The sequence below is a fragment of the Bos indicus x Bos taurus genome, chromosome 5, assembly GCF_003369695.1.
Source record: "Bos indicus x Bos taurus breed Angus x Brahman F1 hybrid chromosome 5, Bos_hybrid_MaternalHap_v2.0, whole genome shotgun sequence".
In the NCBI taxonomy this organism is placed as follows: Eukaryota; Metazoa; Chordata; class Mammalia; order Artiodactyla; family Bovidae; genus Bos; species Bos indicus x Bos taurus.
In genome coordinates, this window is record NC_040080.1 from 54,557,273 (window position 1) to 54,678,139 (window position 120,867).

Here is a 120,867-nt window from a genome sequence, read left to right on the forward strand (position 1 = left end):
TCCATGGGGTCACAAAGAGTTGGACACAACTGGGCGACTGAACTGAACTGAACTAAACTGAACTGGTGCAGAATACAGCATGCGAAATGCCAGGCTGGATGAAGCACAAGCTGAAATCCAGGTTGCTAGGAGAAATATCAACAACTTCAGATTTGCTGATACCACTTTAATGGCAAAAATTGAAGAGGAACTAAAGAGCCTCTTGATGAGGGTGAAAGAGGAGAGTGAAAAATCTGGCTTGAAACTCAAAATTTGGAAAACTAAGATCATGGCATCCAGTCCCATCACTTCATGGCAAATAGATGGGGAAAAAGCAGGAGCAGTGATAGATGTCATTTTCTTGGGCTCCAAAATCACTGCAGATGATGACTGCAGCCATGAAATTAAAAGAAGCTTGCTCATTGAAAGGAAAACTAATACAAACCTAGACAGCATATTGAAAAACAGAGACATAACTTTGCCAACAAAGGTTCATATAGTCAAAGCTATAGTTTTCTAATAGTCATGTGTGGATGTGAGAGTTGGACCATAAAGAAGGCTGAGCACTGAAGAATTGATGCTTTTGAACTGTGGTGCTGAAGTAGACTCTTGAGAGTATTTTGGACTACAAGGAGATCAAACCAGTCAATCCTAAAAGAAATCAACCCTTAAAATTCATTGGAAGGACTGTTGCTGAAGCTGGAGCTCCAATACTTTGGCCAGCTGATGTGAAGAGCTGACTCATTGGAAAATACCCTGATGCTGGGAAAGATTGAAGCCAAAAGGAGAAGAGGGCAGTAGAGGATAAGATGGTTAAATAATATCACTGACAAAGGACATGAATTTGAGCAAACTCCAGGAGATAGTGCAGGACAGAGGGGCCTGGTATGCTACAGTCCATGGGGTGACAGAATTGGACACGACCTAGTGATTGAACAACAACCTAAGGTAGTGGATTGTAGATGGAGAAAAAGATTTGGTGGCCAATTGAGTGAATGAAATAAGAGAAAAGAACTGAAGATGAAAAGGAGTTGATTTCCTGCTTAAGAGGCTCAGTGCCTATGAATCATGAATTGAGCCAGGAAACAGCAGTATAATTTTGAGTTTGGTTTTAGGTACAACAACAGTTTAATGATTAGTTTAAGATGCTCCAGGAGGATTTCCCTGGTGGTTCCGTGGTTAAGAATCCACCTGCCAATGCAGGGAACATGGGTTCCATCCCTGGTTCAGGAACTAAGATCCCACATGCCTTGGGGGCAACTAAGACCATGTGCTACAACTACTGAAGCCCTTCTGCCCTAGAGCCTGTGCCCCACATCAAGAGAAGCCACCGCAATCAGAAGCCCATGTGCTGCAACAAAGAGCAGCCGTAGCTAGAGAAAGCCTACATGTAGCGATGAAGATGCTGCGCAGCCAAAATTAAGTAAATAAATATATATTATATATATATATATATATATATATTTTTTTTTTTTTTTTTTTTTTTTAAAGGATGCTTCTAGGAAACCTAGGCCTACTAGGTAGGTAGCTGGAAACTGACTTAGTTGATATCAGTGGACTGAGGCTGGGTGGCAAGAGCAGTACACTATTGAAATAGGTGAGATCACCAAGGGAGTAAATGACTCTGTGACACCAAACACAAGAAGAAAAAGGATTGATTTGGGCAGATAAACTGTCAATGAACGTCTATCTCTATGAGAGAAATTTCAGACGTGTGGTACGAACGGAAGTTTGACTGCATTGAACTGAAAGTAGTAGGTTTATATTTCAGATTCTCAGATGATAGAGAGAGAAGTACGTGAATACAAAACGGGAAGATGTTCACATTGATGGGTTAGGACAGAATTCAGTCTGAGGGAGAATTTGAAGACTAATTAGCAGAGGAAGTAAGTGATGAGACGAGGTCTTGGTGGAGGAGGAGAAAATGAATAGGAGCAAAAGTATATTTCATTTCCAGAAATTGTTTGAGTTTCTCGGTTTCTGTCATGTAATTTCTGAGCCTGTGCTTAGATTGGGCCTATTGAAACCACGCACCTCATCTAAGATGGGACTGGATCTCAGCCAAAACTCAGAGTGGGACTTGAACCCAAGACTTGGAGTCCTCACCACTGGACTCCCAGGGAATTCCCATGAACCTATCGTCTTTTAATTAAAATCTCACATATAGTCTCAGGAGTTAATGAAGCTTAGGTTCTTCATGTCTCAAAGGACAGAGTGATAAGAAGTAGATTTACTGAGAGAGATACACATTCCATAGATAGTGTGGGTCATTTCAGAAGCTGAGAGGCCCTCAAGTATGGGTGGTTAGGTTTTATGGGCTGAGTAATTTAATAGGCTAGTGAATGGGAGGATTATTCCAACTATTTTGGGGAATAGGTGGGGATTTCCAGGAAATTAGAAATTCACTGCTCAGTTTTTGGCCTTTTATGGTTAAGACTTGGACACGACTGAGCAATTGAACTAAACTAAACTGATGTTTGGACTGTCTTGGGATCTGTGGGTGTGGCATTTAGTATACACTAATGCATTACAATGAGCATATAATGGGCTTCCTAGGTGGCGCTGGTGGTAAAGAAAGAGAGAAAGTGAAGTCTTTCAGTCGTGTCCTACTCTTTGCCACCCCATGGACTGTAGCCTACCAGGCTCCTCCGGCCATCGAATTTTTCCAGGCAAGAGTACTGGAGTGGGTTGCCATTAGAATCTGCCTGCCAATTCAGGAGATGGAAAAGATACACGGGTTCGATCCCTGGGTCAGGAAGGTTGGAGAGAGCATGGCAGCCCACTCCAGTATTGTTGCCTGGAGAATCTCATGGACAGAAGAGCCTGGTGGGCTATAGCCCATGGAGTCACAAAGAGTTAGACATGACTGAAGCGACTTAGCATGCACAGGCATATAAGGAGGCTCAAAGTCTACTGGAATTCGAATCTGCCACCATCTTGGGCTATAGTGGTTCTAACCAGTTTTCGTGTGTCCTTGAAGGAAGAAACAGACAGAGCTGGACTCCATCTTAGTCCAGGCTGCGAACATTAGGCTACACACATGGTCACCCTCCCAGTGGACTCTGAACTTTGTGCCTGGTGTCTATAGAAATGGCATACCAATAGAAAACCAGACCCCCCGGATAAAAGGCCTCAGGACTTGTACCTGGACTCTGTTGCCTAAAAGTATATGCTAATTATCTCTGTAACAGAACAAAGTGATGAATTCCATTATGTTTATCTGGATATGACCACAGGCCTATTGATAAATATTCACTGTTTATCTAGGCTTATGACACATGAATCATGGGTTAACTTTGATCATATCTCTCTTTTACCTTGTCCAGACTAGTTTCAAGGAATTTGGGGAGGAGGGTTTGAGCAAGTACACTTAGGGTGTATAAGGTTTTCACAAAAACTGCTCACAGTCCTTGGCTAAGAGGAGACTCTGCGTTGGGCCCGCCGGTATAATAAACTGCACTCCACTATCTGCATCGTCCTTCTGAGTGAGTTTGTTTCCTGGAACGCGTAGCTACAACATTTGGTGCATTGGCCGGGAAACTCCTCACTTTGAGGAGACAAGTCCCATTGGGACTACTCCAAGGCCTTGTGGCTTGAATCTTCTAGAGGGGGGAAGGTGCCTCACCCTTCTGGAAGGATTCGGCTTCTCAATGCCCATACCTTTCACGTTAGCAGGTAGTGGATGGCAGCAGGGGAACTGAGCACTCAGGTGAGGAGGAACCCACCGGGCAGGGTGGAAGAAGGGGCCTGATCACCCCCCTGGGAGGGACTAGAAGGGGCACAGCCCCACAGGAGCCTGGAATAGGCAGGCAGCAGCGATTGCTTGGTACACAGGCTGACAAGCATATTAGGGTTTAGGAAGGAAATGTGTGAAGGTCATTTAGGAGGTGCGTCCACGCCATTTTGGGGAAATTATTACCAAGCAATCGCCAGCGGGTTTTTAGGAGTAGAAACTTGGTCCTTGTGTGCTTGTATTCTACCCTCCCCCAGGAAGTGCCCTATCTGCTGCGAAACACCCAATCCCTCAAACTAGTTAAGGTAGAAAGAAAAAAAAAAAAGTGTATCAGTACTTTTTGTACGAATTGGCTTTCCAGGAGAAGCCTGGGACGTGGGGTATCTAATTCATCTGTGTTTTTATCCTCATCCAATTAAGCCTGCCAGGACAAGAAAGACATCTAAAACATCAACGAGAAGGAAATCTTACAGGATCCAGAGGGGGAGAAACGCCCCCCGCCACCGTACTGGATGATGATCCCACCAACCAATGCTCCTGCGGTGCCGAGAGCTTCCCCACAGGGAACTGACCAGAGGCCAGTAAGCCTCCCAGAGCCTCCACTTTCACCAGTCCTCCCGACAGCCCTACAGGTTGTAGAGCCACCATTCTGGCAAGCTCTGACCTTAGTTGAAGGGGCAACAGGCTACAACCCACCGGATTCAACCACTGCTGACGTCATACGCCCCAAGCTCTAGCCTCCGCTCCCAGGAAGTACTACCGTACAAGGGGAGGGAGACATTGGAATTAAGCAGAGACTGCATTCTGCCAGAGAGCTGGAAGGAAAGGCACCACTACAGATGCTTCTTAGAGAAGTCCAACAACCTCCGGTGCAAGGGGAGGATGGTAATTACCATCAAGCTCCTGTAGCCTTTCTCATCAACTGACATACTAAATTGGCAAAAGCATACCCCCCCCTTCCTCAGAAGAGCCACGAGGTATGACTAGATTGATGGAAACCATCTTTTGCACCCATCGACCAACATGGGATGATGTCATTCAATTATTGACATCTCTCTTCAGTACTGAGGAGAGGCCCACCTTCTGGGTGGGCACTGTGACTTATTTGCTCTCTCTCTCAATACCTTCCCTGGCCCCCCACCCCCACCCCCACCCCACCAGCAAGATGAGCTGCATGAGCCTCCGAAGGAAAAACCAGGTGGACCGGAAGAACTTGAAAGAGAGATAACTCAATTATTCCCCGAGGTCTGGGGGGAAGACAACTTCCCCACCCCCCAGGGGCTGGCTAAACATCAAGCCCTAGTGATAATAGAACTCAAGCCAGGCGCCATTCCGATAAGAAAATGCCAATACCCGCTACAGATAGAGGCCCAGGTTGGCATACTACCCCACATCAATAGATTGAAACAAGCGGGCATTCTAGTAGAGTGCCAGTCAGCTTGGAATACACCCATCCTGCCAGTCTAAAAGGAAGGAAGACAGGACTATAGGCCTGTACAGGATCTCAGGCTAGTCAACCAGGCTACTGTGACTTTACACACCACTGTTCCAAACCCCTATACCTTACTTAGTCTCCTCCCACCGAGAACTAAAGTTTATACTTGCCTAGATCTCAAGGATGCCTTCTTCTGTATATGCCTCGCCCCAGCGTCACAACCCATCTTTGCCTTTGAATGGGAAGGTCCAGTCGGGGGCACCAAGCAACAGCTCACCTGGACTTGTCTCCCACAAGGGTTTAAGAACTCCCCAACTATTTTGGGGGAAGCCTTGGCTTCTGACCTGGGCTCATTCCATTCAGAAGAGTATGGATGTTGGCTCCTACAATACATGGATGACCTGCTACTGGCTGCTGAGACCAAGGAAAAATGCTGGGAAGGAATGAAAGCACTGCTCCAACTGCTGATGGAAGCAGGTTACTGGGTGTCAAAGAAGAAGGCACAGATCTGCAAGGAGGAGGTAAGGTATCTGGGGTTTGTTTTGAAGAAGGGCACAAGGTTATTAGACCAGTCCAGAAAAGAGGTGATCCTGAGAATCCCAACACCTAAGACTCATCAGCAGGTCCAGGAGTTTTTGGGAGCTACTGGGTTTTGCAGAATTTGGATTCCAGGATATCCCCAAATGTCCCAGCCTTTATATGAATGCCTGACAGGGCCTGAGGAAAATCCACTAAATTGGACTGAAAAACAACAAAAAGCCTTTGATGAACTAAGGTTGGCAGTTATATTGAGAGAGTCATTTCCTAGGCAGGTTGATAGGGAGTCTAGGGGTCCCCAAAGAGAGAGGGGTCTGGAATTCTCAAGGAGGAAAAAAAGGACAAACTTTTTTTCTTTCTCCACATTCCTTAGGATTATATACCAATAATGTATCCTGCCTAAGGACAGTCTTTGGATTCAACCTTCTGTTATTTTAAAAAGTTAATTATGGGAGTATACCTGGTCTTTACAAGGATGTATCTTGCCTGAGGACAGTGTTATCTTAAAATGTAAATTATGGGAGTAGGTCGGAGGAGGTCTTTACAACCTCCAGACATTCTTTGGATTATATAACCTCATTATTAACACTAGCAAGCGGGTACTCTTTCTGCCCCCTTCTGATGCCTATGTCAGAAGCTTTCTCTATCTCCTTTATACTTTAATAAAACTTTACTACACAAAAGCTCTGAGCGATCAAGCCTCGTCTCTGGCCCCGGATTGAATTCTTCTCCTCCGGGGGCCAAGAATCCCGGTGTATTCGTGTGATTCAACAACAACCTTTCATCTTGGGGGCTCGTCCGGGATCCTTCAGGACAAGGTAAGGATGCTTGGAGCTTTAGTTCTTTGTTTAGCGAACACGTTTTCTGCTGTGCTTTACTAACTCTACCGTGTGCTTGTGTGAATGAATGGCATGCCCTGCGTGAAACAAGTAAGGAGCTCTGCTCTGTGGTTCCACGGTGATCTCACACGGCTTATGACAGAAACCTGTCGGGGCATTATACCGACCTGCCAATGCCAAGAGGCACCGACCTGCCAATGCCAAGAGGCACCCAATGTCTCCTTCGGGAACCGACCAGAAATGGGCAAAGCGTGTGGACCGAACTCTCCTTTCTCGGTCAAACTTTTCGGTCTCTTTGACCATTTCATAACTCCTTGGGAATTAGAAGTACTTACCTAATCTATCGGATCATAGACTTTCAAGGGACTTGTGATCTATACTGTTACTGTGTACTGTGGCTTAGGTCCCAAACTTGGATTCGTAGTCAAGAAAGTGTCTAGCCTCGCTAGGAATCGAAAGTTCGGAAGCTAGATGGAGCTCTAGCTCCCAGAACATCTCTGAGGTTAAAGGTTACTCAGATTGGGACTGCGATGGGTTTTTTTTCTTTGGTAATGCCAGCTCTTAGTGGATCAGAAGAGGCTGTTATACTGGTGTGGTGATGCTTGGAAAGACCATCTCAGTTTTATGTTCGCGTCGGTCTTATTGTAGTCAGGAAATACTCAGGGTCGTGCACAGGCACTCAGGTGACGAATGTTTCCCACAATGGTCTTAGCTTGGGAGGCATTCCGGAAGCTTACTGTGATTCACCCCGGGTGACATCAGAGGCAAGCAAGGTTAAGGGTGAAGAGCTGGACGTCAAGTAGGGATGCTATCAAGTCTACCCCTGGTACATCCCCACCCCATCTCGGTGGTAGAACCGGGAGGGACGAGTACGGCGCCTGCGTCGGTAAGGGACAGACTAAGTCCGACCAGGAAGGAAAAGCTTTTGGTGTAACGTCTGTCTACACCCCCATCTAGAGCAGGGAGGGACGCCTCCGGTAGAAAAAATGGCGCTGGTCGCTTTTTTTTCTCTCTTACAGATGGGAGCTAACAATTCCAGCCTCACTCCTTTGAGTGGCTTGGTAATGAATCAGTAGGGAAGAGGGAGAACAAGATAGCGGCCCTCCCCACTGGGAATCAGGCGGTCCCAACTATAGAACCGGACTGGGACTACAACACAGCTAAAGGAAGATGGGATCAGAGTCATTTTGTTAGATGTATTCTTGAGGGACTTAGGCTGGCGCGTTCTAAGCCTTTAAACTATGGCAAATTGGCAGATATAGAACAGGAGGAAAAAGAAGCTCCTGGTAAATTCCTAGATAGACTGAGAGAAGGCCTTCGCAGATTCACTGAGATTGATCCCGAAAGTGAAGAGGGAAAAGTGATCTTAAAGGATAGATTTCTCACTCAGTCGGCTCCAGATATCCGCCATAAGCTATTAAAACAGGCGTATGGACCAAATCAGTCTTTAGGTACTCTGTTACAACTGGCTCAGACAGTCTATTATGGTAGGGAATATGAGGAAAAGAAAGGCAGGCAAAAAAAGACAAAGGAAAAGGCGGAAGCCTTCGCCATGGCTATGAAAAACGTTCTTAAACAGCCTGAGAAAAATGCCCAGAGGGGCCCAGGTGAAAAGGGATGGGCTTGCTACTGCTGTGGAAAGGAGCGGCACCTCAAGCGGGATTGCCCTCAGGCATCTAAGCCGCCTCCGGCTCCATGTCCGGTCTGCAAAGGACCACACTGGAAGAGAGAATTCCCCCAGAGGCGAAGGTCTCCGGGGTCGGACTCTCAAGACAATCAGGACTGAAGGTGCCCGGGGGTCCCCACACAAGCTCCCGTCCTAATTACACCTGAGGAACCCCGGGTATTAATAGTTGTGGGGGGCCAATCCGTCGATTTCCTTTTAGATACTGGGGCAACTTATTCTGTGCTTACTGAAGCCCCTGGCCCACTTTCTTCCCGATCCGCTTCCGTAATGGGACTGTCTGGACGAGCCAAAAGGTATTATTTCAGTTATTCTTTATCTTGCAACTGGGATTCTGTGCTGTTTTCACACGAGTTTCTGATTGTGCCAGAATCTCCCTCACCCCTTTTGGGAAGGGATATACTGAGCAAGGTCCATGCCTCTGTTTTCATGAATATGGAGCCCTCCCTTTCTCTCCCTTTAGTTGAACAAAATGTAAATCCTAGAGTATGGGCTGATGGAAAATCTGTGGGTCGAGCACAAAATGCTATTCCTGTAGTTGTTAAGCTCAAAGACCCACACGTATTTCCACATAAGAAGCAGTATCCACTGAAACCTGAAGTTAAGGAAGGGTTAAAACCCATCATCGAAAATTTAAAGGAGCAGAGACTATTAATTCCCTGTAACAGTCCTTGCAACACTCCTATTTTGGGTATAAAGAAATCGAATGGTAAATGGAGACTAGTTCAAGATTTACGAATAATAAATGAGGCTGTAGTTCCTTTACACCCCGTGGTGCCTAATCCTTATACTCTATTGTCTGAAATTCCTGAACGGGCCAAATATTTCTCAGTAATTGATTTAAAGGATGCCTTCTATTCAGTGCCTTTGGCGGAAGAAAGTCAATTCCTATTTGCCTTTGAAGACCCTACGCAGCCAGCTTCTCAGTTAACCTGGACAGTTTTGCCCCAGGGATTTCGTGACAGTCCTCACTTATTCGGAGGACTGTTTGTCACGGGATCTACAAAACTTTAATAGCTCTGAAGCAGTGGTGTTACAATATGTAGATGATATTTTGCTCTGTGCTGAGACAGAGGAAGCTTGTTCGCGAGCCTCAGAAGATTTCTTAAACTTTCTGGCAGGCTGTGGTTACAAGGCATCAAGAGAAAAGGCTCAGCTTTGTCAACAATCGGTTAGATATCTGGGCCTAATCATATCAGAAGGGACTAGGGCCATAGGCCCTGAGAGAATTAAACCTATACTAAATCACCCCCTACCTATGACTTTAAGACAATTGAGAGGATTTTTGGGAATCACAGGTTACTGTCGCATTTGGATTCCGGGTTATGGGGAACTTGCTCGGCCTTTATATAAACTTATAGCTGAAACTCAGCAGGCCCAAACCGACAAACTGGTTTGGTCTCCAGAAACTCAAAAGGCTTTTAAGTTTCTTCAGACTGCTCTCCTGCAAGCTCCAGCTCTGAGCTTGCCCACAGGGTCAGAATTTAATTTGTTTGTCACTGAAAGAAAAGGTGTGGCATTGGGAGTTTTGACACAACCCCGAGGGCCTCACCAGCAACCTATTGCTTATCTAAGCAGAGAATTCGATGTAGTTTCATGTGGGTGGCCCCACTGCCTAAGAGTAATTGGGGCAGCGGCTTTATTAGCACCTGAAGCTTTAAAAATAATTAATGGACGAAACCTTACTGTACTGACTTCTCATGATGTGAGTGGAATCTTAAATTCTAAGGTTAATATTTGGATGACAGACAGTAGGCTTCTTAAGTATCAGTCATTGTTGTTAGAAGGACCAGTAACTAAGCTTAAAGTTTGTGGAAATTTAAATCCTGCCACTTTCCTTCCTGAGAAGGAAAATGAAACACCTGATCACGATTGTTCTCAATTCCTAACCTTAAACTATGCAGCTCGGGAAGATCTAAAGGATACCCCATTAGACAATCCGGACATGGAAATATTTACAGATGGCAGTTCTTTTGTTCAGGATGGAAAGCGTAAAGCAGGTTATGCCGTGGTGACTGCTGAACAGGTTTTGGGAGCAAAATCTCTCCCCCAGGGAACCAGTGCTCAGTTAGTGGAGCTTGTGGCCCTGACCCAAGCTCTAGAGTTAAGCACAGGGCAGTGGATGGGCCTGATAATCTATGTGAGTCTACTTCTGCTGACTCCAAATATCCTGAGTCTGCCCTTGGATCCTCAAGACAATGTCTTCTTGTCCTGGGCTCACTCCTATGCTGCATTCCACAATCGGTCTAACTGCTGGGTCTGCGGAGCGCTCCCCTCTTCGTCAGTGGAAGGCTTCCCGTGGTGGACATCCCCACTTCAAGGAAAAGACTTTCTCCAAGTCTGTGAATACCTTCGACAACAATCACATGCGATGCCTCTTCGTCATCTGATGACATCTACCAACCCTAAAATGGACTGGTGCAACACTTTGTACTCTAACTATGGACATAATGTGACTTTTAATTTTGATTATACATTGTCTCGGTTCAATGACTATTTTGCTACATATAAGGTAAATAGGTCTAGATCTAATGGCTTTTTACCTGACGTTTATCAAATATGGGATGAAGTTACATGGCTAACTCCTGAAAAAGGACGTTTAATATCTACTGCCTTTATATGCTGGGAACAAACAGAGCCGTCCCCAAAAGTTAGCCAACAACTTAATTACAATGATTGGAAACAAATGGGATATTTGTCTCAGGAAACATGCAATGTAATCATTCCTGTGTTTTCCAATCCCAGTTCCGGTTCTCCCTTTGTCTGGCCAGGCACGAATTGGGACTGGATATCTCAGTCGCGCTGGCTTGCTCCAAACGGGACTTATTGGATATGTGGCTCTTACCTATGGGCATGGTTCCCCCCTGGTTGGATAGGGAGGTGCACCCTGGGTCTAGCCTTTACTCATGGCTTTATATTTTCAGAGCTTCCAGAAAAGCCTGCTAATTTACCCCACCTTAGAACTCGGTGGGCAAGGTCTGTATTTCATTGGTATGATTATTTGGCTGCAGCGTTTGTTCCCTCTTTGGGAACTACAGATGTTATGTTACGAGTGGATGCTTTGACTAATTTTACTCAACAGGCATTACAGGATTCTCAAAAGGCTATTTCAGCTCTTAATGCTGAACAAGCACAAATTAGAAAGGTGGTTTTACAAAACAGATTGGCTCTAGATATTCTGACAGCTGCACAAGGAGGAACTTGTGCCATTACTCATACCCAATGCTGTACATATATACCTGATATGAGCACGAATGTTACTCATTTTACTAACCACATGAACAAGATGATTAGGGCCATGGACACTCCTGAAGCCTCAATTGCTTCACTTTGGAAAACGTTAACTAATTCCCCATGGTGGACAACTATCTTAATTACAATAATTCTGGTTGTTTTGTTCTTGCTGTTTGCTCCCTGCATCTGTAATTGTATAACTGGATTTGTTTCTAGCCGCATGAAAGCTTTTAAGTTACAAATGGTTGCTCAAACTCCTGCTACTGCTGTAGCTTCCTCCAGCTACTATTTGGGGCCCCTGGATCAGATATCCTCAATATGAGGATTAGGAGAATATGTTGCCTCACCAATTTAGGGACAGCGCCCCTTATCAGCTTGGAAGCAGTTATGGAACGAGAACGACGCCCCTTTTCCCTAGGCAACATAATTCTCCTAAAAGAAAAGGGGGGAATGAGAGAGTCATTTCCTAGGCAGGTTGATAGGGAGTCTAGGGGTCCCCAAAGAGAGAGGGGTCTGGAATTCTCAAGGAGGAAAAAAAGGACAAACTTTTTTTCTTTCTCCACATTCCTTAGGATTATATACCAATAATGTATCCTGCCTAAGGACAGTCTTTGGATTCAACCTTCTGTTATTTTAAAAAGTTAATTATGGGAGTATACCTGGTCTTTACAAGGATGTATCTTGCCTGAGGACAGTGTTATCTTAAAATGTAAATTATGGGAGTAGGTCGGAGGAGGTCTTTACAACCTCCAGACATTCTTTGGATTATATAACCTCATTATTAACACTAGCAAGCGGGTACTCTTTCTGCCCCCTTCTGATGCCTATGTCAGAAGCTTTCTCTATCTCCTTTATACTTTAATAAAACTTTACTACACAAAAGCTCTGAGCGATCAAGCCTCGTCTCTGGCCCCGGATTGAATTCTTCTCCTCCGGGGGCCAAGAATCCCGGTGTATTCGTGTGATTCAACAACAACCTTTCAATATCAGCCCCCACTTTAGGGCTGCCAGACCTTGCCAAGCCATGTACTCAATATGTAACTGAAAAGGACAAAACAGCAATGGAGTGTTAACTCAGACTGTGGGAACGCGGGACAGACCTGTAGCCTGTCTCTCAAGCCAGCTTGGCAATTTCGCCACCAGGTGGCCTGGATGCTGGCAAGCAATTGCCGAAGTTGCCCTACTAGTACGAAGAGCTACTAAACTGACTTTAGGCCAAGATCTGGTCGTAAGAGTCCCACATGAGGCCAACACACTCTTACAAGGAGATCCCCACAAATGGCTATCAAACTCCCAGATTATTCAATATCAAGGGCTGTTACGTGAAAACCCTAACCTCCAGTATTGAGCCTTGCCAGACTTTAAACCCAGCCACACTCCTTCCAGTAGGAGAGGGTGGACCTTCTCATGACTGTGGGGAAGTCTTGGAAGACATCCACACTAGCAGACCCAACCTCCGAGAGCAACCTATTCCGGACCCTGATTGGGTCCTATATACTCATGGCACTGGCCTGATAAAACAAGGACAGTGCCTGTCGGGTTACACTATAGTCACAGAAAAGACTATCATCGAGGCTGGCTCCTTGCCACAGCACTGGTCTGCTCAACGAGCTGAGTTATGGGCCTTGATTTGAGCACTCCAGCTGTCAAAAAGCAAGAGAGTAAGTATTTTCACCGACTCCAGGTATGCTTTTGCCACACTACATGTACACGGGCTCTGTATAAGGAGAGAGGCCTCTTGACAGCTGGTGGAAAAGATATCAAAAATAAGGAAGAAATTCTGACCCTATTAGATGCTGTCTGGGAACCAGAAAAGGTTGCAGTCATACACTGCCGAGGACATCAAAAGGAGGATACCCCCCAGGTTTGGGGAAACAGATTGCAGATAAGACTGCTAAACAAGCAGCTGAGGGCATGGGGATAACAAGTGAGGCCCCTATTAAAGCGCTCGTATTGGCAGAACTGCCTGAGCTAGCATTGGACTCTCCAAAATACACTGAAGCCCAAAACCAACTAGCCAAAGCGGAAGGGTCTATTAAGACTGAAAAGGGATGGTGGGAATTGCCAAGTGGCAAATTACTGGTACCAGAGGAGCTGGCACGCACTCTGGTAAGCCAAACACACCAAGCGACCCACCTACGCCATGATAAACTGGAAGAGCTAATTCGAAAATATTTTTTGGTTCCTCGCCTCTCTTCCCTATGCAGAACAGAATCTCAGAACTGCACTGCCTGCTTACAGGCCAATGCTGCCTCTTGGCACAGACAGAAACCTCCAGAGATTCAACTAAAAGGCAAGCTGCTCTTTGAACACCTGGAAGTAGACTTCACTGAAATGAAACATTGCCAACACTACCATTACCTGCTGGTCATGGTATGTACATTCTTGGGATGGGTAGAAACTTTTCCTACCTGGACTGAAAGAGCATCAGAAGTAGCCCGGTGCTTGCTTAGGGACATAGTCCCCAGATTTGGATTTCCTACCAGCATTGGATCAGACAATGGCCCGGCTTTCATAGCTGATTTAGTACAACAAGTAAGTAAAACTTTAAACATCAAATGGAAATTACACATTATATAGAGACCCCAGAGTTCTGGGATGGTGGAACGGACCAACTGGACACTTAAAGAGACACTCTCCAAGTGGATCATAGAGACTGACTGCTCCTGGGTGGACTTACTTCTGATGGCTTTACTCAGACTCAGAGTGACCCCATGGTCCCATGGCTACTCTCCATACGAAATTGTATATGAGAGACCCCCTCCCATAATAAAACAACCAATTTGCCTCAGGTAAGGGGGGATGGGATTTCACAGCAGATGGAGCAGTTCAGTTCATTTCAGTCGCTCAGTCGTGTCTGACTCTTTGCGACCCCATGAATCGCAGCATGCCAGGCCTCCCTGTCCATCACCAACTCTCAGAGCAGTTAGGTAAGGTAATTAGTCAGGTAACTAAGTTTGTACAAGAAAGAGTGCCATTCCCCTTGGGGGAACAGATTCATGAGTTTATGCCTGGTGACTAAGTATGGGTCAAAGATTGGAGGCATGATTCACTAGCCCCTCAGTGGAAGGGTCCTTATACTGTTATTCTAACTACCCCTACTGCAGTTAAAGTTGCAGGTATTGTCCCTTGGATCCATCATACGAAGGTGAAGACAGCATACCACGCAGACCCAGAAAACGCTGAGTGGACTATGCAGAGGGACCCCACTGATCCTCAAGAGACTAAGGTCATCCTTAAGAAGAAGAAAGAAAAGAAGATCCCAGACGAGCCCCTTCAGGATGAAGCCGCACAATCAACTCCTGCTATTTGGCCTCATCAACGTGAGTTTGAATTTAACTTCCATTTCAACTCAAGACGATGTTTTCATCTCATGAGCACATTCCTACACAGACTTCCACAACACTTCCAATTGCTGGGTATGTGGGGCTATGCCTCTGTCAGTGATTGATGGACTTCCTTGGTGGGTGTCACCGCTCTGCCAAGAAGATTTTAAACCACTCTGCTCTTTTCTGGGATGACAAAGAGACTTTCCTCTCTCTTGTCAATCATAACCTCTCCTTGCTCTCTTGGTGTAAGCTACATCTATAGTCAATAGACTCGGGTCATAGGGTTACATTTGATATAAATGCCAATGTAACAAAAGCCTAACCTACAACAAGCCCCAGTAAATCTACTTTATTTACATGCTAGGCGGACAAGATCTGTGTTTCAATGGTATGAGTATATTGCTGCCTTATTCGTATCCTCTATAGGGACCACAGATATTATGATTAAAGTAGAGGCCTTGACTAATTTCACAAAACAGGCCCTCCTAGATAGAACAAAAGCCATCCAAGCCTTAAATGAAGAGCAAATCCAAATGAGAAAAGTGGTAATTCAAAATAGCATGGCTTTGGCCATACTCCCAGCTGGCTGCTCAAGGAGAGACCTGTGCTATTAAGGTTGAATGTTGTGTATGCATTCCTGCCTTATCTGGCAATGTATCAACTGCGTTAGATGACATGAAAAACCAGGTAAAAGCAATGTGAAATGAAAACATTCATTTCTGGACTTCGGTCCTATCTTGGGTGAAGGGCGATTGGTGGAAAACTATATTTACCATTGTTATAGTTGCCTTGATAGTTCTGCTTTGTGGACCCTGAATTTTACAATGTATTATGAACTTTGTAACCCAAAGGTTGATGTCATTCTCCCAAACTGGGGGTCGGAGAGCCAGGGTGCAACATATCCCTATGAATGATGCTCGTAATATGAGTTAAAAGCATCAAGAGGGGGGAATGAAGGAGGAAACAGACAGCGCTGGACTCCATCTTAGGCCAGGCTGCGAACATTAGGCTAAACACATGGTCACCCTCCCAGTGGACTCTGAAATTTGTGCCCAGTGTCTATAGAAATGGCATACCAATGGAAAACCAGACCCCCCGGATAAAAGAGCCTCGGGACTTGGACTTGGACTCTCTGTTGCCTAAAAGAATATACTAATTATTTCTGTAACAGAACAAAGTGGTAAACTTCATTATGTTTATCTGGATATGACCATAGGTCTATTGATAAATATCCACTGTTTATCTAGTCTTGTGACACAGGAATCATTTGATCCTATCTCTCTTTTACCTTGTCCAGACTAGTTTCAAGGAATTTGGGGAGGTGAGTTTGAACAAGTACACTTAGGGTATATAACATTTTCACAAAAACTGGTCAGGGTCCTTGGCTAAGAGGAGACTCTGCCTTGGGCCCACCAGTGTAGTAAACTGCACTCCACTACTAGAAAGAGTATCAGACTTTATTTTGGGGGGCTCCAAAATCACTGCAGATGGTGACTGCAGCCATGAAATTAAAAGACGCTTACTCCTTGGAAGGAAAGTTATGACCAACCTAGATAGCATATTCAAAAGCAGAGACATTACTTTGACAACAAAGGTCCGTCTAGTCAAGGCTATGGTTTTTCCAGTGGTCATGTATGGATGTGAAAGTTGGACTGTGAAGAAGGCTGAGCGCCGAAGAATTGATGCTTTTGAACTGTGGTGTTGGAGAAGACTCTTGAGAGGCCCTTGGACTGCAAGGAGATCCAACCAGTCCATTCTAAAGGAGAACAGTCCTGGGTGTTCTTTGGAAGGAGTGATGCTAAAGTTGAAACTCCAGTACTTTCGCCACCCCATGTGAAGAGTTGACTCATTGGAAAAGACTCTGATGCTGGGAGGGATTGGGGGCAGGAGGAGAAGGGACGACAGAGGATGAGATGGCTGGATGGCATCACCGACTTGATGGACATGAGTTTGGGTGAACTCCGGGAGTTGGTGATGGACAGGGAGGCCTGGTGTGCTGCAATTCATGGGGTTGCAAAGAGTCGGACGTGACTGAGAGATTGAACTGAACTGATCTGCATTGTCCTTCTGAGTGAGTTTGTTTCCTGGAATGTGTGGCTACAACATCCTCAACAGTTATGTCATTCTTTTAAAGATTGTGTCTTCGCATACACACACACACAGACCTCATTTCAATATCATCCAGGGGTTCTTTCTGTTGCCCAAGGCAAGCCCCATGCACAGTGAGGCCAAAGGAACTGAAACACTGGGAGTTTGGAGTAGAGAAAGGTTTGCTGCAGGGTCAAGCAACAAAAACCTCAAACTCTTGGTTTTGGGGGAGAAGTGTTCATAGGTACAATTTGAAGTTAGGGCTCCTGGGTGATTTATTTCTGATTGGATGGTGGTAACAGGGCTGTGGCTCCAGGGATCTTGTGCTCAACCTAAAGTTACCATCCTCCACCTGAGTGGAGGCTTTAGTTCTTCAGAAGAGCTCAAAGATATTATTATGTATATCCCTTCAGGAGGAAACCAGACCTACACCAAGGCTTCACCATTCTTTTTGGACTGCTCCTCCTCTGTTCCTGCATTCCCTCACTTTCCTGCTTAGTAACTCCTGTTTGAATCTGCCCTTTAGTACTCGGAGAAGGTCTAGGAGGCCTAAACCTTTTTTCCTAAGAACCACAACAACAAAAGAAACAGGGGACATAGAAAGGATTTGAATCCTGCTTGGTTTCATAATTTCCAAATTGAAGATTTCAATTGTTCTTACTCTATAAGGTTAAACTAGTTAATATTTTTAAAGTACTTAAAACAATGTCAAGGTTATAGTCAGACACATAGGAAATACTACTTTATTGTTATAATAGTAATTGACCTTCCCTGGTGGCTCAGATGGTAAAGCGTCTGCCTAAAATGCGGGAGACCCGGGTTCCATCCCTGGGTTGGGAAGATCCCCTGGAGAAGGAAATGGCAACCCACTCCAGTATTCTTGCCTGGAAAATCCCATGGATGGAGGAGATTGGTTGGCTACTGTCCATGGGGTCACAAAGAGTCAGACACGACTGAGCGACTTCACTATTCACTATAATAATAATTATCAGTATTTTGTTATAATTTTATTATACTGGGGCTTCCCTGGTAACTCAGTGGTAAAGAATCTGCCTCCCAATGCAGGAGACATGGGTTCAATCCCCGAATTGGGAAGATCCCCTGGAAAAGGAAATGGCAAGCCACTCCAATATTCTTGCCTGGAAAATCTCATGGACAGAGGAGCCTTGTAGGCTACATAGTCCGTGGAGTTGCAAAAGAGTCGGACACAACTTAACAGCTAAACAACAATAAGTTATTATTACTAGCTTTGTTATTATCATTACTGTAAGCAGATAAGTTAGGGAGTCCCCAGAGAAAGAGAACAAAGTGTTGACTAAAAAAGATGCACAACATGAGAGTTACGAGTTAAGCTTGTTCCAAAGAGGTAGTGGGGGAAGGTCAATATATATATGATTTTGGTGAAGAGGGAGTTCAATGTAATCAAGCCCTTCTTTTATAAAAGGTTTTCTGCAATCACAAGGAGCGGATGTCACCATGAAAGGATTTAGTGCTTTTCTAGACAAGAGGAGATGCCAGACTTGGATATGAAATCAGCTCCTGAAAATATCTAACTATCTAAAAACCTATTCCACCAGTTTGCCTGGAGCACAGAATGCCTCACTCTTCACTCTGAACTCCCTTCAGAGCATGTCAAAGGTCAAGAGCTGCAACAGCACAGGGTTCAGTCTCTGCAGAGGCAGACGGCAAATGCTATTGGAAAGTGCCGATTTGCAATTGACACAAGAATGGCTTTCTTGACATAAGAGAAGCCATTTCAGCCTAAGCCATATTTTTAAAAATTTATTTTAGGCTCTGCTGAGGCTTCATCAGGACTTCCCAGGTGGTGGATCTTCATTGCTGAATGCAGGTTTTCTCTAGTTGCAGTGCATGGGCTTCTAACTGCAGTGGTTTCTCTTGTGGAGTATTGGCTCTAGGGCTCGGGCTTCAGTAGTTATGGTGCCTGGGCTTAGTTGTCCTGTGGCGTATGGAATCTTCCCAGACCAGGGATGGATCCCATGTCCCCTGAATTGGCAGGCAGAGTCTTAACCACTGGACCATCAGGGAAGTCCTAAATGTAATTTAATGGTGAAGTGTTTAGGGATGATGTATACTGATCTCTGCAACTTATTTTATTTATTTTATTTTTATTTTATTTATTTATTTTTTTAACTTTACAATATTGTATTGGTTTTGCCATATATCAACATGAATCTGCCACAGGTTTATTTTAAAATCCAAAAAAAAAAAAAAAAAAGGATAAATGAATGGATATTGACATAACTGTTTGAATAGATATGTGAAAAAAGCAAGTAAGGCACTATGTTAATAGTATTGTAGAATTTTAGGAACTAGATGAGAAGGTGGAGGATATGTATTGTACTTTCAACAATAAAAGCTTCAACTTTTAAAAAAAAATAATTAAAATCTGAAAAAAACAATCGTCTGGAAAAATATGCATCCTGTTGTTAACAAGGGTTACCCCTTGAGATTGGAAACAGGGCTTTGGAGGGAAGGAAGTCTTTAACTTCTTACCTTATTCAGTTATTGTTTTTGTTTTTATGAGCATGAATTGTTTTGTAACAATAAATTTAAAGGTCAATTTGTGGGAATTCGCTGATAGAATAATAAACATCTAAAAAATAGATAAGTCAAAAACGAAGGTCAATATGCAAAACATACAAACAAAAAAGTAAGATGAAACATTCACAGAGAAAAGAAATTGTACCAGAGCTATAGGAGATTTTGTCTTCTTTGACCTACTAAAAACATAATACTTTTATAATAAGAAAACCAAACTAAGATTTACTTAAAAACAAAAAGATATTAAAATTCATAGAAATAGGGACTTCCCTGGTGGTCTGGTCTAGTGGTTAAGAATCTTTAGAATTCATCTTTCAAGATGGTAACGATGACCATATATGCAAGACAGCAAAAGAGACACAGATGTAAACAATAGACTTTAGGACTCTGTGGGAGAAGGCGAGGGTGGGATGATTTGAGAGAATAGCATTGACACATATATTACCATATGTGAAATAGATTGCCAGTCCAGGTTCAATGCATGAGACAGGGCGCTCAGGGCCAGTGCACTGGGATGACCCTGAGGGATGGGATAGGGAGGGAGGTGGGGGGAGGGGTTCAGGATGGGTGACACATGTACACCCATGGCTGATTCATGTGAATGTATGGCAAAAAACACTACAATATTGTAAAGTAATTAGCCTCCAAGTAAAATAAATTAATTCATTAAAAAAAAAAAAAGAGTTCATCTTTCAGTGAAGGGGATATGGGTTCAATCCCTGGTCGGAATCCAAGATCCTGCATGCTACTATCAACTACAAATTGGCACTTACCAAGAGCATTGCCAATGACTGAACAACAATGGCATTTGCCATCTGCCTCTATGGAGATAGAACCCCATGCAGCTATAACTGTTGACCTTCAACAACCCCTGTGGGAGCTCAGGGAGGAGTGAGGCACTCTGTGCTCCAGGGAATCTTGTGGGACAGGTCTTTAGGTAGTTGGATGTTTTTAGGAACAGATTTTATGATCTCAATCCTTGCATCTCCTCATATCTAGTTCAGTTCAGTTCACGTTCACTCGCTCAGTATGAATCTTGCAACCCCATGGACTGCAGCACACCAGGCTTCCCTGTCCATCACCAACTCCTGGAGCTTGCTCAAACTCATGTCCATCAAGTTCATGATGCCATCCAACCATCTCATCCTCTATGTCCCCTTTTCCTCCTGCCTTTAACCTTTCCCAGCATCAGGGTCGTTTCTAATGAGTCAGTTCTTTGCATCAGGTAGTCAGATTTTGGAGCTTCAGCTTCAGCATCAGTGTTTCCAATGAATACTCAGGATTGAGTTCCTTTAGGATTGACTGGTTGGATCTCCTTGCAGTCCAAGGGACTCTCAAGAGTCTTTTCCAACACCACAATTCAAAAGCATCAATTCTTCAGTGCTCAGCCTTCTTTATGGTCCAACTCTCACATCCACACATGACTACTAAAAAGAACTATAACTTTGACTATATGGACCTTTGTTGGCAAAGTAATGTCTCTGCTTTTTAATATGCTATTTAGGTTTGTCATAACTTTTCTTCCAAGAAGCAAGCATCTTTTAATTTCATGGCTGCAGTCAATCACTACATCTGCAGTGATTTTATAATCAGATTGATTATATTCTTTGCAGCCAAAGATGGAGAAGCTCTATACAGTCAGCAAAAACAAGACCAGGAGCTGACTATGGCTCAGATCATGAACTCTTTATTGCCAAATTCAGGCTTAAATTGAAGAAAGTAGGGAAACCCACGAGACCATTCAGGTATGACCTAAATCAAATCCCTTATGATTATACAGTGGAAGTGACAAATAGATTCAAGGGATTAGGTCTAATAGACAGAGTGCCTGAAAAACTATGAAGGGAGGTTCGTGGCATTGTATAGGAGGTGGTGATCAAAACCACCCCATGAAAAAAGAAATGCAAAAAGGCAAAATGGATTGTATGAGAAGGCCCTACAAATAGCTGAGAAAAGAAGTTAAGTGAAAGGCAAAGGAAAAAAGGAAAGATATATCCATCTGAATGCAGAATTCCAAAGTACTGACTTGATTAATGATTAAGAAAATGCAGAAACAAAGGAAAAGCAGTTGAGCAAGAAAAGCAAGAATATTGGAATGCAGACTTCCCTGGTGGTTGAGTGGCTATGACTCTGCACTCCCAAAGTAGGAGGCCTGGGTTCGATCCCTGGTCAGGGAACTAAATCCCATAAGCCACAAGATCCCACATTCTGAGACAAAGACCTGGTGCATCCAAAAAAGAAAAAAAAAGAATACTAGAGTGGGTTGCCATTTCCTCCTCCAGGGCATATTCCCAACCCAGGAATTGAACCCACATCTCCTGTGAGCCATTCAGGAAGCCTGAGCCTCAGTATACTCTCACTGTAACACATCAGCAAACTAAAGTGACACCCACCAGGGCCCTGACAGTTCTGAGGCCGAGTGAAAATGAAAGCATTAGTCGCTCAGTCGTGTCTGACTTTGTTGTTGTTGTGTTGGTCACTCAGTCTTGTCCAACCCTTGGCAACCCCATGAACTGTAGCCCTTCAGGCTCCTTTGTCCATGGAATTCTCCAGGCAACAAAGAAACCGTTTACTACAGATTGGGACTTGAACCCACGTGCTGGGACTCAAACCCAGCCAAAACCCTGACTGGGACTTGAATCCACGTGGCTGGTACTCAAACCCAGCCAAAACTCACAGTATCTAGTCTCAGGACCTAATGAAGCTCAGGTTCTTGATGTCTCATCGCAGAAAGAATTCCATGAGAGACAAAGTGATAGGTTCAGTTCAGTTCAGTTCAGTTGCTCAGTTGTGTCTGACCCTTTGCAACCCCATGAATCGCAGCACGCCAGGCCTCCCTGTCCATCACCAACTCCCAGAGTTCACCCAAACTCATGTCCATCGAGTTGGTGATGCCATCCAGCCATCTTATCCTCTGTCGTCCCCTTCTCCTCCTGCCCCCAATCCCTCCCAGCATCAGAGTCTTTTCCAATGAGTCAACTCTTTGAGTGAGGTGGCCAAAGTATTGGAGTTTCAGCTTTAGCATCAGTCCTTCCAAAGTAAGAAGTGGATTTATTCAGATACAGAGAGAAGCACACTCCACAGAGAAAGTGTGGGCTATCACAGAGGGCAAGTGTGGCCCTGAAGTTTGGCGTGATTGGTTTTTATAGGCTGGGTAATTTCATATGCTAACAAGTGGGAGGATTATTCCAACTATTTTTGGGACTTGAACCCATGTGGCTGGGACAGAGGATGAGATGGTTGGATGGCATTACCAACTCGATGGACATGAGTTTGAGCAAGCTTTGGGAGTTGGTGATGGACAGGGAAGCCTGGCATGCTGCAGTCCAAAGGGTCACAAAGAGTTGGACATGACTGAGCAACTGAACTGAACTGATTTTTGGGAAGGGGTGGATATTTCCAGGATTTGGGCCATCACCCACTCCCTGTTCTTAACAATCCCTTGGAACTGTCATGGCACCTCTGGGTGTGTCATTTCACTTGCTGATCAAGGATCAAGGTCTACTCTCCCATCTTGGTCCCATTCTTGGTTTATTTTGTGTCCTTGGGCTATGTCATTCTTTCAAAAGTTGTGCCCTACCCCTTCCCCTCCTGTTATAAGAATATTGGAGTGGGTAGTCATTTCCTTCTCCAGGGGATCATCCTGAACCAGGGATAGAACCCAGGTCTCTTGCAATTGCAGGCTGATTCTTTCCTGTCTGAGCCACAAGGGTTTCCCTGAGGGCAACTATCACAGATCAAAAAGTGGGTGGTGGCCCAATTCCTGGAAATCTCAGCCTCTTCCCTGAAATAGTTGGAATAATCCTCCATTTATTAGCCTATGAAATTATCTAGCCCATAAAAACTAACCATGGGACTTCCCTGGTGGTCCAGTGGTTAAGACTCTGAGCTCCCAACAGAGGGGGCATGGGTTCAATCCCTGGTTAGGGAACTAAGATCCCCCATGCTGCATGTCCAATAAATAAATAAAATAAAACACTAAAAAAAAAACAATAACAAAACAAATCTAACCATACCAGGGCTTCCCTAAAGGCTCAGTGTGCTAATGCAGGAGACACGGGTTCAAACCCTGATCTGGGAAGCTCCCACATGCCAAGAGGTCACTAAGCCCACACATTACAACTTGAAGCCCACACTATACAGCCTGTTCGCTACAAGAGAAGCCACTGCAATGAGAAGCCCGAGCACTGCAACTAGGGAGTAACCCCATTCGCCACAACTAGAGAAAGCCTGTGTGCAGCAAGGACGACCCAGTGCAGCCAAAAATAAAATAAAATAATAAAATTATTGGAAAAAAAAACTAACCACACCATATTTTGGCTCCACTCTTGATGTCTAAGACGGCTCACACTCTATGGAGTGTGTTTCTCTAAATAAATACACTTTCTACCTGTTACTTTGTGATGAAATGCCAAGAACTTAAGCTTGGACTTCCCTAGTGGTTCAGTGGATAAGAATCCGCCCGCCAACGAGGGGAATCAGGTTCAATCCCTGGTCTGGGAAGATTCCACAAGCCTTGAAACAACTAAGCCCGTGTGCCACAACTACTGAGCCCACTTGCTGCAACTACTGAAGCCCTGGAAGTTAGAGCCTGTGCTCCACAAGAGAAGCCACCACAATGAGAAGCCACAACAAACAGTCCCAACTTTCCGCAGCTATAGAAAAGCCAGCACAGCCAATAAATAAATAAATATTTTAAAAAGAAAAAAAAAAGAGAACCTGAACTTCAGTAAGTACTGAAGCTTGGTGTGTGATCTCAGTTAAAAGACCATGGGTTTTGCCCGGGTTTGTGTCCCAATCTGAGATGCATGGTTTCAGTTGCTCCTGAAAGGCTATAGATAAATAGATACACAGATATATAGAACAATCTGATGCATATCCTGGAGTTGTTTTATGGACACCAGGACCCTCCTTGAATAGAAACTGCTAACCAGACTTGCTGGAACCAGAAAGTTGAGGATTGAGGTTTCAGAAATATTATCTTGTTACCTTACCACCACGGCTTCCCAGGTGGCGCTAGTGGTAAAGAACCCGCCTGCCAATGCAGGACAAGGAAGAGATGCAAGTTTGATCCCTGGATTGGGAAGATCCCTGGAAATAGGAAATGGCAACCCACTCCAGTATTCTTGCCTGGAAAATTCTATGGACAGAGGAGCCTGGCAAGCTACAGCCTATGGGGTCGCAAAGTGTCAGACATGACTGAGTACATGGAATAAGTATGTAACATGTGGTCTCTACCTCACTACCACCAACAATTAGAAGAATGTCCACAAGCTGATCACACACCCTGCAACCTTCACTCTAATGTTGCCTTTAAAAACCATTGCCAACAGGGAGTACCTGGTCTCCTTGCCTGATGTCCTGCAAAATAAACTGTCCATAGTTTCTTTCACTACAACCCAGAGTCAGTAGATTGGCTTTGTGCATACTGGGTGAGTGAAACTGAATTCTGTTCAGTAACAAAATGGGTCGAGTGTTTGTTCTCAAAATCTGTAATTTGGACAAAGGATTTAGGCAAGTTTTAGGCCCATGTCTGAGTCATTCATTTATTCTTTTTATAAACATTTCCTGAATGCCTACTCTTAACAGAAACCTGATGGGCATGAAGAAGGTTTGAAGGAATATAGAGAGTAGAAGTGAAACTGAAAGTGTTAGTCACTCAGTTGTGTTTGACTCTTTGAGACCCCATGATCTGCAGCCTTCCAGGCTCCTCTGTCCATGGAATTTTCCAAGCAAGAATACTTGAGTGGGTAGCCATGCCCTTGTCGAGGGGATCTTCCAGACCAAGGGATGGAACCCGGGTCTCCTGCGTTGCAGGCAGTAGACCCTGCCCCCCCCCCCCCAAAAAAAAGGTACTATCTTGTTCAAAAGAAAAATACACATGTGAGAATTACAATAAAATCATGACGCACTATTGAATACCATAAAACCATGGAATCTCACATTTAGGCAGCATCTTAACCATTGTTTGATTCGACTTCATGAGGTGGCTAATGTCAAATAAGGAACAGAGAATTTGCAAGCAGAAGAGATCGCTGACTGAGGGTCAGAGTGATTTCTGAGGTGCTGGCCTGGGAGACTATGAGAATAGTGTACCATTGACAGAGGCACAGGAGGTGAAACAGGGAGGTGATGTAGGCGCTATGATGACATCTGTTCTAGACACTGCATGTGGAGGAACAATAGGATGTTATGTTGACTATTCTCCATTTGCTCCCAGATTCATTTCCATATCTTTTGCTGACCCCATAAAGGTCTTTCTTTCCCCAGACTCTTGTAGCTTCTGCCTGACTAGCTGCATCTGTTCTGATAGTATCTGCATCTCTAATCCATGACTGCAACTCCTTTGGGCAGGTCCCCCTTCGCAGCTTCACGTCTCACCAGATTCTGAGGACACCATTTCCTTGAAGATGTTGTTAAACACCTCCTTTCTTCTTAGATATTTCCTTAGGGATATTATAATATTATAATATGCTATAGAAAAAAAATGGAAAAGGAGAAGAGCAGAGGGCAGAGATCTAGTCCATGTGATCTGAACCACCTAGAGAGGACAGGAGAATACCACCCAAAAAAGGAAGTTATCAAAGACATTTGAAGGGAATTCCTTGGTGGTCCAGTGGTTAGGACTCTGGTTCAATCCCCGGTTGGAGAACTAGAATCTCACAAATCTATGGCACTTGGCAAATTAAAAAAAAATACTTCATAAGTATCAGGGAAGTATTCTGTTATGAACATCAAAGTAAGACAACATTTCAAGAAGGAGGTTATTTGGGAATTCCCTGGCTGTTCAGTCATTAGGACTCGGTGCTTACACTGTCACGGGCCCATGTTAGATCCCTGGCTAGGAAACTAAGATCTCACGTGGTACAGCCAAAGAAGGGGGTTATTGAAGCTATTACTATATGGTGCAGAAAGGTAAGGTGAAGACGAATAAGAAAACACTTCTGGATGTGTCAAGATTCATTATTTCAGTGATATTTTATTGTTTCAGAGGGCAGTTTTAATAGCAGCAAGGATAGAAATCAGGTTGTCAAAGGTTAAAAAGAGAATCCAATTTAAGAATTGGTAAGGGGGACTTCCCTGGTGGTCCAGTGGTTAGGAATCTGCCTGCCTATGCAGGGGACATAGGTTTGATCGCTGGTCCAGGAAGATCCCACATGCCTCAGGGCATTCAGGCCCGTGTGCCACAACCACTGAGCCCACACTTTCGGGACTGACAAGAGAAGCCACTGCAGTGAGAAGTCCGTGCACCACAGCTACAGAGTAGCTCCCACTCGCCACAACTAAAGAAAGTCCAAGCACAGCAACGAAGACTCAGTACAGCCAAATAGAAATAAATAAATGAAAGTAAAATTTAAAAAAGAATTGGCAAGGGATTGGAATTGACATTTCGTCAAAGAAGACACACAAATAACTAACAAAGATCTGAGAAGATGCTAACATCATTAGTCATTAGGGAAATGCAAAGGAAGTACAAATCAAAAGTGTACTGAGTGACCATAATTAAAACAAGAGACCATGCGGCGTGTTGGAGAGAATGAAAGAAAACTGGAATCCTCTTGCTTAGATCCTGGGAAAGGAAAATTTGTATGCCCATTTTGGAAAATGGTTTGGGAATTTTTTCAAATGTCAACGTAAACTTACCACATAAGTCAGCAAGCCCATGCCTTTATATTTACCCAAGAGAAATGAAAACATAAGTCCACCTGAAGACATGTATGTGCATTGTTCATAGCAGCATTACAAATAATTAGATGCAATCCTAAAAACAAAGCAAAACAAATAATTAGACCCAATGCAGAAATGATTCAAATGTCCATGCATGCACATGTGCTGTCGTTTCAGTCATGTCTGACTCTTTGGAACCCTGGGGACTGTAACCCACCAGGCTCCTCTGTCCATGGGATTCTCCGGGCAAGAATACTGGAGTCAGTTGCCATTGCCTCCAGCAGATGATCTTCCCGACCCGGGGATCAAACCTGAGTCTCTTATGTCTCCTGCATTTTCAGGCAATTTCTTTACCACTAGTACCACCTGGGAAGCCCTTCAAATGATCAGTGAATGGATAAACAAAACATGGTCCTGGAATACAATTGAATACTGTTCAGAATGGCAAACAAAGTCCAAGATAACTTTTTTTTTTTTTGCTGCTGTTCGTGGCTTGCAGGATCAACTTTAGTTCCCTGATTATGCAGTTTCCTGTACCCTCACATTGAAAGTGCAGGAGTCCTAACTGCTGGATCACCAGGGAATCCTCAAGAGAATTTTAGAGTAATGAAACTATTACAAATGCTAATTCTGGATTACCATAATGGTAATCCACAACTCATGAATTTACTTAAATAATTGTTGACCTAAAATGGCTCAATTTTATGGTATGTAAATTATCCCTCTATAAAGCTGTTTTTTTTTTTTTAAATAATGTTAACTAGATAATATTCTAGGAAATCAAGGCAAAAGAAATTCCATCAGCAGATGAATGGATAAGAAAGCTGTGGTACATATACACAATGGAGTATTACTCAGCCATTAAAAAGAATACATTTGAATCAGTTCTAATGAGGTGGATGAAACTGGAGCCTATTATACAGAGTGAAGTAAGCCAGAAGGAAAAACATAAATACAGTATACTAACGCATATATATGGAATTTAGAAAGATGGCAACAATAACCCGGTGTACAAGACAGCAAAAGAGACACTGATGTATAGAACAGTCTTATGGACTCTGTGGGAGAGGGAGAGGGTGGGAAGATTTGGGAGAATGACATTGAAACATGTAAAATATCATGTAAGAAATGAGTTGCCAGTCCAGGTTCGATGCACGATACTGGATGCTTGGGGCTAGTGCGCTGGGATGACCCAGAGGGATGGTATGGGGAGGGAGGAGGGTTCAGGATGGGGAACACATGTATACCTGTGGTGGATTCATTTTGATATTTGGCAAAACTAATACAATTATGTAAAGTTTAAAAATAAAATAAAATTAAAAAAAAAAAAAAGGCAAAAGAATTAGGGCAATAAATGGATACAGAAACCAAAACATTGTTCCATGATTGCTCAACAGACACTGGCTTTGACCCATAACTTTTTAAAAAAATGTGATCAATCTTATCTTTTTAAATTAAACATTCTTTTTTTGTTTATTTATTTATTTTTTGAGCACACCACATGGCTTGTGGGGGTCTTAATTCCCTCATCAGGGATTGAATCCACAGCTCGGCAATGAAAGAGTGGAGTCTTAACCACTGGGCCCCCAAGGAATTCCCAAGATCTATAACTGTTTATTTAATATTATTAGAGAGAAATTTGTCTTAATATAAAATAATGTTTCATTTTTTAAAAAAAGGAATGTTCCTAGCTTATCTAGAAGAACTTCTCAGAATTAATTAGCAACAAATCTGCACATAGTGAAGTGAAAATAAAGCCAAGGAGAATAACTTAACTATCCAATTTAGATCAGTATGAGGTGGGATGGGAGACATGAACAAGACTAGCCCTATCTCATCTCAACTGAGGACCCAAAGAGGATACCAGCTTAGGGAGGAATAGAACTGTCTACATTGCAAGGGAAGGAGCTCAGAATGCAGCTTTTAGAAATTTTTTTTTTTTTTTGGGTCACAGGAGGCATGTGGAATTTTAGTTCCCCAACCAGGGATCAAACCCATGCCCTTTGTATTGGAAGAACATAGTTTTAACCACTGGACCACCAAGGAAGTCCTAGAAATTTGTTTTGTTTTGTTATACATACAGTTTACAGTGAAGCAATAGAGCAAACCCTGCAGCTAGTTTGTACATGATGATAGAAAAGAAAGACAAAAGAAAATGGATTTTCTTTTTCATGAGTTTCCCTCTATTCACACATAATGCTAATCATTATTAACTCGTTCCCTTTGTACCCTCTCGGCAGTCTTACCATAGTTATCTCCTAACCCTCTTGGCCTGAAATGTCAGAGGCAACCGTTATATTGCCTTCTACTGTGACATTTGCACTTTTTACTTATTTTTTAATTTTTTAAATATTTATTTGTTTATTTGGCTACATCGGGTCTTAGTTGTGGCATGTAGGCTTAGTTCCCCTGTGGCACGTGGCCTGATCAGGGATCAAAACTTCATCCCCTGCATTGGAAGGTGGATTCTTTTTTTTTTTTTTAGGTAATAAGTGGATTTATTTAGAGAGGAACACACTCCACAGAGGGCTTCGATGGTTGCTCAGCTGGTTAAGAATCTTCCTGCAATGCAGGAGACCCTGATTTGCTTCCTGGGTCAGGAAGAGTCCCTGGAGAAGGACATGGCAACCCATTCCAGTATTCTTGCCTGGAGAATCCCCATGGAAAGAGGAGCCTGGGCGGCTACAGTCCATGGGGTTCCAAAAAGTCAGCATGACTGAGTAACTAAGCGCGCGCACACACACACACACACACACACACACACTCCACAGAAAGAGTATGGCCATCACAGGCAAGAGTGGCTGGAAGGTGAATTCTTAACCACTGGACCACCAGGGAAGTCCAATATTTGCACTTTAAATAAACTGCCAGTAACTCTGAAATTTGGTGCCCATAATTTGGCATCAGTTGGATTTATACTGTTCCTAAACATTGGTTATAGTGACTATAATAAATTTAGAACCTTGCCAAAGCTTTGTAGCAAACTATCAGAGTACTCCTGACAGTTTTCTTGAAGGCAGGCTGTGCATGATAGAAAATTCTTCCTATTTAATTATGTATGTAACATGCAATAAATTAGATAATCAGGGTTTACAGATTATCAAATACATACATTGAGTGCTCATTACTTTGGCTATATGGAGGAGAAAACCAGAAAACAATTTTTTAAAGATTGTGGAGATCAGAAAGTTCCAAAAGCGTGGGAATCAGGAAATGGACACAACTTTCAAACAGAAGGGTAGGATTAAATTTTGCAAATAGATTCTGCAAAGTATATCATGGTGGGCTTGATAATGATCTTGGGAAATTGTTGGAACCTCTAGTTAAATGGATGGCTCATGAGAACTTAAATGGGGGAGTGTAGGAGCCAGGATACAGAGAGAAAGAGAGAGAAGAAAGGTAATACACATTCTTTTGGAGCGAACCTGAAACTCGCAAAAATTGACCATGTACTAGGCAACAAAGGAAGTCTATGAATTCCAGGGTGTCAACATCATATAGAATACAATTCTTTTGTTTTGGTCAAATTATTATTTGTAGACTAAAGAATTTATTCATTGATTTAAACAGAAAAGGATTCAGCTGGTTCATCCATGAACCATCAGGAGAGTTGAACAAAAAGAGACTTTAGGTTGAATTTGCAAGTAAGTGCTCCCCAACTCTGAGCTGAACTGAGCTCCAAGGGAGTTATGGATTCTGCCACGGTGGGCAAGGGAAGAGCAGACCAGGATGTCTGCTACAGAGTCAAGAAGCCACTTCCAGCAATGCTGGCTTCAGAACCACATCACATCTCCAAACGTCTCACTAGCAAAAAAACGGGGTTCCCTTTCCCCAGCTTCTTATCCCATGTCACTGCCAGATTAAAATGTTCTGTGAATTCACTTTACTAAAAGAATCTAAACTACACCCAGAACCCTAGTTTCAGGGATGTGCTGGTTAACAGTGGGTGCCTCTCAGCTCCAAATTCATCCGCTCAGAACTGTCTGTGTGTTAATGGACTTGAACTAAGCATTTCTCTTTCGTAGTGAGTGTGATCCTAAACCTTACCAGTAGAGGGCGGTGGAGGGCTATTGCAGGGAGGAAGGGGGCGCTTTCTGAGTCCAGCGTGTGGTTTTCTTTTCTTTTTTTTTTTTTCAGCGTGTGGTTTTCGCTTTTTTCTTCCACGTCCTGCGTGGTGGGTTAGTGTACCAGTGTGTGGAGATACAGTGCTGCTCTGCCCCAGCCATGCACGCCCAGAGAACCCAGGTTACCACCTTAGCCTCGGTCTGGAACCGAGCCCCAAGCCTCAGTGTACATCTGCATTTCATGTAGACGTTCATGGGATGAAGTAAAATTCGTACTTGAAGCTTATAGTTTTGGGACATTAATGGAAAACAATAAACACTAAAAATAAAAATTGATCTAAGTATTACATTTGAGAAACCAGCTGAAGAAGCAACGAAGAAGGGTATTCCTTGGTGGTCCAGGATTTAGCACTCTGCTTCCACTGAGGAGGTCCCTGGCAGAGAACTAAAATGCCCCACTGGCGTACTCTGAAGAAGAAGAAGGAAAAAAAAAAAAGAGCAAGGGAGTAAATTAAGAGAATAAGAGGAAAGGAAATTACAAAGATAAAGGCACAAATCAATGAAATATAAGACCACACAAAAATAGAGAGAATGAGCCAAAGCATAAGGGAAAAAAATTATTTAGCAAAAAGTTGAGACAGTACAAAGTAACAAACAAAATGACACAAAGAGTAAATAACAATAAACATGACAGAGATTTAGAAACCTAGATGCTGCTGCTGCTAAGTCACTTCAGTCGTGTCCGACTCTTTGTGACCCTTCTGCATTGCAGACAGATTCTTTACCATCTGAGCCACACAGGGAATGCTAAGGGTAGGGATATAGTTATGAATAAGATAAGCCAGTCTCCTGCCTTTATGATGTCTATATTGCAGAGAGGTGTGTGTGTGTGTGCGCTCGCGTGCGCGCGCTAGTCACTGTCATGTCCGACTCTTTGCGACCCTGTAGCCCACCAGGCTCCTTTGTCCAGGGGATTTTCCAGGCAAGAATACTAGAGTGCGTTGCCATTCCCTTCTCCAGGGGATCTTCCCAATGCAGGGATCGAATCCAGGTCTCCTGCATTGTAGGCAGATTCTTTACCACCTGAGCCACCAGGGAAGCCCCATTTATGTGATAACTATGTGTATCTGTTTATACATGATATATTTGCATTCACAAAAAAATAAGCAGTGGGCCATGTTATGTTTTGGCTCTTGGAATTCTATCAGAAGCAATGATATTTCTTAATAATTTGCTTTAGTTATTATTTTGCAAAAATAAATAAAAGCTGTCTTGGCTTTCTTTTTTAGAAAAAAAAAAGAAAGGCATGAGGTCACTTACAATAGACTTGTGTTTTATGAACACACACTGTTTATCTTGAAAGGTAGAAGCAGGGGACAAAATTAAAGTATGTTTTCTGACAAAAAGCAAGCTTTTCTTTCTTTTTATTTTATTTTATTTTTAACAACCAAGCTTTTCAAGCCTAAAGCTGAAAAGTACAAGTATTTCATAATGTTAACATTTTTATCTTTTTACCTTGAGTAAAGCAAGGACTAAGCTAAATATAGACATATCAGGAGTTATTTCAAGTTTGCTTAAATCAACTTATTAAAGCTCTCTGTTTAGGGTCATTTTCTTATCAAGCTCAAGGTATGCCTTCAAGTACACCATATCTATATTCGAGGTTTATATTTTGCAAGCCCAGGGCAAGAGGCTCTTCATTGTGTAGGATTGTTTGATTTGGTTGTTCATTTTTCATCAAGACTGAGCAAAAGGTGACTCAGAGATAGATGGTGTTTAGGTGCCCAGCACTTAAAGCATTCTTGTTTCCTGAGTTTCAAACTCATTGAGAATATGGTGTAAGATACAGACAGATGGAGATGGATGCATCGGCTTTAATGCTGATACAGTTAATTGAAGAATGTTTTCACCTCTTCGAACCAGCGAGCAGCTAATATTTTCTCTCTAAATGAAATACACTTTCTAGGCCCAGGCCCAGGCTGGGTCCCAGCTGCTCCTATGGTTGGCAGATAGTGGATGAGAACTTCTGTCTCTGGCAGACAAGCTCAATTTCTTGCAACCTTGCCAGTCAGGTACCTCCCTCCTCTCTTGGGATGAGGGGTGGAAAGAGACACCAGGAGGGTTAATAAAATGTTGAAAGAGAAAACTGTGTGTCCTGATAGGAAATATTGTTGTTTCAAACCCCTTGAGACTTAAGTCCTCTGGTTTTATCCAGTTAACCCTAAAGGAAATCAACCCTGAATATTCATTGGAAGGACTGATGCTGAAGTTGAAGCTCCAATACTTTGGCCACCTGATGCGAAAGAGCCGACTCATTGGAAGAGACCCTGATGCTGGGGAAAATTGAGGGCAGGAGGAGAAGGGGATAATAGAGGATGAGATGGTTGCACAGCATCAATGGACATGAGTTTGAGAAAACTGCAGAAGATGGTAAAGGACAGGGAAACCTGCATTCCACGGGGGTGAAAAGAACTGGACACGACTGAGCGACTGAACAACGACAACACTGTCCACAGGCTTCCCAGGTGACTCAGTGGTAAAGAATCCACCTGGTAATGCATGAGCCACAGGAGACTCAGGTTCAATTTCTGGGTCGGGAAGATCCCCTTGAGTAGGAAATGGCAACCTACTTCAGTATTCTTGCTTGGGAAATCCCAAGGACAGAGGAGCCTGGTGGGCTACAGTCTGCGGGGTTGCAGAGTCAGACACAACTGAGCATGCATGCATGGATACTGTCCACACCCCCTCTTCTACCTGAAGGCTCTCTTAAAAATCATCTGGTGCCAAAGTAGAAATAACTGACCTCCTTCGTATGGGTTCCCATCCAATACATGGCACAACGTCTGTTGTAACAACGTTTTTGTTTTTTAAAATAGTATTTAGTGGTTTCTGTGTTTATCTTCCCAACTAGACTCTCTCTGGGAACAGTGGCCAGATCTAGTTCATTTCTGACTGTTTTTTTGGCCCTGCCTGAACAACAACAACGTGGGGGCCTGGTAGTTTCCCAACCAGGGATGTAGACCTAGGCCACTGCAGTGGAAGGGAGGAGTCCTAATCACTGGATAGCCAGGGAATTCCCTCTAGTTCATTTTTGAATACCTGACACCAAGCACCCTGCCAGACACTGGACACTAAATACATATGTAATAAATAGATGAATGAATGAATGAATTTTTAGCACATTTAGTGGTGTTGGAGAAGGCTCTTGAGAGTTCCTTGGACTGCAAGGAGATCCAACCATTCCATCCTAAAGGAGATCTGTCCTGGGTGTTCATTGCAAGGACTGATGTTGAAGCCGAAACTCCAATACTATGGCCACCTGATGCGAAGAGCTGACTCATTTGAAAAGACCCTGATGCTGGGAAAGATTGAGAGCAGGAGAAGGGGCTGACAGAGAATGAGATGGTTGGATGGCATCACCAACTCGATGGACATGGGTTTGGTGGACTCTGGGAGCTGGTGATGGACAGGGAAGCCTGGAGTGCAGCGGTTCATGGGGTCGCAAAGAGTCGGATAGGACTGAGCGAATGAACTGAACTGAACTGAGTCCTTCAAATTCCTCTTTCAAAAATACGGTTAGATATCAGGAGGGGAAGAGATCTATAACAGCGTCTCCTCTTGGCGTTGTGAAAAACCATGATTTGCCAATTATTGTAAATGCAGGAAGGGTTTTGTGCATAAAAACACTGGTGCCAGTGCAGCACTGTCTAGGGCACGGCCTCCTTACAGAGGCCTGTCCTGTCCGGTTGCCGGCACAACTCAGTTTCAAGGATCCCTGCCAGGCCCGAAGAGCGCACCGCGCACGCGTAGTCACGGGGGCTCGCGCCGGTCCTCCGCCCCTCCGCCCTCCAGGTGGCGCTGCCGGCCCGTTCGCCGCCGCCGCCGCCGTCGCCGCCGCCGCCGTCTCTAGCCCGGCTAGACTGGGGCGGCGCCGGCTGCCTTGGGGGCCGCGCGACCGCCTCCGCCGCTAGGAGGGCGTGGGTTCCTAGCTCCCGGAAGCGGCGGCCGCGGCGTGGAGCCGAGCGGGCGTCGGTCCCCGGAGCGGCAATGCGCGGCGGCCGGAGGCTGTGACCTGAGCGCGGCGGCCCTGCGGGGGCCGCGGAATGGCGGCTCGTTGAGGCGGCAGCGGCGGCGTCTCCGACTCCCCGGGCACGGCGCGGCGTGGCGGCGGCCAGGGTGATGCTGCTCAAGCTCTTGCAGAGACAGACCTATACCTGCCTGTCCCACAGGTATGGGCTCTACGTCTGTTTCGTGGGCGTCGTTGTCACCATCGTCTCCGCCTTCCAGTTCGGAGAGGTGAGTAGCGGCGCGGGAGCCCTTGACAGGGCTCCCTGGACCGGCGCGACCGCGCGGTGTCCCGGCCCCGGCGCGCTGCACTCTTGCCTCCCCATCCTCCCTGTAGACACAGGGATGAGCCCAGCGCCTGCCCTTCCCTCCGGGGCGCCGCCAGCTCAGACAGAGCACCTCTCCGGGCTGCGGCTTCAGCATCTGGGGTCCAGATCTCGCCTCCCGACGGTTTGGGAGATCCGCGCTCCTTCTGCGGAATCCCTTTCCCTCCAGGTGCCTTCAGCAGGGACCCCGAGTCATTTGACTTTCTCCCTAAGGCCTTGTTCTGCACGCAGCCCCCCTCCCGGGACCCAGAGTTCCTAAATTTTACCGAATTCTCAGTCCTTGCCCCTCCTGCGGCTTCCTCCTCTAGTGTCACTATTATAACCTTTTCCCTTTACAGAGGCGCTTTATATTCTTAATCCCGTTTCTTCCCGGATCTCAAAACTTTGTCCAAGAGGGGTGTTTTCTTGGCCCGTGAATTTGCTGTGGGGAGAGTGTACTGGCCCCAAATTTGAAGGACTTACACGTGAAAGGTTTTTTTTTTCCCCCCTTACATTTTTGCTCTCTTATTTGAGACAGCTTAATCTGTTAACCTTTAGAGGCTGTACTGGTAGATGTACATACACTGGTGTGGGAGCGCCCCTGACAGCTCCTGCTCTTCTCTATCATGAGATAGCTGAGGCTAGGGCTCCTTCATGTGACCATGACGCCCTTAACCATCTTGGACTCCAGCACCGGATCTCTTGGGAACCAGCACAAGCCTTCAGGTCACGGGATATGCTAATAACTTAGATTCGGGATCACACTAGCCCAACCTTTCCTAATCTGCTCACAGTTGATATTGCATAAAGTAACTCGGTATGACTGTAAACCCCAGAGGGTCCAAGCAACAGGTTTGGCAGGTTGAAACACCCAGGTTTAATAGATTTTGTGCCCCTCTGGATATGGACTTTAAACATTTTCTTGAGTGAAGCAGCCCTTTGGTTGAGGTTGGATAGTTATTTCACGATTGACCATCCAATATAGTATTCTTTGTTGTAAACAAATGTGTAGGAGACTATGAGTAGGTGAGAACTGAAAGTGTACCTGGATGTGATTTTAGAGAACACCCCATTTTAAAATGTGGCCGTAGCAACTGGAAGAAAGTTGTGTTTTCAGGTTGTTATAAATCCATCTCTTTGTTTTAATATATATATATATTGGGGGGTGGGTGGGTGGGTAAGAGGTTGCAAAACGTTTTAAAATGAACAGAGTGCTGTTCAGAAATGCCACATTATACATTTGCTATGTACACAGAATATATGTACATTTCCAGCATGAAGTCTGGACTCCTGCTGGATTCTGGGCTCCATAAGAGAGGGTGCAGTCTTTAACCAGTGTGACCAGGCACTATGCCAGGTAATGCCAGAGTATACAGTCTAAATATTTGTCTGATGAATGAATAAATTATATGGGACAATTTCCAGGTTTTCAGTTTTAGTATTTCTTGGTCTAGGGGCTGATGAAAATAAGTCTTATTAAGTAAGGGTTGAGAAAGCGACCCAGACCTCTAAGTGTGAAATACGTACCTAATATTATGCCACCTGCTGTTCTGTTTTGCTTCATGTATTGCATTTTAATACAGTGATCATATGTGTACCTTGTTGTGTCCTATTGCTGATAGAAGATTTGTAAGGCAAGTGCAGAGAAAAAGAGAGTTGAGTCGGGCAGTCAGGCAAGAAAAGGAAATGTATTAGAGGGAAAAGAGAGGGTGACTGGCTCTTAAGGAGAACCAGCGTTCTCCCTTTCGGACAGAGTCCTCCTTATACCCCACCAATGAAAAAGTCTGTGAAGGGATGGTCACATAGCCGGAGGTCTGGAATCTGGTGGTCTTGCAGCTTTGAGAAGATAAGCGCCAGTGAGATAACGGGATGCCATTTGGGCAGTTTGGTTAGTCCCACAGATCACTGTGATTTTATTCTTTGTGCAAGGTCAACATAAAGAGCCATCTTATCAATGAGACCCCATGTAGGCCCTATCATTCCAGCCTTTTGATTTAGCATAAGGGCTGAAGGTCAGTCATCTGTAACTGCTTCCTGCAGGACAGGGGCTTCCTGGGGATAAGGTAAGAAAAGGCTGGAATGCGGGTCAAGAGGATTTGTGTGGGGTCAAAGTATTTGATAATCCGAATGAGTTAGAAGTAGCTCTAGGATAGTTCAGTTGGTAAAGGCTTGTAAGTGGTCCTGAAGAAATTTTGAAAAAAGACGCATTAAACATGGGCTGAAAGTTAGAATAAGGGTGAGGAGAAGGAGAGGGCCTAGAAAAGGTAGGACCCAGGGCATCCAATTCCAATTGCTTACCCAGTTTTCCCATGAATTACTGAGGTGTTGGCCTATTCTCAAGGCCCTGTTTGTCAAATTTGTTGCTGCTTCCTTTACAACGCCTGATTTATTGGTGGAGAAACAGCAGGCTTCCTTCAAAAATAGGCATAGTGAGTGAAGTCACTCAGTCGTGTCCGACTCGTTGCAACCCCATGGACTATAGCCTACCAGGCTCCTCTGTTGGATTTTCCAGGAATTAGTACTGGAGTGGATTGCCATTTCCTTCTCCAGGGGATCTTCCCGACCCAGGGATCGAATCCGGGTCTCCTACATTGTAGACAGACGCTTTACTGTCTGAGCCACCAGGGAAGTCCAAAAATAGGCATAACCCTCCTTTTTCTGCTGTGAGAAGGTCTAATCCTCTTCTGTTTTGGAGGACCACGGCTACCAGGGAATCTAGCTGGTTTTGGATAGTGATGAGGCCGTTAGCTATTTCTTCTAGGCTGTCAGTGAGGTCTTTAAAAAGGCTTTGGTAGTAATTAAAAGAGGTTGTGAGTCCTGCGGTCCCTCTCCCAATCCCAGTGGCTATTCCTAAACCAATTAATAGAGGAATGAATTGAATTGCCCATTTGGGTCAGTTATGAGTTAGTGGGATAGGAAGGGTCTGATTGTTAGGAGCAATAGAAATATCTGGGGCCAGATATACCAGGGTGCATGTTCCTGTCTGGTTAGTGGGAAGACATAAATAAGTAGTGGTTCCACATAAGAAAAATATCCCAGGAGTAAGAAGACAACGGCTGAAATCAATAGCAAATAGGAGTCTTTCTGGGAAATTATTAGTAGTCTCCGAAACTGACAGCAAACTCACCAGTGTAGCCCCTGCAAGAGGAGTATTTACACCACATGCAGAAGGGAGTCTCCCTGAGAAAGTAAGCGAATGTCCTGCAGTTCCTGAGACATGATAGACAGATCAGCCTGAAGGGAAGGAGAGATGTGAAGTACGATTACAGAGGTGTGGCGGTATAGTTCCTAGCTGGGGGCAAGAATTGTTCATAGAGTTTTGTCTGGAAAAACAGAAAGGAGCCTGTTGTAGACCAATGTCAGAAGTGGTGGGTGTTAAGGAGCAGTAACCAGGCTAGAGGGTGGGCTTGGGATAGTAATTGAGGCTTTGAATTTTGAGAGGTCTCTCCCAAGAATAGGAGTGGGGCATTTTGGGAGTATGAGAAAAGGATGGGAAAATGGGTTATCTTGAAGTGTGCAAGGTAGAGGCTCGGTTATTTGTCGTGTAGATATTAAACTGTCAACCCCCATAACAGAGACCTGAGACCTTGGTTTTTCTGGAGTAGGCAGGCATAGGAGACTAAGTGGCCCCCGCGTCAATGAGAAAGGAGATTGGCTTACCTGCCACTGTTTAAGAGTTACCCTGGGCTCCGTAGAGGTGATGAGAGTCGGGGTCTAGGGCCCTGGGTACCTTCAGTCTAAAGTGGAGAGTCCGAGAAGGCTGGGCAGAGCTGGGTTGGAGGACTCCTGCCCAGGACCAGGAGGAGGGATCCCTGAAGGGGGATTTGGGCAGTCGACCTTCCAATATCCCTTTATGCCACAGCTGGGACATGGACCTGGAGGGGCCCTTGGCTTTAGGAATGAGCGGCCCCAGTGGCCTTCTTTGCCACATTTGAAGCAGGGCCCAGGTGGCTTCCTTTCTTTGTTGATTGATGAGGCTTGGAGCCATGTAGAGCAGTGGCTAAAAGGTGGTATTTGGCCTGATCTCGTTGGGCCTTCTCTAGCTTTGCCTGTTCTTCCCGATTATTGAAAATCTTAAAAGCTAAATTTAAAAGGTCTCGTTGAGGGGTTTGAGGGCCTTCTGCCTTTTTTAGTTTCTTTCAGATATCTGGGGATGACTGGGAGATAAAATGGGTATTAAGGACAATGGTGCCCCCTGCTGAAGTGGGGTCTAATTTTGTATATTTTTGTAGCACTTCCATTAACCTGGCTAAAAATTGTGCTGAGTTTTCATCTAGCCCTTGAGTTATTTCCTGGAGCTGATCAAAGTTGATGGCTTTATGCCCTGCCTTTTGAAGGCACACAATGAGGCAAGCAACCATGTGATTACCGGCTGCTCGTCCAGGTGTCCCTGCCTGATAGTCCCAGTTGGGATCTTCTGGGGGACAGATGTCGCCCCTACAGGCCCAGTGTCACCTGTCCTGTGTATCTCATCAGCATGCGCCTGAGAGGCTTCCTTCTCTTCTGGGAGACGAGTGGAGGAAAGGATGATGCAAATATCATGCCAGGTTAAGTCATAAGACTGGGTAAGATGCTTGAATTCTTTTAGATAATTATCTGGGTCTGAGGAGAAGGAGCCAAGACGCTTTTCAATCTGAGATAGGTTGGTAAGGGAGAATGGGATGTGAACCCAGCAATGCTTTCTGCTCCAGCTACTTCCTGTAAAGGCGGGGTCAGGGGAGGGCAGGGGAAGGAGTGGGGTCCTGGGTGAAGTTTCCTATTTTAAAGTTGTTCAGACTGGGTACTGGGAGGGCGTCTAGGGAGGTCAGGGTAAAGCCTTGGGACCCTCAGGGTAGAGGGTGGGGCTGAGGTCTTAGAGCTTATCTAAGGTGGAGGTTGTGGAACTGGATCTGGAGTGGCTGCAAGGGGGTTGGGAGCGATAGGAGGTGGGCTGTGGTCCGAAGGGTTGAAGGAAGAAGAAAAGTCTGAACAGGGATCAGGAGGATGTGGCCCAGAGTGGGCTAGGTGTATCTGAGAAGTAGGACAGAATTCACAGAGAGAGGGTCAAGAGCCAAGAGCAAAGCAAGACTGAACATAAGGGATTTCTAACCACTTGCCATTGTGGCAGCAGAAGTTATCGAGGTCCCATGCTGCTGCTGCTGCTAAGTTGCTTCAGTCGTGTGCGACCCCATGGACTGCAGCCCACCAGGCTTCTCTGTCCATGGGATTCTCCAGGCAAGAACACTGGAGTGGGTTGCCATTTCCTTCTCCAACGCACGAAAGTGGAAAGTGAAAGTGAAGTCGCTCAGTCGTGTCTGACTCTTAGCGACCCCATGGACTGCAGCCTACCAGGCTCCACCATCCATGGGATTTTCCAGGCAAGAGTACTGGAGTGGGGTGCCATTGCCTTCTCCCATCGAGGTCCCATAGAGTATTATAATCAAGAGTTCCATTTCTGGCCATTGGGACCTGTTATCAAGTCTGTATTCTGGCCAAACAGTGTTAGAATAGTAAATAAGTCTTTTTGGTCTTATCTCCCCGTGGAAGCCTGAAGCTTTTAGGTTTCAGAGTAGGCATCCTAGAGGAGTAGGTTTTGAGGGCTGGGATTGAGAATTTCCCATTGCAGCCGAATAGGGAGCTAAGACAAAGGCAAAAGAAAGCAAGGAGAAAGGTCCGAGAGAAAAGGTTTCCCCCTTCTCAGGACTTTCTCAGAGAGTAATAATAGTCTGCTTTGAAACGGGTGTTCCCTATTTCAAAGTCAGACGGGGTGCAAGGCTGAGGGCCGTGGGGATCCTTCCCACCTAGTGCTGGGGCTTGGAAAAGAGGCGCAAAAGAGGATCTGAGGGAACGGGATTTCACTCACCCTTGTAACCGATGGATGAAATGTGGGCCAGTGTGTGTGTGGGCCAGTCCAGCAAGGCAAGTGGAGAGTCCTGTCCAGGAGCTCATCTCAGTTTCTCGGCAAGGTCCAAGGGAGGGGACCACTCAGTTGCGGTGGATCCTCCCTCCTGGGTTCCGGCACCAGAATGTAAAGCGAGTGCAGAGAAAAAGAGAGCAAGCCAGGCAGTCAGGCAAGAAAAGGAAATTTATTAGAGGGCAAAGAGAGGGTGACTGGCTCTTAAGGAGAACCAGCGTTCTCCCTTTCTGACGGAGTCCTTCTTATACCCCACCAATGAAAAAGTCTCTGAAGGGATGGTCACATAGCCAGAGGTCTGGAATCTGGTGGTCTTGCAGCTTTGAGAAGATAAGCACCAGTGAGATAACAGGATGCCATTGGGCAATTTGGTCAGTCTCACAGACCATCTTTTTTGGGTGTTAGTTCTAAAAGGTCTTGTAGGTCTTCATAGAACCGTTCAACTTCAGTTTCTTCAGTGTTACTGGTCGGGGCATAGACTTGGATTACCATGATATTGAATGGTTTGTCTTGGAAACGAACAGAGATCATTCTGTCGTTTTTGAGATTGCATCCAAGTACTGCATTTTGGACTCTTTAGTTGAGTATGATGGCTACTCCTGAACTGAACTGAACACAGATCATTGTGATTTTATTCTTCGTTTGCAAGGTGGACATAACTAGCCATCTTATCAATGAGACTCCATGTGGGCCCTATCAAGATTATTTTGGCCTGAGTACTTTTAAATTTTGTGTGTTCCACACCTGGTTATTTATTTACCAAAAGAAAGTCTATAAATGGCCATAGATCTTAAAGTTTGGAACTCTTCAGCTTGTGTCTGTGGTTTCTCAAATAGCCTGTGCTATCCCTTGTATGATCTTCAAAAGGATACTTAACCTTTCCAATCTTCAGCTTCCTCATCTTTAAAAAGGAGGCAGAATCACTTTGTTCATAGAGTTCATGCATGCGTGCTAGGTCGCTTCAGTCGTGTCTGACTCTTTGTGACCCCATGGACTGTAGCCTGCCAGGCTTCTCTGTCCACGGGATTCTCCAGGCGTGAATACTGCCTGGAGTGGGTTCCCATGCCCTCTTCCAGGGGATCTTCCTGACCCAAGGATCGAACCCCTGTCTCTTCCTTCTCCTGCATTGGCAGGCAGGTCAGGTTCTTTACCACTAGCGCCACCTGGGAATAGTGAGGATCAAATAAGTCATGTCTGCAAAAGACCTTTCAGTTCCTGGCACATGACAGGCTCTCATTAAGTGGTAGAACTACAGCTGCTGTTTTTATTGTCACCAACTATCTTATGCCCTTAGTACTTAATTTGAAACAGATCTTTGAAGTAGAATACACTCATAATACAGTTAATGGTGGTGGTGGTTTAGTCTCTCAGTCGTGACTCTGTGACCCCTTGGACTGTAGCCCACCAGGCGCCTCTGTCCATGGGATTTCCCAAGCAAGGAGACTGGTGTTGGTTACCATTTGCTTCTGCAGGGGATAGTCCCAACCTAGGGATCAAACCCACCTCTCCTGCTTAGCAGATTCTTTACCACTGAGCCACCTGGAAAGCCAATACAATTAATATTGCCAACTTAATAATAGCTTCACCAATTGTAATGGATAGAAGGATGAAGAAGATCATTGTTAATTATGAACTCATCACTTTTTTCTCTCTTAGGGTAAGTGGTATTGGCTGCTACCTTTTGATAAGACATTTGTACACTCGTCCAAATTTTTAGGAAGAAAAATGGAATTGAGGAAAGGAAGTATTAAAAGCATATATATATGTTTTCCCTTTGAGTCAGGTACTTTCTAGAGAGACCTTGGGAACTCTGATTGAACAAAAGCAGAACCCAATCCAAACCCACAGGGAGGGCCCTCTGGATAGGTACCAATGTCCACTGAAGTGCATTGCCTTCAGTGATGGTAGCAGGTAAACTAGTTGATCTGGGCAAGACCTGTGGCCTCTGGGAGCCTCAGTTTCCTCACGTATAAATGAATGATTATCCCTTTTAGCTCAGAGACTTCTGATGTTAAATGTTTGTCCTCTGTTGATATTGTGTAGACTATTTTTTGGACCATGGGACACGACTGAGCGACTTCACTTTTACTTTTCACTTTCACTTTTCACTTACATGCATTGGAGAAGGAAATGGCAACCCACTCCAGTGTTCTTGCCTGGAGAATCCCAGGGGTGGGGGAGCCTGGTGGGCTACCGTCTATGGGGTCGCACAGAGTCGGACACGACTGAATCGACTTAGCAGCAGCAGCAGGTGGCATGTGGGATCTTAGTTCCCTGACCAGGGATCAAACCTGTGCCTCCTGCAGTGGAAGTGCAGAGTCTTAACCACTGGACCACCAGGGAAGTCCCTGTGTAGACTTTAACACTTGCTTTTGAAGTAAAAGATGTTATTTTAGGGTCATCATTATTATTTAGTACATTTTATATGCAAATCCACAATCCCATATCTGAAAATTCTACTGAATTACCTCAGTATCTTTTAGAATGAAACGTGTGAGTATTCACAGTCAGTGAGGAAAGTAAAGACTATAAATAGCTTCAAGTCAGTTTAGATCGGGTTTTGCCACCAAATGAGGTCAGGTCAGGTTTTGCTGCCAAATAAAGATCTACAGTGTTGAGAGCTTTTTGGATTTTCAGATTGTGAATAAAGGGTTGTAGATCACCTCTGGGTATGTGAGTGTCAGCGTGCATGCATGTGTATAAAATATATCACTTCCTTTACGTGTTTGAGGAAGTGATATATTCCTAAGTATGGAAACAAAGAAGTATCCGAAAATGAACTTCAATGAGCAAGTCAGACAAGTTCAGATAGAATCTGCCCGTGTGGGGCAGTAACTTTTCCCTGGCCTCTCTCCTCTTTTGTTCACCTGCCTTCTTATTTTGAATTAGTTAGATACTGTTCAGTGAAAAAGAAGACTGAAAACTGGGTCCAACTCCAGTTTCTCATACTGGCTTAGTTTCAAGAAAGAAATTAGTTGTTTGTATTTGATTAGCTCCCTCATTAAACAGATACATTTTGATTGTGTTCTTTGCCAAAAGCAAGAAGTAGGTGACGTTATAGGAACCTGGCCTGAGAACTGGGAGGCAGCCTCTGGCCTGCTTCTAGCTCCACCATAAACTGACCCTCAGTGGTATTGCTTTGTGTAGATTCCTTTTGGGGGTGGAGAAGACTTTCATTATTAAAAATGGTTTAAAATTTCTAGACTGGATTTCTGACACCCGCATTTTTTCTTTAATGTTCTGTGAATTTACATTTATGGGGAAGCATGAATTATAATGTAATGGAGTTTGTGCTACAGAAAAAATGCCAGTGGCTGCATTGAGCTTCTTTTTTTGGCCATGCCACAGGGTTGCAGGATCTTAGTTCCCTGACCAGGGATTGAATCTGTGCTTGGCAGCGAAAGCACAGAATCCTAACACTGGATGGTCACGGAATTCCCATACTGAGCCTCTTTAAATGGTATCTTTTGTGGGGCGGGTTGGAAGAGATACATACTCTTGCTGTCAAAGCAGATACCTTGTCATTTTTCCCTGCTGTATTCTTAGCACCTCAAAAGTGCTTGGTACCTAGTAGGTGCTAAATGCTTGATGAGTGAATGAATGAATTAGGGTGATCTTAACCAACATCTCTTGAAGCTCATTTTCAGAAAAGGTAAGTTTTCTATTCTGATGCAGATCATCTGTACTTGCCTTTTATTTCTCAGACATGATTGTTCAAGTTGTACCCTGCATGGTGGAAAATACTGTCAGATATGAAGAATTTTGTATAGCTCATCCTTGGCCATTTTTGTCAGGTTGAGATGAGGCCATGATACACCTATGAGTAACAATACAAGAGAGCAGGTAATTGAAAGCCTGAGTAGGTACACAACAATGGCCTAGAAAATCAGAGGAGGGGAAGAGGATTGTGGGTCGAAACATTCTAGGGGAAGTTGAGACTGTTACAAGGAGGTGGGAGCCTTTTCTTTTTGAATTATTAGGGGTTTAAAAATGTCACTGGTATTAGCCAGCAGCACTTGGTTGCAAGTGAGAGAATCCCACCTCAGACCTGGGTTAGGAAAAAATTATAAAAAAATTTTTTTTATAATTGAAAAATATAGGGTGAAATTTCTGTATTTTCAGGATCAGATCGAGGTGCTCGAATGTTATCATCAGTACTCTTTGTTCCTGCTCTGCAGGGTTTAGTGAGTCTAGTTCTGACAGGCCTTCCCCGTATGGGAGCCAAGGTTGCTGGCAGCAACTCCAGCAGCTAGTCTTCCAATTTAGTAACCTTCCTCATCAGTGCCAGCTAGACCCAGGACGGCCTGCCTCGCCGGGGAGTGGGTGCCCTTGTGCCCTCGTTAACCACCTGGATCATCCCTGGGGCTCTGGTTATAGGTGGGACTGTCAGTTTCAACTAAACCAGGTGAAGTGAGAGGGGCTCCCCAGAGGGAGATGAGGAGGCTGCTGTCAAAACAGCGCCAGAGCAGCAACGTCCTAGCCTGGCTGATGGCCTTTAGCCCTTTACCTTGTTTAGGAAGATGTGAAAGTGGGTTGTTTCCGTTTTTCATTTTTAATGTCATGTTGTTAAATTACCTTGTTTTTCATTTTTAATATCATGTTGTTATTATCTGTGAAACTTGTATTCTTGGGTGGGCATAGTAATGTGGAGTTTTGTTAAACACAGTGCAGTGTGCCCTCATAATCTTTTAGTAACAATTCAATATATACTTTTAGTGGGTAATAGTTGTATTCAATTTGATTGACTCTTGAAGTCTAAATAGTGTTGACCTTATTAATGACATTAAGTAGGAAATTAAGAGAGAAAAACTTAACCCAACCTTTTTGCAGCATCTGTCACCCCCTGCATATAGAAATGCTCACTCCCTCTTTCTTCAAGAAGACCACCCCCCTTCTCCGCCGATGCCCGTTCTCCTTCTCCACTCACTGTTCTTTCTCAGGCTTTAATGCTGGGTCTCCCCAGGGTTTGCTCCTTGGCCGTCTTATCCTGGGTGGAGTTGTCATGTTTCAGACCCCCATCCTGATGCTTGTGACTCTGTTACCAAGTTCAGGCTTGCTCTGCTCACCACTTGATAGGCCAGTGAATCTGAGAGACAAGCTGTTGAGGCAAGGAATACGACTATTTGGAAAGCCGGCCGACTGAGAAGATGGCAGACTCAAAATAACCATCTTGTTGGGGTCTGGATGCGGGTTCTTTTACAGAGCCAGAGAGAGAGAAGCAATGGGGAACTGAAGTCAAAAGGCAGAATAGGGAGGGAGAGGCATGGAGGAAGTGAAGTGGAAAGGGTCTTCAGTCTTGCAAAACATCTCAAGGAAGTGCCAGTCTACGGACAGGGATGTGTTAATCTTTTCTTTTTTTGTGGCCATTCACAGGTGGGGGGGGTCAGATTTATCTCTTTGTGAGTTGAACAAAGGCACTCTAACAGCCAGGCCCAGGGGCAGGGTCCTTTGAGACAGGCCTTTATGATTATAATAACAGCAGCAACTAAAAGCAAGTCAAAGAAACACTTTCCAACATCCAACATGGAGTCAGAATTGGCTTCTTCCTGTAACAGCTCCCCGTCTCCAGGGCCTTGCTGCCAGGCCCGGCTGCATACCTCCTCCTGGCTGCCTGCAGCCGTGTCCCAGCCTTGTCCCTGTACCTCCCTGTGACACAGGGTGCTTCCTCCTCCTGGTGCTTTCTCCTCACTGCCTCCAGACATGACTGCAGAATAAGCCTTTAAATGATGTGGGATTCTTCTGGCTCGTGAGCTTTCTCGGAACATAGAGGAAGAACTTGCTCCAAGACCTCAACAAACCTTTCCAGGAACTGACCTCAGTTGGATCGTAGAGCTACCCCTAACAGATACCTTGGAAGAAGGAAGAGATTGCTTTTTGACCCATCTGATTCCTCCTGTGAAGTGGGGGCCCATCTCCTGAAGATCTGTTATGAGAAGGTGGAATTCCACTGGGGAAGAATAGTTCTTTGTCGCTGGGGGCTCCTGACTGTGACTGTTGTGTTGGTGAGCACAGCCAGTGGGTATCTTTATCTCCCACTTGCCCTTTCCTGTAGGGTTAGCTCTGCCTCTGCCCCTGGATGAGACCTCTGGTGGGCCTAACTCAGCCTGCTCTTCTCTCACTCGTAAGTAAGAAAAAGTCCTGTGGTTGCTTCAGGTGACAAAACATAGTGTTAGGTCAGCATTAAAAGCCTGCAGTCACATGTCCAAACAGACCTTTGAGCCTGTTGAAGTTGAAGCTTCTTGCCTGCCTGGCCCAGGCCTGCTCCAGGTAGAAAGCCAACGACTGAAGAAGGCAGTTTGGCCATGGTGGGTTGTTTTTCTCTTTCTGTCCAGGAACCGGTTTCTGGGTTAGAGGACTGGGATGAAGGACAGGAAATGAGGGCTGGAAAGCCCTTCCTAAACAGGTATTGTCGCTTTGGGATTTGCTGGTGTCAAAGCTCATTCTCTTTCAAGTGCTTTCAAAGGCGTACTTTAGAGACCCCACCCTGATCACCGTCACTTGCTTTTATTCTGCTGAGAGCTAATGTCCTTTTCTTTGGGCTTGTTGCTTGCTCCTTCCTCAGCCCCAGGAATCTGGCAACACTGTGGCCTTATCTCAGGGGATCTGCTGCTCTAGGGGACCACAGACCTGGTCTAAAGTGACCCTCCGCAGTACTTTCTTGTACACGGCCCATATCTCTTGCACAAGAGACCTTCATCCTTTGTAAGAGAGGAAAGATGCCTTTTTCCTCTCCTTTCCTCAGTTCTCAGTCCTGTAACAAAAGACAGATCAGCAAGAGAAAAGCATACACATTTATTTTAGGTAAGGTTTACATGACATTGGAGCCTTCATAAGGAAATGAAGACTGAAGAAGCAGTTAAACCCGAGTGATGTAACGCTAGGTTTGACAAAGAGTAGAGAGTAGCGGGAAAATGCGATAGGACAAAAAAGGGTATGAGCTCTGAGACACGTGGACTGTTCATTCAGATTCCTTGTGGCATCCCTCTGTCTTTGGAGATAAGGGTTTCTCCTTCCTGTGTAGAGAGGGTCCCTCTCAAGGAAAGTTTTATGATCTGCTTCAGGGGAAGGTCAGAAAATCCTTTTTATCTGCTGTTTCTCAGCTTCCTTCAGCTTGAAGTACTCAGTTTGCCAAGGTGCCATATTTTGAGGTAGCCCTTTCTGATCTCTGAAGGGGCTTCCCTGATAGCTCAGTTGGTAAAGAATCCGCCTGCAATGCGGGAAACCTGGGTTCCATCCCTGGGTTGGGAAGATCCCCTGGAGAAGGGAAAGGCTACCCCCTCCAGTATTCTGGCCTGGAGAATTCCATGGACTGTATAGTCTATGGGCTCGCACTGAGTCAGACACGACTGAGCAACTTTCACTTTCTGATCTCAGATGTGAGGCAAATGTTGCAGCCACCCAACTGCATGAACCGGAGGTTGCCACCTTTGGTGATCCTAATCAAGTCTATGGGAAAGAGGTTTCTGTGCCTGTTCGTTAGATGAGGTGGAGCAGGATTAACAGAATGCCAGCAGCTTCTGAAAGCTGTCCTCTGAACCCTGCTGCAGTGATTTGGATGACTTTTCAACCACCTCCTTAGGAAACTTGGAATCTTGGTCCTGCACATCACTTGGGAATATGGTATCTGGTATTCTGGTGCCTTAGAAGAGATGTGTTTAGATGTACAACTTCTTAGTGCTGGTACCAACTGACTGAACTTGCCCAGGAGTTGAAACTTATTTGCCATCTCTGCACTCAGTGTTCTGGGCTCAAAGATGTTATCTTTTGTTATTTTGGAATCCCTGTGCCCCAGCAAAGCACTTAAATCATTCATTTAGTTAGGAAGATTTCTGTTGAAGCACGGTGCCAGGCCCCTGGGTATAGCGCAGTGAACAAAACCCCCAGGTTCCTGCAGACAAGGAGTTTATATCCTGGTTGTGCAGTAAGACATTAAATGCGATTTATTTACAATTGCGAAAAGTGCTAGAAGGCGAGATTATTGTGAGAGAGACCCTCAGGAGAACCTACCCTGTAGTGGCTGGGTCAGGAGAAGCTTTCTTGATGTCATTGGAGCTCAGAAGGGTCAGAATTACTGAGGCAGAGGACCGAGGTGAGCAAGTCTGCTCTAGGCCATTGGTTCTCAGCTGGGAATGATGTTGCTGCCTCACCCCCACCCTCTGAGGCATTTGGCAAAGTCTGGAGGTATTTTGGGTTGTCCTGACCGGGACATGTAGCGAGTAGAGGCTAGAGATGTTGATAACACTCTACAATGCACAGGACAGCTTCCCCCAACCCTCCCCCACCCCAAGCAAAGATGGTCCAGCCCCAAACATTGGTTGTGTCCCACCTTGGAAACAGCACAAAGGTCTTGAAGTTAGCGAAGGCCCATGAGGCTGGAGAGCAAGAGGAAGTGTGATCTAGGGGAGGTTGGTGCAGTGGGTAGTGCCCTGTTGCCAGCCCTTGGTAGATACCATTCAAGGTTACGTACTGTGCACTGGCATCTAAGGAGTGGAGGCCAGGGATGCTGCCTGGGATCCTGTCCATTACCGGATGTCCATTACGGGATGCTGGACATCCCATAATGGACAGGACAATCCCCACAGCAAAGAGTTGTCAGGCCCTACATGTCATAGTGCCGAAGTTGGGAGAGCCTGAGTTAGAGGGAACAAGAACAGGGCAGTCAGTCAGGGGCCTTGGACTCGGCTGGTGGAGGGCAGATAGAGAGGAGTGGACAGATTTGAGAGATTTGGGAGGCAGAATCATCTGGCCTTTATGTTTCATTACGTGCCAGACACTCCACTGATATCTTGGGATATAACTAAGCAAGACAGACAAGTTCATTTGTCCTCACATACCCTAATTATAGGTACTCGGTGAATATTGCTTGAATGAATATTTACAAGTATTTATTTTTGCTCACTGATTGTGATTGAGCCTGTGAGGAAGGGTGGTTTAAAAGTGATGCCTCAAGTATATGTGGCATCTTGCATAGTGCCTGGTGCAGGGTGCTCAGTAAATGCTAATTAAAAGCCAAGTGCCACATCCTAGCGCTGTTGTTCCCTTGACTACAATGCTCTCAGTAAGACAGCAGGGGACCTACCTTCTGAGCTGATGTCCAAGGTCACACTGAAGAGAATATTAATCTCTTCTTAGAGTAGAAAAGTTCAAGTGATTTCTTTACCCGAGTATGCTTTATAGTGGTTGATATGAAACCATAGGGTGCAAGTGCCATATTAGTTTAATACAGCCTGCACTTTACAGTAACATATGTTATTTTAGTTCCTTATGAAATGTAACAAACAAGCTGTGATTGGTGAGGTATATTCATAATATATCGTTTTAAGTCCTTACCATCTTTAGATGACTTCAGTCTCGTGATCCACATGCAGTATCTTTAGCAGGTGATTAGTCAGCCTGCGTGTGATTCATACATACACTAAATTAAGCAAGGGAAAAAATGATCTTTCAGAAATGTTACATCTAAGTCACCCCTGTGCTGGGGGAGGGTGTGATTTTGTGATCAGATAAAACGAATTCTGTGATCGGACTAAAAACTGTGTTGTGCCCTTTAAAATTGCTTCCTAAAATTGTTTCTTCTTTTAGGTTCTAGTTTATCCCCCCTTCATTACCTCTTTCCATTAACTTCATTTCTGTTTCTTGACTAATTATAAATTGGATAAAGTTTCTTTACCAAATTTTCCTGAGTCCGTTCACTCAGCAGAGATCAGTGGAGGTACTCACCCTGGGCTTGGTACTATACTGCCTAAAGACACAAAGATGGTTCCTTTTCTTTTTTGCTGTTGAGGACCTAACTGTCCAGTCAAGCCAAGCAAACAAACTTAAGATGCATTGTGATAAATTAAGTTGAAGAGCTAGGCCTGGGTGTCAGGGGAAGTTTTTCATCTGAGCTTAATTGTGAAGGAGATGGCTGAGGGAAGAAAGGGGAGCCCCCTTGCTACTCCCCAGCCCCCTTTTAAGTGAAGGAAGCCCGGGGTGTAAAGATGTGGGGTGAGAGGTAACTCTCACCTTCTAGAACAGAAGTGGTCCTTGTGGTGACCCAAGGACGAAAGAGCAGATAAAACCAAGGAGGGTCTTGGAATGCAGGAACAGAAAAACCAGACCCTTATTGTCCTTCCCTCCCCCATGTGGTAATTATTAATGGATTTCAGGTTCTCCTGAGCAGTGTAACTTGTCTCCCCTCCTACCCCATAGGGAGAAGATATTTGCCTGACTCTTTCCCCCACCTAGTATATGTGCCTCATCCAATCAGCAAATGACCTACAAGACCCCTATCCCACTCGTTGTATCCTGGGTATAAAAGTGGACTAAGGACCCCTGTTCAATGTCAGTTCTCCCTTGAGCTGGCCCACTGTTCTAACAGTGTCTCCCAGTCTTATTTCCCTCCTCTCTGTCTCATGTCTGGAAACTCTTTTCCAACCTGCGCCTGGACCACGACAGTTCTGAAGGGTCGTAGAGCGTACCTGGGAGTGATGCTGAAGAGGCAGGCAGTGGCTGGTTTAGAACTTGCCTATAGAGTGACTCCAAAGAATTTGGATTCCTCCTGAAGAAAATGGGGACCATTCAAACGGTTTTAAGCGATAGAGCCATGAGTCAGATCTGTGTTTAAAACGGTTGTTCTGAGGTAACACGGATGGTGAATTGCTGGCAGGCTGAGAGCTGGGAGCTGGAAACTGTGGGACGTAATAGGGATCCAGGAGGTCCTGCCACACTGGGTGTGGTGTGCAGAGTCAGCGGGCTTTGTATGTCGACTTTTTAAATTATTTATTTTTGGCCGCACTGGGTCTTTGTTGCTGCACACAAACTTTTCTCTAGTTGAGGTGAGCAGGGGCTACTCCAGTTGCGGTGCACGGGCTTCTCGTTGTGGTGGCTTCTCTTATTGAGGAGCACAGGCTCTAGGGCCAGCGGGCTCCAGTGGTTGTGAGCATGGGCTTAGTTGCCCCAAGGCATGTGGGATTGCACCCCTGTCCCCTGTGTTGGCAGGTAGGTTATTAACCACCGGACCAAGTTGGCTTAAAATGAAAATCATTCCTTCTCTGGGATGTGTAGATCGGAGGGGAGTTGGCTTCTCTAGGTTGGGCTTGGTTGGCTCTGCTCCACATATCTTTCATCCTCCTGGGACCAGTGGGCCAGCCTGGGCATGTTCTTCTCAGGGCAGTGTGAAAGGCACAAAAACCAGGCAGATACTCCCAAACCTACCTGAGGCTGAGACGCAGAATGGGGGCACTCACCTTCTTTTGTTCCTTGAACACATCAGATTTGTGTCCCTCTTAGGACCTTGGCACTGTTGTCAGCCTGTGGAGCACTGTCCACAGACCCCCATGTTCCATATGTCTCAGCTCAGAAACTCCTTCTTGGATGGGCCTTTCCCACCACCCAGCCTAGAGCAGCCTCTTTTCCTAGGTCACTGCTGTTTATAGTCCCATGTTCTTCTTTTTTAAAATAGTACTTAGTTTCAGTCTGAAAATGTTTATGTGTGTATTTAATGTCTCATCTCTCTCTCTCCGCTCTCTAGTATGTAGGCTCTGTGGGAGGAGGGTTTCTGTCTTATTCACCACTGTATCCTCAGCCCCTGGAATAGAGCCTGGCACTAAGAGGTGGAATGCAGAGAGATTCTTTCTTCCTAGTATCTAAACATGGAAAGGTCCCCTGAGTGATCAGTGTGCAAAGTGAACCTTAATGGAAAATATATAGGTTTAGTTGATATTAGTTGATATGTAATTATGTTAGGGATCTTCAGAGAAATGAAACCAGTAGGATGTATGTATGTATATATGTACATGCATGCTCGTGGGCACGTGTGTGTGTGTGTGTATGGAAATAGACTTATTATATGGAATTGACTCACAGGATTGTGGAGGCTGACAGGTCTCCAGGATCTGCATTAGCAAAACTGGAGACCCAGGAGAGCCAGGGATGTAGCTCCAGTCCAAGTCCAAAAGACCCAGGAACCAGAGAAGCCAATGGTGTAGTTCCTACCTGAAAGTTGGCTGCACAGAGACCCAGGGAGAGCTGATGTTTCAGTTCAAGTTCGAAGGCAGGAAAACTGGTGTTATGGCTCAGTGCACTCAGATCAGAGGATATTCTCTCATACTCAGCTTTTTTGTTCTATTTAGGCCATCAACTGATTAGATGAGGTTCATCTACATTAGGAAGGAGGGCAAGCTGCTTTACTAGTCTAATTTCACCTGAAAATACCCTAGTTGAAGTTTCTTTCTATTCCTAATTTGCTGAGGTTTTTATTTATTTTAAATAAAAAATGGGTTTTGAATTTTGGGTCAAAATTCAAAAATGGGTCAAATACTCTTCCTATATATATTGATAGGATCATAAGATTTTTCTTCTTTTACCTACGAATATGATGGATTACATTAATTGATTTTCAGATGTTGAACCAGCATTCAAAAACATGTATCTAGAATAAATCCCACTTGGTTATATTATATGATTCTTTTTCTGCATTGTTAGATTTTATTTCATAACAGATTTTCACATCTATATTCTTGAAAGTTATCAGTTTGTAGTTTTCCTTATAGAATGAATTAGAAGGTATTCACGCTGGTTCTGTTTTTCTGGAAGAAATTGTAGAGAATTGGTGTCATTTCTTCTTGAATGTTTGGTAGAATTCACCAGTGAACCCATCTGGGCCTGTTGCTTTCTGATTTGGAAGGTTATTACTTATTGATTCAAATTATTTAATAAGTAGAGGCTATTTAGATTATATATTTCTCCTTGTTTGAGCTTTGGTAGATTGTATCTTTCAAGTATTTGGTCCATTTCATCTAAGTTATCAAGTCTATGATCATAGAATTGTTCATAATGTTCCTTTATTACTCCTTTGGGAGGAGTATTGTAGTGATTTCCAAAATCGTGTGGTAAAGCACAAACAACAAAATTTGCATTTTAATGATTTTTAAAATTATTTGTTTGGCTGCACAGGGTCTTAGTTGCAGTAGATCTAGTTCCCTGACCTGGGATCACACAGGCCACCTGGATTGGGAGTCTGGAGTCTTAGCCACTGAACCACCAGGGAAGTCCCATTTAAATAATTTTTAAGTGTATCAACAACTCCATGGCATTCATTACATTTACTTTGTTGTGTAATTGTTACCACTGTCTGTTTGCAAAAGGTATCCAGGACCCCAAACAGAAACTTAGTAGTGAGTAGTAACTCTGGATTCTCCCCTTGGGCCCTGGTAACCTTTAGTCACTTCCTGTCTTTATGGATTTGCCTATTCTGGACATTTCATGTAATGGATATTTCATACACTATTTGTCTTTTCTTGTTCTGGAGTTTCTGCCTGTTTTTCAGTGTTTCTGAGAGGATGAGAAATTGGAGTTGCCACTCTGCTGTTTTGCTGAGATTCTGTTCCAGGATGATAGTTTTGGTTGTTGTTTTTTTCACATAATATTTTATCAGACATTTCACCATTTAACTAGTCTGTATGTTCCATAAAGGAAGACCTTTTGTTTTGGTTGTTGCTGTGTGTCAGAATTTGGAATGGTGCCACATAATATCCACTCATTGACTGAATTAAGTTACTAATTTTTAGCAGTTTAAGACCTGCATAATTTTTAATAGCTTCGTAATATTTGTGTGACTGTACCTTAACTTACTTACCCAATTACCTATTAATTATTAAAACTATCTTCAGGTTTTATTTATATAAGTAATAGTGATTATCATCATATTTATACAGAAGTCTCTGGGTACACCTATGTTCATTATCCTGGCACGTATTTCTAGAAGTGGAATTAGCCAGAACAAAAGACAGGAGCATTTCTTTGTTCATTTGAATCATATTGCTAATTGTTCCTCAGGAAAGGGTTTTTTAAATGACTTTACAGCCGTTTAAGTGGCACCCCACTCCAGTACTCTTGCCTGGGAAATCCCATGGACGGAGGAGTCTGGTGGGTTGCAGTCTATGGGGTCGCTAAGAGTCGGACACGACTGAGTGACTTCACTTTCACTTTTCACGTTCATGCATTGGAGAAGGCAATGGCACCCCACTCCAGTACTCTTGCCTGGAAAATCCCGTGGACGGAGGAGCCTGGTGGGCTGCAGTCCATGGGGTCACTAAGAGTCGGACACGACTGAGTGACTTCACTTTCACTTTCACAGCTATTTAAAAATATATAACCTTCTTGCCTAATTTATGACTTCTTTGCAAAGCAAACTCGTAAAAAGAGAACTCTGCTTGGTGAATTTTAAAAAATGTTTTTATCCAAGTAACAGTATGAGATTAAAATTCAGTTGTTGGTGGAGGTGAGTTGCAGTAAGCACCACAAGCAGATATTTTGTAAAACTTCTTGTCTCATTTCACTAAACTTTTTTAGGACAATTAAATTTTACCAAACTAAAGAGGTAAAACTTAGTTTAACTAATTTTGACTTCTTGTTATAATAGAAATATTTACCAGGTTCAACTACACTTTTATGTATACTTTGGATATATTTTTCACATGATATATTGTAATTGTTTCATATTTGTCTCCCTAATAGGCTGTGAGACCCTTGAAGGACTAAATATGTTCAGTGTTCTTTCATTGTACTACCTTATATTTCCTTTAGTACTTTGTAGTTATTAGAATAGATGGATTTATATCAGGTCACTTGATTTTTTATAATGCCTTTTGGGATAAGGGATTATTATTTTAATTTTACATTTGGAACTTACAGGGCTATAAGTGTCTTGTCTAAAATCACAAAACTGGGGGCTGAGGTCCAGGCCTCCTTTTGTGACCAGAACTTAATCTTTTAAGGAATGAAAAGCTGCAGTGCTGTCCAAGAGAACATTGTGCCGTGTGGAAATGGTCAGTAATTGTGAGCTGTCCAGTGCAGTAGCCACTGACTACCTGTGGCTGGTGGGCACTTGAAGTATGTCTAGTGTGACTAATGTGGTGAGTTTTAAATTCAGCTTAGTCTTAATTTAAATAACTATGCTTGGCCAGCGGGGATACCATTTTTTTGGACAGTGCAGGTCTAAACTCCTAGGTAGAGTAACTGTTTGCAAGGACATGCTAGCAGGGCACTGGGTTTAAAGTGCCCCCCACCACCCCCCTAACCCCCCCGTACAATTCTGTGATCCTGTAACCTCTGAACTATAAGACAAGTGAACCTGCATATATGTACCCAGGAAGTTGGTTTGAATACTCCTGAAACCATCTTTGGTATAGTTATTTTTTCCCCCCTTTTACTTTTATTCAAGTGTGGTTGAGGAGATTATTTTTTGCCGTTTAGATAAAACTTTTTATAGTAAAGTGTACTGTCAAAGGTTTAACGTTCTTAATTCTGTGTTTTATTTACTTTTTAAATAGTGGATCTTCTTAATTTATTTGACTGTGTCCAGGCTTTGTTGTGGCATGCAGGATCTTCCTGCAGCACCTGGATTCTATTTGAGGTGCACGGGCTAAGTTCCATGGTATATGGGATCTTAGTTCTCCAACCAGGGATCAAACCCACGTCCCCTGCATTCCAGGAAGGATTCTTAACCATTGGACCACCTGGGACACGCAAAGACTTAATTCTGTGTTTTAATACAGTTCCTTTATTATTTTGTCTCCTCTCCCCTCAGTGGCAGTCCTTTCTCTTTGTTTCTTTTTTTGCTGTTGGTCTTAGTTCCCTGACCAGGGAGTTGAACCCAGCCCCTTGGCAGTGAAAGCTGAGTCCTGACCACTGGACCACCAGGGAGGTCCCTCTCTTTGCTCCTTTAGTCCCTTAAAAATCTCAGCTTTCTCTGCCAGGAAAAGGAAAGAGATTTTGTTAAGCTATTATGTTGAACCTTGTCCTTGATTATTCCTTTTCTCCAACAGTAATCTATTTTCACCTGTGTTCATTTAAAAGCTGAACAGTAAATATTCATAAATCATTTCATGCAAGTCAATGATTAATCCTTAACAGGATGTCTGCTCCCTGAGAACGAGCCCTGGTTCCCATTTTGTGCCCTTTAAAATGGTCAACAAATGTGTGTTGTGTGTCTAATTATGTGAAGAATTCACAAAAGGTAGAAGTGGTCTAGGAAAGTATCTTTGAATTTAATTAATGTTTGAGTAAATAGTGGTCATGCGTCTTGGGCTTAGATCATTTCCAGTATGTGAAAAAGGAAAACTACTCCAGTTATTAAAACCACTCCAGTTATTTTAATAACCATTCAATGCCTAATATGAAATGGGTTAATCTCTTGTTTTAGCCACTTTGTGTTGAGAAATGAGATCAATTGACTGTGTCCTCCCAAAATCTACAAGCTGAAACTTTATTCCCAGTGTGATGGTATTAGGAGGTGAGGACTTTGGTGATTAAGTCATGAGGGTGGAGCCCCTATGTGTGGGATTAGTGCCCTTATACAACAAACCCCAGAGAGCTCCCTTGCCCCTTCCAACATGTGAGGTGACAGAGCATGATGACAGCCATCTGTGGACCAGGAAGCAGGCCCTCACCAAACAACAGTCTGCCAGCACCTTAACCTTAGTCTTCCCAGTCTCCAGAACCTTGAGAAATTGCTGTTGTTTGTGAGCCACCCAGCCTGTAGTATTCTGTCAGAGAAGCTCTAATGGACTGAGGCAGGAAAATGAGCGTGTTTCATCAAATGTGATTAGAAAACGGCTGCTGGTGATGAGCAGATTTGACTTTCTGATTGGTATCAAAGGAGAAGGTTGATTACTGGAAAAAAAAAAAAATAGAACTTAGAATATCTCTTAAGTTATCTTGGTCTCTCATTTAGCACCTGTTAACACAAAGTATATTTGGTTCTCAGAAACTGTGAAGAACTTGCAATTTAGGAATATTATAAACTTCTGATGTGGTTATCAATGTATGAAAATCTCTGTCAGAGTTACTTAGAGTTCTTGCTGTTTGAGATTGGAGGGTCTCAGCATCTTAAGTTTTATAAGATTGCATGTCACATTTCTACACTTCAAATGCTGAGAAGGGGACATGTGTTTTAATGGAGAGAGTTTTGCACCTTGTGTGCTGTCATTTCTGTACCTCCGGCCTTTAGCTTTTACCTTGACTCTTTGGGACTGGATCTGAAAGCAGGAAGTTCTGATGGGAAACCATGGAGCGGTAAGCTGTTCTAAGGTGTTTTGCCTTATAAAACTAGTAGCCATAATCACTCATTCTAGAAAGTTTTATTGATTTTGTGCCAGGCACTGTGCAGGGTTGTGGGACTAAAAACAGAGAGAGATCAAGTTCCTGGATTTGAGTTGCTCGCAGAGGTGTAGACAGATATTTAAACAAGTGAACAGCTTATACTGTATGTGGCATGTAAATGCTGTCTCTAAGAGACCTGCGAGCAGTTGGCAGGAGTATTGTGCAGCTCTGTTGGATTTGCATGTTTCATCAAAACAATCTTGTGAACTAGGTGCTGTTGATATCCTCATTCTATAGGAGAAAAAGTTGAAAATGGAGAAGTGCCCTGGATTTTATTATTAAAGGCCAAATTTAAACTCATGTCTTCTGATTGTAAATCTTATGGTCCTTGCACTGTATACCAGTTCCCTTCTTAAAAATTACTTCCCTCCTCCTCTTTTTAAAAAAAGGTTTATTTTTATTTATTTGGGTGCACTGAGCCTTAGTTGCTGCATTTGGGATCTTTAATCATGGCATGTGGGATCTAGTTCCCTTGACCAGGGATCGAACCAGTTTCTCTGTATTGGGAGCTCAGAGTCTTAGCCACTGGACCACCAGGGAAGTCCCCCTTCTTCCTTTCCTTAACTGGGAAACCCCCAAAGGATTACAGAGCTGGCACTTCATTCTCTATGATCCTACCACACACGTGCATTCAGTCCTCTTACGGGACCATCAAAGTCATCAGCAAAAGTGTGTACCAGTTTTAAAACTGAAGAAAATCTTACCAACTGAAAATTTTAGCATTTGTGGGCAAAAACCCTGCTAAAGGACTATTAGACATTCTACAAATGTTAAGGAGAAACACAACTTTTGTTATGTGACTTGTGGTTATTTATAAACATGCTGCTGCTGCTGCTGCTGCTAAGTCGCTTCAGTCGTATCCGACTCTGTGCGACCCCATAGACGGCAGCCCACCAGGCTCTCTGTCCCTGGGATTCTCCAGGCAAGAACACTGGAGTGGGTTGCCATGTCCTTCTCCAATGCATGAAAGTGAAAAGTGAAAGTGAAGTCGCTCAGTCGTGTCTGACTCCCAGCAGTCAGACATGGGCTGCAGCCTACCAGGCCCCTCCGTCCATGGGATTTTCTAGGCAAGAGTACTGGAGCGGGTTGCCATTGCCTTCTCCATATAAACATGCTAGGGAAACAGTTTTGGGCCATCGAATTACAAATGGTAAACATACCAGTCTCAACCGGTTAAATGACCACATTCATGAATGTGTATTTGACAAAGCTGGCTCTGTGTAAATAAGCATCGGTGGGGCAGCCGGGTAACAGCTGGGCAACGCTGAGAGAGCCTGGGCCAAGCTAAACAGGAACATGGGCTACAGCCTTGGGTTGATTAAATCTCAGCACCACCACACACACTGCTTCTTGGCCTGGAGCATCTCTTTGGGTCACTGTAGTCCCTGCCTCACAGTTGGTACCTTGTTTCAGGGATTCCAGAGGGAGGGCATGGTGGCACGATGGAGCTTGTGAGTGTGTGTGCACGCCCTTTCTCCTCTGCGGTCAGCACTCAGACTCACTTTGGCTGCCATTTTGTAAAACTAACCAGCAATTGATCTTGAATACCTTGGATGCCATGATTATTAAAATGAAGTCTTAAAAGTGAAAAACATTTTGGATTAGTAGAATAAACTACCTTTAGATGATTTTTAGATAAATTATTAATAATACATTGTTTATGTGTTATTTCAGAGCTCATGTAGTATTTCAGAGCTCATGCAGTATTTTAATAAATAGCATTTTAGTTTATCATGTCTTAAATTTTTACCAGTGAACTACAGAGAAAAGTACTCTGAGAAGAATAATGTAGGGGTGTGTGTATCTCTGTGTGGAATAGCTCAAAATGGCAAGTAGGACATTTTTTGAAGGTTAGTGTTGTATCTTGTATTTTTATCAGATGAGTTTCCCATAAAATTTTTGCATTGCTACCAACATAATGTTTCAAATGTCTTGCCATTATAAAAATGTTGTTCAGGAAGTTACGCTTGCTTCCCCTTGTTGGCCTTTCATATCTATGTGCCTGTCATTGGTTTGGTGCTGTTTGATATCAAAGGTGGAACCCATATCTCCTTCTCTGGGAATTGCAAGTCCAGGTGGACGGACCAGTTGTCCACTGGGCACAGCACGCTCCCTATACCTTTTATTTGCCCATGTCATGGGAGAATCACCGTCCTGCTCTAGCAGCACAGTGGATTGATGAAATAGATTAAGTACTTAGTTCCTAGTTGAGGAAGGTGAGGCCCACACATTTGTAGCTTACCCAGCATTTCACAGCTCCCAAGCCAGAGAGCAGGGCGGTTCTCTTAGGAGTCTCCCAAGTTCTCAGATCCAGCCTTCTCTTACATCACTTCTGCAGTAGCTAGGTAATATTTACTAAGAAGAAAATGGTATATAATGTGCTGGAAATGAGTTTATAGTTAACAGAACTGTAAGTCATTCTCTCCCCTCAAGCAGTTTGGCCTGTCAAGATGCTAACATGGGATGAAAGACAAGTAGCAATAAAGAAGCTAAATGACGCAAGGCCAGAGGTTTTACAAGGCAGTGGGCAACCGATTTCCAAATAAGTGATAGAGCTAGAAGTTATTCAGTTCTGAGAAGGAAGCATTCAGATTGGGCTAAGAATACAGAAAGGCTTTGCGCCAGAACAGAGGCTTGATTTTATGGTAGTCAGTGTTTCTCTAACCTATTTGTCTTTTGTTTACTGCTAATAATTGCTGAAAACTATCTAATTCCATGTGTAAGCCTTTTTTTTTTTTTTTTGGCTTCCTTGTTGTTTGGAAGGTGTTCATATTTTTACAGTTTACCCTAGGAACAAACAATTTTATAATTGCACAAATTTCTACTCTTGACAGTATTAAGAAAATAATTTGACGCTAACCCTTAGATGAATTTTATTTGATTTACAAGTTTCCTTTTTTCATTTCTCATAGAGCATAATACTCATTCATCTAAAAAAGTTTGGAAAGATTTTCATAATAATGTTTAGTTGACAGGAATAGCAGAAAGGGAAATGGTTATGATGGAAGAGAATCAAGTTCAAATGTTGATGGGCTTAGGACCAAGGACAGAAGACCCAGAGAGGAGGTGAGGACAGGAAGAGGCCCAGTGTCCTTATGGAGCTGACATGTGGACATAGGAGGACACTCTGATAGCCACACAGTTGGGTGCCTCCTTAAGTCTAGACTTTTAGGAACAGCAGGGATTTCTAAAACAGTTTGGTCAGGCCCCCTTCATTATACAGATGAAGGAGTAGCCAAAAAGGCTAAATAACTTGCTCAGAGTTATTCATGTGCTTCCCAGGGCATGCTAGTGGTAAAAAACCCCACCTGCCAATGCAGGAGACCAAAGAGTCGCAGGCTTGATCCCTGGGTTGGGAAGATCCCCTGGAGGAGGGCATGGCAACCCATTCCAGTCTTCTTTGCCTAGAGAACCCCATGGACAGAGGAGCCTGGGGTGCTGTGGTTCCTAGGGTTGCAAAGAGTTGGACGTGACTGAAGCAGCTTAACACACATGCATGCAAAGGTCACTCAAAGTGACAGAGCTGGGATGAAAACCTGCATCCCAAGTAATAACCCAGCATTCCTTCTGTCTCCCCCAAGGTCTAAGAGTAGAGAACTCTGCACTAGAAGAGTGTTCCTAAATGTGTTAGAGAAGGACCCTTCGCTGTTGCTGTTCTTTCCAACATACTAGAGTGGTTTGGAGATGGTGAGATTAGTTTATCTGATGAAGGAAGGCATGTTATGTTCACATCAGCACATCAGCATTGCCCAGACATTGGTGAAGCTCGTGCTCTCTGCTGTTTTCTCCCCACCTTCCAGGTGGTCCTACTAACTGAGGACAATTATATTGAGCTTTATTTTTTCGTGGCTTATTTTACAAGAAAAATAGATATACTGGTTGTCCTTTTGCAAGCTACTGAGGAATATTGATGGAGAATCACTTCCTTTTGAGCTCATAAGCTGATACGGATAAATACAATTGTATTACTGAATATAGATACGTAGTCTGTTATATATTTAGCAAAACAGATGGCATTTCTTAGCTATGTGCTTGTCATTGGTTCGGTGCTGTTCAATATCAAAGGTAGAGCTCATTTCTCCTCCTTTGGGAATCAGCAAGTCCAGGTGGACAGGCCAGTTGTATGCACTTACAATCTCAAGTATACCATGACTAAAGTGGGACTCTCGAATTCCACCAGCTCTCATCCCTTCTATACTTGCTCCTCCCATGTCATTAAATGGCCCTAGTCTGTGTTCAATTACTCATTCTGCTGCTGCTGCTGTTGCTGCTAAGTCTCTTCAGTCGTGTCCAACTCTGTGCGACCCCATAGACGGCAGCCCACCAGGCTCCCCCGTCCCTGGGATTCTCCAGGCAAGAACACTGGAGTGGGTTGCCATTTCCTTCTCTAATGCATGAAAGTGAAAAGTGAAAATGAAGTCGCTCAGTAAGTGTCCGACTCTTCATGACCCCATGGACTGCAGCCTACCAGGCTCCTCCATCCATGGGATTTTCCAGGCAAGAGTATTGGAGTGGGGTGCCATTGCTAGAAACGCTGAAAACCTAGCCATCGCCTTGATTCTCTTCTCCTTCACTCGCCTCTCCCGTCTGGGAGCAGATCCCTCTACCATTCCTTGTTTCCCAGTTGAACTGCTGACAGACTTCCGCTCATCCTTTAAGACTCTGCTAACGCTGGAATCAAGATTGCCGGGAGAAATATTAATAACCTCAGATATGCAGATGACACCACCCTTATGGCAGAAAGTGAAGAGGAACTAAAAAGCCTCTTGATGAAAGTGAAAGTGGAGAGTGAAAAAGTTGGCTTAAAGCTCAACATTCAGAAAACGAAGATCATGGCATCCGGTCCCATCACTTCATGGGAAGTAGATGGGGAAACAGTGGAAACAGTGTCACACTTTGTTTTTTTGGGCTCCAAAATCACTGCAGATGGTGACTGCAGCCATGAAATTAAAAGACGCTTACTCCTTGGAAGGAAAGTTATGACCAACCTAGATAGCATATTCAAAAGCAGAGACATTACTTTGCCAACAAAGGTCCGTCTAGTCAAGGCTATGGTTTTTCCAGTGGTCATGTATGGATGTGAGAGTTGGACTGTGAAGAAGGCTGAGCGCCGAAGAATTGATGCTTTTGAACTGTGTTGTTGGAGAAGACTCTTGAGAGTCCCTTGGACTGCAAGGAGATCCAACCAGTCCATTCTGAAGGAGATCAGCCCTGGGTGTTCTTTGGAAGGAATGATGCTAAAGCTGAAACTCCAGTACTTTGGCCACCTCATGGGAAGAGTTGACTCATTAGAAAAGACTCTGATGCTGGGAGGGATTGGGGGCAAGAGGAGAAGGGGATGACAGAGGATGGGATGGCTGGATGGCATCACTGACTCAATGGATGTGAGTCTGAGTGAACTCCGGGAGTTGGTGATGGACAGGGAGGCCTGGCGTGCTGCAATTCATGGGGTTGCAAAGAGTTGGACACGACTGAGCAACTGAACTGAACTGAACTGAACTGAACGTTGCTTCTAAAGGGCAGTCTTTCCCGGTGTCTTCCTGAAAAGAGTCAGGTGCTCCTTCAGTGCAGCTGTAGCCTGCGATAAAGTTCTTTATTAAAAATAATCAACTGTAATTCCTTGAAGTCAGGTAACTTAGCTTAATTCTCTTTGTAAATATGGTACCAGACACATTAAACTCAACACACTTTAAAATTAGTTGTTTTATTTATTTTTTGATTTTTTATTCTTCTAAAAATTTTTTTGGGCTGTGCTGTGCAGCATTCAGCATCTTAGTTCCCACATCTGGGGTTGAACCTATGCTCCCTGCGGCGGCAGTGCGGAGCCTTGACTAGCTAGACTGCCAGGGAAGTCCCTAAAATCAGTTGTTTTTAAATCAGTGGTTTGAGTGGGAGAGTTATTAATTTGTGGTGTTTATGAAACATCCCAGTGAAGTGATGTTGTAAAGGTAGGCAGAGGCCAGGTCTTGAAAAGTCTGAATGCCAGAAAAAGAAGCTAGTAGCAGTTGTAGCTCATTTGGGTCCACAGGGCCTTCAGTGTAGCCAGCTGTTGTCATATGACTGCATTCTGGCCAATAAAAATGGAAGGTATACATGCAGCTTCTGAAAGTCTCCTTAAAAGAGGGGCTTGTCTTCCCTCGCTCTCCTCTTCTGTTGGCTGGAGTGATATCTAAGTGACCAGGGCCCCCACAGTCATCTTAGTGTATCAAGGCCACATACTAGGGTTGGTAGAGCAGGACCCCAGAAGAAGCCTTGGTAAGAGCGAAGGCCTTCCCGGAAGAGGAGCAGAATGAAAGGGCACATTAAAAGATCAGATAGATGGGATTGAGCTGGCAAAGGAGACTGAAAAGGAGCCACCAGAACGGTGGGTGGAAAACCAAGAAAGTGATTCAAGAAGGAGGCACTGAGTGACGCTGCCAGCTGAGTAAGATCGCAACCAGGAAATTGTCATTGGGTTTGACGAAGTGGAAGCCTTGGTAGGGCAGTGAAGTGGTGAGAGCAAAAGTGGTGCTGGAGTGGCTGGAGGGTGGGTAGGAGAAGTCTCTCTGAAGATAGCTGCCCTTAAAGAGACAGAAAGTTCAGAGTAGAGTGACTAAGCTGGAGGGGGTTTGGAGGGGAGGGAATGTTTCCCTGAGATGCTGGAATATGCTGATATGCTAATGGGAATAATCCTATTGAAAGGGAAAGAGAAAGAAGACAAGGTCTTGAGAAGATGAGTTGATGAGATCCAGACAGAGATTGAGTGTTTGCAAGGATGGGGGACACTTTCTCTGTCGTAAAGGGAGTGAAGAAGAAACTGGGGCACGTGTGTAGGTAGGTTTATAGATTTGGGGTGCACGCATGAGGGAGCTTTTATCTAAAGCTTTCCATTTTCTCCTGAAATGTTGAGCAAGGTCAGCTGAAACCTCCACAGGTTGTGAGGTCACCATCCCCCATATCTTGTCCATCTCTTCTGTTGTAACTTGTGTTCTGTGCTGTGAAAAGTTCCCTGTGTTTTAGATGGATCATGTGGCTGCCTTGAAGTCCTCCAGTGCCCCTGTTTCCCATGGCACACATGGCAGGTCCCCTTCAGGGGACCCTTCCCCAGCCGCATCTCTCTTTAGGTACTCTGTGCTCCAGCCAAAGCCACCGGAACAGTTGCCCTCAAACGACCCCCATTGCTGCCTCTCAACCTTTGAACATGCCCTCCTGGCACTGACCTTTTCTCCCTACCTGGTGAACTTGTTCTCCAGGACCCAGTCCTCATATCACAATGCACTAAATCCCTTTGACTCCCCTCCCCCTTCCACAGGCCAGAAGCTGTAGCTTTTATTTACATAATTATATAAGTATCCTTTTGAATTTTTTTTTTTAATTTTAGTTTTTGGCCTTGCCACACGGTATGTGGGATCTTAGTCCCCCAGCCAGGAATCAAACCCATGGACCCCCTGCATTGGAAGCACAGTCTTAGCCACTGGACCACCAGGGCAGTCCCGAACTATCCTTGTACTGTAGCTCATTCATTTGGATGGAGCACAGTATAGGGCAGGCACTGAGTGAATGGATGAATTTTGATTGCTTTACCTGTTTCTTTTGCAATTCTTTATTTAAAAAAATTTTTATTGAAATATAGTTGATTTACAATGTTAATTTCTACTGTACAGCAAAGTGATTCAGTTATACATATGTATACATATGCATTCTTCTTCTAAAAATTCTTTTCCATTTTGGTTTATCATAGATATTGACAATAGTTCCCGGTACTATACAGTAAAACTTTGTTGTTTACCTGTTCTATTTATATGCTCTAACCCAAATTCCCACTCCATCTCTCTCCCACCCCCTCCCTGGTATATATATAAAACTGCATTTTTTTTTTTTATCCATGCATCTGTTAATGGATATTAGATTGTTTCCAGTCTTGGCTATTGTAAATAGTGCTGTTGTGCATGTATATTTTTGAATTATATTTTTGTCTGGATATGTGCCCAGGAGTGGGATTGCTGGATCATATGGCAGTTCTATTTTTAGTTTTTTGAGGAACCTCCTTGTTTTTTTGAGGAATCTACTCTTTTCCATAGTGGCTGCACCAACTTAGATTCCCACCAGCAGTGTGGGAGGGTTCACCTTTCTCCACACTCTGCCAAGCATTTGTTATTTGTAGTCTTCTTAATGATGGCCATTCTGACTGTGCGAGGTGGTATCTCATTGTAGTTTTAATTTGCATTTCTCTAATAATTAGCAGTGTTGAACATCTTTTCATGTGCCTGTCGGCCATCTGTATGTCTTCTTTGGAGGAATGTCTATTTAGTTCTGCCTATTTTTCAATTGGATTGTTTGTTTTTTGTTGTTGAGTTGCATGAACTGTTTATATATTTTGGCAATTAAGCCCTTGTTGGTCACATCATTTGTAGATACTTTCTCCATGTCCATAGTTTATCTTTTTATTTTGTTTATGGTTTTCTTTGCTATGCAGAAACTTGTAAGTTTAGGTCCCAATTGTTTATTTTTACTTTTATTTCTATTGCCTTGGGTGTCCTTTAGCAATCCTTAATGAAATTAAGATGAAATGAAAGTTATATACTCTCAATATTTGATGCAAAGTAAACATTGTTTCTTTTTCTTTCTTTCCCTAGGTGGTTCTGGAATGGAGCCGGGATCAATACCATGTTTTGTTTGATTCCTACAGAGACAACATTGCTGGGAAGTCCTTTCAGAATCGGTGAGAAGAGACCACTTTTGGAGAGTAGCTTATTTGGGCTCAAATGATAAGTTGTGAAATCACCCATGCTTTATATGGAACAGTTGAAGGGGCCTTTCCAAGTTGTAGATATGATTTAGCTTGTCACACGTGAAGGAACCTTGTAATCCAACCTCACGTTTCTAGGGATGACAAATTTAAGTCTCAAAGAGCAATCCTGCCTTGCTGAGTATTGAGTACTTTAAGTTACATGAGCTCACTCTGTCCTTGACCCAGTTCTGTGAGGTAAAGATAATTCCATCCCCCTAGGATGAGAAAGCCAGATGGCTACTCTGTAGCCAGTTCCAAGCCCCAGCCAGTTTGCCCATCACTGTGTTCATAACCAGGGCATCTGCTGTGGCATCCACCAGGACCCTCACACGCCCTGTGGTCACCACACCTTGCTGCCTCGCTATGGGGAGGAGCAAAGCACCTCACACGTGGGGTCTTTTTCTCCTTAAGGCCAAGCTTCTTGGTGCAGCCACTCCTGAATGCTGCCTTCACCCTTCCTCTTCCTTGGAGATTTCTTCCTGCCTCATGAGGCAGACCTCAGAGTGCAAGCAATCTTTTCCAACATCCTCCTTTCCTCTCGCAGCTAAAGTGAATCACACAGGCTCTTTTCCTGTTTTGCCTGTAAAACTGTTACTTACATTGTTTTATATCATAAAAGCAATATATGTCTGTGGTTGAAAACAGTTCAAGCAGTACAGAAAAGTAGAAAGGAAAGCCTATCTCTGTCTCATTCTGAATTTCCCCTGACCCAGAGCAACCATGGCAAATGAATTTTTGTTTTGGATTCTTCTGGTGTCTGTCCTTTTAACCTAAAAAAAAAAAAAGAATGGAAAACAGAATTGTCTCCTTTTTGGCTTACTTTATGCAGTATCTGTTGACTCCTTTCCATTGTAATGGTACAAGGCTAGTCACTGTAGGGCATGGAGCAGGGGGTGACCAGAAACAAACATGGGGTAGCCAATAAAGCACGTTACCCTCTTAGAAGACAATTATGTAACTATCAAAGACCGTAATCAGAAATTTCCCTAGGTCCTGACTGTTTATTTTCCCTGGAGAATAAACTCCATGAGTCCTTCTCTTTACCTTCACTGAACCAGAAAACCTAGTAAAAGTATAACTAGTAATTGGTGTTGATTGGTGCACCTCGAACATTTTCTGGGAGTGCCTCTAGACTACATCAGCAATTTATACGAAGCTCTTGTTTCTGTTTAGAATTACTGCCTGGCGCCTCCATCCACTTGTTAGGAGTACCTATGTGGTTCCTATCAAATAAGTAGTTTTTATAAAAAGCTATGCCAATTAGTTCTAGACATATGCACTATTATAGTCCCGAACATCTCAGCAAGGAAGGGCTGTGGGATCCCTTGAGTTCACTTAAAGCTTTACTGTTTAGTCCTTAAAGCATCCTGTGTATGAGTGGCATCCCTGAATTTGCTTCTTCAATTAAGGTTGAATCTTTGAGCCCTACTCTGTTTTAGATGCTGAGATCTGACTCTCTACTGTAAAGCATTTTGCAGTTACGTAGGGGAGATAGCTTATCAACAAGTACCTGAGGAAGTAGGGAAACTCTAAATCTTTCTCTTAGGAGCTCTTAAAATAGCAGTTTCCAAAGACACAGGGGGTGGGGGGCAGTGAGGAGGGGGGCAGTGGAACCAAAGCTACTTTTATAACAACACTGAGGTGTTATTTGCCTTTTTTATTGCGTTGACATTTGCACTCATCGTGTGAAAGCCATGGTGGGTAAAATTGCAACACCATCACCATTGATCTGCAGGAGTCAGAAAAATGCTGAGTTTGCTTAAGAGTGTTCCTGAAACGTCAATTTGATTATATCTTGGCCCTGTGAGTACACATTTTCTTAATGTTGCGTGTGATGCAATGGAAAGCACACTGCAAGCACCACATGGTGCCTGTCTTGAGGAAAAGCCCTCATGCAGTTGTTTTGAGTTGCAACCTGAACTTGGTTTATTTCATGGATCACCGTTGTTATTACTTGAAAGGACACATGGCAGGGTCAGTACTCAGGCTTGGTTATATTTGGCAGGTATTTTCTTTGCAGTGAACAAAGCAATCCTGTGTTTTAAGGGAAAGAAACAAAGTCATTATTGCCAATGATAAAATTTGAGCTTTCAAGTGAAATTAGAATTTAAGAAAACTTGTTTCCACCCCTGTGAGCCTAACATTTCACATTATTATATAAAGACTTCTTTGATTAGATTTGCAGCATTATCCAAGAAAATCACATTTGTTAATATTATGTAAGAAAATTAAGGAAATACGTCACCATGTGGCTGAGCTGCATAACTCAGTAAGCTTTTGTTTTCCAGATAGCCAATGTATTGATGTTATAGAATTTTACACAGATAAAAAAGCCGTTCAGTGTGCAAGAAAGACCAATGAATTTTAATGTAAAAGCACAAAAAGTTCATTAATATGGTTTCAGATTATACATTGCAGCTGATTTTTAAGAAACTACCACTTACTTTGGTGTGGTATCAAATAATATCCACCACTATTTGAAAAGGCTATTAAAATACCCCTTCCCTTTCCAACTGCGTGTCTGTAAGCCTGAGTTTTCTTCAACCCAAACAACATCTGGGAACAGATTGAATACTGAAGATTGAGATGCTTCCTTGCTTCTCCTAAGTCATTAAAGAGATGTGGAGAAATGTAAAGCAACGCCTCTCACTGAATTTTTGTTTTGTTTTTTGAAAAATACTACTGTTTTCATTTAAAACAGCACGTGAAGGGATTTACTGTTGTTTTAAAATGAATTAATATTTTTTGAAAGTCTGACTAACTTTTGAAAATGGCAAGTGTGGGTATTTACAAACTATAAACAAGCTTTGGGGCTTCTTAAGAATTTTTGAGTGTAAAGTGTCTGGACCCTAAAAAGTTTGAAAATCATTCCTTAACATAGCAGTTCTCAAGCTTCAGTGTGCAGCAGAATTCCACAGAGGACTTGACAAAATGGAGTTTCTCCCCACCTCCAGAGTTTATGCATCTGTAGGTCTCAGGGGTACAGAGAATTTTCATGTCTTAAAAAGTTCACTGGTGATACTGAAACTCCTGGTTTGGTGACCACACTACGAGAACTGTTGCAGTAACGGATTCGTAATGAGACATAATTTTCCTACTTCTCCAGTTTTTATTATAAAACAACGCTGATTGTCCTAAGCAAAGCTCAATGTGGCTGTCTTTTTCATCCCAGCATTTGTGAGCACTCAGCCTCCTCTGTCTGATGCTGTGCTGCATGCTGATGGTGCCTCTCAGCCTTGACAGAGCCTCAAAGCTTTTAGAAGGAAAACTAGCTCACACAGTCTAGATACTGAGGTCAGCTCTCTTAATCATGTTCTCTTTCTAAAGAGTATGTGTGTGTTCTCAGTATTTCTTCTTATAATTTTGTTGTTGTTTGGTTGCTAACTGTGACCCCCAAGGATGGTAGCCCATGATGCTCCTCTGTCCGTGGGATTTCCCAGGCAAGAATACTGAAGTAGGTTGCCATTTCCTTCTCCAGGGGATCTTCCTGATCCAGGGCTCAAACCTGAGTCTCCTGTATTGCAGGCGGATTCTTTACTGCTGAGGAACTAGGGAAGCCCCTCCTAATTTTAGGTTGCATTAAAATGTAGTTTGATTTTTATGCAGGGATATTTCAAAATTACCTAATTTTGATGATGACAATAAAAGGTAATATTACATGGATGTTGATGGTTGGATAGCTCTCCAATTCAGGGAACATGAACTTCGGCAAACTCTGGCAGATAGTGAGGGACAGGGAGGCCTGGTGTGCTGCAGTCCATGGAATTGCAAAGAGTCAGACATGACTTAGCAACTGAAGAAAAACACCTTAACATCATATGTTCTAGTATGTTTTTAAATAGCCATAATTTTTATAGGAAGTTTTCAGTGTTTTGCTAGTGTTTCTGCATGTCTTTTTAATGTTGTCCCTGAATGAAAAAAAAAAAAAAAAATCCCATTCTATATGCCAGTATCAAGTGAATATATAAATTATGTACTGCTACTAATTGTGAGGTATTAAATTAGGGGCTCAGTTTTGTCATCTCTAAAATGCAGATATTAGATTAAGTGTAAAATCTCTTCCAGCTTTGGTTCTCAGATGCTATTTATGTTCTAAGTTTTCTTCTCTGCTTTATGGAATGTAGAACCAAGGGACTATTAAGTGCCTTCATATTCATTTAAACTAAAGTGATTAAAATAAGAGTGGTATCACTGTTACCACGGCTTTGGTTCTGAATCATAGATCACTTACTTAGTCTTCAGCTCTAAGATAAAGGCTTCCTTCTCATCTGGAGACTAAGATAGTGGTCTGTGGTTAGAATGAAAGCCTCAGACTCACTGTGACCATGTCTAAGAAGTAGAAAAACAACTGACTCACTGCCCAGGGGCAGATCACAGGATCTTCTCAGGGTTGTCAGTTTAACACCAGAGAGTTAGGTTGATCATGTAATACAGTCTTACTAGAAGAGCCAGGACGTAAATGCATTATATATTTAATGTTGCTTTCCTTGGTTGAGCTTGTAGAGATAATCTGTTGACTATTAAAACAATCTTTAATAGCAGATAGTTACTTGTACAGGAAAACTTTGGAATGTGCATATTTCTCCTTCCTTTTTAAAAGCCTTTCTAAAATATGTCCCTTAAGTGGGATTTTTGTTGTTGTTAATTGGTCTATACGTAGACCACAAGATCCCCTGGAAGAGGAAATGGCAACCCAATCCAGTATTCTTGCCTGGAGAATCCCATGGACGGAGGAGCCTGGTGGGCTACAGTCCACGGGGTCGCAAAGAGTCGGACATGACTGAGTGACTTAACTTTCACTAACTTTAACTTAGACTACCTGTGACCTAACTTACATGTGGGTAATGTGAAGCATTTTTTTTTAAATAGAAGAGACAACTGTTTATGTTGAGGGAATGAACTGATAGTTATTTAGACAGTAAATACATATTAAACCCCACTGTGTCTCAGGCACTATTCCTAGGCACATAGTATTGAACAGGAGGAACTCATTGACCTCACACAGAAGTGATATTTTAGTGGGGGAGGCTTTTATTTATTTATTTTAATTAAAAAAATGTGAACTGTAATCTACATAAAAGTCAGTAGTTCTCAAAGTGGGTTTCTGGACCAGCAGCATTGGCATTACCTGGAAACTTGTTAGGAATGCAGTTTCTGGGGCCCCCAATCCAGACCTAGTCAATGAGAGACTCTGTAGATGGAGCCTAGCCACCTGTCCAGCAAGTCCTATAGGTGCTTCTGATGTCTGCTGACATTCGGAACATCCATATAGAAACATGCAGAAGAAGATCAAGAGAAAGTAGTGTTTGCATATCATGACAGTAGGGAGAGAGAGCCTGAGAGTGTATGGGAAAGAGAGGAAGGAATTAATGAAGATGGGCACAGAATGTGTGACACCCATTTCTGCCTTAGAGCTGCTCAGTTTAGTGGAAGACAGAAAAATAGCACAACCAGTATGCTAAGGACTCCTTGGAGAGTGGAGTACAGTGGAAGCTGCCTGTTAAACGGTACATTTTCTTTGTGAGAGGTGAGGGAAGAGGGCGTTTGGGGAATGAGGAAGTAGTTAAAAGAAGCAGGAAAGAAAGGATATTCTAAGCAGAGGAAGTGTGTTCAAAGGTACAGAAGCCTGCAGGCTCTTCCCTGTTTGGGTAAGGGCATATAGCTCGCACGTCTGGAGCACGAGGTATGGATTATGAAGTTTAGATTTCATTCTGCAGGCAGTGATGCACCTTGATGGGAGGACTCGTAGATGTTCAGCTGTCACTTGTGCCTGAGTATGAGGTGGTTGATTCCACATTTTTCCCTATGAAACTCTGGGTCCCCTGGTACCTCTTTGACTCTTGTCTCTTCTTAGGTTCTTCCCTTTGCTCTTGTTTGTCTGTCACACTGTTTGTGTGTGTCACACTGGCCTCTCATTCTTTAACCATGCCAGATAAGCAGCTGCATCAGGGCCTTTGCACAGGACATTTCCCTTCTCTGGGCTCTACTTGCCCAGTTGCCCACATGGCGGCTTCCTCACTTTCTTTACCTCTTTGCTGAAATGCCAACCTTTTCAGTAAGGCCATCTCTGATCTCCCTATTTAAAACTGACTCCCCCCCGCCACACGTAAGACCTAGACACACTGTATATCCCCCTTTTCTGCTCCATAACATTGAATATCATCTGACTTCATTTATTTGGTTTATTTCCTGTCTTCACCTTTCTAGAATGTAGGCTTCATGAAGGCATGCATTTTGGTCTGTGCTGAGTCCCCAGCACTTAGAACAGTGCCTGGCACGGCATATACTAGCACTCTGGAGATAGTTCTTCAATCAGTGGATAAATACTTCTTTCATCCAGTCATCTCATCTTCTTTTAAGCTAGAAGTGATTATCACTCTATTTTCTTCCTTCCATAATTTGAATGATTTATCCCCCAAACAGCATTATTTCTCCCTGAGATTATTAACCTGTGGCCAAAACAGATTGTTAAACATTTTAGTGTTTGGAGCCCTTTGTGCGCTGGGGGCCCGATCCTGTGCCTGACCTGTGAGGAAGACAAAAAGGAGGGTAAACTTGGGTCCTTGGCCTAAAAATACAACAACCCCCCTCACACCCCCTAAAAAAAATAACCCTGAAAGTGTAGTGTTCCTTGGAAAAGATCAAACCTGAAACAGAATCATCCAAAATATGTCTTATATTACCATGAGCTCTGTAGTATAGTTCCAGAGCAGGCACTGAAAGATGGGTAGGATCTTGGTAAGCTGATGAAGGAAAGGAGGAAAAACTTTTTAGCAGGGATTAAATCTGAGATGGAGCTTAGGACAGTCAGGGATTAAAAGCCTGCCTGACATTTGGGCTTCCCTGGTGGCTCAGATGGTAAAGAATCTGCCTGCAATGTGGAAGACCTGGGTTCGATCCCTGGGTTGGGAAGATCCCCTGGAGAAGGGAATGGCTACCCACTCCAATATTCTTACCTGGAGAATTCCATGAACAGAGGAGCCTGGCAGGCTACAGTCCCTGGGGTCGAAAAGAGTAGGACATGACTGACTAACTTTCACTTCACTGACTCCTAAGGTCAGGGGTATGATAGATAGTAAGGGAAAAATCGAGCAGGTTTGGGAAGGTCTTCTATGCTAGTGTCTCAAGTAAGTCATCAAGCTCCTACCTGCCAGGCACAAATCCTAGTCTGCAGGGTACTTTAGGGAACAAAGCAGATGCGATTCCTGCTGCCCTGGAGCTTACATTCTAGGGGAGGCACAGATGAATTACCAGTATATGTAGCATGTCAATTATTTAATATGTTAGGAGATTACTGCTATAAAAAGGAAAAAAACAGAGTCCAGCAAACAAGATTGGGAGGGGCCCAGCTTGGTGGCAACAGAGAATGGGAAGTCTATAGCGTTAAATGGGTAGGTCTTCGTTGTGGAAAGTGAAAGTCGCTCAGTTGTGTCCGACTCTTTTTGACCCTGTGGCCTATACAGTCCATGGAATTCTTCAGGCCAGAATACTGGAGTGGGTAGCCTTTCCCTTCTCCAGGGCATCTACCCAACCCAGGGATCGAACCCAGGTCTCCCGCATTGCAGGCAGATTCTTTACCAGCTGAGCCACAAGAGAAGCCCCAACATTGTGGACTGCTGGCTGACTTTTTGGGGGTCATTTTGTTTAAGCTTCTAATTTCTTTTCTGTGTTTGGCTGCATTTGTATCCCAGCTTCCTCATTTGCTAAACTGAGAAAGTAGCAGTTTGAGCTTCTAAGACCTCCTCTACAGTCTTAAAATGGAAAGGACAGCAGCCTCTTTACAGGGTGGTTGTGATGATCAAATGATGCAAAACTACATCAAGTGTCTAGTAGAATACAGCTCACAGAAAAGGTCCTCAGTAAATATTACTGCCCAAGCCCCAGTTTCAGAACATGCAAGTTTATGATATGCACCATGGTTGGATTACCTTTTTGTTGATATTCTTCCATAACCTCTGAGATTAATTCCTGTATGCTCTTCGTATTCCCAAATATATTGGAAAAATGAGTATAAGCCGGAGGACTTACGGGTTTCCCTAGGCTCTGTCTGCCCATGCCGATCGACGTGGTTTACACCTGGGTGAATGGCACAGATCTTGAACTGCTGAAAGAACTGCAGCAAGTCAGAGAACAGATGGAGGAGGAGCAGAAGGCAATGAGGTAAAACCGATTGGATTGTTAGAGAACAAAACACAGCACGTTCTACAGTTATAAGTAACAGTACATTTCAGAAGGTAAGACGATGGCTCACACTGTTGTTCAAATAAGAGTCTGCATCTCAAGTTCATGCCGTTAGAGGATTCTGGCAGTCATGTATCCGACCCTTGTTTCTTGGTGCCCAACGAGGACTTAGCCACTTTGGCGAGATCTTGGCCTCACCCTGCCAGGTGGCCGCTGTCTCATGAACGTGATGCTGTAGGTCTCTGAGGGCCTAAAGGTGGAGGAGCCACCCAAGGGAGCCCCGGTCTTCCTCCTCATTTAGCCTGAGTCCCAGGTGTGATAGTTTCATGAAGTGAGGTTTTGTTATTCAAGACAGCTAGATTAGTCCCTTGAAAATAAAACAGACCTGCAGACATAACTTTTCTTCCATTTGATAAAGGTAGTAAAAAGTATATTTGTTACCCTTTTTAATATCAAACAGTACACTATGGAATTAGAAACCTGGGTAGTTGTTTTAATGGAATTTTGATTATTTTATTTACTTTATCTGGGAAAAATACAGTGGGTTTCTGGAGAACCTTCTGAAACAGGGGTCTGGCTGATGTAATTTCCCCTTTGATTCCTCAGGAGTATTTATTGGCAGTTCCCCTATTCATTTCTTTGTAAATGTTATGGGTGCACCCCAGTTTCAGGTCTTTGGCCCTGTTATACTGCAACACATTTGTCTGTCTCTCTCTCTGTTCTCTCTGTGCATGAAAATGACTTTGATAGCCTCGTACCAGTTTTACTAGTAAAATGTAAAAGCTTATGTTTTAAGTAAATTTTCCTGGTTACTATGGATGGGACATGATAATATTTGTTGATCATATCCTATTAAAATGTAGAATTTATTATGCATAAATATTACACACAGTACAGTACTTCTTAACCTACTGGTTGGTCCTTGTGGAGTAACCAGGAAAATCAATGTTGTTAAGTTCCCTCCTATTCTCATTTAAGGCTAACACTTGTCCATGCGTGTGTAATGAAATCTGTTTCCTTTCACTAGAGAAATCCTTGGGAAGAACACAACAGAACCAACCAAGAAGAGGTAAGCATTTTGATTTTCCTCTCAGGAGTGAAAATCAAAGGAGTGAAGTGAAATGTCCAGATTTTTCTCCCCTGCTTTTGTTGGCTACACAGTATTTTTTATTTTACTGTGTTGCTCCTTTTCAGTCACTCTTCTGCAGTCATTCTTCCCTAAATTAAGTGCATACATCAGATGAGAACACAAAGGCAGAGTTGATTGAGGGCTCTGATTATTCTTGTTGTAGGTAACCAAAGCGTTATCGTCTCTAGATGCATTAGGTAACGTTTTTCTTCTTTGCCCTTTCTATTCATCAGTCTTGATGTGCTATTCTCTTGGTCCATTCAAATCTGACTTATACTGTTTTCATTTATAGAATCTGTGTCCATTGTTTAATTATGTGTTCAATGTATATTTCCTTATCTTTAAAAGCCAACAGAATCATATGTCTTACATCTAAGGATTTGGGAAGGAGATTTAACCCAATGACAAGAATCAGATTATTTCTCTTCATTGGAATCATACCTGACACTAAATAGGCCCTTAACACAAGACTGTCTCACGAACAAGCGGAAATCTGGTAACTGCCACTTGCCCACTGAACCATCAGACTTAAAATAGAAGAGTTATTCTTAGAAGTGATCCAGAAGTGCCTTCTGAATCACCTCTTAATGTTAATTATGTTTATTTATTTATAAATATCTATTACTAATACTGTTATTTTTAAATGACTTTTAAATTAAAGCTGTGATGCGACATTACAGAAAGGTTAAGAGGAAAGAAAAGAACAAGCTCACATAATTCTATGGCCCTCACTCCACAATTATGATCATTTTCTTATTTCCTTTTCATGCACATTTTTATAGTAAACAATTTCTAATCTGTACAGTTTTGTATTCTATTTTTTGTTTTATGTAATCATACATATTTCTATGTTATCGTACTACTTCTTACTTATCCATTTTAATGCTGCTCTGCTGCTAAGTCACTTCAGTTGTGTCCGACTCTGTGGGACTCCATAGACAGCAGCCCACGAGGCTCCCCTGTCCCTGGGATTCTCCAGGCAAGAACACTGGAGTGGGTTGCCATTGCCTTCTCCAACGCAGGAAAGTGAAAAGTGAAAGTGAAGTCGCTGAGTCTTGTCCGACTCTTAGCGACCCCATGGACTGCGGCCCACCAGGCTCCTCCATCCATGGGATTTTCCAGGCAAGAGTACTGGAGTGGAGTGCCATTGCCTTCTCCGTATCCATTTTAATAGTTATATAATATTCCATAAAGTATACTATAATTTGCTAAATGTTGGGAACCTGCTGTATTTTCATTATTGATGCTATATGTGGGTCTGTGGCATTTTCTGTGTGTGGGTTTGTTTACTTTTCCTGTTTTTGTTTCTTTTCTACTTGGACTACATTCCTGGACATAAACTACTTAGGAAGAAGCATGTGTGTGTTTTCATGGGTCTGATGGAAGTATTGGGGGGGGGGGTGTGTGTGTGTGTGTGTTTGTTAGTCACTCAGTCTTGTCTGACTCTTTGTGACCCTATGGACTGTAGCCCACTAGGTTTCTCTGTCCATGGAGTTCTCCAGGCAAGAACACTGGAGTGGGTTGCCATTCCCTTCTCCAGGGTATCTTTCTGACCCAGAGATCTGACCCAGGGATCTGACCCTGCATTGCAGGCAGATTCTTTACCATCTGAGCCACCAGGGAAGCCCATAGGTATACATGATATATGTGTATATGTTAGCAAATTGCTTTTGCAAAGAGGAAATGGGGAATTCATCTGGAGGGACACTGCAGAGTTTGAGAAGGGTAGGCACGCTACACTTGGACGAACATTGCCTCTTCATATTTTGAGGGGTGCTAATTTAATAAGCTAAAGGTCATCGTTTTCTTTGCATTTCTTTGACCATTGATGAGGTTGCACAATTTCATGTATTGTTTATTAACTGGTCATAGCTCCTACCTTCTGAATTCTGTTCCATTGACTGTTATTCTAGGTATTTCTTATGTTTAGGCAGGAATATTTCATGTAAATTCATCTCACCTTGTCACATTTGCTTTTGTTTGCATTGTGTCCTGTTATATTCAGTGTACAGAGTTGTATTCTAGTTGGAATTGGTAAACTGTATCTGATGACATTGTTAACCAGAATTTATCTACTTCCTTATCTGTCTAATAATGGGCTTTACTGGAGTTACAGATGATATTGAAAACAATAGTAATGAAATGCTTAATTTCTTGTACACCTTTGAGTTAGTAAACTTTGTGGCAGTCTTATTTTATTAATAGGAGTTTGAAAGCTTTATCTTTTGAGTTGTACTTGTTTAATAGTTTTCTACCATACTTGCTAACTTACTAAATTTTTATGTTCTTGAAATAGAACTCCTTGTTTATTGAGCATTTATGATTTTTAAATAAAACACAGAAGAAACGTCTGTAAGATTTAGTAGTAACCAGTGGGCTTCTCAGTGTCGTTCACATTTTTCAAGCACGTAGTTGTGAGTATGTCCCTGTCTTTCCAGTGAGAAGCCTCTGGAGTGTTTGCTGACGCACTGCATTAAGGTGCCAATGCTTGTCCTGGACCCAGCCCTGCCCACCAACGTCACACTGAAGGACCTGCCATCTCTTTATCCTTCTTTTCATTCTGCCAGTGATGTGTTCAACGTTGCAAAACCAAAAAACCCTTCCACTAACGTCTCAGTTGTTGTTTTCGACACTACTAAGAGCGGTAAGATCTTCTTGTGGGTGTTATAAAGTCTTGATATCATTGGATGCTGGGATAACAAAAGTTTGAATGGAACAGAATTGATTAAGTTTTTAAAAAATGCCTGATAAATTAAAAATATAACAAGGGAAGTAGAAGAGCTGCCACTGTATTTCAGAAAGGGGTTATATATTTTTCATTCTATGTAATACACATGCCAGCCTGAATGCTGAGGTCAGGTCCTAAAACCTGGAACTCACGTTTACTGTATTCTCTTGGCTCTGAGTTATTCTAGAAGCTTTTTTTTCTTTTTAAACCATATAATTCCTCAGCGAGGTTGTCTTCTGCAGCTTGGACTGACCATACTTGGAGCATTTATGCTGAATGTTCTGAAACATCTGGTTATGCAGTAGATTTGGCCAGATAATATCAGTAAATCTGTAATTCTTCCATAAAACCTGCACCCACATCCTTAGAGATCCCGTCCTCCCATCTGGCCACTGAGCTGCTGAGCCCCACGCCTGTGTCTCCTTCAGTAATCCTTCCTCTTGTCTCCTTCCTTGGCACTGAGCCACTCTCCCTGGAACCTCTGCTTTCACTTGTGTAAGATGAAAACTGTCTTATTCCTTTTACAGTTCTGTTCTTAAGTTCTCATTCTTTCAAGGTTGTACCTCCCAGCTTAAATCTTTGGAACTATCTTTGACCTGTTCTTACTCTAATCAGTAATCAGCCGCATCCTATGAACTGCTTTTTTTTGCAAGGATCTTATCTTTCATACTTAATCAGATTTCCTCTACACCCAACCAAATTTCTTCACTCAGTTCCAGTAATAGAGTCTGGTCTGCTCTGTGTGCCTCTAAAGTTCTTCTCAGATCTGTCCAGCACATAACTGATAAAATCAGCATTTTCCAATCTGTTTATAGTTGCTCTCTCTTTGGAGAGAATAATAGTAGTATGTATTTGTTTTTCACATGGATACAAACCCTCTTGCTGGTGATCCAGATCAAGGTTTAATTGCCTTGGTCCTGCCCGTCATCCCTTGCTTCGCAGCCCTCCTTGCATCTCCTCACAACTGTCAGTGTCTTCACACACAGATACGGGGTTGCCTGTCCCATTCTTCTTCCTCTCCCAGCCCATCTCCTGTTCTTCGTGTGTGTGTGTGTGTGTGTGTGTGTGTATGTTTGGCTGTGCCATATGGCTTGTGGGATCTTAGTTCCCTGACCAGGGATCGAACCCTGGCCCTCGGCACTGAAAGCACAGAGTCCTAACCACTGGACCACCAGGGAATTCCCGCCATCTCCTGTTCTTTCCAGCCCCATCTCCAGTTCTGTCTCCATGAGGATCCTGGACTAGTACATTCACAATGATTTTATTTTTCTGTATCCCAGTAGTACTTGTAATCTAACTCACAACTTAGTTTTTGACTGCATAGGAGTTTATGGGGTTCTCATCTAATTTCTTCAGAGCAGAAACCTCCTCACCAGTTTGTGTACTGAACAGTGTCTAACATAGTGCTCATTTCCTGGGACTTATTATTTGTGATTTGAAAGGTCCAAGTGCAGACATCTCCCCCTTCACATTACCAACCTGTTTCTGAACTATTTTGTACAGAAACTTACTTTTTAAATTTATGCTATATTTTTAAATATATAGGGAAATTAAAAGGATAATTTTTGACAAATTTAACAAGTTATATGATTTATTGTTTGGCTGAGTTTAGCTTTCAGTTCAGTTCAGTTATGTCTAACTCTTTGTGACCCCATGGACTGTAGCACCCCAGGCTTCCCTGTCCATCACCAACTCCCAGAGCATACTCAAACTCATGTCCATCAAGTCAGTGATGCCATTCAACCATCTCATCCTCTGTCAGCCCCTTCTCCTGCCTTCAGTCTTTCCCAGCATCAGGGTCTTTTCCAATGAGTCAGTTCTTCACATCAGGTGGCCAAAGTATTGGAGTTTCAGCTTCAGCATCAGTCCTTCTAGTGAATATTCAGGACTGATTTCCTTTAGGATAGACTGGTTGGATCTCCTTGCAGTCCAAGGGACTCTTAAGAGTCTTCTCCAGCACCACAGTTCAAAAGCATCAATTCTTGAGCACACAGCTTTTTTTATAGTCTAACTCTCACATCCATACATGACTACTGGAAAAACCATAGCTTTGACTAGACAGACCTTTGTTGGCAAAGTAATGTCTCTGCTTTTAAATATGCTGTCTAGGTTGATCATGGCTTTCCTTCCAATGAACAAGTGTCTTTTAATTTCATGGCTGCAGTCACCACCTGCAGTGATTTTGGAGCTAAAAAAAAAATACAGTCTCTCACTGTTTCTATTTTCTCCCCATTTGTTTGCCATGAAGTGATTGGACTGGATGCCATAATCTTAGTTTTCCTAACATTGAGTTTTAAGCCAACTTTTTCACTCTCCTCTTTCACTTTTATCAAGAGTCTCTTTAGTTCTTTGTTTTCTGCCATAAGGGTGGTGTCATCTGCATACCTGAGGTTATTGATATTTCTCCCGGCAATCTTGATTCTAGCTTGTGCTTCATCCAGCCCGGTATTTCACATGATGTACTACAGGGTGACAGTTTGCAACCTTGACATACTCCTTTCCCAATTTGGAACTGGTCTGTTGTTCCATATCCAGTTCTAACTGTTGCTTCTTGACCCGCATACAGATTTCTCAGGAGGCAGGTCAGGTGATCTGGTATTCCCATCTCTTTAAGAATTTTCCACAATTTGTTGTGATCCACACAGTTAAAGGCTTTGGAGTAGTCAATAAAGCAGAAGTAGATTTTTTTTTGTACCTTGCTTGCTTTTTCAATGATCCAGTGGATATTGGCAATTTACTCTGATAACACTTCACCGGAAGAGAAAAAGGAATGATATTATGTTAGCAATTATAACTCAGTTATAAAGTCTATGGAGAGAATCTTGGGTTTTCCTCTACTCATTTTATGATGTGTCAAAGATGTAAAAGATTGTAAAGTTTGGGGTTTCCCTGGCAGTCCAGTGGTTAAGACTCCACACTTCCAATGCAGGGGGTGTGGGTTTGATCACTGGTCAGGGAACTCAGGTCCCACACGTGGCCAGAAAAAAAGGATTGTAAAGTGTGATATAGGTAAGATTCGTAGTAAGTAATAGTCTCTTAAACACTGGTTTTTAATTTCCACTTGGGTTTTTATTTGACTGTCCTGCTTATCACATTGACTCATTTAGTAAATATTTGTTGAGCCACTGCTCTGACTTGGTTGTTGTTTTAGGCAAACAGCAGAGGAAAAAAGGGCACATTCCTACCTTCATGTAGCTTCCATTTTTAGTAGGCCACAAACTCACTCTTTTATCATGCTAAAGTATCTAGATCACGGATAGCAGAATTGTTTTGTAAAGGACCAGGTAGTAAATAGTTTAGGCTTTGTGGGCTAAGAGGCAAAATGCCAGATATCATGTAGGTATTTGTATAAACATTCAGCCGTTTAAAAATGTTAACGTTGTTTTTAGATTGGGGCCATGCTGAATCCAGTAGTGGCTAGATTTTGGACCATGGACTGCCAAACCCTGATCTAGATTAAGAAATTGTAGCCATGTTTGGCATTTTAAAGATAATCTTATTTAACCTCTTTCCAGTTAATCATTGAGATCTGGTTTTTTTTTTTCCTTCTGAAATGTGTCATTTCTGCCCTCTCCTGATCACCCTACCACTTCTGTTGTATCCTTGACTGCCGATTGGACAGGACTTCAGCAGTCACACAGTCCAGCCCTGCAGCCAAGACCCGCATCTCCTCAGCAAAATGGGTTTTCCAGTCAAGCTTATCTCCTTTGATGTTTAGGAAATGAATTTCCTCCGGTGACAACTGATTCTGCCTCTGGACTACATTGATTTTTATGAGGAACTACAAAGTGCTTCCTTATAGCTTTCTCACACTGGTTCAGTTTGTACCCTTGGGATCCTATGGAGCTAATCCCTGTCCTGTGTAACATTTCCTCTTCTTCCTTTAGCTGTCTCTTAGGTACTTGACTGCACCCTAGTTTGCTCCTCTCAGAAGGAACTTTAGTTTCTATTACCTTTAAAGTGTTTCAGCTGGAGTTGAACATTATTCCAGTGTGGTTCAGTCTTCAAAGAGACAGGGACTGTTTCTTCACTGTTTATCAAGTGCATACTATATGCCAGATGCAGAAGTGAACAGATGGACAGAAATCTCTGCCCTCATCAAATTTACATCTTGGCACAGGGATCAGACAACTGATACAGCATACAGGTTAAATCCTATAGTTTGTAGATGAATGCTGTAGAGAAAAATAGAACAGGGGAAATTGGGGGAGGAGGGTAGGGCAGACTCCCCGAGAAGGTGATTTTTAATGAAAATTTGAAGGAGGTGAGAGAGCCTGCCACATGAGTATGTGGGCAAGCAGTGCTTCTCCATATATTCCCTATATACAAGGTAAGTGGAATAGCCAGTGGAAAGCCCCTAAGGCAGGAGTCTGTCTGACATGTTCGAAGAAGAGCAGGGAGGCCAGTGTGGCTAGGATAGAGTGAACAAGGAGGAGAGAGCAAGAGATGAGCCCAGAGAAGTAACAGGTACCAAATGGTACAGGCTGAGGTTAGCCATGACAGGCTTTTGCTTTTAAATCAGTGTGTGTTGAGGAATCAATCATTGAAGGGTTTTGTGATCTGACTTATGTTCCAGAAGAATCAGTCTGGCTGCTATAGTGGGAATAGACTGAGGAGGGGCAAAGGTTGTAATAATTGAGGTAAGAAGGAAAGGGGCTTGGATTAGTGTGGTGGTGAGAAGTGGTTAGAGTCTGGACAATTTGAAGGCCAACTCAATAGGGTTTCCTGATGGGTTGGTGTTGGGGAATATCACCCTGCTTATTCTAAGCCCTCTCCTGCTTAGAAGCACAGCATTAGGAGGAAATTCAGTATGGCCTTAGCATTACCGACTCATCCTGAACTCACTGTCGACTAAAACTCCTCTAAGTCTTTTTTAAAAACTTATATTTACTAACTCAAATACCCATTTTATTTAATTTTTTTTATTTTGATTTTTATTCAAAGATTCCTTTTAACTTATACTTGGTTTTGTTTTGTTGCCCAGTTAAAGATCTTACCTTTACTTGTAGGAGACTTTATTTTGCTAGATTTGACTGATGGCTCTAAACAGTCAAGGACTTTGGAGAACCCTTGGTCTGTTACCAAGGTAACAGCTTTTCTGTTGGCTTCCTGTAAGCCCACACATTTCACAAGCATCACTTCTGTATCTTCCAAAACCTTGATGGATTGTTGAATAAGACAGAACCTATAGCAGACCTCCAAAACCCCTCTCTGGGTTGACTGTAGCTTTTATAATTTTATACTTTCTGGTCAGAATTGGTTATAACGTGCCTAACTTGAGATCTAGTCTCTGTTAGACCCATAAAGATGACATGAGGTGGTGTTTAGCTGCCTTCCTGAGATTATGAACAAATACATATTGTGCAACTCTTCTAATTGTCTGATTGACCAGTATTGTTGTTCAGTTGCTAAGTCGTGTTTTGACTCTTTGTGACCCCGTGGACTGCAGCACGCCAGGCTTCCCTGTCCGTCATCAACTCCCGGAGGTTTCTTGAACTCGTGTCCATCGAGTCAGTGATGCCAGCCAACCATCTCATCCTCTGTCACCCTCTTCTCCTCCTGCCTTCAGTCTTTCCCAGCATCAGGGTCTTTTCCAATGAGTCGGCTCTTTGCATCATGTGGCCAAAGCATTAGCGCTTCAGCTTCAGTATGAGTCCTTCCCGTGAATATTTAGGGTTGATTTCTTTTAGGATTGACTGGTTTTATCTCCTTGCAGTCCAAGGGACTCTCAAGAGTCTTCTCCAGCACCACAATTTGAAAGCATCAATTCCGTGGTGGTCAACCTTTTTTATGATTCAATGCTCACATCCATACATGACTACTGGAAAAACCATAGCTTTAACTATATGGACCTTTGTCAGCAAAGTGATATCTCTACTTTTTAATACGCTGTCTAGATTTGTCATAGCTTTCCTTCCAAAGAGCAAGCGTCTTTTAATTTCATGGCTGCAGTCACCATCCGCAGTGATTTTGGAGCCAAAGAAAATAAAATCTGTCACTGTTTCCACTTTTCCTCTGTGTGTTTGCCATGAAATGATCTACCAGTATAGAATCCACCTTATCAACGGGGAGAGACAGATGGGGACAGAGTGAGATGTATATCTGATAAATTTATCCATAATGAACTCATGCTGTTAGCACTCAGTGCTTCCATTAAAGATAAACAGTATATTGTGAAGACTTTCTCCAGTACTCACCAACTATATTTTTATGGTACATTTGAGACTCTTCCCCAGGGTTGACATCCATCTTGCAGGGTATAATCTGTAGACCCTGCTTTCTGTGTCTGTTTTGAGAATGAGAATTACAGCCTTCTGATCTCTCCTGTTTTCTAAGCTCCCCAAATGTCAGCAAGTTTGCTGATTTCATTTGTCCCCATCACTTGACACCTGTCTCCTGGTAGGCACGCATCATCACTTTCCTTGCTTGTGCATGCTTAGTTGCTCAGTCATGTATGACTCTTGGCGACCTCACGGACTGTAGCCTGCCAGGCTCCTCTGTCCGGGGGATTTCCAAGGCAAGAATACTGAAATGGGTTGCCATTTCCTAGTCCAGGGGATTGTCCCGACCCAGGGATTGAACCCAGGTCTCCTATGTTAGCAGGCGATTCTTTACCACTGCACCACCTGGGAGGCCTGTCACCCTCCCTGCTGCGTCGCTTCAGTCGTGTCCGACTCTGTGCGACCCCATAGACGGCAGCCCACCAGGCTCCCCCGTCCCTGGGACCCTCCAAGCAAGAACACTGGAGTGGGTTGCCATTTCCTTCTCCAATGCGTGAAAGTGAAAAGTGAAAGTGAAGTCTCTCAGTCGTGTCCAACTCTTAGCGACCCCAGGGACTGCAGCCCTCCAGGCTCCTCAGTCCATGGGATTTTCCAGGCAAGAGTACTGGAGTGGGGTGCCATTGCCTTCTCCTATCATCCTCCCTACCCCCAACTTAATTTGCTCTAATCACATTACCTGATAAATCACAGGAGTTCACTGTGACTCTGGGGGAATCCCCAGGACCTACAGTGGCTCTCCACCATCCATCTATCAATAATGCCACTGGCTTGGCTTTCAAGGGCCCCTTCTGGTTGCCCTCTTTTCCTTGTACCCACCACTCCCAAATGTTTTACTCTGGTCAATCAATTTTATTTTTTAAATGAAACTTGTCGATGTTTGATGTTTGGTCCTACCTCTGTGATTCCTGTCAATCTTTCATTTCTGTTTCCTCTGCACACAGGAGCCTCTCCTTCAGTACTGCAGAATTACAGTGGGTTACAGTAGCTCCCCTTTTATTGGATGGGTTAATTTTGTCTCCCCCAACTACCTTTTCTTTGAGACCATGTGTTATACTGGTTTCAGTTCAGTCGCGTCCAACTCTTTGTAACCCCATGGACTTCAGCACACTTCCCTGTCCATCACCAACTCCTGGAGGCTACTCAAACTCATGTCCATCGAGTCGGTGATGCCATCCAATCATCTCATCCTCTGTCAGCCCCTTCTCCTCTGCCCTCAATCTTTCCCAGCATCAGGGTCTTTTCAAATGAGTCAGCTCTTCACATCAGGTCCTTCCAATGAATATTCAGGATTGATCTCCTTTAGGATGGACTGGTTGGATTTCTTTGCAGTCCAAGGGACTCTCAAGAGTCTTCTCCAGCACCACAGTTCAAAAGCATCAATTCTTGGGCGCTCAGCTTTCTTTATGGTCCAACTCCCACATCCATACGTGGCCACTGGAGAATTTGGCAGCCCTCAAAATGCCTTGTACAGTGTCCTGCCAGACATCATGGTTAAGTATTCACTAAAATCATGCTTGTTTATTGTATTCTCTGTTGTAGTTGAAGATGCCCAGGCTGGAATGTTTAAAGGAAACAGCAGACAGACAGTTTGGAGGGGCTATTTGGTATGTTACTTCAAATTAGCTGTGTTTTTGCAATCCATTAGAATAAAAGTGTGAGAAATCAAGCTGTTTTACTTTGAGAGGCTTTTTAATGTTTACTTTTCCTCTAAGCCTAGCTTTCCAGTACTAGTATTGATTTAAATAATCATACCATTATTGTTTTGAAGTTTGTGTGATGCAGTAATAGATCTTTCCTAGTTTTCTCAGCTGTAAGTTTTCACCAGCCTTATGATGTGGAAAGTGAGCTGTGTTTTTCCTGTTCTTATTTTAGACAACAGATAAGGAAGTCCCTGGGCTAGTGCTAATGCAAGATTTGGCTTTCCTGAGTGGATTTCCACCGACATTCAAGGAAACAAATCAACTAAAAGCAAAACTGCCAGAAAATCTTTCTTCTAAAATAAAACTGGTAAGAGCTTAGAAAATAGAGCAACTAGTATAGCACATCCCGTTTAACGAATGCCTCTTCTTGGCAGCCCCTTCCGTTATATTAATAGTATAGCTGACAACAAGAAGCAGAGAGGGGGAATTCCCTGGTGGTCCAGTGGTTAGGACTCTGCTTTTACTGTTGAGGGTGCAGGTTCAATCCCTGGTTGGGGAACTAAGATTCGATAAACCCAGTGGCATGGCCAAAAAATAAACCAAAAAACCCAAATGAAGCAAAGAGGTTCTCCATTCTGTCACATATGCTGTCGTGAAGACAGCTTTTTATTTGTAGAAGATTCTGGAGTTTTTTTACTCTTAATTTTACTCTTTTTACTCTTAATTCCAAATTTTAGGAGTCTGACTTGGATTGTAGGTTTCCCAGGCAGAATAAGGATTCATTTGTTTAACAAAGGAGCGTCTGTGTGGGTCAGGTGCTGTTACAGCTGCTAAGAATGTAGTAGTGGACAGAAGTCCTGGTGGCAGTGTGAGCGTGGAAGGAGGTGGTGGGGGAGGTCCAGCACGTGTTTGTACGTACACTAGTCCCCAACCTGGAGCTTCCACTCACATAGGGGAATGCTGCAGATACTTGGAAATTTGAGCCCTTCATTCCTTAATAGCTAGCTGAGCCACAAACGTATATAGCATTTATACATGTTAACTCTTCACACTTGAACACCGAGCCCATCCGTTCGAGTTGACCTTGGAGGCTGTGACATGTGTTAACCCTTCTTGTCCTTAGAGCCATGTGTCTGATTGATGTAGGGCACAGTTTGTGTGGGTGTACCGTCCTTTCGACCTTCTGTCAGGATGCCTGCTGTTCTGTCAGCAGTAGCCTGGGTTGTACAGTATGAATGCTTCCTCCCTCAGCATGGAAGGGCATACAGGTCTTGGTTCAGAATTTGCTAGGCTCCACTCTTCCTGACTTTACAAAGAAATGTTCTCTAAATTCTGCCAGTTTTTAGCTTCCTGCTTCTTCCTTCTGTCTCCTGTTGATGCCATTTAACAATGGGAGGTGAAGGGATGGAGGTGGAGGTGGTGGTGGGGAGAGCTGTGACTATGGGGTTATTGAGTTTACGTCTAGTCTGTTTTCTATCTGCCTGTCCAAGTTCCCTTTCTTTCCTTTCCCCTTAAGTGTTTCACTGTTTTAAGGTACTTTGTATTACCTTTGTAAATACCTTGGTAATATGAATGACATTTCTGTCTTTTCTTCATATTATCCCCCATAATTTTCTTTCTGGTACCTGGAAATACGGTAATGCCCAGCCCAATGAGGGTTGAATTATTTCTTTTTTTTTTGAATTATTTCTTAATCTGTAGTTTTTTCTTAAAATAAATATATTCCTCCTTCCCCTGAATTATTTTTAGTATTGATTTGGGCAGATAAAACCATAGATCAGCATTTATTCGGCTTCTTGGCTTCCTGCTGCTGCTGCTGCTAAGTCGCTTCAGTCGTGTCCCACTCTGTACAGCCCCATGGACGGCAGCCCACCAGGCTCCACCGTCCCTGGGATTCTCCAGGCAAGAACACTGGAGTGGGTTGCCATTTTCTTCTCCAGTGCAGGAAAGTGAAAAGTGAAAGTGAAGTTGCTCAATTGTGTCCGACTCTTTGTGACCCCATGGATTGCAGCCCACCAGGCTCCTCCATCCATGGGATTTTCCAGGCAAGAGTATTGGAGTGGGGTGCCATAGCTGTTAGTTGTACCAGTGTAGACTTAGTGTCTGTACTTTTGACCAGCGAATCTGCTGCTAGGTGGGCATGGCCTGCCAAAAGATCCAAGTCGTGGTCACCTCTTTGGTAGGCTGGTTTGGGGCAGTGTGGAGTGGTGAGTGCCAGGAGAGGCAGGGAGGAGCAGGACTTGAACTAGGCAGTAGAACCCCAGGCTCTGTCCACGGGGACACCCCCTCCTCTGCCATTCACCCGGCTGGAGGTTGATCTGGATTCCCCAGACCTGTTGTTGTGGAGGCTGGCACCTCCTGGGGAATCCAGTCAGGTGTACACAGTATTTATTGCAGCTCATTGTCACAGTGCTATTGGCTTCTGATTTTTGGAGGCTCAAGAAAAAATGAGAAAGAGGAAGCACAGAAAGATGGTGGTGTCAGCATTTAAGCCTGGTTCTCCAAGGCACTGTCTTTCCTTGGGTCCTACTTCCTGGTTCTATTACGGGCACCCTGAGAATGAAGTTTCCAACCACTGGGTTCCCAGTTTAGCACTGATTAAACACCTGCTATGTGCCAGGGACTGTGCCAAGGATAACCGAGTGAAACCAGCCCAGCCACTGCTGCCACAGCCCAACAAGACATTCAGGTTCCACAAGGGCCTTGGCAGAGGTGCCAGTGATGAGAATGGTTCCAGAACCATCTGAGAAACCCTCAGCCTGACCCAGTGACTTACTAGCTCCTGGAGGACATAGAAGGAAAAATGAAAGGGGAAGTGGATGTGAACCAGTGAAGATGGACATACTGACATTAACCACACTCAGAGCTTCATGGGAGAAGTAAGATTTGGGGAAGGAAACTGAAAGCTCAGTTTGGGGTAATACATTGGAGGTGCCCTATGGCACGTGGGAGGAAGGCCTGAGACGTTGGTTCCTGTTCAGGACCTGAACGGCTGAACCACTGTGCCTTCCCAGGACCCTCCAGGTGGCTTTTGCTAAGGCTCGTGACCTCCAAAGCCACCTAGGGCTCAGTTCTGTCCCAGAGACCCTGGGCGGGCTGCGAGCATCTCAGGACAAGTACTGCCTGCCCATTTGTACCCTAGTGATCATCTCTGGGCCTGGCATTTAGGGGGCCTTGTTGAGAATGAGCAAGAAGCAAGACTCTGATACCCGCCATATACAGTGTCCTGGGATGTAAAGGGAACCGTTTTAGTGGAGTCATTATTCAAAGGAGTCTTTTAGTTTTTTGATGTCATGATTTTATACATCCAACAACTTGGCCTTCATCATCGTGTTTAGTGAAAAACAAGGTAAGATTCCCTTCTTACGCCCGTCAGGGAAAGTGGGAGTTAGTTGAAAATGGTTTTGTTTGCAAGGTGATAGCTTCGAATTCATGAAAATTCTTCTGTGGACTGTAATCTTACAAATCAAGCAGTCTTCTCTATTGAAAAATTTCTAGTTTGAGATACTGGGTTGGCCAAAAATTTTGTTTGGGTTTCTCTATAACATCTTAGGGCTTCCCTGGTGGGCTCAGATGGTAGAGAATCTGCCTGCAATGGGGGAGACCCAGGTTTGACCCCTGGCTGGGGAAGATCCCCAGGAGAAGGGAATGGCTACCCATTCCAGTATTCTTGCCTGAAGAATCCTATCATCTTAACAGAAAAATCCAAATGAACTTTTTACCCAATACCTTGAGATGTGAGTCCTTTTGTGATCTGATTAATTACCCTCTAATTTTGCTGTAGAATTTTTTTTTTATGTGATGGACACAGAATTCAACTTTTGAGAAATCAGGTTATCATGGTCTTTTAAAAAAAATTTATTTTATACTAGCATATATGGGCTGCCATCTCTGGGGTTGCACAGAGTCAGACACGACTGAAGCGACTTAGCAGCAGCAGCAGCAGCAGCATATATCCATGGTCTTTATTTTCAGCTTTCTCTAAATCATTTTCTTTTTGGACGTTTTCATTCATGGTGAATTTTTCATTTGTTTTCTTGGGTTTTGTTTTTGTTCACTTCAACATATGTTAGAGCAGGCAGAAGATCTTCCCCAAGCTGTCAAGTGCATTCTCACTTTTGGTTGAATTAAGTGATGCTGGTTGCTGCGTGGGCGTGCAGAAATGGAGGACATGCACTTGTCCTCAGGCTGTTTTGGAGGCAATATATTTGTATATGTAGTGGTCAGGTAGCAAAACAGGATAGTATGGGGTTAGCTATCAAGGATGAGCTGGCATTTTGGAGACAAGAAGGAAAGATCTGCATGGATCAGAGACAAGTTTCCAAAGAGAAGGAGGCTACATGTGATCCTCGAAGGCTGATCAGTTACTGATAATTTGTTTCTGCAGGAAGGACAGTTGGGCAAGGTGGGAACAGCTTACTGTCTGACTTGGACTCTTACCCCTCAAACCTCTGTTCAAGGCATGACATGTTCAAGGTCATAGTAAATTGTATTAATATTTGTACTAATGCCCCTTTTTCCAGTGCTTTCCCTGAAGCCATCTTGTGAACCTTTTAAAGCATATACAATTTTGTTTGTTTTGCAAACAAAACCATTTTCAGGCACCCTTTATTGTGGTTTTGTTTCTCAAGTGAGCATTCTGGTAGATTAAACACAGGCACCTCTGAAACTGATACAAGTTTTAGAAAACCACCAGGACATACTAAGACCTAGTTGCTTGAGTTCTGTAATTACTAAAAAGAGCTAATTTGTTTTTCAGTGGCATTAGCTGGCACATTTTTGTCCCTAACCTCACACTACCATCTAAAGGTGTATCGGTCACATCATTCTAGATAATGTTATTGTAACAAACATCCTAAAGTCCCAGTGGCTTAAAAAATAGCAAAACTTCATTTCTCAGTCATGTTACATGTCTGGCTATGGGTCTGCAGGGGGTGGGTGTAGAACTTGTTCTGTCTTGTAATTTAAAGAATTAAGACTGACTTGTAATCTCAAGTAAGAAGTTATATATGGAACCAGTTGACCCACAGATTCCCAAGCTAAGAACTCCAGCCTGAGGCACTCACCACACTGTGGTTTCCTTACCACCTCCTGTCTTCCCTGAAGAGTAATTAAGGCATCTGGGATTAGGGTGCCACCTAGCGGCCAACACAGGACCCTTTACACCACTCAAGACAGTTGACAGAAAATTTTTTTCATACATACAAACGTTCCTTTAAGCTCTTTAGTTTTCATCTCTTTTCCAATTTTCCATCTCTTAGACAAATTCCTGTGAAATTTCAAAGTAGTTTTCTAGAATAAAAGCAGCTTGAGTAGAAGAGATTAATAAAGGGTACTTTCACTTTCATAATTAGGCTTCCCTTGTGGCTCAGCTGATAAAGAATCTGCTTGCAATGAAGGAGACCTGGGTTCGATCCCTGGGTTGGGAAGATCCCCTGGAGAAGGGAAAGGCTACCCACTCCAGTATTCTGGCCTGGAGAATTCCATGGACTATACAGTGCATGGGGTCACAAGGAGTTGGACAGGACTGAGTGATTTTCACTTTCCCAATAAATTTAAACTTAAATTAGGATATTAAAGTACTACGTTTATATATCCTAGAATAGTGATTTTTGCACTCCAGGGAGCCCTGTGAGGTTCTGTGAGTGTCTCTATGGGAGGGGGGCTGGGGGAGGACAGGGAGGCTGTTAGGTACTTAGAACAGACTGAGGACCTTGCCCTGCGTGGCCTGCCTCCAATCCCTCTCCTACAGAGTGAGGCAGAACAGTGGCAGTGGCATGAACAGGCCTGCGGTGAGTGCTTTGTGTATACCAGATACTGTTAGGTGAGAGAAATCGATCAGTAAAGAGGACAGCGCGTGCGTACACACACACACACACACACACACACACACAATTTGCAGTGAGAGTTAGTGTCTACATAATACAAAGGAGCAGAGATTATAAATGAAATTCTAACTCTGACCTCTACTTTTGGCCTACATAAACTCAGGAAACTTTGCAGGATGACCTAAATATAGTCATGTAGCATATGCAAAAAAGGGAGAAGGTAATGGCACCCCACTCCAGTCCTCTTGCCTAGAAAATCCCATGGACGGAGGAGGCTAGTGGGCTGCAGTCCATGGGGTCGCGAAGAGTCGGACACAATTGAGCGACTTCACTTTCACTTTTCACTTTCATGCATTGGAGAAGGAAATGGCAAGCCACTCCAGTGTTCTTGCCTGGAGAATCCCAGGGGCGGGGGAGCCTGGTGGCTGCCGTCTATGGGGTCGCACAGAGTCGGACACGACTGAAGCGACTTAGCAGCAGCAGCAGCAGATGCAAAAGCTTTCTCTGTTTTGTTATTTATTTATTTTTTAAAATTTGGCTGCACCTTAGTTGTGGCACCTGAGATCTAGTTCCCTGACCGGGGATCCAACTCGGGCCCCCTGCATTGGGAGCGTAGGGTCTTAGCCACTGGACCACCAGAGAAGTCCCTTGCTCTGTTTTATAAATTAAGAAGGCTAAAAATTAAGAAAGAAATTGACCCTATTAGGAAAGCCAGTTCACCAGTAGGGTGTTGCTGTCCTAGATGAGTGATTTTCAACCCTCTCCCTGCTTTTTCAGTTCTGAAAGCCTCTCTTCACAGGAAATTGTATGATACAGAATTAAAGCAACAACAAAAAAACTTATCAAGGGTGGTGTGGACTCTGGTCAAGGTGGGGAAATGTGCTTGTAAAATGTGTTGATGTGTGTGATGTTCCCTCTTGGATTTATGGTTGCTTTGAAAACACTGCCCCTGAAGGTGGTTTTCCTGAGCAAGCACTTCAAGCAGCCCTGCGGGGACTAGGTGTGGGCACGAGTGCTGCAAGACACCTGCCGGCAGAAGTGCTCTCCACCTGCCACAGTTCCAGCGCCATCACCTGGCAGGACTTCCCCCAGTGTAGGCAGATGGGCAGTATTCTAGAACAGAGGTCACAGACTGGGGACCAGATGTGTTTTGTTTGTATGCATGACAATCCAAACTATATGAGCCACCGTTGAAAACTGGGAGATTTCATGTGATACTAGGGATTCCGGCCTCTCCAGGGATCTGGCTGCCTTTGTCCCTATTGATTAATGGCTGCATTTTCAGATGGGGCCTGAGATGTCCCATTTGTCACAGCCCCCAACTCTCTTGTTTCTAAATAGCTGGTCTGTTGCGTTCATTTGGGAAATGTGTCTGGCCCATGTAAGTTTTCTCTCCACGATACTCGCTTGCTGTTTCAAATATGTATATGAAACTTTGAATCTTTTAAATTATGCAATATATATTTAATGGGTATAGTAAACAGCACATAGTTTGGTTAGTACACAATATGTAGTATATATATTATTTATATTTAAGATCAAGGATCAACTGGGAATTTAAAGATGTCTTGTTGTTCAGTTTTCCCACATGTAACTCTCCTATTATTTTATAGTTGCAGTTGTATTCGGAGGCCAGTGTAGCACTTCTAAAGTTGAATAATCCCAAAGATTTCCAAGAACTGAATAAGCAGACGAAGAAGAATATGACCATCAATGGAAAGGAACTGACCATAAGTCCTGCATATTTATTATGGGATCTGAGTGCCATCAGCCAGGTAAGGAAGGCAGAGATTCTTTTAGAACCCAAACTCAGGGTTTTGATTATTAAAGATTTATAAGTCATTGTATTAGAAGACAGCTTCCCAGGTGGCTCATGGTAAAGAATCTGCCTACCAATGCAGGAGATGTGGGTTCAGTCCCTGAGTTGGGAAATCCCCTGGAAGAGGAAATGACAACCCACTCCAGTATTCTTACCTAGAGAATTCCACGGCCAGAGGAGCCTGGTGGGCTGTGGTCCATGGGGTTGCGGAGAGCTGGACATGAGTGAGCGCACACGCACCTGTTAGAAGGAAGAGGGCTTCCGGAGGAGTGACTTGATTCCCAGTCACTGCCATTGCTTAATACTAACTGAAATGACCTACATTCAGAGCCAAGAACCTTTTCTTTGAAAAGGTGTGTGAAAGAAATGCTGTTTTTATGTTGTTGTTTTAAATATGCTGAGTGTTTTGCATTTTTTTTTAAGTTTAAAAGCTGGATGCAGTCTTTGAAAGTTTGCTGGAGTTCCCTGAGCACAGAGGGGACAGTCGGGGCGGGGGGTAATGTGACTTAGGGGTATTTTCTATCTTTCTGTGCCCCATGCTTTCCTCAGTCTAAGCAAGATGAAGATGTCTCTGCCAGCCGTTTCGAAGATAATGAAGAGCTGAGGTACTCACTGCGATCTATCGAGAGGCACGCACCGTGGGTTCGGAACATTTTCATCGTCACCAACGGGCAGATTCCATCCTGGCTGAACCTTGATAATCCCCGAGTGACGATAGTCACGCACCAGGTAGAGACTTGCCATGTGTTACAAGGCTGCAGTTTCCTGTTCCGTCTTTCCCTTTTCTTTTTCTGGTCCCTCATTTCATCCCCCAACTCTCCGCTCCTCCACTTCCACCTTCCTTTAATCCTTCCATTCACCTCCCTCCCTAATTTCTCTCCAAAAACAAAACAAAACTCCCTTCTCATTCCCCTTCTTCTGTCTTGTTTGTTTTGTGTCTGTTAAAAGGATGTTTTTCGAAATCTGAGCCACTTACCCACCTTCAGTTCACCTGCTATTGAAAGTCACATCCATCGCATCGAAGGGCTGTCCCAGAAGTTCATTTACCTGAATGATGATGTCATGTTCGGAAAAGATGTCTGGCCAGATGATTTCTACAGTCATTCCAAAGGTCAGAAGGTGAGTAGCTAAGAGGTTCCTGGTCTAGGAGTTACTTAGAAGTTGTAGATGGGACATAGGGAAATCGGTATATATATCATATTCAGATTTGTCCACATGAGCAGTTTTGAGTGCTGAGCTCAGGAGAGGTAACGATCAGGGAGTGAGAAAAGTTCCTGCAGCAGGAACCTTGCTTCCTTATGTTCTCAACACCCAAACCCACCCTGTGTGTTTTCTGCTACTGCAACAGTAGGAAAAGCAAAATCACTGGGAAACTATTGTGCTCACCACATCAGCAAAATGCCCAAGACAAATTTAGCTCAACGTAGTGCTTTAAAGCCATGGATGAAGTGTCACAAGGCAGCCAGTCTCACTCTGGCTTTGAGGGGCAGGATGGAAAAAACTGGTCCTGAGCACAGATGTTACAGGTGTCAGCTGTGTAGGCATCGCCATCCCGGGAGTGAGATGAGCTTGGAAGAGCAAGTGAGAGTTAACCAGATGAAGAAAGCCCTTCCAAGTAGCTGGACTGTGCAAAGATGTAGAGATTTTAAAAGTTTTCAGAAATGTTAGGAAGCAACCATATAGCAGGGCAGGGCTTCCCAGGTGACGCAGTGGTAAAAAACCTGCCTGCCAATGCAGGAGATGCAAGAGATGAGAGTTTGCTCCCTGGCTTGGGAAGATCCCCTGGGTAGGAAATGGCAACCCACTCCAGTATTCTTGCCTGGAAAATTCCACGGACAGAGGAGCCTGTTGGGCTACAGTCCATGGGGTTGCAGAGAGTCTGATACGACTGAGCAACTGAGCACACACCACGCATGTAGCCTGTCAGCTGTTTGGAAAGCAGAGTTGTTCACAGCTCAAGATGCTATGCTGATTAATTCATCACGACCTCACGTGTGGAGGTGAGGACATTGAGAGGTCATCTGCTTCCCTTTTCAGCCTTGCGATGAGACAATACATGAATCCACTCAGGAGCTGACAACAGCATCACAGAAAAGCAGTGACTTCTTGCACACTTTCTACCTGCACACTTTTGTAGGTGGATTTAAGTCTGGCGTATTGCTGCTTTATTTAACAATAGATTATTTATAAGACCATTTGTGAGACTAAACCTGTAAGCTGAGTCTGCTTTCCTCCAGTGACAGAAAAGAGTGACTGTGCCGGCTGAGACCTGTCAGCCGGGCGGGACCAAGAAGCCACTACAGGATGGCCCTTTCTTCAGGCTCCATTTGTTTGATTTTTCTTTTAAAGGAATCCTAGCTTAAGAATAGGGCTTCCCAGATGGCTCAGAGGTTAAAGCATCTGCCTGCAATGTGGGAGACCTGGGTTCGATCCCTGGTCAGGAAGATCATAATAAGTGTCAGAAGTCAGAAACCACTTTATTTTCTTTCTGGCTTTATCCTAGGTGTATTTGACATGGCCTGTGCCCAACTGTGCTGAGGGCTGCCCAGGATCCTGGATTAAAGACGGCTATTGTGACAAGGCTTGTAATAATTCGGCCTGTGATTGGGACGGTGGTGACTGCTCTGGTGAGGATGTGTTCAGGTGTAACCTGTCTATGTTGTTGGAATTTTTTTCATTAGCCATCATTCTTGGACCCGTGACCTAGTTTATTCATGTTATCATTGTTGGGGGCATTTTCCCATGTTGACCCTGCACTTGCAAATGCCTTTGATTACTCAAAAATATGAAAATCAGTCCTACCCTTAATTATGTGAGCTCAAGAGCAAGAATCACTCACTCTCACTGGTTTTTGTAGGAGTTCATGGCCAGTGGCTGTCAGCAGATTGCTCCAGGTCAGTGAACGACTAAAGAGACACAGAAGAAATAAATAATCTCATCTCCTTAGCACTTCTTCTTCCTGTCTTGTACACTTATATTTGGACTTGTCGAGGAAATAAGTTTTTACATTTATTTATTGCCTTTCAGTTTATAAAGCATTTAAACTTAGAAAGCATCCTCCATTATCCACTTAAATTTCTCAGCCGCCAGAGGAAAAGAGAGTAGGTGCAGACACTGTCATCTCCCTAGTCCACGTGAGGAAGCAGGTGTGGGAAAGAGAAGAGTGTTGGAAGAAACAAAGCTTTGTGTTTCAGTCAGATCTGTCAGAGGCACTTTTGAAAAATACACACTGCTTCAGGCAGAGAATACAGCCGTGCCAGAGGGCCTGTGCAGCCCCGAGAGCTCGGCCTTTCGTAGAGCCGTGATGCTCGGGCAGGGGGTTGGCGCCTGCATTAGGACGAGCTCTCGTCAGTCCTCAGAGTCACAGTGTTCAGAATCATCTGCTTCTCCGGACACATCTACACGTGTCCCCGGGAGCACATCCAAGGCCTGTACTGGTAGGTTGCACAGCTCTAAGTGCGAAGGCCTGGTCATCCCACACCCAGTTCACTGTCAGGTTGTCTCTTTTTAAGCTACATAAAATCTTCTATTGAAGAACAGGGTGAACCTTTCCTGGTAGAAATTCATGCATCAGTCTTGATTGAGAACTAGGAGCTGTCTTTTTTTCCCCGAGATTGTAAGCACCACAGGATCCTCTCCTCCTCCTCCTCCTCCAGGTAACAGTGGTGCCAGCCGCTATATTGCAGGAGCTGGGGGCACCGGAAGTATCGGAGTCGGACAGCCCTGGCATTTTGGTGCTGGAATGACTGGCGTCTCTTACTGTAATCAAGGATGTGCAAATTCCTGGTTGGCCGATAAGTTCTGTGATCAAGCCTGCAATGTCTTATCCTGTGGGTTCGATGCTGGCGACTGTGGGCAAGGTATATTTACTGCCATAAAAACATATTTAGAATAAGGGGATAACAATCCTTGATAAATAGAGGGGATTTGGGTCACTTTTATTATTTATTCTCTAGGTAGCCCTTTCCCAGCCTGAAATCCAAACGAATTGTGAGTTACAAGAGGACACAGATCTTTAGAAAGCCATAGACACTGAAGCTGCATCTATTCCTGTTATTGCTCTAGTCTGCTTTTTTTTCTTAACCTAAGCAGATTTATCTTAGTTGAAAATATACAGGGAAGGTTTAATTGGGGAACAATAGAAAGAGACCAGTGGTTGATTAAATAAGCGTGGTAGAATACTGGATCTTGTTGCTGGATTATTAACGAAGGTCCTTTTGGTCAGAAAGTTCTTTTTTTTATAGACGTTGACCATCGGAGTTTGCTGTCCAGAATCGTGTCGTACCTTGGTAGTGAACCAGCCCCAGCATTCCATGTCAGTGATAGTGATAGCTTCAGAAAGTACAAAAGAACCCTAGCCCAATAGCTTTTGTGGTAGAATTTCTGATTATTTTAAAGTCCACTTAAAGTCACTCTTAGAAAGTGAAAACTCAAACCCTAAGAATTAAAGGAAAAGGGGGAAAATGTGTAGTTTTTTTTTAAAGTCATGTTTGTGTTTTTTCCTCTAGATCATTTTCATGAATTGTATAAAGTAACTCTTCTCCCAAACCAGACTCACTATGTTGTTCCAAAAGGTGAATGCCTGCCTTATTTCAGCTTTGCAGAAATAGCCAAAAAGGGGATCGAAGGTGCATATAGCGACAACCCAATAATCCGACATGCTTCTATCGCCAATAAGTGGAAAACCATCCACCTCCTAATGCACAGTGGAATGAACGCAACCACAATACATTTTAATCTCACACTTCAAGGTAAAAATGATGAGGAGTTCAAAATCCAGATAGTAGTAGAGGTTGACACGAGGGAGGAGCCCAAACGGAATTCTACCACCCAGAAGGCTTACCAAAGTTCGATGAGCTCCACAACACTTCTTCCAGAGGCGGAAATCTTGTTTGAGGATATCCCTGAAGAAAAACGCTTCCCTAAGGTCAAGAGACATGATGTGAACACAACAAGAAGATTCCAAGTGGAGGTGGAAATTCCACAGGTCAATATTTCACTCCTTCCAAAAGAGACCCAGTTGAGCCTTAATAACTTGGATTTGCAACTAGAACGTGGAGACATCACCATGAAAGGATACAACCTGTCCAAGTCAGCCTTGCTGAGGTCTTTTCTGATGAACCCACAAAATGGAAAGTTAACAGTAAATCACCCTCTAACGACAGAGCAAAGAAATGGCGGTTTGGAGGCCCCATTGGCAAAAGACGCTCACAAAAGCAACTTAGGAACATCTGAAAGACGCCAGGGGTCATCGCCTGTTCCAGCAGTGACAATGACAGTGAACAACCATTCCCAGAGCCAGATTCCACCCCTGGAAGCGAGATTCAGGGCAATAACCGTGACTCCTAAAGTAGGAGGCAGAACTGTGTCAAGAGAAAAGCTTTCATCTCTGACTTTCCCACTGGAAAGCAAGGACACACAGGAAAAGGTAATCACAGGGAAAGAACAAGAGAAAAAAATAGAGGAAAATGCCAACAGTTACCCTGGTGGCAATGAAGTGGTACCTGGAAGAAAACTGCAGCAATACACAGACAGTTACCTGGGCTTTTTGCCATGGGAGAAGAAAAAGTATTTCCAAGATCTGCTTGATGTAAGTTACATGCAGCCTTATTCCTTCCCATGCTCAGGAAAAAAGTAACCTTGTTAGTGGTGGTGATAAAGTAATAGCTACTGTTTATTCAGAACTTCCCTGTGCCCGCCACTGAACTCGGCACATGTGGCTAAGTTGCTTTAGTCATGTCCAACTCTTTGTGACCCCATGGACAGTAGCCCACCAGACTCCTCTGTCCATGGGGTTCTCAGGCAAGAATTCTCCTCAGGCAAGAATACTGGAGTGGGTTGCCATTTCCTCCTCCAGGAATCTTCCCAATAATTCTAACAATAAAAACACCTTGTAAGGGTCTCGGCTATTGTTGTCCCCATTTTGCAGTTTCAGAAGCAGCCTTTGTGTGAGTGAGTAAGTCATCAGCCAGGGGCATACCCTGAGTTCCTAGCAGAGCAGTGATGGTATCTTATCTTCACTTGGTATGTTATTTCAAAAACCGCTTTTGCATACCTTGTGCAGTCGGATCACATACTTTTCCAATAACGGAAAGCCTGAGACACAGACAAATTCATTAGCTTTCCCTATGTCACAACAGCAGATGAGTGTGAGCTGGTCCTCAGAGTTGGAGCTCTCCCTCCCTTTACCACAGCCTTCACGGTGCCCGGGGGTCCTTTGTGCATCTTGGGAGTGCCATCCCTCTGCTAACATCCAGGAGCGCAGGATGGTCAGTAGGGTCCGTGCTCTTAGAGACTCAAAGAGCAAGCTGGGAGGCCAGAACTGTGGCCGTGTGATAAGGATCCACTGAAGTGTGGACCTTTGAAAAGTGGGGAGTAGTCAACAGACCGAGGAAAAAACCTTGTGGTCTAGGTTGGGTCATGAATAGAGCACAGCCTGAGCAGACGTTAGGCTGTAGGAGAGTTTCACCAGTGAAGGGGGTGCAGTTTCATTCCTTTCATTGTCTCCAGGGTGTTTTTTGTCCCTGACACGGTAGCATTTACTAGTGGTTGAGTCCTCACTACCACCACCCTCCTTTTTTCTGAATTGTAGCACTATAAACTTGTGGTAAAAATTGAAGCAATGCAAAAAAAAACACAAAAAAAGCAATAAAAAAGGAAAAGGCCTCCTCCTCCTCCCTTCCTTAATCTCCTTGAGACAGTCACTGTGAATATGTGGCTTGGTGGGTATTCTTCAATTATTTTCCTATAGCTGTATAAACTACATAGTTTGTTTTGGAGCAGTGGAGTTATACACACACTGCTCTGCAGTCACCTTTGATGTGGTAGTATGTGGGCAAACCGCCCTTGTTTTTTAACAGCTGTAAGTTGTTCCCAGTGTTTTGCAATTACAGATACCTAATGTTGCAATAAATATTCTTGTACATACGTCTTACTCTTGGGGAAGCTTTATTTCTGTAGGTAGAATTGCTGGGTTAAAGGGTCTAGTGTGTATAAAATACGTCCTTTTATGTTGCACCCCTTCCTCCTTTGACAAGCAGTGTGCAAGCCTGCTTGTTTCTCCACAGACTACCCAACAGCAGTTAATGTCAATCTATACTCTCATGAGTTTGAGAAAACTCATGAAAACTATTTCATCTTCTGTAAAGTGTGTTCAGGTTCTTTGCCGATATTCTTTGCCCATTCAGTTTCACCTCTTGGTGGTTTTGACAGGACTCTTTACATTTCATAGTATTAACACTGTTACATGGTGAAACCAATTTTGTATTCTAGCCTGTGTCTTCAAAACTCAAGTCCTTGCTGCTTTGATTTCACCAGTAGAAATAACTTCATATTGAAAGCACTCTCAAATGGACTGTAAATCGATTTTCTAAATGTTGCATTGTAATGGGCTGTGAAATCTCATGGTCAATGACTAGTCCCTGAAGAAAACCCTATAAACAGCTGTTGTCTGCGATACTTTCACTAAACTCGACCAGGTGACCCCTGGTCTTAGGATGCAGAAGGAGACCTGTGTAGTGCTCATTTCATTTTCCCCACACGACAGTGACTAGTTATTTCCATGCTACCTGAAGTAGTACCCCCGTCTCTTGTTAACACAGGACCCTTGTGCAGTAAATGTAATGCTGTGCTGGGTGGAATTCTCCTTTCAGGAAGAAGAGTCACTGAAGACACAAATGGCCTACTTTACTGACAGCAAGCACACCGGGAGGCAGCTAAAAGACACATTCGCCGATTCCCTCCGATACGTGAACAAAATTCTAAACAGCAAGTTTGGATTCACATCTCGGAAAGTCCCTGCACACATGCCTCACATGATCGACCGAATCGTGATGCAGGAACTGCAAGACATGTAAGTCTCGCTTACGTCTGAATTTTCTGCTTGTGCTCAGAGCCAGGGCAGCTTGAAGTTCACATCCTCTCTATGCTGCATCTATGGCTCTGACACTTGATAACTAGTGTGGTGAAAGTATTATCTCAGCAGGAGGGAAGTAAGATTCTGATGCCACAAGTGTGGGGTACCATATATATTGTAAGTATCCAGATCTCACAATGTGTTACATTTGGACAGGTTCCCTGAAGAATTTGACAAGACGTCATTTCACAAAGTGCGCCACTCCGAGGACATGCAGTTTGCCTTCTCTTATTTTTATTATCTTATGAGTGCAGTTCAGCCGATGAACATATCGCAAGTTTTTGATGAAGTTGACACAGACCAATCTGGCATCCTGTCTGACAGAGAAATCCGCACACTGGCCACCAGAATTCATGACTTGCCTTTAAGTTTGCAGGTATTGTAATTTTATACCCCACCCCCCCCAATTTTGTGACATTTTAAATGAAACTTTTAAGTTTGATACCTTCTCTTTCCCCTGCATACTTCAGTGTAATGCAAGTACAAGTAAACAAGGGTGTTCACAACTAGTCCATTTTTAATGCCAGGATTAAAATCAGTTTTGAAGTTTGTGTTTCATAGGATGACTTTTTTTAAGACTTTCATTAGGGATTGCTATAGTATTGTGTGGAGAAGAGGCAGACCATAACTGCATAGAAGATTCTCATGACAGGTTCATCCAGGGGCTTCAGACGTGGCTGAGTGGAGCCCTCAGCCGGACCCGTGGTGTTGCAGAGTCCCCTCTGCCTTGGCATCCTCTAGTCCCAGGAGTGGGACACTCAGGAATAAGGGGCACCAAGAGGATTCCAGCTGGAGGACACCCATCTGGTGATCCCCTGGCTCACCTAGTATCAGAGGGGCCTCCCGGTCCTGTACGTTCCACTTTGAGGCAAAGATGAGTTGTTTGTATTGTCTCATTCTGCTCTTTTTAGTGGGTCTTTTAGAATCATACAGTCAAACTCTCTTTGAAGGTAGCACTTACACTTTGGTGACTTTAACATATTTGTAAAACCACAAGCATTACTTGTATGTAGAAGGTTTATGCTTTTATTTTTGCTTTGTTAGGATTTAACAGGTCTGGAACACATGTTAATAAATTGTTCGAAAATGCTTCCTGCTAATATCACTCAGCTAAACAACATCCCACCAACTCAGGAAGCATACTATGATCCAAATCTGGTGAGTGATATGGGTTCATTTATGTAAAACAGAGTCCATCCTTATTGGGTGTTACTATCATTTCTGTACAGCACTTCAAAAACTAGAAGCTGGCTCTCTGTTTATAGGTCTGGTAGAAATCAGTAGCACCAATAATCTATAATAATTTATATTTTTCTTTGGAATATCTTTTTTTCCTCCCTAATGGTTTAAGCTAATATTGAGATTACTTGCTTATGTTCTATAAGCAGACAACCTTTTACTAAGGATGGCAGAAGGTAACCCTGGAGTATACTCATTGCTTAGGAGAGCAATCCTGTTAAACATTAACCAAGGAAATACTCAGGCTTCCCTGATAGCTCAGTGGGTAAAGAATCTGCCTGCAATGCAGGAGACCCCGGTTCGATTCCTAGGTCGGGAAGATCCCCTGGAGAAGAAAAAGGCTACCCACTCCAGTATTCTGGCCTACTCATCAAATTGAACCCCATCTTTCCTCAAAGCTAAGTTGCTTTGATGATGGATCTTACCAGTAGGGTCAGTAGATGATCTGCACACAAATGTATTAGAGTGCCACTTGGCTGAAATGGTTGGAAGACTTTGTTGATTGTAAGATGCATCCCAGTTTCAAAGAAATGAAAATGTAAAAAAAAAAAAAAATCTGCATTTAGAATTGATGGAACAAGGATATAATACAGCCATTTATGTGATGCTTACAGTTAATTTTACTCATACACACACACACACACACACACACACACACACAAATACACACACATGGAAAAAATGTTTACAAAATAGGTGGTGGGTTAAATCATAGGTAGTTTTCTTTTAAAATCGTATAGTCTTTTGTATCTGGCTTATTTTTTTTTACTGGTAGTTCTTAATATCTTTTTTCACACTAGTATTTTCATATTTTCTGTAATGAATAGATAACTTTCATAATCAAAACAATGTTTTTTCAAACCTAAGTAATTTTTTTGTTTTTTAATTAAAAAAATTTTTTTTGGCCACATAGCATGCAGGATCTTAGTTCCCCAACCAGGCATTGAACCTGTGTCCCCTGTGTTGGGAGCGTGGGAATCTTAACCACTGGACCACAAGGGAAGTCCAAAATAACACATGTTTTTAAAAACTGACCACCTTGCAGATGTTCAAGCCCTATAATTATCTGGAGACAAGATGTTTGTAAATGAATGTAGAGAAGAGTAACGTAATCACTCTTCTAATCAGTTACAAGTAACTCTAATAATCAGTTACAAGTCTGATTTCTGAAAGAAGGCAGTCATTCGTTTCGCATTCACTGCACACAGCAGGGATGGTGTGTCTCAGGGCCCAGGGAAGCCCACCCATGACGAGACGTGTGAGGGGCACCTTGACAGCTGTTGGAATATGCAGACAAGCTGTACGTATTGCTGGTTGTGTGTTGGTCAGTCCAGCTTATGACACGGGTTGGTGTATAGCTATGTGTCACTGAAAGCCAGCTTTCTAAATATTCTAAACTATGAAGTCAATAAAACTGAGGTAAGGTGTAAGACCTGGTGTCAGCCTAAGGGAGTTTGCTTTAGTGGGGTGAACAGGCAAGAATCAGCAGCCAGGGTCTGAGACCAGCTCCGGTTGTGGGCCCTCGGGAGGCCTGGCTGATAACAGATCAGCAGCTTGTCTCGTGAGGCGCAACAGCTTCTCTGGGATGTTGGGCCCGTACAGTGAAAAGCGGTCTATAAAACCCAGACTGTTACACACGTTAGTAGTTCTTTACAAGTGTGTTCTTAAAGATTAAAAAGGCACATTTGTAATCATTGTAGGTGTTTTCCCTGCCTCTTGAGAGAACAGAATCACAGTTGAAAAGAAGAAATTAGGTTGTGTAGACTAAAAGACATTCTTTCAAACAGTGATAGTTTTTTTCTGTTTTCCCCACATTTGGAATTACCCCCAACAAAGCTAATATAATCAACTCTGAATCATCTGGATATCAATATCCTGGTTTAAAAACACCCTTTATTATGTGTCAAGATAACTGAAGTTCTCTCAAAGATCTGGGTACACCCTTTTCCCAGGAGGGGGACAGTGAGCTATGAGTTCCAGGCTGTCCTGATTTGTCCCTTCTGGTATCTTCTTGGTGGGCAATCCCAGAGCATTGACGAGAGGAGGAAGTGTGCTGGGCTCCTAAACCATGTCCCCTCAGCCTGTCCCCCGGACCAGGCCTCTCTGGTCTTCACTGTCCTCAGGACCACATTGAGATTGTGTTGACAGGTTGCCTTAGAGGCCACTGAAGTCACCCCAGGTGTAGCCTGCCTTGGCACTCACTCCAAACTTGTCTTTTCACCACCTTTTATTTCCACGTCCGTCTTTTAACTTTTCTTTCTTTCCTTCTCTATAAACTTTGGCTTCCTAGTAAGACTGTAGAATTGCCAATCCCCTGTACTTATATAGAACTTACCGAAGCGTATTCTTTTCTAAGGAAGATGATCTATGCAGTTATTCGTCTTGCCCTTTTATAGGCATGATGAAAGGTTATTGAGGGATTTTATCGTGTTGGGTTTGTTTTTTTTTTTTTAAGAAATACATACATCTTCATTTATTAGCAGAGTATTTTATTATTTTACCAAATAATCTGGCATAAGGTTTACAATCAGCAAATATCCTTTGAGTGCTAAGAATTAAGTAGGGGCTGCTTTGCTCACAGTTACAGGTCAGTCTTGAGGCTCACGCAGATAACTGTTGAGTACAAGCACTAGCGATAGTGGCAGCATTGGCTGACATTACTTGAATGAACTCTTAGCCAGATGTTGACTTCATTTCTGTAATTACCTGTAATTACGCACAGGATAAAGTATTTTCTAATTAGACTATAAGAATGATAGCTTGGCCTATGAGTATTGTTATAGACCAGTCCATTAGTTTGTTAGAAATTTATTTTCTTTCTGAAAAAATTAAAACTTTATTTAAAAAATAGACAATTAGTCTGTGGGCCATAGTATGCCAACTTGATTTTTTTTTTTTAATATTGCATTAAAATACTCATCTTGATTACTGATTCATCTTGGTTCATCTTTTCATGTGCCCTTAAAACTTGCACTTGAGATGAATGCTTCCCTTGCCTCACCCCAGGCTTTGCCCTGATGTAATGTCTGTGTTTTCTCACAGCCACCAGTCACTAAAAGTCTAGTAACCAACTGTAAACCAGTAACTGATAAAATCCACAAAGCATATAAGGACAAAAACAAATACAGGTAAATACTGTGTACATTTTCTCTTTGTTTAATTTAAGAATAATTATGAGTGTGGTATTTTCATAATTTTACCATAGTTTATCTATTAACCATCCTTTGAAATTTATATGTGATTTTTCTCTTTAGTAATATGGAAAGATTAAGTCATCCTGAGAATGTTGGTTCTTTAAAGTTTTATAAAACTTTCTTATTGAAATTTTGTTTTACATATTCATATACATATTTACACTCATTATGTTTTGATAATTAGGTTTGAAATCATGGGAGAAGAAGAAATTGCTTTTAAGATGATTCGTACCAATGTTTCTCATGTAGTTGGCCAGTTGGATGATATAAGAAAAAACCCCAGGTACTGTTTTGTTTTGAATTTAGAACATTTTAGGTTCATAGAACAATTGGATAGAATGGACAGAGAATTCCCATAACTTTGAAAATATCTTTAATCATGCAAGTAAACATGAAAAAAAAGGCAGCAGTACTAGAGAGAAAGGAGTGCCTTAGTTTTGTTTGGAGCAGATGGAAACCTCTAATGGTGGTGGTAATGTTTGAATTGAGAGATGGGAATTGTGAGTTGAGATCGGCCCCCCATGCACAGGGATTGGCACGGATATCTCTGAGTCCAGCGACATGACTGTTCAGCGAGGCTGAGGGTTAACTGCGTTGTCGGGGAGGTGAGGCCACATGACTGGGACTCTTAGAAATTTCGATTTTTCTATTTCTTTTATAGTAAAAAAAAATATTTCTGTTACAGAAAATAGATTTCTATTTTTAGAAATAGGGGGTTCCAGAGAAATTGTTGTGATTAGACCTGTCTTTGCAATTCAAAGGAAAGTTCAAATTAGCTTCTGAGGAAAAAGGAATGCTACCATAGTTGTGAAAATTAATCCAGCAAACTGCAGTCATTCTTTGGGAATGAATGAAGTGTTCAGCTTTACATAGCCCTGAAAATTTCCGGCCTCACCTCCAACAGTTGCCCTAGTTTGATAAAATTGGTTAAAATCTGCATTTTGAGTTTTGAATTTCAATGGGAAATAGAAGTAGTTTCTTGAGAAAAGGCCATTGATACGTGAAGTTGAATGTTTTCATCTGAGTCTTTTAAATGCTTTTGGAAGTTTTCAGTTGCCCCCTCATATACATTATGATTTTAATTATACATGATCAGAAGTGTAAAATTTCCAGGCATTTTAAAGCCAGGGAATTTTTCCTTAAAATTTCATTCTCGTTTCTTTTGGGGGTGGGGGGAGGTATAGAATTTTAAGAAAAATGAAAATGTTTAACACTTACATAGTATACTCATAAAATATTTTATTTCCTACAAAATAACATTTCCCACAAGCTAAAAAAACAAAGTCATAGTAATTAAGAACCACCCAGTTGGCAGCTTTTTGTATATGCTCTTCCCTCTGTTCAGAATGCCCTGCTCTAAAACCTTAGGAGCCGGTTTTGATACTTGCTTTTTGCTTCCCCCATCCTGTTAATGTGCTCACTCAGTCATAGGTTATCTGTAGTAAAACCAAGTGAGAACTTAGTGTTTTTAGTTGTACCCTATACGTTCATGTCCTGTGCTAGTTTAAAAGTCATTGGGTGAGCAAATTCACAGACATCTTCATGTAACTTAAAGGGTTCAGGTTTTGCTAAGAAGATCCAAGTCAAGACAGGCTTTTCCAGCATTGTCTGCTAGGCTCAGATCCCTCCCATGGACCTGAACACATTTTATCATTTTAGCTCTTCTGTTTTACTTTTCTGAGGCTCACTTTAAAGTCAGGAGTGGAAAACCTGCCTTCTGACTGACTGGTGTTAAGGACTGGTTTATCACATTAACAGGGAATCTGGGAGAGTATCTGGGCTCTGCTGCCCTCCTTATGTCGCTTCATCCCCAGGGTGGAGGCAGGCCAGCACCACAGTTCTTATGTCCCTGCAGACACAGCCATGTCCTGAGTCAGGTGAGGTTGCCTCCCTTTGAGTCAGTTCACAGGGGCAGAAATACTGAGCAAAGTGCAAGTTCTTTTGGGAAAGAGAGGGAGTGTGTGCTGGGTACCCAACATGGTCTTCTTTGGTTACCCTGTATCCACACATTCTCTTTGTTTCATACCCATACTTTTCTTCTTTACATTTTCCCAGCTGTTGGAAAAATTTTGAAGATACAGAAAGACTGAAAACAATAGTACATTAAACTCAGATTCTTAAATTTTTAGTGTTTTGTTATGTCTGATCTCTCACTTCATCTCTATACAGACTCACACACACACAGGTTTGGTTTTTCCTTTGTTTGCTGGACCATTTGAAAATTAGTTGCAGACAACGATACGCTAATTTACCCTCATTATCATAGCATAGGTCTTTTAAACAAAGTCATTCTCGTTTATACCATAGGACTGTTCACACATATCCAAAAACCTTAATACCAACTAAATAATACCATCGAATAGATGGTCTATACTCAAATTTCCTGAGGTGCCTCCAAAGGCCCTTTTTAGCTATTCTTTGTTTTTAGTCTAGGAAGCAGTCAGGGCTCCTGCACTGTATCTGGTGGACATAACTCTTTAATATCCTTTAATCAAAAGCATTCCCCAAGTTTAAAGAAGAGATAGGGCCATGAACTTTCACTTACTCATCACTCATCTTCAATAAGAAGCAACTAGTTGATCTTGTTTCATCTGAACACACCCACTCCTTCACTACTACTTCCCAGTTATTTTAAAATAAATTTCAGTCACTGTATCCTTTTTTTTTTTTTTGTAAAATTTTCAGTATATGTCTCTAAATTAAAAGGATTTTTTGAAAATAACCATAATACCATTATTTATTCCTTAACATGATAACCTATCTGGCCCCTGTACACGTTTTTCCCCCATTGTCTTTTATAAGCATTTATGTTTTTAACTTTGTTGGCTTGAAATGGTATCAAGTACATTCATTACAATTATGTCTATAGGTTCCCCCATCTCTCTCTCTCTCTCTCTCTCTCTCTCTTTTTAATCCATATGCATTTTTGCATGTGCATTGGTATAGAGCTGTCTGCCAATGCAGGAGACGTAAGAGACACAGGTTCGATCCCTGGGCCAGGAAGATCCCCTGGAGGAAGGCATGGCAACCCACTCCAATATTCTTGCCTGGAGAATGCCATGGACAGAAGAGCTCGGCAGGCTGCAGTCCATGGGGTCACAGAACCCAACACAACTGAAGAAACTTAAAATGCACGCACATGAAGAAATCAGATTACACATTCTGTAGATTTCCTGAACCTTGAACATTTCTTATCGTCTCCCAGTTATCTAATGTGTTCCTGTGTCTTCTGTATTTCCTTTTGGTGGCAGGATCTGAGGACTTTATTATACTTGATAAAATTGTAAAAACAAAATTTAAATGTAATTCAAAAGTGGTGTTATCTCTAATGGGCCCTCAACTTATTGACTTTTGCCTCAAAGGAACATGAAACAAGTTGGGAAGCACCACTGTAATTTACTTTTTGCTGAAATTCATCATACAGCCTAGTTGGAGACATGTCAATATTAAGAAGTTATCAACCTCATAAAATCTGTAGCTATAAGGAACCATCTCTATCTCAGCTGTCTACATGACTGTTCTTAGTAATGTAATTCTGTCAGTTCAGAGAACTCAGTTGTAGGCACTTACTAGTTTTTCCCTGGATGTTAACAGAATGCTTCAGTCAGTTAACACTAAACTGGGCACATGCCAACCCCAAACAGCAATTAAAATAATGTATTCCTATAGCTAGAAGGCATATTCAAAATTATCTATCATCCCTAGTTCTTTTTGTTTTATAGGAGAGAAATATCTAAGGAAAAATTTTACAGACTGTTATTCCCCCAGAGAATCATATCAGTAAATGCCACAACTTGGGACATAAGTCCATTTAAAACATATTCCAAATCCACACTTCTTGTTTTGTTAGGTAAGGATTATCCTCATAAGAACCAATAACAACCCTGGGTCTCTGTTGTCTCCAGGAAGTTTGTCTGTCTGAATGACAACATTGACCACAATCATAAAGATGCCCAGACAGTGAAGGCTGTTCTCAGGGACTTCTACGAATCCATGTTCCCCATCCCATCCCAGTTTGAGCTGCCAAGGGAGTATCGAAACCGTTTCCTTCATATGCATGAGCTGCAGGAATGGTAAGTGTCCATGTTTCAAATACATGTATGTTTTTCTTCTTTAGAGTGATGAAGTTTCTTTACTGTGTTATTTTCTCTAATTTCTTTGTAAAAAGACATGTATAGTTTTTATTGATCTAACTGGTCCAGTACATCTGCTGAGCTTTATTCATCATCATTGCCCTCAGAGTGGCTTCCCTGTTTCTTGAGTACCTGCTGTACAGCCGACACTGTGCTGGGCAGTATGTTTACTCTTTACAATAAAAAGTGCTACTCTGACCACCACAGATGAGATGAGAGTTAGGAATAGAAGTGAGTGATTTTCTCTCGGAGCTGGTTGTTGGTCCTCTTAATGTAGGAAACGGGAGGAAGAACAGTACAGGGCAGGTGCCATTTGGAATCTGTGGCTTGGGTTGGAGACACCCCCTACCAGGCGCTGTGAATGACTGGAACTCAGCAGAGGCTGTGAGCATATCTTATAAGCCTTATGTTAAGCATTTATTTAATCTTCATAAAAAATTATTATTTCCAAATTACAGACGAGAAACCTGCCATACTTCCCCATGCGCCACGCACCCCCAACCCCGCCCCACCTTTATCCTTACTGTCCTCTCACCTAGTCTGATTCCATCCTCAGTGTCTCTTAATGTTGCTTGTTTCCTTCCATCCTCGCTGCCCTCATCCAGCCCTCATTCTTTCCTTTGCCTGGACTAACTGGACTGCCTGCCTCTGGTCACCTGCTTGTGACAGCCATCCTTCAAATAGCCACCCCGATTGTGACACACGTGTGCACACACATATACGCTATATATCATCCCCCTTCCCATTAGAGCATTGTGTCCAACCCACAGTGTGTGGTTTTCCAGAACAACTGCAGTCCACACCCACCTGCTTTTTCTTGGCTGCACATCGCTGTGTCCTCCAGGCCAGACTGGACTCAGCTCTGCAGGGCCTGGGTTTCCCCTCTACTCATGCTCCTCCCCTTTCTCAGCCACAGGTTTTCCTGCCGCACTTCAAGGCTTAAATGAAGTGTCACCATCTGTTTGATGCACTCATTTCACTGTTTCTCTGCAAGACTGCTTTTGATAATAGGTATCTCTGTCCACCTTGTGTGGTGGCTGGTTATCTGCACATCAGCACCTCCCCAGGTTCACAGGTGCTTTAGAGCAGGGACCTCTACTCATCACCTGTCTATCGACAGGAAGTGTTACTGGGTGATTGCATGAATAAATGTGCTGTGCTGTGCTTAGTTGCTCAGTCGTGTCTGATTCTTTGTGACCCCATGGACTGCAGCCCACCAGGCCCCTCTGTCCCTGGGGATTCTCCAGGCAAGAATACTAGAGTGGGTTGCCATGCCCTCCTCCAGGGGATCTTCCCAACCCAGGGACCAAACCCAGGTCTTCCGCATTGCAGGCAGATTCTTTACCGACTGAACCACCAGGGAAGCCTTAATTCAATATGACAGTCAAATTGCACACACTCTAACATCAGTTTGAATAGCAGACATGAAGATCTTAGCTCCAAAAACTTCTTTTAGGGTCAAGAAAGAGCAGGTCCAAGCTCAATACCTATGAGACTTGAGACATGGCCCAAAATTCTGCTTGCAGCTGCCAGGTGATGTGTCCACTAACAGCTGAAGTGCAGGCACTTCACTTGAGCTCTATTAGAGGCATTTTAACGGTCCAGCAGTGTTGAGGGCGGAGGCCAGGTGCTCAAGCCACTGTGTGGTGGTGGCCAGCCTTGCCAAGCTGGCTGGAACTGTTACTGATTCAAATATTTACTATAACAATGAAAAACCTGAACTCACATGGGAAATGTATAATTATGTTAACGTTTTAGAATTGCCTTCAGACATTGTTTTTGAGTTCCACAACATTGTTTTTGTTAAGCTAGTATAGTTTGCTAAACTAGTAAATACTATATAGTTAGTTTTACTAGCTAATGATAGTTAAACCTTACACAGAACTACATATTTGCTTTCTTTTTTCTCTGAACAGGAGGGCGTATCGAGACAAATTGAAGTTCTGGACTCATTGTGTGCTAGCAACATTGATTATGTTTACTGTATTCTCATTTTTTGCTGAACAGGTAAGTTTTAACAATTTTATGTGGATGTCAATTTCTTGGCATCTAATTTTTTTTTTAAGAAAATGATATAAATTCATAACAAGAAAATGTTTATTTCTGTTATTGGCTTATAGCTCATATGTCAAATATTTCATAATATTCAGGCAGCAGTCATAACTGCCTTTTTTGAGGATTGAACATGTTTATTATGATAGCAATTATCCCTATATTGATTCAAGGAAATCCCTATCAAAATCCCAGCAAACTATTTTGCAGAAATTGACAAATCCATTATAAAATGTACATGGAATTACAAAGAACCTGGAATAATCAAAATACTTTTTTAAAAAAGAAGAATAAAGTTGGAATATTTAGATTTCTTAATTTTAAGAATTACTACAAAACTACAATAATAATAAGAGTTTTATATTGATGAAAAGATAGACACATAAATCAATAAATGGAATAGAGAATTCAGAAATAAACCTATACATACACGATCAAATAATTCTTGACAAAAGTGCCAAAATGATTCACAAGGCAAGAAAAATCTTTTCAACAAGTACTGCCATATCAACTAGGTATAGACATAGGGAAAAAAAAAAAAGAATATCAATCCTCATCTCACACCACACACAAATGCTAACACAAAATACTGGATCACAGACCTAAATGTAAGACCTTAAAGTATAAACATTGTCAAAAACATATAGGAGAAAATCTTCGTGATCTTGTAATAGGCAAAGGCTTTTTAATACTCACAAAGCATAAATTACCAAAGAAAGAAATCGATAGACTGAACTTTTTCAAATTTAAAAGTTTCTGCTCTTCAAAAGCGGAGAAGGCCATGGCAACCCACTCCAGTACTCTTGCCTGGAAAATCCCATGGACGGAGGAGCCTGGTAGGCTGCAGTCCATGGGGTTGCCAAGAATCGGACACGATTGAGCGACCTCACCTTCACTTTTCACTTTCCTGCATTGGAGAAGGAAATGGCAACCCACTCCAGTGTTCTTGCCTGGAGAATCCCAGGGACGGGGGAGCCTGGTGGGCTGCCGTCTCTGGGGTCGCACAGAGTCGGACACGAGTGAAGCGACTTAGCAGCAGTAGCAGCAGCAGCTCTTCAAAAGAAGCAGTTAAATGTGCAAATACAAGAAAATATTTACAATCCATATAAAAGGTCTGTATCCAAAGTATATAAAAAATTCTTATAAATCAATATCAAGACAGCCTACTTTTAAAAGTGGATGAAAGATGTGAACAAGCATTTCACTAAATATGACATTCAAATAGCCAGTAAGCACATGGTAAGGTATTCAACATCATAATTCATCAGGAAAATGAAAATCAAAACCACAGTGAAGTTTTACCCACCCATTAGAATGACTAAAATTTAAAAGCCTGACCATATCTAGTGCTGGAAGGGATGTTGAAACCTGGAACTCTCGTACACTGTTGACAGAACGCAAAAGTACAACAGCTTTGGAAAACAATTTGAAATGATCAAACAAACAACCAGCCATTCCACTTTTAGATATTTACCAAAATGAAATGAAAACAAGTGTCTTTGCAAAGGCTTAAACATGTTCACTGCAACTTTTTTGGTAATTGCCCAGAATTAGAATCAACCCAAAAGTCCATCAACAAGTGAATGGGTAAACAAGTTATAGATATAACTGACTTTTTAAAATCTATCTTCTAAACCTATTACCAGTATTCTTTGTTCGTGGAGTTCAGTAAATAGAGCTTTCCAGTTTTAGCCTGAGGTCTACAAGTCAAACTATTGTAAACCAAAAAAACCACCCAGAATCTGCATCTGATACTAATTTTCTGTGGGTCTCCAATCTTCTTTCTTTTAATCTTTCTAAAAGAGCCCACAGTGTCTTGATCTGCAGGCCTCCCCCAGTTCTGCCGGTGGCGCCTGGCTTGTGCGCCAGGCCATCCTCTCCCGTCTACGTTTCTTCCTTGAATGCTGGCAGTTCTTCCCCAGGCAGGCAAGCACACAGCCTCCTTCACGGGACAGTCTGGAAGTAAGAGGGAGATTTGTGAGGTCAAAAGAGGAATAAGAGAATCCTCTTCAGGCCACAGCAGATGTGAAATTCTCAGAAAGAAGAAGGATTCAAGGAAGAGGGAATAGTGTCAGGCTGTCCTGACCTGTGCCGGGCAGGTGAACCCACCTCAGCCTCCTTCCTGGTGATTCTGGAGTGAGGCTTATCTGGCGGTCATGGTGGGATGTTTTCACTGAGTTTACTTACACTGAGGAGGCAGCGGCGGCCTGAGAACTGAGAGCTTTAGGATAAACACTCCCAGGCTTCCTGCTGTGGATGGAAGGAAACTCAGGAAAGAAAGGTCTGGCAGGCAAGCAGTTTCACCTTTGTCCACCTCCCAGGGAATAGAAACATCCTCTTGATTGTGTTGCCATTGTTCTTGGCAAGTAAAAATCTTAGGAAGAAATCTTGTGCTGTGCCTGCTTTTAGAAGAGAGTCCAGTGAGGAGCCTGTGGGTCAGCTGTGTGCTGGCTGAAAGGAGCAGCTGGAGGCCGTGGAAGGAACAAGAGGGTCTTTGCTTACTGTTGTTTTTACCAGCAGGAGGAAGGGGAAAGGAAGAATAAACCCCCTCTCCTCCCTGGCACCTTGTTCTTTACCAGCTTGAATCAAATTCCTTACCTTCTACCATACTCACAAACAAGCCAAGGCTGCTCCTTCCTCTGCCCAGGAATCCAGCTCGTCCAGAACACTGTAGTCCATGCTTGGGCACACCCCGCTCTCACCTCAAGATGGAGGATTAGAAATTGAAACCGTAAAAAACACATTTTTCTCATTGAAACTTTCTTCTAACAGTGGTCAGGTTTTCTATTTCAGATGTATCATGGATAAACTGTTGCTGTTAGAAGTATTTATTCCAAGTTCGAATCTACAAAGTCATAGATGAACTTTTGCATTTCAGCCTATTAATAAACTTGAAAATACAGGTAATCCCCAATGATTGTTGATATGGTTACTAAGTACAGGAAAACAATGATGATAGAACTCTTAGGAAAAAAATTAAAATTCTAGCTTACACGTGCTCAGTTCAGTTGTTCAGTCGTGTCTGACTCTTTGTGACCCCATGAATTGCAGCACGCTGGGCCTCCCTGTCCATCACCAACTCCCGGAGTTCACTCAAACTCATGTCCATTGAGTCGATAATGCCATCTAGCCATCTCATCTTCTGTCGTCCCCTTCTCCTCCTGCCCCCAATCCCTCCCAGCACCAGAGTCTTTTCCAATGAGTCAACTCTTCGCATAAGGTGGTCAAAGTATTGGAATTTCAGCTTTAGCATCAGTCCTTCCAAAGAACACCCAGGACTGATCTCCTTTAGAATGGACTGGTTGGATCTCCTTGCAGTCCAAGGGACTCTCAAGAGTCTTCTCCAACACAACAGTTCAAAAGCATCAATTCTTTGGCTCTCAGCTTTCTTTACAGTCCAACTCTCACATCCATACATGATCACTGGAAAAACCATAGCCTTGACTAGATGGACCTTTGTTGGCAAAGTAATGTCTCTGCTTTTGAATATGCTGTCTAGGTTGGTCATAACTTTCCTTCCAAGGAGTAAGCGTCTTTTAAGTTTCATGGCTGCAGTCACCATCTGCAGTGATTTTGGAGCCCAGAAAAATAAAGTCTGACACTGTTTCCACTGTTTCCCCATCTATTTCCCATGAAGTGATGACACGTGTAGTTGTTTTCAAACCCAGAGACAGTATCTTAATAGGTGAAGAAGAGTCAGTGTCCTTCAGTGGAAAGACTTGACAGACATCTTGAAAATAAATACATGTGGTAATTGTTATATAAAAATATGTAGTTTTTATAGGTCTTAAAGAAAAAGAAACGGGAATAAATAATTTGAACCATATAAAAAGCCATCAGTTTTGTTTTGAGGGGAGGAATGATGGAGCCACATTTGCCGTCTATTCTTTATGTATAGGACTAGGGAAAAGATTAAGGTCATATGACCCTCAGCAAGAAAGGTAAAGTTTGTCAACCTGGAGAATTACAATTTATCTTCTGTCTTTCATCCTTTAGTTAATTGCACTTAAGCGGAAGATATTTCCCAGAAGGAGGATACACAAAGAAGCGAGTCCTGATCGAATCAGGGTATAAAAGATCTCCATCAGAAAATCTACCTCAGCATTCACTGAGCATTTGAAAACTCGGCATCAGAGATGTCTTCGTGACGTGATGCTCAGCCAGCTTGGCCTGCAGAAGGGAAAACACCCAGTACAGTACTTCTGGCGTGAACATAGCCTGCTGACCAGGAACTGCTTAGCCCACACAGAGAAGACTTGCGTGTTGAGCAGCTCTGGTTTTACTTCTAAAACATTTGCTCATGGACCTGTCTGTCATTCTTGAAATGAAGTAGCTCACAGATGAGAGACAGAGGTCGCTATGGGAACTGAGCAGCTAGCTAAAATGAGACGCCTAAGCCACCTTGAGTGCTGTTGCTAAGAGTCCCCTGTCTTTTGCATTCCAAAGCTTTTTGTTGTGGTTTTACCTTTTTTTTTTGGGGGGGGGGGGGTTCTTTTTTCCCATCTCTCATTTTTAAAGTAGCTACTAAGTTAAGTTATTCTTCCTTTCAAAAACAATGAATTAGGATGTGTAACATGTTTTTATAGATATTATTTAAATAATGCAGCAGTAACACATCCTATTGACAATATCTAAATTATAAATTTTATTAACATTGAAGACTATGGGATCTTAACCTACTTGCCATGACTTATGAACTCAATGACAGACATCTGATATTTGTACTTGTTTTCTTCAGCCCCTAAGAATACTGTGATTTTATGTGGAGACCTGATTACAAAGGGCTAGAGTTAAGTAGCAGAGCTACTTCCTAGATGTAATTATGTTTTGAAGATGTACATATTGAAAAAGAAGTGCCTCATTTTAGAAATGAGTAGTGCTGATGGTACTGGCACATAACAGTGGTGTCTTCTTTTAAATACTCACCAGTATATTCCAGTAGCTGTCTCTCAGTCAGCTTCATGTAATGCAGGGTCAGGAAACTTTTTCTTTAAAATGCCACAGAGAGTAAATACTTGCCGGCCACATGGGTCTGTGTTGCATATTCTTTGTTTAGTTTAGCTTTTGTTTTAATAATCTTTTTAAAATGTCAAAACCATGTCTAACTTGCAGCTGTACAAAACAGGCCATAGGCCATGATACAGAATTAGTATTCTCATGTGTAAGTAAGCTTTGACGTTCAGCCGTGTTTTATGTCATTGTACTGTGGATTTATGAAGACCAGATTCCATGGGTCCTTTTTGAACTCTTGACAGGTATTTTAGATCATGATCTTAACAGTATTCTTTCAAAATGGCATACACATTTTGTAAAAAGAACGTGTAAATAACTTGTGTTTGTGCTGTAAGAGTTACATATTTCAAAAACTGAAGTCTCATAAAAACTTAAATTTTATCTGATGCTTTAATTTTTTTTTTTTTTTGCAGGTTGCTTGTCCTTTAGTTAGTTTTGATCACAGAGACTCTCCCAATTTTGCATAAAATCCTCTTGATACTGATACAGTAATACGGCATAAAAGATTCAAAGTGCCACTAGACCTAAGGACCAATTCTTTTAACCATAAACCATGGTGCTGGGTAATGTTTGAATGGGAACATCTGATATGGATGGTCAGATGAAAGATACCAAAATGTCGTGATACTTTAATTTTTAATCTTTGAGGAGTGAGTTTATCTAGATTCAGCAATCATCTGAGTGCTTACATGGCATGTCAGGGGCTTCCCAGGTGGCTCAGTGGTAAAGAATCCGTCTGCAATGCAGGAGACGCAGGTTTGATTCCTGGGTGGGAAAGAACCCCTGGAGAAGAAAATGGCAACTCACTCCAGTATTCTTGCCTGGAAAATCGCAGGGTCAGAGGAGCCTGGTGGACTGTAGTCCATCGGGTTAGAAAAGAGTTGGACATGACTTAGCGACTAAACATTAAGTGGAAGTTAAGTTTCCACAACTGAAATTAAGTGGAAAATGGTGTAAGGACAGGTTGGTAGTATTACTGCCTGGAGAATGTCATTATATGGGGGAAAGTGAAAGTGAAATCGCTCAGTCATGTCTGACTCTTTGCGACCCTTGTAGCCCACCAGGCTCCTCGGTCCATGGGATTCTCCAGGCAAGAATACTGGAGTGGGTTGCCATTTCCTTCTCCAGGGGATCTTCCCAACCCAGGGATCGAACCCAGGTCTCCTGCATTGCAGGCAGATGCTTTAACCTTTGAGCCACCAGGGAAGCCCATATGGGGGAAAATAAGTTCTAAATAGGATTTATGTGGTAAAACTTTAGGGGTTATCTGGGTATCATTGTTAAAGTGAAGAATTCTAGAAAAGTTCAAGAATGAACATTTGGGTGTGATGGAGATTTCTGGTTAGGTGAACATAATCCACACTTTATTTGGAGCTTAATAGATAATGAGATGGATAACAGAATTGCAATATAGAATCATTTACCTAATGATTCAGTAGAATCAGTAGAACAAAGGAACCTCAGAAGTCATGGGCAGTCACGTGTCTTCAAGAATTTTAACAAGAAAGGAAAACCATAGGGCAGTCTACCTCATAAGAATGCCAAATGAAACATTAGAAAATGCAGGTTGGCCAACACTTGAACATCGGTGTAATTCACATCAGTAGGACCAAAAAAGGAAACTGCATGATAATCTTTTTTTAAAGAAAGCACAGTAAAGCAGTTATCCTCCAATTAAAAATTAAAAAAAAAATAAAGCATGGTCCATTGAGACTAAGAAATAATTGAAAGTCTAGCATAATAACTTCCCCATTTATCAATAGTTTTCAACATTTTTGCCAATTTGTTTGCTCTACTATTTTTCTTCATTGGTATATTTTAAAGTAAATCCTAGACTTCCTAGAGACAAGAAGACAGGGGAGGTGAAGGGCTTCTTATCAGTCTAACTGCTCCTCCTTCCCATTTGCCTTGATAATAGCTCTGCTTACTGAACACATTTTATGTGCTAAATGCACAAATCTAACAAGTTGCTTAAGGAAAAGTGGGGTACAGGAGACATACCCTGAAGATCCATGGCTCAGCACTGCCCATCCCTGCCCCTCTCTGCATGTCAGCATTTCTCCCCACAGTGGAGAAGGGGCAGTTCCTGGCCCTCATCTCCCCGAGAGGCAGGAAGCTTCCTCTCTGACTCAGGTAGTGAAAACCCTGGTGGAGATGAGTTACTGTGATTGGCTTACTCTAGGTTCTGTCCATACATCTGTGGCCAGAATATGCAGACTTTTACCAAAAGCAGGGGAGGGGTGTTGGGCTAATAAAAACACACCACTCCAGCTTCATGGAACAGAGATTGGGTACATGTAAACAACCAGGGTTCTAGATTATTGAGTCAAGTTGAAGGCAAGCTGCCATATTTGAAAGCAAGAATACAGTGGACCTTATAATTTT

The 120,867-nt window shown here is 43.1% G+C and overlaps 1 protein-coding gene across 3 annotated transcripts; it reads left to right on the forward strand.

The window, feature by feature from the left end:
• The first annotated feature begins 35,020 nt into the window (after nucleotides 1-35,020).
• On the forward strand, nucleotides 35,021-118,868 carry GNPTAB (N-acetylglucosamine-1-phosphate transferase subunits alpha and beta). 3 transcript variants are annotated; one of them, XM_027541979.1, is made up of 21 exons: nucleotides 35,021-35,448; nucleotides 67,176-67,261; nucleotides 75,371-75,490; nucleotides 76,539-76,580; nucleotides 79,079-79,284; nucleotides 87,189-87,253; nucleotides 87,522-87,656; nucleotides 94,731-94,892; nucleotides 95,486-95,665; nucleotides 95,885-96,055; nucleotides 97,440-97,563; nucleotides 98,593-98,796; nucleotides 99,445-100,526; nucleotides 102,589-102,788; nucleotides 103,008-103,227; nucleotides 103,896-104,009; nucleotides 107,133-107,218; nucleotides 107,469-107,567; nucleotides 111,190-111,357; nucleotides 113,334-113,424; nucleotides 117,466-118,868. In XM_027541979.1, exons 1-21 carry the CDS (start codon nucleotides 35,332-35,334, stop codon nucleotides 117,541-117,543), a joined length of 3,750 nt encoding a protein of 1,249 aa, XP_027397780.1. In that variant the 5' UTR covers nucleotides 35,021-35,331; the 3' UTR covers nucleotides 117,544-118,868. The 3 variants fall into 3 exon arrangements, with proteins under 3 accessions (XP_027397780.1, XP_027397782.1, XP_027397781.1); XM_027541980.1 differs by having other exon boundaries at nucleotides 35,106-35,381; XM_027541981.1 differs by lacking the exons at nucleotides 87,189-87,253; nucleotides 87,522-87,656 and having other exon boundaries at nucleotides 35,104-35,381.
• The last annotated feature ends 1,999 nt before the right edge of the window (nucleotides 118,869-120,867 follow it).

Coding starts and splice junctions, on each gene's coding strand:
- GNPTAB (XM_027541979.1), top strand. CDS start 35,332: ATGCTGCTCAAGCTCTTGCAGAGACAGACCTATACCTGCCTGTCCCAC. Junction 103,228..103,895: donor ACTTGCCTTTAAGTTTGCAG/GTATTGTAATTT, acceptor TTGCTTTGTTAG/GATTTAACAGGTCTGGAACA. Junction 111,358..113,333: donor ATGCATGAGCTGCAGGAATG/GTAAGTGTCCAT, acceptor TTCTCTGAACAG/GAGGGCGTATCGAGACAAAT.